The 116,387-nt window shown below is 44.5% G+C and overlaps 7 protein-coding genes across 19 annotated transcripts; 4 read left to right on the top strand and 3 right to left on the bottom strand.

Moving 5' to 3' along the window:
- Positions 1-2,441: 2,441 nt before the first annotated feature.
- LOC146300794 (rho guanine nucleotide exchange factor 2-like) lies at positions 2,442-42,032 on the top strand. The gene is made up of 26 exons (XM_084669003.1): positions 2,442-2,629; positions 3,985-4,171; positions 4,733-4,922; positions 5,643-5,682; positions 5,969-6,167; positions 25,158-25,320; positions 32,230-32,297; positions 32,763-32,826; positions 33,354-33,486; positions 34,018-34,127; positions 34,386-34,529; positions 34,785-35,035; positions 35,162-35,287; positions 36,031-36,148; positions 36,273-36,521; positions 36,712-36,788; positions 36,928-37,100; positions 37,255-37,322; positions 37,566-37,757; positions 37,942-38,058; positions 38,212-38,270; positions 38,378-38,419; positions 38,565-38,615; positions 38,761-39,132; positions 39,473-39,641; positions 40,553-42,032. The coding sequence occupies exons 1-26, from the start codon at positions 2,442-2,444 to the stop codon at positions 40,633-40,635; spliced, it is 3,633 nt and encodes a 1,210-aa protein (XP_084525129.1). The 3' UTR covers positions 40,636-42,032.
- Positions 42,033-42,593: 561 nt separating this feature from the next.
- On the top strand, positions 42,594-47,057 carry LOC146300795 (annexin A2-like). The gene is made up of 13 exons (XM_084669676.1): positions 42,594-42,741; positions 43,320-43,382; positions 43,546-43,642; positions 43,728-43,822; positions 43,958-44,071; positions 44,219-44,309; positions 44,416-44,495; positions 44,690-44,749; positions 44,849-44,939; positions 45,136-45,231; positions 45,501-45,559; positions 45,658-45,768; positions 46,207-47,057. The coding sequence occupies exons 2-13, from the start codon at positions 43,335-43,337 to the stop codon at positions 46,267-46,269; spliced, it is 1,005 nt and encodes a 334-aa protein (XP_084525802.1). The 5' UTR covers positions 42,594-42,741; positions 43,320-43,334; the 3' UTR covers positions 46,270-47,057.
- A 376-nt stretch (positions 47,058-47,433) lies between these two features.
- On the top strand, positions 47,434-65,731 carry LOC146300796 (uncharacterized). 12 transcript variants are annotated; one of them, XM_084706230.1, is made up of 10 exons: positions 47,434-47,627; positions 48,692-48,817; positions 54,849-54,982; positions 55,732-55,849; positions 56,008-56,078; positions 56,663-56,738; positions 59,639-59,701; positions 59,912-59,981; positions 60,093-60,171; positions 64,136-65,731. In XM_084706230.1, exons 1-10 carry the CDS (start codon positions 47,514-47,516, stop codon positions 64,794-64,796), a joined length of 1,512 nt encoding a protein of 503 aa, XP_084562356.1. In that variant the 5' UTR covers positions 47,434-47,513; the 3' UTR covers positions 64,797-65,731. The 12 variants fall into 12 exon arrangements, with proteins under 12 accessions (XP_084562356.1, XP_084562346.1, XP_084562380.1 ...); XM_084706220.1 differs by lacking the exon at positions 56,663-56,738 and adding an exon at positions 57,530-57,605; XM_084706254.1 differs by lacking the exons at positions 56,663-56,738; positions 64,136-65,731 and adding exons at positions 57,530-57,605; positions 61,180-61,732.
- pmvk (phosphomevalonate kinase) lies at positions 65,718-67,238 on the bottom strand. Its single transcript, XM_084706319.1, has 5 exons — positions 67,050-67,238; positions 66,863-66,926; positions 66,563-66,715; positions 66,181-66,310; positions 65,718-66,090 (listed from the first exon to the last, which is right to left on the bottom strand). Exons 1-5 carry the CDS (start codon positions 67,142-67,144, stop codon positions 65,948-65,950), a joined length of 585 nt encoding a protein of 194 aa, XP_084562445.1. The 5' UTR covers positions 67,145-67,238; the 3' UTR covers positions 65,718-65,947.
- A 425-nt stretch (positions 67,239-67,663) lies between these two features.
- decr1 (2,4-dienoyl CoA reductase 1, mitochondrial) lies at positions 67,664-75,100 on the top strand. Its single transcript, XM_084706327.1, has 10 exons — positions 67,664-67,822; positions 68,180-68,376; positions 68,486-68,543; positions 68,624-68,710; positions 68,944-69,091; positions 70,571-70,670; positions 73,082-73,154; positions 73,263-73,409; positions 73,772-73,834; positions 74,254-75,100. Exons 1-10 carry the CDS (start codon positions 67,742-67,744, stop codon positions 74,311-74,313), a joined length of 1,014 nt encoding a protein of 337 aa, XP_084562453.1. The 5' UTR covers positions 67,664-67,741; the 3' UTR covers positions 74,314-75,100.
- Positions 75,101-77,629: 2,529 nt separating this feature from the next.
- calb1 (calbindin 1) lies at positions 77,630-88,418 on the bottom strand. Its single transcript, XM_084669687.1, has 11 exons — positions 88,293-88,418; positions 87,737-87,813; positions 83,979-84,053; positions 82,961-83,041; positions 82,686-82,742; positions 81,037-81,114; positions 80,774-80,829; positions 80,619-80,658; positions 80,402-80,455; positions 78,495-78,566; positions 77,630-77,767 (listed from the first exon to the last, which is right to left on the bottom strand). The coding sequence occupies exons 1-11, from the start codon at positions 88,369-88,371 to the stop codon at positions 77,654-77,656; spliced, it is 783 nt and encodes a 260-aa protein (XP_084525813.1). The 5' UTR covers positions 88,372-88,418; the 3' UTR covers positions 77,630-77,653.
- A 7,256-nt stretch (positions 88,419-95,674) lies between these two features.
- On the bottom strand, positions 95,675-115,482 carry pnp4b (purine nucleoside phosphorylase 4b). 2 transcript variants are annotated; one of them, XM_084706344.1, is made up of 8 exons: positions 115,371-115,482; positions 114,189-114,361; positions 111,312-111,415; positions 106,486-106,661; positions 105,019-105,209; positions 103,370-103,449; positions 103,060-103,227; positions 95,675-96,074 (listed from the first exon to the last, which is right to left on the bottom strand). In XM_084706344.1, the coding sequence occupies exons 1-7, from the start codon at positions 115,391-115,393 to the stop codon at positions 103,081-103,083; spliced, it is 894 nt and encodes a 297-aa protein (XP_084562470.1). In that variant the 5' UTR covers positions 115,394-115,482; the 3' UTR covers positions 95,675-96,074; positions 103,060-103,080. The 2 variants fall into 2 exon arrangements, with proteins under 2 accessions (XP_084562470.1, XP_084562463.1); XM_084706337.1 differs by lacking the exon at positions 95,675-96,074 and adding an exon at positions 100,884-101,364.
- Between the last annotated feature and the right edge of the window lie 905 nt (positions 115,483-116,387).

Below are 116,387 nucleotides of genomic sequence, written 5' to 3' on the forward strand. Positions count from 1 at the left end.
GACTATTAAACTTCTACAAGAAGGACATTACAAATGACTGGAAAGGACAAAGTGACATTATACTGCTATATAAGTTATTTTAACAATAATTATTATCTTATATATTGTTCTCTATAAAGTTGTAGCCTACCTTAATCACCCGTTGGAACGAAAATACGTCCTCGCGCGTTGGTTACGGTATCAGGTGCAGCGGCCACCCAGGTGAGTCACAGACTAATATGCTACATTTTCGAGCACAAGTTTTAACAGTCGTGATGTCCTTTTGAAGCTTGTGTCTGTTTCATGTTAGTTTTTTATAAAACACATTATGGTTACGATTTTTTTATATATTTTTGAAACGTCGTCTTTCTTGTCAGAAAATAAATACTAATAACCACACTCATCTTTCATAAAGGTTTTAGTTCTGTCATTTCATAAATGCAAATACACCTCTACAGCATAGCCAGTAGCCTTAAAGGTTAAAATAATAATACGTCAGGTGTTCAAACAGTAGGATAATTATTAACAAGTATTATTAACAAATTAACAAGTTAATTTTCCCTATCATTATCTATAGTCAAGGGTAAAAGTCTTTGAAAATCCAGGTCTGGTCAGTATTATAATGTTCCTTTTAAATTGGGGTGGCAAGGCAAGCTCTAAAGAGTACCATCTTGAGTACACTTGAGGAAAGAGGTCACAAAACCTAGGGGCTGTTTTATAGAGCTTGATTTTCATCTTGAGCTACAGCGCCTAAAAGTAAATATATATCCTACTGAGCTATATGGGAATGTGTTTAAATATAAGTTCTGTTGATAAACCTGTTAAGTAAATAAGTGCTAGGTTTTGTTTATGGCCAAAATATTATTGAGTTCACAAAGTCATTGATTACATAATAAAATGTGCAAAGTGATGTATTTCCTGAAGCAGTTTATCACTTTTTGCTGCATTGTTGGCCCCATTCCAGTTCGCTTGCGGAAAGAGAAATCAAGGAAGGTTGTGAAAGAAAACACATAATTTCTCGGAAAGAAACGTGTTTTGCATATTGTATGATCTTGTCCTGTTTACATTCCTGAACTAAAATGTCTAAGGTCAGATGGAAGGAATGTGAGAAAAAGAGACAAAATATGGAAGAAGAGAGAGGGATGACAGGAGAGGGGGGGCGGAGGATTAAAATATGTAGGTTGAGAACCTTTGGCATTACCTTCAATCTTAAAATGTGCATCCCTGACAGAGAGATGGGATACAACATATGGCAGATGGAACACAGTGAAATGTTCATAAGGCTTGAGGCTTACGTTTATGGCACATGTACTGTCTATTCTATTAGCTTCAGTTTCAGTCCTCTGTTTCAGCCCAATTGAATTCATCTACGTACCCTCACTTTAGCCAGCGCAGCAGCATACGCACACGCGCACATACATACACACCTGAATTCACTATAATGCACACATGTGCATTATATATAGTGCTATTGTTGGTGCGTTTGTGTTGGTGTGGGGCTCTATGAGGGGGTGTGGTCAAGCTGTACCTGGTAGGACTGGTCTCTGTGGCAGTGACGTCAGAGTCTCGCTCTAAAATCCCAGACACACTACCCGCTAGGCTGGAGGAATGTGCTCACTGTACAACCTTTCCTGTGATTCCATCAATCAAAAGTACACACACACAGATTTTTTATTAAGGGTTGATTCACGCTCACGTGTATTCACACACATTTGCTCGATTTTTTTATCAACCACTGTTTGCTCACCTCGTTCTTTGAAAGAGGGGATGTTCAATAATAAACACATTGCGATCGCTTTGCCTCTCAAACTGTCGCTTCTGTTTTGCACTTCTCATCTGAAGGAACTTCAGTGCTTCTGAAGCTGTCCTGACCGCCCTCCACCACTAGAGAGTGCTGTGACTTCTCCAGTCTATGGGAACGACCCTGCTCTCATTCACATGGTATGGATGCATCTCTCCTTTTTTCATGATGTGATCAAAGTTGTCCAATTTGTCATTGGAGCCAACTGTCCTATGTGGTACACAGGACATTCCTATAAATCTTTCACGTGACAGACATTCTGTACTTTTTGAATGATTTGTAAGATGTAAGATGCTATGTCAAATGTGTCTCTAATACACTGTATTGGGTATTCAGCATAAGAGACCATGTAATCGAACATTGTGATGTGCCTGAGTAAAGTTAGACTGGTCAGATTGAAACAGGATGTCCACACCTTCCGTCTAAAGCATGTGCGTTCCCCATGTCTGTTTATGTCGACCTTACAATGTTTCTGTTGGTTAAATGGTTAACTTGTTCCTCTGTAAAAAACGAAACAAAAGTCTATCTTTTGTTCCCTGTCTTTCATTCTCTCTCTTTCGTTCTCTCTCTTTTGTTGTCTGTCTTTCATTCTCTCTTTCGTTCTCTCTCTTTCGTTCCCTGTCTTTCATGCTCTCTCTCTCCTGTCTCTCTTTCTGTGTAGATGATTGCCACGCCGCCACGCTCCCCCCGATGCCCGGCCCCGCCCCCCAGTTCCCCTAGCGAGGGCCATTACCCGCGGCGGCCCACCTCCGTGTCCTTCTCATCCCTGGCCACACGCACCTCGGAGCCCTTGCACCGGCACAGCTTCCAGCCAGCGATGGCTGGGTGGAGGCAGAATCAACAGCGCAGGTACAGGTGGACGCCGTCCGGCGGGACGGTCTGCTTTGTTGGTGTCTTATTTGGTAACTCTTGAAGACAGACAAGACACACAGACTGACACGGACGAATTGACAGTAGACAGGCGGAGAGAGAAGAGAAAGGTAGAAAATAGCAGAGCAGGGAAAATTGAGAGAGCAAAGGCGACTTTAAAAGTCTCCATGACCCCTGCAGGATCGTGATCATATACTGTGTCAATACAGTTAAAACAGAAAGAAAGAGAGAAGAAGAGAGAAAAAAAGGAAATGGAAGCAAGGGGTGTAGAAAGAAGACAAATCCCAGCTCCCTCAACCCATGTCTCTAGAGGGCTGTGGGAATTTGGGAGTGTGTGGGAGAGGGTTGGAGACGCTACGCCCTCCTCCAGCTGATCTGAAGCCTATGCTATTACCACACTTCAGTGGACACAGCAAAGCCAATAAAGAGGGCAAACTGAGCCAGGATCAGGGATTAGGACCAGTAATGCACTCCTCACTAGCCAGCCACTGTTGTTACCAATGTCTAAACATTCCTCCCTTAACTACACAGCGCATGTTATCTCTGCTGTTTTAGCTGGCCCCCAGCTCCTCCTCTCGTTCACTAATCTTCCCGTCCTCTGTCAAACTTCTGGCATCTATTTTATAAATCATGGCAAGTCGTACAGTCTCTCTTCCTGTTGTGAGTCCCCCCCCCTCTCTCTCTCTCTCTATACCTCTCTACCTCTCTCTCTCTACCTCTCCCAACATGCTGACCAACTGGATAGGAAGAGAGTGAACAAAAAGAGAAATGAGAGTTCAAAGTGAACAGAACACCCTGGGTTATCAGGAGTGGGAAGTGAAATCGCTGCTGCATAGCCTAAGTAAACAGGGTTCATGACTGAATCACTACAGAACGGGAGCTTATTTGGACTGCTGCCGTGTTCTTACTGTATGAACAAACATAGTCAGACACACACACACACACACGCTTGTCCGTGTTCTTCTGTGTCTCTGTTGTCTTCAGTGACAGAGTGACTGAGTGCTGCTCAGTTATCTCTCTACTCAGCTCCTCTCAGCTGTGACAGATTAAAGCAATGCCCCCCGCCCCCCTCTCTTTCAAATGTTGTATTTCCAAGTAGGTCTGGCTGTCCTCCTTCTTTCTCTCTTCCTGCGTCCTTTCTCGTCTCTAATCGATTTTTTTAACTCTTTTCCCCTTTCCCTCTTTCTCACGCCCACTTTGTTGTTCCTTTCTTTTCTCTCTGTATGTATCTCTCTCTCTTTTGTCTCTCTCGGTTTCACTCTATCTCTCTGTATGTCTCTCTCTGTGTATGTTTCTCTCTCTTTGTCTCTCTCTCTGTCTCACTCTCTCCCCAGTATGAGTCTGGAGGACTTGGATCCAGAGGAGATGGAGAAGGTTCTCTTCGGGGCCCTGGGGGGTCCAGTTTCCAGGGAGGGGCGGGATCTTCGCAGAACCCCCATCAACGCCCAGCAACTGGACTACTCGCTGTCACTCACTGAGAAGGAGGCGAGCTCAGAGTCCCAGCTATTTTCCTCATTGGAGGCAAGGCCGAGTCTAGACTTGGATTGATTCAGAAGGAAGCCAGTTACATTAGGCTGCCTAACTCAGATTATTCATGTGTGGTCAGTTTATCTTTGGTTGATACTGGAACCTTTTTATGGGTTCATTGGGGATTTAAAATAAATCAATTTTAAAAAGTTGGATAGCAGTTCTATGTATGACTTGCTTTAGTCCCTTGTCCATTACTCTGTAATGGACTGTTGTGTAAACCTTCTTGTATAAATTGATATAAAAAGGCTTTTAGCAGTCCCATGCACACAGAGGCCCCCAGAGATAAAGTGTACAGTCAGAAACACAATTACGTACTCTGGCACCATGATGTGTTTTTTTGAGTTGCAAATGAACTAAAGCTGATACACCCTCACTGATTCTCTTGTTCCTCTCACTGAACAAACACACGTGCACACACACACAAAACCCTTATTCACTGATGCACTCCTCTCCCATACTCTCAAGTCTCTGTCTCCATAACGCACACGCACACACGCACACACACACACACTCCAGCTCACACACTAATGCCCTTGTCTCTTGGTGTCTCAGGAGTCTCATCTGCAGGGCTTTACTGCCTCTGCCCCCTCCCTGTGTGCCAGTCTCAGCCAGCTCCAGCTCTCCAACGCCAGCCTACACCCTCACACGCACCCTCAACACCACCAACACGACCAACGGCAGCAACGCCATCGCTCCAGCTCCAATGCCAGTTCCTACTCCAGCAACAACCATCACTACCAGGGTAGGACATTACGAGATGTCACTTCATTCTGTGTGTGTGTGTGTGTGTGATTAAAAAAAATATTCATATTTATTTCTTTTTTTTGTGATGGTGTGTGTGCATGCAGTTCGTAATTGAGTGTGTGCATGTGTCTGGGTGTGTATTTCTCCATGGCTCTCTTGCTATGTGTATGCATGTGTGTATGTGTGTGTGCACGTTGCTATGCGGAAGCCTCCTTCCTGTGTTTGTTCTCTTAGGACGGCTGTTGTCGCTCGCCCTCCCACAGAAGGAGCAGTGTTCTCAGGCTCTCCTCCTCCTCTCCCTCTATCCCTCCATGTATTGGCCTGTCTCATGCTATTACACTCTCTGATAACACCCTTCATTCTACAGCATTCAGAGGGACCACGTGACTATTTTCTGCGACCACAACTTTTTTGGGTAACTTTCTATCTGTCCGTCTCCTCTTTCCTCATTTGTGAAGCTCTCGTAACCGTCGCTTGGGACTAGTTCTTTTTTTTACGTGCCGTGTGGCTCGTCGGGATATCATCAGCTGATACAACGCGTCAGGCCACTAGTCTAAACATGGTGTGCATCTGACGCCTTAAACGGTAGGATGTACAGAGTTGTTCAACTAGACCTGTTTCCGTAAAGGGATGAATGAGTCGGTGCGTGCGGTGATTATCTCTGCCCCTGACAGCGCTGAGATGACTCACGTTGGTTCCACTCTCTCCCCCCGTGTAGAATCATCTCCGACGTCTACATTTGGAGGCTCCACACAAAGGTAAGTTTGAATTGACGGTTTTCACCATAGTGTGACAGTTTATGAACCTGTAGAACATCATCATGAAGTGTTGATTAAAGATTTCAAATGTCAAAACTTGACACTTCCCTAGACTGTCAGCTGAGCTGTGAGGAAACTTTTCAGTTCTCCTCTCCTCACTCATCTCCTCTCCTCACTCATCTCCTCTCCTCACTCATCTCCTCTCCTCACTCATCTCCTCTGCTCTCCTCCCCTCTCCTCTCCTCTCCTCTCCTCTCCTGTGCTCTGTTCTCCTCTCCTCTCTCAGTGTGGATGCAGAGCTGGGTGAGCTGTATACGAGAGAGAAGACGGAGTGTCCGGGCGGAGAGAGGGAGTGGAAGAGGCTGGGAGAGGAGAGGAGGACGGAGGGAGCCAGGGGGGTCCCCCCCAGGGAGGACAAGGGGGAAAAGACAAGCTCACTGGGACGCACCTTCAGCTTCCTGCTCAAGATGGCCGGACCCCGCAAGGTAGGACTGTGTGTGTCTACGCACATTACCCTCTTCCGTGGTAGACTAGAGTGCAGTGTGTTTGTGTGTTTGTGCGTTGGAGACAGTCAGGACAGTGACCGTTTGCCCTTCTCTGTCCCTGATGACAAAGAGATAGAAGTTGGCCAGGGACCAAACAGGAACTTCCTCTCCTATACAGTGTTGACTCTCAGACAGGAAGTGAATCTCTCCATTCAGATCTATTTGCATTAGCAGTGAGCCACCCACTCACCACAAACAGGGCAAAGGCTTCACTCTCACAAATGTATTCATATTCAAACTTAGACACACATTTGGCTGTTTTATAGTACAACCTTTGATTGGGGAAGGGAAAGGCTGATAATAATAACATGAGCTAGGCTCTCAACTCTTTTGGTTGACCCCCTGGAGAATCATTACCATGATGTATACATTTTACATGTATTCATTTAGCAGATGCTTTTATCCAAAGCGACTTCCAAGAGAGAACTTTACAAAGTGCATAGGTCACTGATAACAACAAGATAGCCCCAAAACATTGCGGGTAGCCAAAACATGAAGCACATATTGTGAAAAACCAAAACCTTCAGAACCAGCCTTCACTATGAAAGCAAGTTTCTGCTCTGTTTGAATGTACGATAATACTGAAATACTGCAAGGCTGAGACGGATGGCATTTGCTTCTGTGCCTGGGTCATTGCCTGGTTCATACTGCAGAGGGAGACTCTATCCTGTGTTTTGGACACATTTGCATTGAGAGTAGTTTCAAAATATGGGATGAGAGCACTACTTTGAATTTGGTTTCAACAAAAAAATATTTTGTTTAAGCGCCCAACGTTTTCTTTTTTGTGTTTCATTAGCCGTCTGTCAATAAGGAAAATGTAAAGCTTGCGTCTGAACATGGCATTGCTTCATTCCCAGTTTTACTGCTGGTAGCGAAACCTATTTCCGGTAATTGATTAGGTATTAAATGAATATTTCATTAATTCATTCATTTATTAATAGGAAACAGGCTGTGTCAGTGTCAAACAGACAGCTGCCGCTAATGAATTGCTGTGATGTCATTTACAGTTGGACCTATAGGGGCCTGGGTTGCTAGGTTCCACAGCGGTGCCTCTTGTCTTTGGTGGGTTGGCAGTTTGTTGCCACCATTTCTACTGATAAAGCCTGTGATGGCGGGATATTTATGTAATGACATCATCGCATCGAAGGGACTGTTGCAGTTCAATTGCAGAACAGTCTATTTTGGGGGTGTGACAGCATCCATCCTGTGTGTCTCTAACCGAGTGTATCTGTGTGTGTGTGTGCGTGCGTACAGTACGCATGATGTAGAAGTACACACCCTTGCGACTGTGTCTTTTAATGGTCAAAAGGAAACCACTGAATCTTTGCTCAGAAAAGTTAACCACAGCTAATAAGAGAGACCAATAAGAGAGAACCCATGCAGGAGCAGTTTTCTCTTGAACTGTACAGTCACCTCAGCATTGCTCGTTAATGTCGCCTGTGTAAATACTAGCATGACACACAACAGAATAGTTTTCCTAATAATTTTCTCACAGGCTGTAGAAATCTCATCTCCACAGATGGTGTGGAGCGTGCACACTGCTGGGGAGCTAGGCTGTTGAAGCACAGACCACTGAGAGAACTATCTCTTTCCCCAATATTACAACATATACTTAACATTAAAAACACATGACTTATTTTTAATATGATGGATAAGGGTGTGCCCAATGTTACTGCCAGGGTAAGATTAACCAACTGTGTGTGTGTGTGTGTGTGTGTGCTTGTGTGTGTGTGTGTGTGTAACAGAGGCAGATAGTCAGCTGAAAGAGCAAACCCATCTGGATAACATGTGTTCCAGGTTGACGTGTTTTTGTGTTCGATTCGAGAAATGATTTACTGTGTATCTGCGAGTACAGTTTGTGTCTCCGTGCGTATATGTGCACGTTTATGTGCTTGTCTCTGTGAAAGTACTCACCGGTTTTACACGAAATAAAAAACCTTCATTGGCCACTTAACAAGTCTTGGCCAAAGTTTAGCCTTCACCCCACTATTTTCCTTTCATCCCTTCCTTCCCTTCCTACTTTCCCTCCCTCTCTGCTCCACTCTCACTCTTTCCCAGCTGGATAGTTGCTTTGCCGGGTGGCAGGATTGCATCAGCAAGCCTGGCTTTTCTCCTCCATTCGGCCTCCCCCCTTCCCCTCCCCTTCCCTTCCCCCCCTCTCTCCATCACTCCACCTCCCACTCCTCCCATAGTCCGTCTCAATCCCACCCCCATTCTCTCCCTCGCTTTCTACCATCCCTTCTCTTCCCACTCTATGGCTTCCATGGTGTTCCCAGCCAGTCTCTCCTCCTCCACACTCTGTGTTTTCATACATCGTACAGGTGGGTTAAAGGGCGCAGAACCCCGCTTCTCACTGAAACACTTACTACTTTAAATACTTCAAATATCTTTATTGGCAAGGAAGACTTGTGAATAAATATTTACGTTGAACTTCTTCCTTTTTCTCTCTGTCCCTCGTCAATCATTCTCCTCCTAATATTGCTAATATCATCCGTCCATCCATGTATAAGACTAAACTACTTTTTATTGACACGGCTCGCTTTCAGGTGGAAAAAGTCATTATCTTTCTCTCCTTTCTAAATTTCCGCTCCCTCGTTAAACACAGTTTTGTCAACAGCGAGCCATGTATTAGCAGGGGATGTTACAGTCATAAAAAGATGAACAAGGAAGCCCAGAGAATATGAACAAGGCAGATACACCTGGCCTCATCAATGTTGACTCCCTCCATCCCTCCACGTCCTCTCTCTCATCGACTTTCACCCTCTGCTCTGCCTTGGGCCTCTGTCTTCCATTCTACTCTTGTCTGTTCGTTTCTCCTTAGTTTCCATCCCAACATCTTCAGAAGGTGGGCCAGTTTTGTTTTGTTAGGTTTTCTGTGAGACTCTCTAGACCTCTCTATGTCCCCCTCCCTGTCCCTTCCCGGAACATTTGTGCTTTTTCATACTGTCTCTCATTTCTCATGTCTTTCTCATCCGCACGCCTCACAAACACACTGTCCTTTCATTGGTCAATGAACACGTCAATGAGACGTGGCTGTTGTCTCCTTTACAATGTCCCTTCACTGAATTGATGTGTGGGAGTGTTACCTTTGTGTTATCCTCTTCATCTTTCACATCATATCGAGCATATGGAGTAATTAACCTGAGTTGATGGACACACACACACACGGACACATGCAAACACACATACACACGCCGCATGTTTATTGTTTACTTTCCAGAAGACAATTGACAGCTATACAAAAGGAACCTCATGTGTTTCCCCGCAATTGTAGCCACAGTGACAGAATAATGTCAACAGAGGACTTAACCTTGTGTCCTACTGCTCTGTGAAGCACAAACATACAGGATCAAAGTTTCAGACCAAAAAGTTTTGGGGGAAAAAAATCGCAATCTTGAGGGTTGCTGAGAAAGTGCCACTTCTGGATATTTTTATCCAAGGAATGTCAATGTTCTTGGTTTTGAAGGCTAAAACCAGCTATTGACAGTGCTAGTTTGGTAGCAGCAACTGGCACTTTGGGGAAAAACTGATTGCATACAAGCTGAGGAAGAACCAGTAAACAAACCAACAGATCGAGGCGATGACAGAAACAACGGTATGTGTGTTTGTGGGAATCACTCGGCGTGAAGACATATGTCAAACAAACGGTTTTGAACAGAAACTGAAATCATGTTGAAGTGATAGTTTTTTTTTTGGTGTCTGTTATTTAGGTTGCATGTCTGCCTTCTAAGGTCCTGTTATTTGAATCAAAGCAGGACACAGGAAGCAGAAAAAGAACCAATGACTGATAATACAGAGAAAGGTAGCGGACAGAGGGCGGGGCCGGGGGGGGTTGCAGTATAAATTAAGGGGAGTTAGTGAAACAAATGGAAAAAAACACGCGTCCCTAGAAACAGAGCAGAATTAGTAGTGTCAGTGAAGTGGAAAGGTGATGAGTGCAGGAAGATTGAGGGGATTAAAAGGTAAAGTTGAAGGGACACTGTTCTGTTAGAAACTCTTTTTGGAGAATGCCGTAGACACGCACAGTGCTCTACAGAGTGTGTTTTGGCAGTGGCGGTACAAGGACTCAGCCTAGGGCGTCTCCACTCTTTTATGTCTCTAAATTTAGCCAAGGCCTCTCCAAAGTACCTCCAAGGACAACCTCCATCTTTTCCCTCGCTCTCTCCATTAACGTCAATACTTCCAGACTTCTATCTATCCACCTTGTGCAGTTTCATTCCTCTGAATATTCAATATCTCTTACATACATAATCACTGAATTTAACTGGATGTCGCTTGAAAGTTATTGAGTTACCGATTTTGGTCAACAAAGCAGCCTTATTCACACATAAAGCATCATGTCATAGTTGCACTTTATACTTCTACAACAATATTTTTTTGACAAGCGCACTGTCCCGAAAGGTGTGTTTAAAATATTTTTGCCAAAAACCTTATTGGCTCTTGGTCACGTCTACCTATCTAATGGGCACTGTCATAGCAGAAAAGTGATTTGTGGTTGGTCAAAAGTATGAAAAAAGGCTTGCTGATATTGAATATCCCGCCTTCGGAGGCGTGGCTTCAGATCTCCCTCCTCCTACCGAGACTGCCGAGAAAAAAAAGCTGCAAGATGTTTAGTTGTTCATCTAGGCGCACGCACCGACATATGGAGAAAAAGTTAACGGATTTATATTCCATGCGGTATTTTATAACAACCTATCCTGCTGGAAATAACGAACCAGGATTTTTTTCTTATCCAAACTGACCAGGAGAAAGACTTAAAGGAGTGAGAGAGGAAAAAATAACTGACTTTAATTTGAGGATCAATTTTCCGTTGATCCAGCCACTCGGTATGTCCCGTGTCACTGAGCCGCTGCCAAAAACGCGACAAGAGAGAATGAAAGAGATCAATTTACGGGTGAGTTAAAATCTTCAAGCTCAAGCATATCTTTTTCAGCGGGCTATTGATTTATTGACATAGGGTATTAAAGTAGTCCGAATGTCTTCAAGTTGCTTAAACTGAAAGGCTATGCATTATTCACAATATGTGGTCAAGAATTGGAAGGTATAATGTAAATGGCAAATTCCTCGCATATCAATGCTCGTATATGTGCTTTTTACCGTAATGCGAGTTGGGAAACCCCTCTAGACGAATGTCTGGTAGAGCTTAATGGAAACGTGGTGCTCTCCTTGTGTTACTTTGTTTCTTCTGGAAAACATAATAAAGTGGGTTGACGTTTCCCATTGGTTGTTGGTTGTAAATGTAAGGTAATTGATTATTTTCATGAGTCTGGACACAATTTATTTCTAGGGGTATATTGATAATTGCATTGTGCGGAACATTAGCCAAGAGGCTTGGAGCCCCGAACACGTTGTCCGGCATAGAGGGAACTCGCTTGGGGGAGGGGGATAAACCGTCTGCGTGTGTGGTGTGTGCGTGTGTGTCTGTGTGTCTGTTTGTTTTGTGCAGCACTGTTACTGTAATGTGTTTTTACAAAATTATCTGAAACTGAAGCTTCACTTTAGGTTTGTTTTATTCCAACCACTGCAGGTTAGACTGATTGATCATATATCCATAACGGACATATATATTTTTTGAATGCAGCATGCTATAACTATAGGAGTTTGTATTCACTAAAGTAAGACAGACCTAAGTTTGAATGTTAACCATATATAAAAGTATGTTATAGTGCATATTGGTCCTGTTACGGGTGTCCATGATGGAACTGCAATGTTAAGAAAATCTCAACCAATGGTTGAGAAATGTATTTTCTTCCGTGTCTCTATCTATACACCAAAGTACACTCCACACCCTTTTCTATCTCTTCTACTTGATTACTGACAGTTTCTATGGGTCAATACACAGCTTATATCAGTTAAATATGATGCACCACATTTATTGTTATCTCTGACAAACAGGTAGATTGAATCTACATACTTCCTCCTTTCTCTGAATAGTGCATTGTGTTAGTAATGTGTCAGTAGGAGTGAGTTGATGATAGCCTGTGTTTATACTGATACCATATCATGGCGCTGTGTGTTTTTGCTGATTGAAGTTCAGAGTTTAGATACACGCGGAAGTGTACTGTTCCTATGGCGACACAACGGACAACACTCCAAATGTGCGTGTGTCACTTCAGCAGCTGCATCTCTTCTGCACTACTGCATGAGAAGTCTGGACTGTGGAGGAAGTGAAGTTTTGAATGTGCCATCGATCTAATTAGCAATTTGTGTGTTCATGTGCGAGTGTAATTTGATCCAGTCAACCAACCAGAAAACCAACAGTGGTTCATTTTCCTGGGAGGAGATTGTGGTGACTTCAATTGCAGTGTTTTAAGTTGATTTAGATTCATGTTTGATACACGGTCAGTTCTTAAATTAATGTGTGCATCTGTGTGTAAGTGCTTGTCCTTCTGTGTTGTCAGAGGAAGTAAGTGTGGGAGTGTGTGTTAGGGCAAAGGGAGTTGATGCACACAGTGAGTCAGGAAGGTCAGTTACTGTCGACTTTGTGTGGGTGCATGTGTGTTCAACTTTTGGAATGCTGCCGTTTGGTCAATGGCTAATTTAGCATTCCAGTGCCATGACCCCCACCCATTCTAGAACAAGCAAATGTGAATTGCCATCACCAGCTCTCTGTATTCGCACACACACACATGCTCACACATGCCAGCAAATGTCTGGTGGAGAGGAATGAGGGCTGGCATGTCTATAGTCACACACAGTCTCATGCCAAGACCAACTCTCAGAGCCCGATAGTCACATATGAAATACTCCAGGGCTCGGTGTCAAAACACACCAAGACCTACAAACACACACCACATACCCCCAGTTTCTTCCATTTGCAATTTCACATCAATGTTTTACAAAGTCGACAGCTAACATGCTACTGCTGTCATTTGGACTTCTGAGTTCATGTTCTGCATGTTTATATCAGTATAAAAAAAGGAACCAAACTGAAGACCCTGTTCATGTTTAGACTGGCAAATATTCGGCCATTTCTCTATTTCTTTAAGCGTGCACACACACGCACACGCTTAAACCCCCCTCTTTTTCTGAAGGGTTGCATTATTGTTGAGTGGAGCTGGGGGTCCCTAGTACTGTTGCCCGTTGGTGGGGCCAATGTGGGGCAGAACAGAGCAGGGATCGTGACATATAGCCCTAGGGAAGGCCATAGAGAGGGAGGAAGAGGGATGGTAGAAAGAGGGTGACAGAAATGGGCATTGAAAGATAACAGGGAAAAGGGGGAGAGTAAGGGATAGGAGATGAAAAATAAATATATATTCTGTGTGTGTGTGTGTGTGTGTGTGTGAGGGAGAGAACATAGTTTATCCTTTGTACCAGTTGTGAATGTCTCTGGATATTTGTCTTTCCCACAGTGGCTGTCGCATAGTCTCTGTCTGTTTAGATTCACTTAAAACACTTTGCATTGAACTTGATTATTGCTCAAGTTAGTTTGGATATTTATTTTAAGGGGTCACCCAAAGTTTAGTGCTCTGAACCATGTTTTTATCCCCAATTCCCCTTAAGGCTGGAAATGAGAATAAAAACAAACAAATATCGATACTTAAAGTTCTCAGTAGTGTGCAGCACTGCACATAAGCCTGTGTATACATACTCTAAATGACTGCTGTTTGAGTGGGTTAGAAGTGTGAGTCAATACCTATTTATCACATCAAGTAATGTTTGTGCAGAGGGAGAATGGGTGGGCAAAAGGCGGGGGGCGATCATTTAGTTGTATATTACTTTGAGGCAGGCGAGCAAATGTGTTTTAACGTGTGGGAGTGTGTGTTTGATCAACCTTTTGTACACTGATCATGTGCTCCAGTGGATGGAGCCTCCAGGAACAATAGCTAAGAGTCCAAATGGAAGATGTACTACTTGTGCGTACACAACTCACAACTGCACACACACGCTCACACACATGCTCTCACACACACACGCTCACACACACACACACACACGCTCACACACCACCCACACACACACAGTAGTCTTGAAGGCCACCAAAACAAGCTCTTCAGTCTGCCTCTAAAACAAGGCCATAAACTGAAGTCTTAATTAAACCCAAAGGACATTTAAACCACATTGCTTGCACTTTGACGTCCTGTCTTCCCAACCCACTCCCATGACTCCTGACCCCTGACCTGCACCCCCCTCTACCCTACACTTCACAAAGACTGCTGACAGAAATCATAGGAAGAGGGTCGACAGAGACTCCCAACGTCTTTCAAACAGTGATTCAATATACTTAAATCTGGCACCAACAGATGCTAGTTTGACTTTATAACACCGTCATCGCCGTGGTCTTTGTTCTCAGTATGTGTGAAACCCATGACAGAACCTGTAAACTAAAAGGACAAGACCTGTTTCCATCACCTGTGGGTGGTTAATGCTGAGCTTACCTCAAGGCCAGCTGCACACGAGAGATAGAAAGACAGGGAGAGAAAAGGGGAGAGAGAGAGACAGAGAGGGAAAGAGAGTATGAAACAAAAAGGGAGAGAGAGAGAGGCAATTCTTTAGAACAGCTTTAAAAGTGGACATGCGTCACACGTCTGCAGGCACGGAGGAAGGCAAATTAATAGGCCTGAGCCCCTCAAGTCATGTGACAGCACTGAGACAGAAGAACAGGAGGGTAAAGGGCGAAAAAGAGAGGGAATGGAGAGAACGAGAGAGGGCTGGGAGAGAGAATGGAGAGGGGGGGGGGGGGTGAGGAAAGAGGGCAAAGTGGAATTAATGAAGTGATGCGAGATATGCAGGAACTAAGGGCTCTGGACCTTGGTTGGTAACCTGCCCACAATAGGTTAATGAAGACTGATGCTAAACTGTTGGCGAAGGAAAACAGAAACAGACATAGAAAGTTGTGGATTAACGAAGAAGGAAAGACATGAAGAGAAAAACATTTGATGACACCACTGTGGTTGAATCCCATAACTGTAATTACCCCATACTTCATCTAAGATAGCAAAAGCCAATATCAATAAACAATGGTTGCTTTGTGTTGTGTAAGGGAACAACCCTGGGATCCACCATCCTCCCTCTTGAGCCCGACTGATAGGCTTAAGCAATAAACCCTGTGTAGGCAGTACGTTCCATCAATAGTTTTTTACTGCTCAGCACGAACTTGAAAGGGCTGCTTGCCCTCCTCTGCCCCCCTCCCTCCACCTGCTCTCCCTGCTACATGCACTGTTACTCTTTCCAGCGATATCCCTTTTCTATTTCACCCTCACTCCTTCACACACGGTCGCAGTCTCCTTCTCTTCCGACGTTCTTTCTCTCGAGCGACGTCATTGTGGGGTTTTTCTGTCTCTTGTGTCCCCACCACAATGTCTCTTGTGAAGTTGGTAACTGGAGAGGTGTGAGAGGGGGAAGAGAAAGAGCGACAAAGGGTGGGTGGGGAGGGGGGAGGTGTGTGCAGAGAACACAGGTGATGCGTTGGGGGAAAAGTCAGTTCACAGCGCAGGGTTATTTTTTTTTATACACACACACACACACACACTGGCACACACACGCAGGTACATGATGCATGTTAAAAACCACACACGGTACTCCAAACAGTGTGGTGGGAGCTGTTTTGAGTGGTGTTGGGGGCTGTTTTGGGTGATGTTGGGGGCTGTTTTGGGTGGTGTTAGGGTTGGATAAACAGTACGTGTCCCCACACACTCTTCCAACACCCAACAGAGACATAATCACACACACATGGACACACAACATCTCACTTAATCAGTGTCAACAGAACACACTCTCACACACCCCACCTCCCATCTACCACTTCCCAAACACACACACTACACACGCACACACACACACCGGTGTGTCACTGCACCTGTGTAAACAGGGCTCGGTTTTAGAGGGCTGTGAAAACGCTCTTTTCAGTCAATGTGTTAGCAGCAGCTGACGAGGCCAGTTGGGGGATGGACAGATCACAAAAGGAGAAAAGGGGTAAAAAAAGAGGTGGAGAATAGAATACTGGGCAAGAAGGAGAGAAAGTAACTGCACCAACATGGGAGGATGAAGCACGGATGAGGGGGGAAAGAGATGTGGAAGGAAATAGATGGGGTAGAGCGAGAGACCGAGTTCAGGTCTCACAAGTGAGTTGGAGGAAACGAAAGAGGGAGTGAGGACGGGAGAAGGGGAGAGTGTAAGAGAGGGATTAGTGGTCACCAGATAGTGAGGTAAGAACAAAGAGAGGGAAAAAAATTGATACAACCTATTAAAAGTCTTTCAGGTCAGTGCATTTGATGAAAGGAATCGGGAGTACTTAGTGTCATTGTATCCGTTTGAACTCGGCCCTTCTAGCAGTTACAACCAGGAGAGTGTATCTGTGTGTGTGTGAGTACGTATGGTTGATAGACTGGCAGACTGACTGGGTCATCGGGTTTGATCAGGGTGTGTTTGTTTTAGGGAGCCCTCTGAGGTCACTTCCTGTGAGTCTGGTTTTAGTCACTTTGGGACCTGCCGAAACCTTCAAGCCAGCTTACCGCTAGTTGGGGGTTTCACCAAGAATCAAACAGTTTCCTATAATAACACAAAACCCACCACCTACTCAAACTGTGAACAGCTACCGTAACAAAGATAATGCCTCTAGCAAAGCAGACATCTACCTTCCTTTTAAAATAGAAGAAATGACTGGGAAAGCAATGTCAAGAGTATATTATAGCCTAACTGTCATCCAAAATAGGTTTATCTCTATTAGTTAAGTTAAGACTTCCTTAACATATCCTCTATCTCTCTCTCCCCAACACTTGAATCCCAACAAAGAACATATTCTCTGGTGGATCTGTCTATTCAGAGAGCCACAACACAGTGTGTGGATCAGGTCGAAACATTATTGTGACACCATGTAGAAAAGCGGCCGTTATACGTCCAGACAGCCAGACGGAACTTGGCTAGCCTTGACTCATTCCTTCACCCCTCCTCTGAAGTAACTGACCGAGACGGCGAGACCGAGGGCTGTCTGTGTATTCGGCCCTGTTCCTCTGGGTTTGGAGGGACGCACTTCAACTAACGGTTCTGTGGCAACATCGGTGAAACCTTAGAGTGGCCTTTTTGCTCATTTTCTGTGGATCTAGTCCTTGTACGATGTGTGTGTGCATAAAAAAAAACAACTAAAAACTGTACTTGACGGTTTCATTTGGACTGCACTGCATCAGAGTCAAAGTTATGTGCGCATTTGGCTGGAGGAGGGCCTTGGAAATACTTGTAACAGAAATCCAGGAATGTGGCATCATGCTGTGCATTAACTCCCTAATTACTGTCTCTGTTCCTGCCTCTCTGTGCCTGTACCTTTTGGTAAGGATTATGTGTATCTGTGCATGTGTAATTGTGTCTGTGTGTGTCCATGTTGTGTGTGTGTGTGTGTGTGTATACGTCTGTGTGTGTGTGGGCGTGTAGCTGTACCCTGATTTTATTAATTAGTGGGCCCATGGGACAGCCTGAGTGGGCTTGCTAACGAGGGGGGGTATCCATTTGGTTTCCCACAAAGCTGTGTGTGTGTGGGCGCGCCTCACATCAAGGTCAACCTGTACTGAGCCTCATGATGGATGCCCCATCTGTCTCTCATAGTCTATTCACCCACAACAAATGTATGGACACCTTCAAACAATTATTATGCCTCCTATCCCAGTTGGCACACACATACGTAGGAACACAATAACAGTATTTTGGCCTTTTTGGACTGTTTGCTTTTTTTTTTTTTTTGCTCCCACACGCAAAGCACACACACCCAAACAGAGACGAACCGCAAATCCTCACTGAGCAGGTATTTTGTAGATGGGTTTTGTAACCTTCAGGTCTGAGGTTTGAACACGCACGGTGGTTGTGCTGTCCTAATTGTCTCTCGTTTCACCGTTTTTCTTTGTGCTCCACGAAGGGCCTTCTCATCTTTTGTTCAGACGTCAATACATGGTGAAATCAAGTTACCTGTAGTGGGGCCCCCACGCTCTCTTGTCACGTAATCTCGCAATCTTCTTTTGTCTAGTAGCCACATCTCTTTCTCTCTCTCTTTCTCTCTCTCTCTCTCTCTCTCTCTCTCTCTCTCTCTCTCTCTCGGGTCCTTTCTCTTCCCCCTGTATCCATTTCTCCATCTGTCTGCTTTTTCTTTTACCTTCCCTAGTCTCCTCCCCTTCTTCACCCCAGGCCTCTTTCTCTCTTGTTTGGGTCTCTCTCGCTTTTTTCAGTCTGTTGAACTGAAAGGTCTCGAGGGTGTCTCCCCCAGTCTGTATCTTTCAGAGAGATTTCTCCATTAACCTCCCTCCCCCACCATCTCAATCTCTTTCCCCAGTCAGTTTTCGAATGATATGTTACCATACACCCATTCAATGGACAGTCCTGTAGTTTGAAGTCAGACAGCAGCAGTTGCCCTGGTTGTGGGCTGTGACATCATCAAGCTGCGCCCGACTGCCTGGATTCACCACTTATTCACTTATTCACCACTTATTCCACCCCCTATATTATGGTTTTCTGTTTTGCTGCAACCCTCGGAAGTGTGAGAACTAGCAATATTGTTTTATTGCCAATTGACTGGGCATTCCAAAGATAACGTGTGGTGTGTTCCTAGTTTTCTTGGTACAATGATTACTGACTGGCATGTCAGTGCCTTGCAATGGGCTTACTCAGATAGTAAATTCTAATCTGTTTCCCAGCTCGTTGTAATTGCTGTCATAGATAGATCAGAGGTTCAATTGACGTCATTTGTTTTCATTGTTCAGCTGTACAGTGGCACAGCCTTCCAAATGTTGAATGCTGTGGCTCACCACCGTCAACCAAGAGACGTGCCACGCAACACATGGATTAAGGGTGGATTAAGCATGGACATCCCTCTATACCAATGTATACCATCCCTGTCTTTGGATATTTTTCTTCTCTGCCATCAACTATCCATTTCTCACACACAAACAGCGTGGAGTAGAAGCAGTAGCCGACCAACTGTCACCTGTCCTTAGATCCGCCCCCCTCTCACACACACACATACACTCATCCGTTGGCAGAGAGGTGACTTGAAGTGGAATCCTCCTCACGCACAGTGGGGTCAGCCCTAACGAGATGGCGAGGCCTGTCACAGAAGCATGTCGGGGCCAAAAGCCTTCTGTTCAAACTGGGTCCGTTCACGTGCTGACGAGCACTAAGTCTGAAGGGACTTTTCTCTGATCTCCCAGTACACACACGCACACACACACACACACCTTTCCCTCAAATAGACCAGCCATCATTTGGCTATTCTATCATTTGATTGAGAGATTGAAAACAAGGCATCCAGTACCATCTGCACTGCTGTCAGATGCTTTCTATCCCTTTAAAAGAAGTCTGTCCACTAATTCCTGCTCAGATGAGCCGGAGGCTCAGTACTCCACTGAGCTACGGCCGAGCAGCTCCCCATTTCTCACAGTTCTCCACAAGCTGGAGAGGCACTTCATACTTGAACGGAATACACTTTATATTCTTGACGAAGCAGCTGCTTCCACTAATACCCAAAATAACGAGAAGGGGGCACACCCAAAGCTGTTCAGTCAACCTGAATGAAAATCAATCAAGCTTGGGAGTGCTCTTCGGTCGTAGCTTATTAGCTTGCTGGTTTAATGACTTACTGTAGGGAGAGGGAATAATGACTTGGGACATCAAGACAGAGTTGCATGGTTGTCTAGCTCCAGCACGGTTGGGTGGAAGGACTTCGAAGGCCTTAAGTTCACATTCCTTGTCCATCAACCGTAAGGATTGTGTATTTAACCGAAATTGGCTGCTCTTTTAGCTGCGAGACAGCAGAAGTGTTTGCTATGTGTGTGAAATGTGACTTTGGTCCAAAGTGTTTGTGCTGAGCAAAAACCTCCTCGTCCATGTAACGTAACATGTTGCAACTGTCTCCAAACCAACCAACCCCAGTCCAGTTTCTTGTGACTGCATCGTCTTATCAATAAAAAGGGAAGTCAATTTGATGTACTTCCTGTGAAGGATGTCAACTCTAAAACGACCCGCAAAAAAAAATTTGCTCTGAAAATGGCGTCGTTGCTCTGTTTACACAGCTCATTTCCAAACAGCCTTTGTTGGACCTTCCTGCGCCCTGTCGGCTTTCTTCTCTTCCTAATTTGTTTTGTTGTGTCTGAAACATCATGGGTGCAGGAAGAGGAGGAATTTGAACAACAAACTCTCCGAACAATTGTCCACCATCAGACAAAAACTGGTTTTCACCTTCCCGTCTAATCCATATGACTCGACCAAATAAGCGCATCCCTTGAAAACAACAGTTTACGGCATCAATCTAACCTTTTTCAGACTCCTATCTCCGTTCACATAAAGACTGCATGTCTCTTAGAAAACAAAAAGATATTAGGACTTAATGCCACTCGTCTCTGACCGACCACCGAGGTCAGTTTAGATCGTGTCAAAGCTCAAACAGGGAAGGAGAGTTGGTGTGCCCACTGAAGACGGTCACTATTTTAAACAATTGGCCAGATTGTAAACACAATTGATCTATATCTCCTATACATGAGTGGATGCTCCATGGCCCAGCAGTATTTCGGCCAACAGCTGGCTTGTGTCCCGCTGGTCAGACATCATCTGAGTTAACCGCTCAAATCAAGCTAGCTCCCCGGAATGTCGTTACCATCAGTATCACCGTTTACAGTAAAGATGCTAAGTCGTATCTCTTCTGAGTCAGGCTGTAGTTCTGAGAAAGGACCCCATGCAGTCTTTTATAGAAACTAGTCTGTGCCAATGGCAATGTGGCTAGGTTAATACAAAACAATAGCAAACTCAGGTAAACCACATACACACACACACACACACAACCTTTATTTATGTGACGATTATCTTATATAGATAAGAACACGTCCTTCATGTCTTACCATAACTTCATGGTGATTCATGAATGTTTCTTCCATCACGTTTACTCTCTTAACTATTGTATTGTCCTTGCGTTTATTAGTTTTTTTCACAGCAGCACGTATACAGCCCTTTTTATTTCAGTTTCATAGCTCGGGGTCAAAGACTACAGTCTTAGCAAGCCGGGCTGTGTAAAAGTGAGATTTGCATACAACGTTTTTACCCTAGAGCCAGGCAAATCTTACAAACATGATTTTGCTGTACACGTGAAACTGCAAATATTGTCGGAGAAAAAAACCGATTAGTTTTGTATCAGGTTGTACAGTACTACATCGACTTAATAGCCTGCAGGTAGATCAATCAATAACAGGCTGGAAATAAATAAAAATGCAATTGAGGTGCAAACAAAAAAAAGTATCTGCATCCCTGTGCAGTCAAGTTGAACATTGCATATTGACCCATGCAACCGATGCTGCGGTGATAGGGAATAGCTGACTCTTGCAATGCGGATCATGGACTATATGGACCTCCTTTCATCTCTGTGGAGGCATGTGGAGATGTGGTGGTCTCCACTCAGACCTGCTTCACTCGCTAGCACGACAGCAGCTGCTTAATAAACACGACGATGACAGATTTCTGAGAGACGTTTGCGCTCCTCGCGGCATCCAGAGACCGTGGAGGGCCAGTCAAGGACAAAACAGAGGAAACGGGCGGATGCCCTTGATTTAACTGCTGGTTGAAAGTAGCGTTTGGAAATGGTAGAAAATCCTTGAATTTCATTCAAATTCAGGAAAGTCAGACCTCTTGTTCTGTTTAGTCTGTGGAGTAATGTTGAATATTTGTAAAGCATCAGCAGAGGTGAAGCGTGCTGCCTGACTTGTCTTTACTAATCCCTGGTCGACGATAGGGCGGCTCCTGTCCCTCCTCATGGCCCTCTTTTCATTAGAAAGCCATTACCTCCACATTTGGGAACAATTTAACATCAGTGCCTCTGTTCCAAAAATGCATTGTGGCATTCTTTCCCTCAATTACATGTGCCTAGCAACCTCTTGCTCCCCCCCCCCCTCTCTCTCTCTCTCTCTCTCTCTCTCTCTCTCTCTCTCTCTCTCTCTCTTCCATTCCTCATTGCTCACACCATCCCCTTGTAGCCGGCAGAGGATTTTAATCCACTCTGTTAATCCACTCTAGAGAAGTGAGATGGTGCAGTGAAGGAAAGCACACTTAGGAGAGTAAGAGATGGAGAGAGAGAGACCCAAAGAGACAAAGACAATAAAAAACCCTTGGTCAAATGATAGATATGAGAGGTAGAGGGAGAGGGGGATGGGCTGAAGTCTGTCAGTGTGCCAGATATCTTACAAGGAGACAGCCCTATAGAAAAATGCCCTTAATAAGGAAGCCTGAGTGATAGCACTGACTGTGCATGAATACAGTATGGGGCCCCAGACTGGAACAGTCTAATAACCTTGCTCTACGGGGGGTGGTGAGGGATGCAGGGGGGCAGGGAAGATTATAGCAGGCTTCAAAGCTCGCCCTCCCTACCTACTGCCATTCAAAGCTAGCATAGCGCCGAGATAGCGCATTGCTAACCTTCAATTTGTGGACACAGTTAAAACTCGATGGTTTAATCCAAAGAGTAGCTTAGCAAGGCTTATTAAACTTGGCTCTTGCACCTGTCCTTATGGACTTGCAAAAGAAAACATAAAAAGGTGAAAAGGCTATAAATAGTCTTCAGAATGCCATCAGCCATGAATACAAAGCAATTGAAGTGTCCTGTCGTGGTCTAAACAGTTAATTAACTAGACTTACACCTGGCATCATTTATTCCAGTGTATGTACTGCAGGCTGAGGAGAACTTGTTCAGCAATTTACCCTTATCATCTCATCAGACACCACTGTACACCAGCTTAGCATAATAGAGCATTGCAACAGAAGCCCAATAGCCACTCGACACCCTTCCCTCACCCCTCCAGCCTCTCCTGCCATTTTAACCTAGCAAAATACTATCTCACCAGGTCAACCTTTTAATTAGCTAATGTAAGTGGATGGCTATAAACCTCCCTCCCTCCCTCCCTCCCTCCCTCCCTCCCTCCCTCCCTCCCTCCCTCCCTCCCTCCCTCCCTCCCTCCCTCCCTCCCTCCCTCCCTCCCTCCCTCCCTCCCTCCCTCCCTCCCTCCCTCCCTCCCTCCCTCCCTCGCTCCCTCCCCCTCCTTTGAGTGTGTCTTATGCGTCCTATTGTGTCCCCCAGGGGGGCCAACAAGGACATGTCCTGAGAGAGACCGCCGTACAATAGGGGCCTGGGCGTTTTTGTTTGGCTTCGGACAAATCCCTCTTTAGGTTCTTTTCTCTCGTCTCCTTCGTTTTCCGACAACGCTGTGTGCGCGTTGGACGGCGCTTTCCGGCGTGGGCAGTTAACCCTTTGTTGCCTTTTGTTTGTGGAGAAGAAGGGAGAGGGGGAAGAAAAAAACAGTAGGTTTAGCCACTGTATGGTTTCCTCAAACTCCTTCAAGAAAGCTACACAGGATCTGTCCAGTGACGATGTGAGAACGCTGTTGATATGTGGACAGAAGTTCAGAGCGTAAAGGTTCAAAGACTCCCTAGAGGGCTTCACTGTGATAGCACATTAGGTTGGTTCAGGGTGAATTTTTGCTGAATGGTCTATTGTGCATTCTGAAATCTAATGTTAAGACTGTCCGTGTTCCAGACCGGGGAGAATGTCTGGGTGGTTGATCCAACAGAATGATCCACAGCAATTATTAACATGCACAGGGCTTAAGATATTGGGTCCATACTCTATCTTGCTCTGTATTAACCATTTACAGAGCAATCCTACTCAGCATGTCTTGAGTGGCACTTCAATCACATGCCCCAGTGCACATCACTTACTGGTGTGCAGAAGAGAGGAACAGAGTCACCTCCTCACGTCATCTACAAGTGGTCGGGTCCGTGAGGGTTTAGGTTGGTTGAGGGGCAGTTCTATGGGCGTATGTGAAGCCCTCTGTGACATGCTTGCGTGTAAAAAGGGCTATACAAATTGATTTGATTTGATCCATCAACAGGGTGTGACCAAAGACGGTAAACACCGCACGGCTTGTAAGTGTTTCCGAACGTGAGGAGATTAGCCTGGTGCTAAGAGACCTCTGGCTGTGAGAAGCTGTTTAGGGCCCTGGCCAGGCTGCCCTCTAAGCCCCAGCCAGAGTCTAACATCTCAGGCTGCTGTTGTCCCTCAGTGCCCTCAGTACGGAGAGGCATTCTAAGGTCTGATGGATGGAACAATCCCCATGCTGGCCCCATGCTGGGAACAGCTGGATACAGCAGGAGCTGCCGTTTTCACACTTGAGTCACACGGTGGCCCCAGGAAAGAAAAAAACCGTGGGCCCACACTTAGTCAAATGAAATTATCTTGACACACTCCCACACACACACACACACACACTCAAATGTGGCTGGATGCGCACACACGGGCGATGCGTGCACAAACGCACGCTTTCACACAATGGTGCTGAGCAAGCGCGGAGGGCTCTCTGGGATAATGAGATTAAAGATAGTGTGTGTGCTACTGTACTGTCCCTTTGTCCTCAAGCTGACAATCTTTATTGTGTGGGAGAGGGGGGGGAGGGCGAGAGAATGAGCGTGGACAGAGAGGGGGAGAGTGGAGAGGGAGAGAGGGGAGAGAGAGGAGAATCTCTCCCCGTCCAGCAGCTGTCCTTATCTGGAGCAGATTTCCCAGCCGTGGCAGAAAGAGCCGCCCGCTCCGCCAGCACAATACGGAGCGCTGAGAGACTGGGAAACGCAGAGGGGAAAACAAGGACACTCGATCGATGATTATCACTGTTCATTGATGTCGAGGTATTTCCGATTTTTGAACTCGAGCCTTCTGGTGCACGTGCAGTGTGTGTGTGTGTGTGTGGCAGCGGGGTAATGGGTGAGTGGGGGCGGGCTCCGATCGCAGATAAACCTGAGCGGCATCGAACGCCGCTCAAACAGCTCAGTCACAGGTCAGCAGCGGTGCCCGTCGACGTGCTCGCCCTCGGGTCCTCGTGCATATCAGCCGACATCAGACATGCTAACACGCCGTTAGCATAATCAATGTACCTGCTTTGGTTCTGATTAGCCTCCTCTCCTTTTCTCCCCCGGCTTCAGAACAAAGAGAAGGAGCGCATGAAGGAGAGGGAGAAGGAGGCGCGCGACAGGGAGGCGCGCTACAGCAACGGCCACCTCTTCACCTCCCTCACCGTGTCGGCCACCACGCTCTGCTCAGCCTGCAACAAGAGCATCACCGCCAAGGAGGCACTCAGCTGCCCCAGTGAGTACCCTCGACAATGTCACACACACACTCACACACACTTACATACACTGACACACACACACGCACTTACATACACTGACACACACGCACTCACATTCACAGACACACACTCACAGACACTTACATACACTGACACACACACACGCACTCACATTCACAGAGACATACAGACACACACACACACACGCGGACACACACTCACGGACACTTACATACACTGACACACACGCACTCATACACATTCCCAGACACACACAGACTCTCACACACACAGACAGGGGCGTCGTAATGGGAGGGACGATTAGGACGATTCTAAGGGCCCTGGTCAGACAGGGGGCCCAGCAGAACCTCATACTTTCCTGTATGATTTTGATTTGGGGGCCCGGAGTACGAATTAGTCAGGGGGCCTAAACCCTAGAGGGGCCCCGGCACACAGACACACTCAGACACTCATACACGCACACATACACACAGAGACTCGCACATGCACACACACTGACAGACATGGACACATGACACACTGGCACACAAGGAGACACACACACACAGAGACACATACACACCCACACAGACCACGCATACTCACGCTCCATACACCTCATACTGGTGCACACACATCATGCTTGCATTAACACATCAAGCACACACACAGTGATCTTGCCTTCAGAAAACGCAATGTCCTTCAGTGCAGCATCAATATCCATTCACCTACAATAGAATTGCCCTATTGACAGGACAACAAATCAGTAGGCCGACAGAAATTTCGCCCCGGGGTCAGACATGCTGGGACGAGGAAGTTGACCTCGTTCAATAATCGTCGCGTTCAGTGTTGTGCGGTGGATATCAGGTGTATTACAGAAGTGTGTCCCGTTAAACGAGTGTGAGTTGGAGGACAACTCGTCCTCTGTCGGACAGTGTTGAAGAGGGCAGAGGGGGTAGAGGAGGCCAGAGGGGAGACCAACCGAAGGATGAGCCCGTGAGTGATGGAGAGCCCGAAAAAAAGAAAAGGAACAATCGAAACGGCAGAAAAACAGGAAAAGGAGCAGCGGGGGAGAACGAGCGAGGAATCGATACGGACTGAAGCGAAGGAGGGAGACTCGTACGAGCCAAAGTGAGCGATTAAAGCGGGCGAGAGAGCCAGACGGCGGGACGAGGGGAGCGAGAAAGTAGCGGGGGAGCAAACAGGAGGAGGGAGTCTTCTTGCTTCTCCCTCTCTCCTTCGCTTCCTCTCTCCCTTTGAGAGTCAATCAGCTGCTGACTTCCAGGAGGGTTCCCCACCCTCCCCCCACACACCCCTGCCCAGACAATGGTGTCAGTGTGTGGGGAGCGCAGATCAGACAGCCTCCCTCCCCTCTCCATCGGCCCGGAGGAACAGCTGGGGAGAGACAGCAAGAACGAGTGGAATAGAGACAGAGAAAGATGGAAAGGAAGAGAGAGGGATGGCTGGGGGGGCAGAGTGGGCAAATGCATAGGAAAGGGATGTTATAGAAAAGAAAGTGTGTTTGGAGGGGAGGGGGTACAGAAGTGTGTGTGTGTGTGGGGGGGGGAATGGGGGCACAGGTAGAGGACTTTACAGAAGATGGGGGATGAGAGGTTGAGGGTTGAGTTAACCCTCAGGGCTTATTAGCTATCAGGTCAGTGAGATCCTTCATTGCTTTCAGACACAAGTCAGTCAGGGGAGAGCAGAGAGAGAGAGAAATCCCAAGTAGGAAGAAGTGGTCTTCTTATTCATACAAACGGTTAAGAAGACAGTCAGTTAGCAAGAGACAGACCCAGGGTGCAAATACAGCTTACGTTGTTTCAAATTCTTGAATGAACCTTTGTCGCCCAATGAACCCAATGGCAACACCTGACTTTCAAGCTAGTATTTGGAAGTAAGTCGTTTTTAAGTAATTTACATTAGAATTAAAACATTTGAATTGATTTAAATTCTGCTGTGCGCACACCACTGCTAAATACAATCTTTTATCACATCATAATAGCATACTGTTTAAGAAAACGGTCTATAATAATTTAGGAATGGTAAAACTAAACTCAAAACGTAAAGGATTCCACCTAAAGCGAGGGATGACTTTTCCCCCAAGCTTGGTACACAGCACATTTCAACTTATAAACGTTTTCTTTATTTGTCTATCAGTACGTGTTCATTTTAAGATACAAGCCAACTTTGAGTAACATGAGTTTACAGAGACAGCTATCTGGTCTAAGCTTTGAAGCCCTTTTCAGGTTGTGATTGAATATCTATTCATGACAGTCAAGAGTGTGCTATTGACCAATCCAGTGCTCCTGCTACGATCTTGTTACCTTGACCCCTATTGTGCTTCAGAGCAGGTTCAAAGAAAAGATGGAGAGAGACAGAGAGAGAGAGAGAGAGAGAGAGAGAGAGAGAGAGAGAGAGAGAGAGAGAGAGAGAGAGAGAGAGAGAGAGAGAGAGAGAGAGAGAGAGAGAGAGAGAGAGAGAGAGAGAGAGAGAGAGAGAGAGAGAGAGAGAGAGAGAGAGAGAGAGAGAGAGAGAGAGAGAGAGAGAGAGAGAGAGAGAGAGAGAGAGAGAGAGAGAGAGAGAGAGAGAGAGAGAGAGAGAGAGAGAAATAGACAAACACAAGGGGGGGCAGAGAGAGGGAGTCAGGGGGAGAGATGGGGGAGGGGGGGGGGATCTCCTGGCATGGGGTGTAATTATGTCTGTTGCCAAAGGGGAGGTGTGTGTTGTGTATGTGTGTACGTGCTGTGTGTGTGTGTGTGTGTGTGTGTGAGAGAGAGAGAGAGAGCACACACTTGTGCACATGGGTATGTACCACCTCTTTTGTATGTGTGAATGGATCTGTGAATATTTTCCATTTCTGCGTGAGTGTACTGTATGTATGCACCTGCATATCTGAATGTGTGTCTGTGTGAGTGTGGGTGGGTGTGTGGGTGTTGTATCCGGCTCTTCAGACCGAGCCAGACAGTGGGTACAGAGTTTTCAATGATAATCGGAGCTTCAACAGCTGTAGCTCGAGAGCGCGGGTCAAAGGCTATTGATTTGGGTTGGGGGCATCATTATATGTGGAGAGTCGTTGTCGGTTGGAATGTGTGTGTTTTGCGCGGGTGTCTATGTGCACAGGGGTGGTGGTGGGCTTCAGGGGGGCGTGAATACATTACCATCTCCAATGACACTGGAGGTGAACGAGGGGGCGACAGCGAGGGATGGAGAGAATGAGGAAAAGGAAGAGAGCGGGAGTGGAGGAGAGAGATGTGATCCAAGCCATCCAAGTTAGCACCGTCCTAATGCCACTCTCTCTGTCTGTTGGGTTTCTTTTGGCCGCCTGCTGGACCTGATGATGTCTTGAGTCGAGGGTCAATTGGATTTAGACTTGATTCGATTTGAGTCCGGATTAGTTGAGGCGGCATGTGTTTGGCATGTCCCCCATCCAATTTAGGCTCGTTAGGTAGGTCACCAAATATGGTTCCACCACATTCAATAGATCACGGAGCTGTTTTGTTAGAGTGAGTAGTGAAATAGATTTAGAATCCAATCAAAGTATGAATGTCTTTTATTTGCATTCAACAAGACAGACCTGGGTAATTAGAATGCTGTCACATGCTTGTCCGTCAACAGAGTTGATCCAGCAAGGTCTGTGATGAAGCCTGTGTGTGCTGGAAGAGGGGCTTTTCTCTTTGTTTGGTGGATCTAGGAAATACCCCCCCCCACCACCCACCCAGCTGCTCGTTCCACACACACGCGCGCGCACACACACACACACTTGCGCGCCCCTCCCCCTGCCTGTAATCTGGAAGTGGTGCATCTGGGAGTGTGTGGGAGATTAGCACACAGTCTGTCACACCGAGGGCCCACACGCACGCACACACGTGCGCACGCACACACGAGTCGTTGAACAGAGGCACACATCGATCTGGGCACGCGTCCACGCAAACTGTACACGCCATGAGACACGAAAGACAATATCCACGCAAACTGAAATACTATCTCTCTCTCTCCCTCTCTCTCTCTCCCTCTCTCTCTCTCCCTCTCCTTCTCTCTGCCTCTTTTTTTCTCTGTCTCTGCCTTCCTCTCTCTGTCTTTTTCCCTCCCTCTCCCGCTCTCTCCCTCCCTCTCCCTTTCTCTCTTTCTTTCCCTCTCTCTCTCTTTCTCTCAACCCCTCCGCAGAGGTAAGTGGTCCCCAGTTGTACTAAAAGATAGATGAGCTGTGGTTATCCGGGTTAACCCTTCCATGTTAACACACTGGGCTGATATTGAGCCGCGTCTCCCCCCTCCCACACTCAGAGACGCCCTGATGGGGGGTCGTGACCTTGTCCTACATACAGACCCTAGTCCTACATGGCCCCTGTGAATTGGGGCAGGGCAACCGTGTGTTCAGGTTTGGGTGCAGGGAAGTGTGATCGTGTGTGTGTGTGTGCGTGCGCAAATCTGAAAGTGTGTACGTGTATATATACAGTGTGTGTGTGTGTGTGTGTGTGTGTGTGTGTGTGTGTGTGTGGAGGGGGGATGTTGACTGTTGACAGATATTCTTTTCAAACGCAGATGAGGAACCTCAGATATTTGTCTGAAAGTATTTTTCTGGTTGTCATAGTGACGGACAAACACGTGTTTTCAGTTGTGGTAAAAAATATTTTACGCAATGTTTTATTTTGGAAGGTACCTTAGCCATGAACCTATGTTCAATGAGGGTTTGATCATCTATGTGTTATCGGGTCCTTTAAAATAAACCGTGGCCATTGTATGAAACACCTTACTGAAAGTAAACATTTGTAGCTACATATCCGGTCTCAAATCCCATCACTGCAGTGCTAACAGTTGACAGGTTTAAGTTCAAGAGAATTTCAAAAAATCTGAGCATAATATATGAATATTTTTTATACTGTTTATTCACCTATATTGTTCTCTGTATTTTCACATGCAGGGTGCAGGAATAGGGAACATGGATGGCCAGCCCAGACGTTATAGATTGACTGGGACTAGATCATGGCAGACTGTAGGTGTCAACAGGGTGTGTGTGTGTGTGTGTGTGTTTGTGTGTGTGTCAGCCAAGGAGTGTGCATCCACATTACTTACCGCTGTGTCAGGAGATGGAAGATTACTGCCCCGGCAGACACAGATTAGGGCTCAGATTTAGCAGACTAGGCCATTGTTGCTCGTCTTAAAACCTAATCTGAGGGCCCTAGATTACACTCCCAACACAGATTATCTCCATCTTTATCATAGATATATGAGCACATGGACAGCCTGCGCCTCATTTTGGAGCAGTATAGATTTGGTCATAGAGAACAGGGTTTCACAACCTTTTCCTGTCTGTGAAGAAGGCAGCCATTGTTTATGTGCTAACACAGCCCTGTTGATACAGTGAGTAATGCCCTGGTCTAGTTGTTTTACTATTGGGCCCAATATCTACAAGTGAGTGTGCGTGCTTACGCGTGTGTGCAATGCTGAAAGTGAGACCGTTTTAATTGATTGTCCATTCGATATTTATAGACTGCAAATAAAGAGTATATAGGTGAGGGCGGGGGGGTCTTTGTGCAAACAATGTCTGATACCAGCTCTGATCCTTCACAGTGAGAGTTTTTGGTCTGTCTGTATTTACAGTGTGTGTGCGTGCGTGCGTGTATTTCCACAATGTCCATTTATACGTCTGTTAACATGCATATAAAGAATTGTGTCCTTGTGTAGAAGGTAGACGTGAATGGGCAGCCTTGTTTGTGTTGTTGAGGCTAGTCAAGGCTCTTCCAGAATTCGTGGCTTTTATGAAGAACACACCCTGAAAGGGGTGTATTTTTAACTTGGTGCTCCTTCAGATGTGTGGAAACTTCTGGTCAAAAATAGGAACACCACCAAGGAAATGTGCCCCACCAAAGTGTACTTCATGTTTGGCTGCATTCAGTGAGCTAGCGGACAAAATATGTTTGCTTGGCGAGGACGGTAGAAAGACTGGAAAGAAGTGAGGAATACAGTGTGTAGACTTCATAATGTGACTGTTGTTGGGATGCGTGTGTGTGTGTGTGTGTGTGTTTCTGGCCTGCTGGTCTGATTAGAACAAAAAGCAGTCTGTCTTGTGGACCTCAACACCTCAAGACACTTAAGCATGTAACAACTCTCACAAGACTCCCACATGCACACACACGCACACACACACACACACACGTCCCCCTCCATCACACAGGGGTCTCATATGAGCTGATACAGCAGCACACACATGAATCCAGCAAACGCCACCTCAGCAAACCAAGGACCAATGGTCATTCGTCACACAGTTTGCGAGCGGCATGCTGCAGCCCTGACTTCAGTGTGAGATGCCTGCCAGTGCAGAGTGACAGTTATGGATGACTTTAAACAGCACAGCCCTCTGTCTCTCTCTGTCTCTCTTTCTCCGTGTGTCTCTCTCTCTGTCTCCGTCTTTCACTCTCACTCTCTCACACACAACACACACCACCGCCTTAGACTTCCATTCAACCTCCAACCCCTATAAAGAAAATGGACTTCCTGTCTCGAAAACACTCGTCAGGAAGGGTTCTCTCTAACAATGTAGAGAGGCAGGGTGAGGCGCTGGCTTGAGGAAGCAGGACAGTTGGAAGCTCTGAAGGCCGGATGTGATGACGTGGCATATTCCACTGTTAAGGTGACGTCTGATGCTCTTGTCAACATGACCTATTGGTGGCGCCTGTCACTTTACTCACTGACTCGTGCATTTCCCACCCCTGGATGTGCAATAGCGACTGTCCCGTGATCTCATCTGCCGTTTTCGTCATCCTATCAGCAACAGCGTTTATTTCCTGCGCTTCTGATAACTGTTGTCCGTGTGTTTCTTTTAGCCAGCTATATATGTCTTAGCGTGTGTGTGTGTGTGTGTCAGCATGTTTCCACGCTTGCACCGTGCGTGTGGATGTGCGGCCAATCTGTGCGTTTCTTTGTTGCAGCCTGCAATGTGACCATCCACAACCGGTGTCGAGACACACTCGCCAACTGTGCCAAGATGAAACAGCGGGTGAGTGGACATGAAGGGGGGGGGGGGGGGAGGGAGATTAAGAGGGGGGACGGAGAGGGGGGAGAGAGGGAGATGGAGAGGGGGGAGAGAGGGAGATGGAGAGGGGGGAGGGAAGGAGATGAAGAGGGGGGAGGGAGGGAGATGGAGAGGGTGGGAGGGGGGAAAGAGAATTCTGCACAGGTCTGATGGTCTGGTAGGTGTGTGAACATAAGGATAAGGATTCTTTACCACACTTGGTCAAGAAATGTACCCTACACGTGCGTACACCCAAAATTCCCGCAAACTGCACTAGATTAGATTTCACTGATTCAAGCACATCCGCTTGCATACGTAACTTGGAAGAATTGCTGACAGTGAGGAATCTAGGAATCAGCGAGGATTTCTAGGAATCTACCTGTCTGTGCATGGCCTGGTGAAAGTGGAGTGGGTCTAACCCTGCTTTTCTCTGTTCCCCTGGCTGTGCAGCAACAGAAGCTAGTTCTGGTGAGGAACAGCACGGCGCTACAGAACGTGGCTCTGAGGACCAAAAGTTAGTTGTTTTTTTTCTTCCCCCCCTTAACCACTTCCATGCAATTTCCTGTCCCTCCTCCCTTCTCCCCCCCCCCCTCTCTCCTCTCTTCTCTCCCTCTCTCCTCCCTTCTCCCCCTCTCTCCTCCCTTCTCTCCCTCTCTGCTCCCTTCTCCCCCCCTCTCTCCTCCCTTCTCTCCCTCTCTCCTCCCTTCCCCCCCCCCTCTCTCTCCTCCCTTCTCTCCCCCCTCTCTGTCTCTCCTTCTGCTTCCACCATGACTTCAGCACAGGAGCGTTGTGGTGCTGCCACCTGTTGGTTGGTTTAACACACAACATCTATGCATTCCGCCAGCTATTTAGATCCAGTTCTGCATATTCCATTCAACAAGTAAAACATTGCATGCATTGTACTTGGTGCTCGGACAAACGCATCCTTTGTGCGTTCAACATCGCATTTCCCTCCTTTCTGTTTGACAGACCTCTTGTGAATTGAACGAGCCTCTTCGCTGATCTCTGTCTTGTCTCCCCTCTCTCCCCTGTTCTCTCCAGCTCCTATGATGAAGGAGAGACCCAGCTCAGCCATCTATCCGTCCGACAGTATTCGTCAGTCCCTGCTGGGCGCGCGCCGCGTTCGCTCTGGCCTCTCCCTCTCCAAGAGCGTCTCCACCACTAACATTGCAGGGTGAGTCCGCCGCCGCAAGTTCATTGGTGGTTCACAGTTCAGCTGGACCAATGGGAGACAGATGTTGAGATGGTGGTAGATTCATGAAGGGGTGTTAAACAAGACAATGGGCAACATATACATATGGTGTGATGGTGTGTGAATATAAAGTGAGTCATATCACGTGTAACTGATCACGTCTGACTGACGTCTAAAAACAAGAGCCTTTTCTTTGTGTGTGTGTGTGTGTGCGTGCGTGTGCATGCGTGTTGTATTGTCTGCGTGTGTGTGTGTGTGTGTGTTGTATGCGTGTTGTATTGTCTGCGTGTGTGTGTGTGTGTGTGCATGCGTGTTGTATTGTCTGCGTGTGTGTGTGTGTGTGTGTGTTGTATGCGTGTTGTATTGTCTGTGTGTGTGTGTGTGTGCATGCGTGTTGTATGCGTGTTGTATTGTCTGCGTGTGTGTGTGTGTGTGTGTGTGCATGCGTGTTGTATACGTGTTGTATTGTCTGCGTGTGTGTGTGTGTGTGTGTGTGTGTGTGTGTGTGTACAGGAACCTGAACGATGACTCTCCACTGGGGCTGCGCAGGATCCTGTCCCAGTCTACAGACTCCCTCAACTTCAGGAACAGAGCCATGTCCATGGAGTCCCTCAACGACGAGGGTGAGACAGCAGGGGAGACCGATTGGGAAGAGGGGGGGGGGGGTCGATGAGAAAGAAAGACATTAAACTGAAGCAGGATGGATCCGACGGAGCAAACAACTATGAGATTTAAAAGGGGAAAATGGTCATGAATAAATATGCACCTTTTTTTGCCTCTCTCCGTCCCTCCCTCTCTCTGTCCCTTCCTCCCTCTGTCTCTGCCTCCATCCCTCTCTGTCCATCCCTATCTTTCTCTCTCCACCTCCATCTCCCTCTCAGGGGAGGTGTACTACGCGGCTCTGCTGGAGGAGTTGGAGCGCGAGGGGAAAGACTTTGAGGCGGACTCCTGGAGTCGGGCCGTGGACTCGTCCTACCTGCAGACGCACCGCAAGGACGTCATCAAGAGGCAGGACGTCATCTACGGTGAGAGGAGACGCGCGCGCACACACACACACACACAGTGTCTCTCTCTCTCACACATTCTCTCACCGTCAGACCCAGTGCTGTCATCCACAGAAAAGGAAAGGAAAGCAAAGTACTTCCAGCTATGTAGACTCATTTGAACCCCCCCCCTTTTTCCCTCCTTCCCTTCATCCTTCCTTCCCTTCATCTTCCCTGCCTTCCTTCTTTTCTTCCTTCCCTCTCACCCACCCTCCTTCTTCCCTTCCCTCCCTCCAGAGCTCATCCAGACCGAGTTCCACCACGTGCGCACCCTGCGCATCATGGAGGGCGTCTTCCGCCAGGGCATGCTGGAGGAGGTGCTCCTGGAGCCGGGCGTGGTGCACGCCGTGTTCCCCTGCCTGGACCAGCTCCTGGCCCTGCACACGCGCTTCCTGGCCCAGCTGCTGGCCCGCCGCACGCACAGCCTGGCGCCCGGCAGCACCACCAACTCCACCATCCACCAGCTAGGGGATGTGCTCACCGAACAGGTTAGCACAAGCGCATCCTCACACACACACACACACACACACGGAGATGGGTAGAAGTACCACACACGCATGGAGAGAGAAACATCCACACGCACATCCTCACGGCCCCTGTTGTGTGTTGGGCAGTTCTCGGGCCAGTGTGCGGACGAGATGAGGAAGGCCTACGCTGAGTTCTGCAGCCGCCACCCCAAAGCTGTCAAACTGTACAAGGAGCTGCTGGCCAGAGACAAGAGGTTCCAGCACTTCATACGGGTAAGAGAGGGAGGGAGGGAGGGAGGGAGGGAGGGAGGGAGGGAGGGAGGGAGGGAGGGAGGGAGGGAGGGAGGGAGGGAGGGAGGGAGGGAGGGAGGGAGGGAGGGAGGGAGGGAGGGAGGGAGGGAGGGAGGGAGGGAGGGAGGGAGGTGGATGAGGGGGCATGGAGATATTATATAATGAAAAATGGGGGCCCAGTTGGGAGGGAGGGAGGGAGGTGTGTGTTATCTGTGTGCGTGTTTTGCGTGTGTCTATTTTCGGCGTGTGTGTGTGTGTGTGCCAGCGGTGTCAGGAGGTTCCAGTGGATTCTCACATGCCTTTGCTGGGAGGAGTACCGTTAGCAGACAGATACAAATGAATGGGCGGGTTCACTTGAGTCCGGATACAAATACCCTCTTTGTGGATGGTCTCGTCTTTTAGAACCACGTATTCTCATACCACCAGTCACAAGACTGTCTTTGCCTCAAAAGCCATTAGTAATATCTTTGTGGCAGTAATGGCAGAGATGTTTGAATACTGTGAGGAAATGTAGCCCTAATATAAACATTTCTAAGAAACATATTTCTTTTCACGTATTCATACTGGTTTTCTCAAGTAGACTAGACATCTGTTATGTTGGATTCAGCTCACCAAGATTTCTAGGATTAGTCATATTTATATATTCACATGTTTGTACATGATGTTGTTATTAAGTCATGCTCTTATTGGACTGCTCAATAACATGCCCTCCATCCCATAATCAGAGGGCGAGCCGTGGTCCCCTGCTGCGTCGCCATGGCGTCCAGGAGTGCATCCTGCTGGTGACCCAGCGCATCACCAAATACCCGGTGCTCATCCAGCGCATCCTGGACAACACGAAGGGTAAGATCTGACCTCAGACCAGGCCCTAGAACTCATGACTTCAGTTTTAGCTTCGCATTTGACACTGAAGCCGGCAGACCTGCGACACATTTCCTCTTAACATTCCCTCTCCGTCCACCCACAGGCAGCGAGGAGGAGGCCCAGTCCATATCGGGCGCCCTGACTCTGCTCCGCGAGCTGCTGAGCTCGGTGGACCAACAGGTTCTGGAGCTGGAGCGGACCCAGAGGCTGCAGGAGGTGCGGGCCAGGCTGGACCCCCGGGCCCAGGCCGAGGTGCGGGGCGGCGGGGTGTTCCGGGGAGGGGAGCTGCTGCGGAGGAGGCTGCTCCACGAGGGGACCCTGCTGTGGAAGACGCAAGGCTCCCGCCTCAAAGGTGTGTGTGTGTGGGGGGGGGGATGCATGGAACTGTGCATATTCAAATAAAGCTTTTGAAGTGTGTGTGTTTGGGTTGTGAGGGAAGGTCTATTTCATGGATTTTGGATTGATGGCGTCATCTTGCTGTGGGGTTGACAAAAAACTGTATGTTTCGGAAGTGATCTGACTGACTTCTCCAACCTTCTCAGACGTCCAGGTGCTGCTGATGACAGACATCCTGGTGTTCCTGCAGGAGAAGGACCAGAAGTTCGTCTTCCCTTGCCTGGTCAGTCGTACAGTCTCGCTCCTCTCTTCTTTCCACTTCACGTTCTCTTCATCCTCGACCTGTTCTACAAATGCTTTCCCCCCGCTAACCCTCCCTTTCTCATGTCTCTCTCCCTCCCCCTCTTTTCCCCGCCTCCCAGGACAAGCCCGCCGTGGTGTCTCTGAAGAATCTCATCGTGCGGGACATAGCCAATCAGGAGCGCGGGATGTTCCTGATCAGTGACTCCACCCCCCCGGAGATGTACGAGCTGCACGCCGCCTCCAAGGATGACAGGAAGAACTGGATGAAGCTCATCCAGCAGACCGTCTGCAGGTAGGCCACCGTGGCACACACACACTCACACACACACACACACACACACACACTCACACATGAATAAGAACACACTGTTGTCAATCAAATACACATAAACAAGGCTTATCCACTGGACTCCACTCACTCTCTATGTCTCTCTCCCTCTCTCCAGCTGTCCCTCCAGAGAAGACTTCCCCCTGATAGAGACGGAGGACAAAGCCCTGCTGCGCAGACTGAGAGGTAGGCCACGCCGTCGCCCTGCCCACCCCCTTTAACACACTCACAGCCCCCAAGAGCCCCCCTAAGCCCCCCCTCTACGTGCCCTCTTGTGGGGTACAGTGGCACCGTGCCTTGCACTGCCGCCTCACAGCTTGAAGGGGCATAGGGGGGCACGTCTTCAAATGAACCCCTTTTCTCCTCCTTCCCGCTTCCTCCGCTCCTCCTCTTTTACCCCTCCTCCTCCTCCTCCCCCTCCCTCCCTAGCGGACATCCAGCAGAAGGACCGGGAGGTTCTGGAGCTGCTGCAGGAGAGGGTCACCCTGTTCTCCGACCTGGCCGAGGTCACGGGCTGCGGCCAGGAGGCGGCCCCTCCCGCCAACTCCAGGAACATGTTCCGGGCCGACACGCCGTACGCCCCCCAGGCAGAGTGTCTGCTCACTGACGCCATCTCCGAAGGTAAATACCGTCCACGCACGGCGGGCAAGGCTGATGATGCGCTCCGGTAATTGTTATCAGGCCTCTAGCTTTCGGGACTACATTGGATCTTTTTCTTTTCCTCTCATCCTCCTTCTCTCTCCCTCTCCCTTTCCCTCTCTCTCTCCTTCTCCTTCTCCCTCTCCCTTTCCCTCTCTCACTTCAGTGGACAGACTCAGTGAACTGCTGCTGGGCTCCAACATCGAGCTCCCGCAGAGCTCCAGTACCAACGGAACCAGCAGTACCAACAGTGACCAGAACCACACTGGGGCACCAGTGAGCAGTGAGTGCTTCATTTCGGCCCATTTCTTTACCGGCTAACTGACTTGCTCCTGCAAACCTTTTAATGCATCCTGAAATATACATACACATATATATATAATGAACGCTTTGACAATATTTCCCCTCTGTGTGTGCGTGTCACATCAACTTCCAGACGGTGATTCCATTTCCATCAATGGCACCCACGAGACCAATGGAAGTCCTTCACCCAAGGTAAGCCATGGTTCCATAGATAAACCAGGCAATATAAGTCTGTCGCAGGGTGGATCCACACCATCATGTTAGACCAACCGTAACACTTTGTCTCTCTGCCTCTCCAGGACAGGAATGGTAACCAGCTCCAAGACAGGTCCCTCAATGAGGTAAGGGCCTCAATAATGCCCATCTCACCCTTCACCTCTCACACCTGCAACAGGTGATGATGCCAACTCGAGGTGGTCTGCAGCATGCAGATGAGTGTGTCCCGACTCGGGGCTTAGGATTCATGTGTGTGTGTGTGTGTCGCAGGAGGTGTGTCAGCGGCTGGTCAATGTCAGTGCCCAGCTTCATGCTTTGCAGGTAAGGCCTGCCGTCTTTACACTGCATAAGAATGCCTGTTGCATTCCGGAGACTCTGCTAGGATTCTGTTGGACCTCTATTATTTATTGTTCTTTTCTCCTTTTTTCTGTCTCTCTCTCCGTCTCTCTCTCCTCCTCCTCTTCAGGCTGCCGTCATCCGCCAAGACTCCATCCTCGAGCTCTGCCCCCGCGAGGGCCTCGCCCCCCCCACCCCCACGCCCGCCCCCCCCGTGCCGCTCCACCCCGTCGCCAAGCTCAACCGCTCCATGTCCCGCGACACGGGCCTGGACGCCGGCACGACGGCGGCGGCCATCGACGACGCGGCCATGCTGCAGAGGCAGAACGCGTTCCTGCAGGAGGAGCTGGTCAGGCTGCGGCCCCTGGAGGCCAGGCTGAGGGAGAGCGAGAGGGCCCGCGCCCTGCTGGAGCAGCAGCTGAGGGAGGCGCAGGGCCGCCGAGGCAGCCGAGGCAGCCGAGGCAGCAATGGAGACATCGGGGACGTCGTCGTGTCTGAGCAGGTGGGACAGGAAGATGGCGACAAACCGCACACGATAGATATGGAAGATCTTTGATTTCGTTGAATCCCTGAGGCAACCCCCCAAAAAAAAGACACCGAAAACCTTCTTACTAGACACAACTATGGTTGTGTGTGTACATTTAAACACTGGGGAAAGATTCATCGAGGCACACGAGGTGCCCATTAACAAGACTTTCTTCATGCTAACTCTTTGCTAACTCTTACCTAATGCTTACTTAGTTTCGATCTCAATAATTTCTAACAGAAAATAAAACATATATGCATGTGAAGCCATTTAGGATATGACTCGACTTAACCTTTGACCTTTTCACCTCGGCCAGGCTCTGCCCAAAAGGAGAGGGAGTGCTGATGGAGAATCCGGCCCGGTCGCGCCATTGGCCTGCCAGGAACCTGTGGACCAATTAGACGGTGTACAGGAGGGCAGCGAGGAGGAGTCTGATGAGGAACCAGACGTAGTGAGGATTTCACCTCGCTCCGACAGCCCCAGAGGTCAGTCAAGAACTTGATTTAAACATTGTTTATCCCTCTGTTTAGATACAGCACCCCACACTTTGCCTGTTGCTCTCATTGTCCAAATCAAGCCCCAATAAAGGAAAACTCTGGTGTTACAAAAAATATAAATTGCAAGATACCCATTATAAATACTTTTCAATCTTGGGGTTAGGGGAAGTTCTGTCGTCATTCAACATTCCTCTACCAAGCACACTGGAATGTTCATTATCATTGTGACAAAGTCCTCCGCCTTCTCTACCACACACAGATAAAATCCGACACACAGACACTCACTCAAACAGACGTTCTTGACAGTATCTGTTTTTCTGAACTTTTGCCTGTGTCATATCTCTCTGCCTATTCTTTAACATGGGAAGCAGGTGTGTCTGCAAATCGTTATCTATCTGACACTGGTTGTTCAGCTGTTTACAGAGTGGGCAGGATTTTACTCAAACCCCTCCCTGTCTCTCCCTTTTCTCTCTGTCTGGCGACTCACCAACAAGCTCTCCTCAACAACCTCTCTCTTTTTTGAGCCTTCTTTGATCTCCGGCAGAAAAGCTGGGTCGAGAGGTTGAAATGCGGCTGTGGTCGTGAAGTAAGATAAGACAGCGAGTCAGGCCTTGTTAGGTTGTTTAGACAGACACTCTCTAAACCCTCTCCTCTATAGCTTCTCAATTCCCTCCCTCCCTCCCTCTCTGTTTGTGTAATGGGTGTGTAATCGCTCTGCCAATATTTAACTTCCCCAATCTGGTTTCACAGTGTCAGTCTTTGTCTTGGAATGTTCATCCGTCCCTATATATGTGTCAACTTACATCCTCTGTTGACTTGATGAGCTTGTTTAATCAGTGATATATTCATCAGTTGGTATTTGCCATCACACTGTTAATCCTATGATCTCACCCTCCCAGATCTCCAAGACATCCCAGAGGAGGCCGAATGCGGGCCGGAAGCACGAGAGTCCGAGGCAGACACAGAGACGGTTCTGAGTTAACGTCAACCCGGGCCCCAGGACCGCAACCTGCACACACAATACTACCGAATAAACCAAACCTGAGAAGCAGACCGTCCTCCAATCAGCCAACCAACCAATCAACCAATCAGATCGTATACTCCTCTTTAGTCAGTTCATCGGATCTCTTTTGTTTGTATTGACATAGGCGAGCCAGTAAGGAATTTTGCGTCTTATGGTTTTCCCTTAGCTCTGAGATGTTGAAGAAATAGTAGTTTTCATGTCATTTTCATTGTGTTATGAGCTTTGTCTTGGGGGATGGATGAGCTTCGTCATGGGGGATGGGTGAGCTTCCCCAGGCCCGGCACCTTCTCTCTCGCCGTAGGAGAGGGAGTGAGGGGAAGACGGGATTCCGAGAACACAAGGATTCGAAAGACGTAGGTTTAGGGTTAGGTTTAGGTATCCGATGATACCCAGTAGGAACTATAATACTGTGTACTGTAACTGCCTGTTGTTGTTTCGTAAGACCTCATTTGAGACTTGCCTTGTCTGGCTGACTGACTAATGCTGAACTCAGTACCGATGGAGGGGACGGGGTTATACTGTATATACTTGTTGAGATGTTTTTGCAGGTCTTAATCAACTCTTGCCTCACCCCACCTCCAAATACTCTCTCTGGAACTTTTATTGATCCTTTTTCAAACAACCAAATGTTTTTATGTTTTTTCCTGTGAAAGCAAGGGTAGTTAGCTCACAAGGAATTTTTTACTTACTTTATATGAAAAGCAGACAGGTGTTTTACTATGAACTGTTACTGAACTACTTACCAAGGACCACAGTGACACAAACATTTCTTGTTTGCTAAGTAAAACCAACAATAACCATTTGGAAGTTGTTAAATGTATTATTAAGGGCTGACTCAACCCCATTAAAAGGAATATATGTGGACTGTTTTTATGTTGATAGGCTTCTGCAGTATTACAGTTGTGTCATTCTATGTGGTGTACACTGCACTTAACGGTTGGAAGTCTGAAGAGAAATTAAATTAATATTCTCTATTTTATAAGTTGAGGTATAGCCTACAGTTTGATAAACTTGGATCAATTGATTGGACACCAACAAACCTTTTTAAAATGTGTAACTTCTCACTTAATATGAGTGTATTACTCAAACTCAAACATACTCAAACTAAAACAGTTTGATGGGATTTAAGGATGTCCATTGAACTTTAAAAAGAAAAGCACACCATTTTATTGTTGAATGCTACAAAATATATCACAAAGAAGTTTTTGTCTGTATAAATATTTGATCTGTTCTGGAAAAAAGAAAATGTTGACTTTGTACATGGTAATGTTGTAATATTATTGTCTTTTTACTTTAATTGTACTTAATATCCTTGTTCGTTTAGTGTGCTGTTCATAAACCTTACAGAATGTAAACGTCTTGGGTGTGTTCATTCTCTCTCTCTCTCTCTCTCTCTCTCTCTCTCTCTCTCTCTCTCTCTCTCTCTCTCTCTCTCTCTCTCTCTCTCTCTCTCTCTCTCTCTCTCTCTCTCTCTCTCTCTCTCTCTCTCTCTCTCTCTCTCTCTCTCTCTCTCTCTCTCTCTCTCTCTCTCTCTCTCTCTCTCTCTCTCTCTCTCTCTCTCTCTCTCTCTCTCTCTCTGTCAAATGACCCATAAAACACTTAAGAAATCCTCAGAACAGGGTTCCGAGTGCATGCAGCAAGTTTGGTGTGAAACCATCAAAGATTTGCTGAGATACGACCCAACTTCCTGTTTGCTGGTTTAATGGCACATTTTTATTGGCTGTATTGGGCAAACGGTGTTGAAAATGATAATTTCATTTATTATCTCATCAACATTGAGAAAAAAAAGTAGAATTCCTTCACTGCCTCAATTCTGAAACTCGATCAGGCCCGCTATTATTTCAAAGTTCAATCAAGATAGTAACGTCTCTGTCAATAAAGGTGCGTCCGTGATCTTTTCAACGTGCCCTCTTTAAGTTCGCAAGCACACTGGATATCTGTTCAGCTGTCCAGACACACCTTAGTGTGGAAGATAGCCTATTACTTTACAAATTTGACACGATATATTTCTCCAGGGAAGCGGATTCTGAATAGAGGCTTTCCAAGTACGTTTATCTCAGTCAGGTGAGTTTGGATCTTGTGAGGCAGAATTGCAAAATATTTCTTTCGAACCAATGAACTACCAATGTATTAACCTTTTATAAATGGAATAATCAATAAGAACGAGATTATCGAATGTATCTAAGAAGCGAGAAAAATAAGTTGTTAAAATAGTCTTCGTGGGACATTTGTTGTTTTTTTAGGCTACATAATAAACACTGTGGACGGACCATTGCCATTTGTTGAGTTCCGTGATTTTAGTTTCGAAGGTTACTGATTTTAGTTTTGAAAACATACGTTCATAACTGTTTCCGACACCTGGGCGTTGAAGGAAGGTATTTTGATGTACCTCACCAACTGTCAGGAAGTTAACTGAATTGCTAAACGTTTTTTCATTGTATTGCTCCTATGTATTGCTCCCACTTGAGGGAAGAAAGGTTTAATGGGAATGGGATTTAATTATTTTGGCCATTAGATTTCGCAAGTGCATGGCATGGTCTGTTTTAAATGTTGAATATACAATAGTGAGTCAATGAGTTAATATCAAATATAAAAGAAATATAAAAAATTGAAAGTTGGATTATAAACTGTCTCTATTATAGTCTGTCACACTTGCTATGGAAGCCCTGACAAAGACATTGGAAGTCACCCTTCCAAAATCCAGAGTAAGTAGACTAGCCTTCATAGTCCAGTACCATATAATAATGAATAACTCATGACTTATACCTACTGACACATAGCATAGAGATCATTCAACATGGAGTTATAACACAAGTCAGCACAAGAAGTAGAGTCATCAAGTCTAATGTGTCCCTCATGTTGCTGTAGGAAATGTGGTGGGGAACACTGGGCACTGTCAGGCCGTTCCCCAACTTCAATGCTGGGAAAGATGCTAGAGAGCTTCATACTGCTCTGGAGAGCAAAGGTACCAGTCAGGTTTGACATGATGATACACTTTGTACATATGTATGTGTGGCTAAGTGTGTGTGTGTGTGTATGTGTGAGCATAGTCACAGATGTGAACACACTGGTACGAATCCTGACTAATCGGAACAATGCCCAGAGACAGAGCATTGCGGACGCCTACCACAAGCTCACACAGAAGGTACATCAGCCGCACTCTTTCTCTCACACATACGTACACATGCAGGGACAACCGCCAGGGCATCACCACGGCAAACCAACATTGTTGTGTCCATGCTTTGCAAAGCTGGTCTCCAGTACCTCTGCTCCCCTGCAGGATCTGTCCCTTGCCCTGAAGAAGGCCCTCTCTGGGGGGCTGGAGGACCTCATGCTGAGCCTGATGATGACCCCGGCTCAGTTCGACGCCCACCGCCTCAGACAGACCATGGAGGTGAGAGGGATGAGCTGTGTGTGTGTCTGAGAAGTGGCTTCACCCTTTCTTTCCCATCTGCAACAATTCGAATGGGTCCGATCCCATGTGGGCGTCTTGTGGTGGACGTGCCTGACTTCTAGTTGGATTGCCCGCGTGTCGTTCCAGGGGCTGGGCACGGATGAGGAGGGCCTGCTGGAGGTGCTGTGCACCAAGTCTCCACAGCAGCTCAGGGACATCACCATAGCCTACAAGCAGGGTGAGACACACTCACTCACACATAGATGCATACACACACACGCACACACACTAACGCCCAGTAAGCTCACACTTTAAACCCTACTCATGCTTGTTTGTGCTTATAGAGTTTGACCGCTACTTGGAGAATGACCTCATCAGCGAGACGAGTAAGGAGTTCACCAAACTGGTGCTGGCCATACTCAAGGTAACGGATACATCCGTTTTGGGATACGAAATAAGATACAGATCAAGTACATGTTCAGGATCAACTATGTATACTGTTGATATACAGTCCATAATACACTTACTTAACTTTTATGTATTGTGGATACATGGATACACATGAATATTGAGCTATTGCACTACTGAGTGAAAGGGATTTTCTTTTAATGTCAACAGAAGGAAGAGACTAACGTAAAGGGCTTTATTAATTACCAACTAATTGATCAGGACACTAAGGTATGTTTCCAGCTTTATTGAAGCAATGGCTTGTACGCCTTTAAAATGCTCTCAATTCCATTTGTTTCACATCAAGTGTGTGTGTGTGTGTGTGTGTAGACTCTAAATGCAGCAATCAGTGGTAAAAAAACAGACTCAGCCCCCTGGATACAGGTGTTAACAACCCGGGACTCAGTTCACCTCAACAGAGGTGAGAAACACACGCCTTCTCTCCTCTCCCCTCCTCCTACTTTTTCATACAAGTCAACAATGTTTAACTCAAAGCCTCTTTATATATTTGGAAGGCGCTATGAAGATAAGTTCAAGCAAAAGGAAAAACATCTAGGGATAACATTGAGTCGCATATCATTCCAACATTATTACTGTAACACCTTTCTCCCTTTCAGTGTTTTCCAGGTTGGAGGATTTGAGAAAGGAGAGAGTGGAAAAAACGGTTCAAACTCACTTCTCTGGGGATGTTAAAATTGGCTTTCGCATACTAGGTAAGATCTGATTAACATCTCCGTGCGTAAGTCATATTCTTTTAAAGGGAACATTCTGATATGGCATATTCATGATGGCACTATCTCAACAGTTTCAAAATTGCTTTTCACTATTTTGAAGTCAGAAAAGTCAGATTACTTTTCTGGCCTGTTTGTTACTGTATTAATTAGCAATCCTCAGTTTTGACATTCATCTTGACATTCACAAGAAAATCAACCTCACGATTCTTACATGTATTTTGTACGTGTGTGTGTATTTTCATTCTTAGTTTGCTGCATCCAGAGTATTCCTGCATACCTGGCACAGAGGCTGCAGAGCAACATTAAGGTTAGCCTGTGTTATGATATTGAGGATTAGTCCCCTTGGTGCGGCTTTATTCATACTTGGCATGGTGTCTGTGTGTGTGTGTGTGTGTGTGCGCGCAGAAAGGGCGTGCTATGCAGTGGATACTCATCAGCCACAGTGAAGATGATCTGCTTTGCGTCCGAATGGAGTTTCGCAGGCTGACCAACAATTCCCTATACTCTGCACTCCAGGTATGGCTTCAGACACATCTTACTAATATGTACAGATACACAATGACTGATCTCAAGTAGTGGCGATTTTTGACCCTTTTTAGGGGTGCTCAAGCAGAATTTAATCTCAGCACCCCTAAAAATAAGAATGCTTTTTTTATAAATTAATATTGGTTATTATCATTTGATGCTGGTAGTTCATGAAGTTAGGGACATCCTTAGTTTTTTCATTCATTCAATATTTTTGCATAATAATACATACATGTATTAATTGTTATCCAGTGAAATTAGGGATTTATATTACCAAGGGGGTTTAGCACTTTTTCAAAGCACTGTATTCATGTCACATTCTCAGTGGGGACTGAGCACCCCTAAAGGTCTGATCCTAAAATCGCTCCTGATCTCAAATACATGAGTCATTGATTCATTTTCTTATCTCCCATCCCTTCTTTCTCACAGAAAGAATACAAAGGAGAACTGCAGCAAGCTCTTCTGGCCTTGTGTCGATCTGAAGACCTTTAAATGAGAAATAAAATCATGTCTAGTTTATCAGTAAATGTCAGTGCGCTTGTTGTCATATTGGTGTGTCTTTGAACCCTGTTAGTTAATGTATTTTGGCAAGTATGTTGTTTGTGATGGTAGAATGAAAAATCTGAATGTCCTTTTACATCTTTCTAAATTGTTCTCAGTAGTTTTGGGCTTTACGTAATCATTACACCTGGGTAAGGCATTTTAGAAGAACCGTTTGGGTTCTCTTCTGATTGTTATGTCTGTGTAAGCTTTCAAATGTATCTGTCTATTAGCAAGCTACATAGATGGAGTCCATCAAATCCAAAAAGTCTCTCTCCAGTCCAGTTCCCTCTAATTGTGGTACAATGTCAGCCAAGAGACGGGTATTAATACCCACCAAGCATCTCACAGCTGGCATTCATGCCCACTGTCCCTCCGCCTTCCTTGGCCAAGTACCCCCCCTTCCCTCCCTCCCAGAAATTTAGTATAGGCTCAAATGATTCTGGGCCAACTGTATCTTTGGTTGGCACTGTGGCGCTTACCTGGTACTGTGCCCCCCCCCCCTTAACAACAAAAAAAGTAGTGGTGCAATTCACCAGTTCCAAACAACTCTGATGTTACTTCCTGAAGAGTCGGTTGTTATAGGCCAGTTGGAACATACCGCCGGACATGGTGTAGCAATTCTTTACACACCGATCGAGGCAATCCGATATTAAAGAGTGTTTTCACTCCCACTCGCATGTGCTAAAATAAGTGTATTATTATAATTATTATAATTATAGTGGAAAAATTACATTAAATAAACCTCTTTTTAACAAAGGTGCAGGATTATTGCATAGTAATTGCCAAAGAAAGAGCTTGTGTGTGTGTGTGTGTTTGTGTTTGTGTGTGTGTGTATTTGCATGCATGTGGGTCATGTACAACTGTTGACCTTGACATTGAATGTCTACGGCTGTCAGGAACACAACTATATCACCTGACAGTAAATACTCTGCTTGCTCCAAGGTGAAAGATGTGCAAGTCTGCTTGTGTGTGTGTGTGTGAGAGAGAGAAGTTTGTACATGCAGTTTAATAATGGATTTTCAGGGGGCGGGGGGAGGGGCAAGTGTGGTGGGAGTGGCCAACTTTACATTCAGATATAAAACCCTTCTCCATTTGAAAGTGTCCGTGTGGTCCCTCTTCAACTTGTCCTCCCTCATTCCTGATCCAGGAACGTTTCCTTCTCATCCTCACAAGTCCAACCAAACGCTGCCAAAATGGAGGCCGTCAAGAAGAAGATGTTGATGCTGAAGCTGGATAAAGAGACTGCTGTGGAACAGAGTATGCAATCTGATCTCGACAAGACGGCTGCTGAGGAAAAGAGCAAACAGGTGGAGCTAACACCTAGACCAGGCTAACACTTAAACCATGCTTATACCCAAACCACGCTAATACCTAGACCAGGCTAACACCTAGACCAGGGTAGCACCAGGGTAGTGGGTGATGTTAACTACCAATAAATGTAAAATAAAACAAATAAAATAGAAGGACAACTTGTCCTAGACAATTTACACACGAGTATTAAGAAAGAAAAGCTATTTGATATTATCCCCAAAAATATTATTTTCTTACATTTCAACGGCACTGGCTATTTTGTCACACAACCTTCATAAGAGCCATGAAACAAAATTGATGGACAGCCACAACCAGACTCAAGGTTTATACACCAGGATCCTTAAACGACATCCATACAGCTGAATGCCTCATGAATCTATAATAAGACCGTGCAAGCATTCTTCTGTGGCAGAGACAGATGACCTGTCGCCAGGTTGGGATCCAACAGAAGAGGCAGAACTGAAGCTGAGACTGACAATGGTTTACACAGGGAGGGCTTGAAGAGTTTCTGAGGATATTAATACCCTTGTGGCCTTTACACATGAGCCTCACCCCCATCAGGCCTGGCTCGATCCCAACATTTGACTTTGGGTGATTGAGACCCACGCCTCGAGATCACACATCTAATTATGGCAACAAAAAAATCAGCGGTTCTGTCAGCAAGGCAATTTCTCTAGCTCATGACTTCATGTTCAGTAACTGAGATTTTAAAATGAACTGTCTTCAAAACGATTCACCTTTTTTTCATGCAAACCCAACTGCACCTTGCCTGTAGACCTGCTTTGAATAACCGTAATTGTAAGAAATATGCAATAACTTTGGATGTTGTTTATCAATCCTCTCGTGTCTCTTTCTTTGCCGGTGTCTCTCCTCTCCTTCACCCTTTTCCAGTTTTGCAGTCTCTGTCCTCCCTGTTCGCTCTTCTTCTCCTTCCCTCTGTGTGGGCGTAGTCTCACTTTCTCTTCCTTTATCTCCGCGTTCCTTCAGTCTCTCATCCATGTTTTTCCCCATCCACCTTTTCTTCCACTATCACTTTCTGTCTGTCTCTCTGTGAACACAGCATGAAGATGAGCTCCTGCAGATGCAGAAGAAGCTGAAGGGGACTGAGGACGAGCTGGACAAGTACTCCGAAGCCCTGAAGGATGCCCAGGAGAAGCTGGAGGTGGCGGACAAGAAGGCCGCAGATGTGAGTTACATAATCCCAGCAACCTTACACCTACAGTATGGTACACACACACACCTACACTAAAACACATGTTTCTTCCCTTCCAAAAACTTGTATTCATCTCTCCCACTTAGTATACACATATACATTATGCATATACTTGACATAAACACATTCTCTTTTCGATAGCTTGGAGCGAAAGCGTTTAAATGCATTATATCCGTTTTTATAAGAGCCTGAACTTTTAGCCTAAAAATGTTGCCCAAAGCCCCACATTTACTTTTAGTCCTTTAAGTCTTCTTTTAATTGCAATCCATGGGTCATGATTTCAGTTTTGTCCTTTAGCCACTGAATAGATCTCACTGAGAGATTTCATTTGATATATTATACTCATATTCACCCAACATGGCATAAATCAAAAAATTCTGCATAGGTCTACCGGACTTTCAAAAAACAACTTTTTCTCGATACAGCGCCCACATGAGTTCAATTGAAAGTTTGGGAGTGTCAATTGGTCTATTCTGACAAAAGATATCTCATTGTGTCAGTGTGCAGTCGGACATAGTTACTGACAGTTCCAATAGTGCCCCTGTCAATCTGAGCAGGATTATTAATGACTCCCGCTGGAGGTTCACAGATCAGAAGGAAACATCCGAGTATGTAATCCCCTAAACTTCCCTCTCAAATGTTATCTTCCCTCAATCCAAAATGTTCTCAATTTCAACCACCTTTTCTTTACCACCTTGGTTTTCTCTAGTGTCTTCTTCCTGTCATTGTCTGCAGGACCAGGACAGTGATTGACCCCAGATATAGGGCAGCAGAGCCCAGATATAGCAGGCCCACCTGTCGCAGTAATAGTTTGCCTTGTTATGGCAAAGCCCTCAGGAGGCTCCCCCGTGCCAACATACCAGTGGGACTTAAAACAGGAGAGCCCGGGAAGGGGGTCAGAAGGAGGAGGGGTGAAGAGTGTCACAAAGACAATGCTCAGCTGGGACATAACACACGAGCTGACATGACTTATGAGATACCGACCTTGCTCGCTCCGGTGATTAATTACGGATTCTCGCGTGACATTGCTGTACTGAAAAATAGTAGAAGAAGGGATCATTGGTTGAGATGTAAAAAAACTGAAAAATGCAAAGAAATATATAAAAATGAGCATTTCCATGCAATATCTTCAAAAGTTATCATTGTTGAAGTGAAGAAAAGCCAACTCAAAACACTTCATGACAGCTGGAACAAAAGTAAGGCCATCTTCCCAATGTGCTGACTAGTGTGAGACCTTGAGAAGGTGTAGATATCTCAGAGAGGATAAAGATATCAAATCTACTGCTTGGCTTGCACAGGATCCACAAGGCCCAGAGGACAGCTAAGCCAACCAACTATCCCGGGGTTGTGACTCACAGTTTCAGTTGCAGAAAACCCCCTCCATGTCTTGAGGCCGTGTCTCTCCAGAGGGTGTCCGGAGACTGGCGACAATGTGGGAAGACACACTCACCTTCAGGTGCAGAGACATACACACTCTCTAGGAAGCCAATAGCACACTTTGGCTTATAGGTGACACATAATGAGATATGGGCTAGAATACAGCAGTGTGTGGTCAGTGAGTTATCTGTCCCTTCCCTCTCAACCAGTCATCTACCCCACTGGGAGCTTTGGCATGTCTGTACCAAGCTACAGATGCAGTGGGGTTGGGTGGGTTTAAAAGTATATAGGAACAGTGTTGGTCTGACTGGACAACTGGTTAGTGTCTATACCCCCCTTCACCCCACAACAATCCAATAAGGGATTAGAACTGTTAGTGTGGTCATGTCACTGCTGGTGTAACCACTGTTGTCATGGTTTGCCCAGTGACTTGTCAGAGGGGGTTAATTAAGTCACACCTTTGAGCTGTAGTGGGTTCAGATGTTCAAAGGTCACTGACACTCCGAAATTGGAGTTATCCACTCTGGAATTTTAGGGTGTTGACTGCTTCATATGGATTAGGGGCTGTATTCGAGGGATTTGGTGGTTGATTGTTGCGATGAGCTCTCAATTAGGTGTCCTAGTCACCTAATTGATCAGAGACACCTTATTTGGATCTGGAAATGCCAGTGGGTTCAAATAATTTTTCTGCAAATTGAATAACTAGGCTTTTCAAAATTTTGTACTCACATGGGGTGATAGAAGACGTAATTCAGCATTTAGCAGCTGGGTCTGGAGGCATGCTCAATATGTATAAGAGAGACACCTAGTGGTCAGAAGAGGCAGACAAGACAAGTCTTGCAAGATAATAAATACCAGGTTAGATGGCATTTATTATCGATAAAATGTTCAACCTGTAAGCACATGATCAGCGACATTAGATTGTGAGAGCTGGAAGCGAGCCAAACACTGAGTCGTTGGTCCATAATAAAGCAAACTGCCAAGTCATTGCCCGACACAACTAGATGTGATAACAAGTCGGAGATGTGTTCAGACTTTTTATTTTGAAACGTGAACATTTTAAACAGAAAAAATAATACATATTTTTTAATCAATCGACGTTTGTATTTTGTTTAAGCAACAATGTTAGTTTATTTGGTTTCATTATTCAGCTGGCGGGAGGATGATACGTATATTACGTCAGTTCCTTTACACGGGGCGTAGTAGACAGGAAGCGTGCTGAAATAAGGAAGAGAAAAGGAGCGAGGCAACTGAAGGGGAGGGAGAGAGTGTGAGACCATACAGCCGCTTTCCTTGCAGTTTTCCTTCAATTAATTTAAAGTAGTTACGTAGATATAAAAGCCGGTTGCTCTGATTGATTTTTAAAGTGCATCAACTTTTATTCGACTATAATTCGAGGTAAAGAAAAGGATTTACTTTGTTAGCCGCGATAGCTAGCCAACTTAGCACCCTATTATAACAGAGCTGAAAACTTGGACTTAAAGTTCAGGCTATCATTCGTTTTCTCTGAGCTTTTAGTCAATGCACTCGGAAGTAATCGTTTTATGTCATTAAGATTTGCTCAAGGTAAGGCATATAATTCTGTATACTTGCCAACTTTCCCACTTGCTAGCTAGCTAGATTGAAAGAAACGAGGCTCTGTTCTGATTTCCAGTTTGGACTCGTTGACGGGGCGTTGCTGTGTCTGTTTGGGAAACATCCTGCAGGGAAACCATTGACGTTTGCCAGCGACTTGGAACAAATCTTTTTGAAACGTCTCCTCTACCGTGTTGTAGCCTACGAGTTTTGGGGGGTGAAATAACCAACGCGCAGATTTGGATTTTTTTTGCAAGTTTGACCTATCTAGCTAGCTACTTCAAAAATGGCCGGAGTCAATAGCATCGAGGCAGTGAAGCGAAAAATCAAAGTTCTGCAGCAACAGGCCGATGAAGCTGAGGAGAGAGCTGAGATCTTGCAAAGACAGGTCGAAGAAGAAAAGCGGTCCAGGGAACAGGTAATGGGACAACAATCATAATTTTTTGCCTTCCCCACGCTTTCTTCTCCCAACCTTCCATTGCTTCTGAATCTTGGGATGATGTACTAGTAGGCTAATGTACATCTCATCCATGGCTGCAATTCCCCGTACTAGTTGTGGGTTATTTAACATTCATGGAGTTATCTGTTTGCTGACAATGTGGCTCCTTGCAATATTCAACTAGTGATCAGGAAAGCAATTCTCATTGAATACATTTGATCAGTTGTGCATTCCGGCTCAGTGGATGACAAAAGGATGTCGCTCAAATGCGTTACATAGTTTTAGTAGGTTCACCATGCAATTCTCCCCTCCTTGGTATTTCAAATGTTTGCCCTGAGGCTGGGCCCTCAACAACTCGTTAAATTCCTATGGCTCTCTTCAAGCAAATTGCTCGTGATGTAAGCACCAGGTTGCTGCACTGTGATAAATGTATTGCCACTTTATTGCTTCTTTGGGGGTATATTTCTTAGGGGTATTTGAGGTATCTGGGTCATAGTATTCCATGGAAGGTCTATAGTAGTAGCATGTGTTCTGTTATATTTTCACATTCGTGGCCATTGCTGTGGCTTATCTATATGTCCATATGGTCTTCTGCCTTTACACTGGAAGATAAGCCCTGCATGCGGCCAGTGATAATGGGCCCCTGACCAACCCTGTGGTTTTTTTCTCTAGGGACACAAACATGTTTCAACTGCAGTCACTTGACAGTAACAACCCAAGTTAACACACATTCTAGTTTTAGATAGTAAAAGAACAGTTTTAAGATCTCTGTAGCCAACTTCTAGCATATCTAGCATGGACCTGAGTAGTGGGCGTGAGACGGTGTGCAAACCGCCTGCCTTGTCATGTTCTATTGTGACACAGGACGTGTGCTTGCAAACTGATTCTGTTGCCCTTTTTTGGCGATGCCAAAGAAGGAAATGACAATGACTGAAAAAAATGGTGGTTTGATTGAGTCCTCCTCTCAGAACAGTTGAAGAGGAAGTTGGCCTGTCAAGGAATGTTCTGCCTCTTCCCGCAGGGTAAATCCTCCCTCGCCTTGGAGCTTTGTCGAAGTAATGGTGTCGTTTTGGCCACCTGTTTGTCTCTGGAGAGAAGCCTACAGAGCCCTTATCTTCACAGGCAGCTAGCCTAAATCTCTTTAGGGACAGGCTAATGGGGATGACTCCTTAAGACTCAAGCTAAGAGTCAAGCACAATTTTTATGTACGTGTCCTGAGTAAACCAAAGCCAACTAGTAATGAACCCTTTCCAAGCATACGTTCTACATGCGTCTTCCAAAGAAATTCCCTCGGATGAGATACCATGGAAGAAAAGAAAAAAAGCAACAAAAATACACCAGGACATTGTGAAACACAAACTCCAATACAGGAAATGTAGTAATGAGCCTAACGGCTGCCGAACAGGCGAAAGTCATTTCTGCAGGGATGAGTATTATTGGCTGTGCAAGGGGGTTTCTTATTTGCATGTCTCTATGGCGATGGCCCACGTTGGCGGAAGGGCGGTTGCCTGTGCAGGCTGTCCAACACCCGCTTGCCAGCACCATGGCAACGATTTGCAATCTGTGCCAGAGTTGTTCTTTCAGGCGCTCAGCATGTTGCCTTTGGGTGTTCTCTTTGTCTCTTGCGTTGCAAGGGAAGAGTAAAAGGCTGTTTTTGAACAAGACCTCAAGTGGTCATTCATTGTTTGGGGCCATGTTGTACCCAGGTACTGTCTTGGCCTGTGTGTGTGTGCGTGCACCACTATCGGTTCCAGTGAGGGCTCAAGGCATTTCCATGACAGTGTTTAAATCTGTGGCTGTAAGAGGGGTGTCACAGTTTCTTACCAGTGACATGTCCATCTGGCCAAGGCTGCCGTAAGCCTCCTGTCGTTCTCCCTGCCCAGAGCCGCCCTCTGTCTCCTCCTGACACACATTCTTCACTTGCTCCAAGGCTCAGAGACGGGGAGGGAGGGGGAGGGATAAGAAGACTAGCAGCCCCACAACACCGTAGCATTCATTCATTCAAAGTGCTTTAACCTTTAGTTCGTCCAGCTCATGCCCCTCTCTCTTGCTGTCTGCGCTCGCTCTCTCTCGTTCTATTTCTTTCAGCTCTTTACTACTGCCCAGCATGGGTCAACACATTCTGATGTAGGCTGCTGCGCCCAATTTGTGCTGCTGTGACTGACGCAGCGTCACTTGGGGAGGGTGGGGGGGGTGTTTCTCAAACTCGCGGTGTAATCCAATAGGACAAGTGGGTGTCCATTACACAAAGGCAGAGTAGAGTAGCGGAGAACACGCACTCACACAGCTCAGTGGACAGTGCTCACCTCCCTCTCTTTTTCTCCCACGCACGCTGGCTAACTGAGGGGAAGGTAGTCAGCCTTTTAACAGGCCTCTGTGAATGATGCATCATACACGCGCGTCACAGCCTGAGGTAAAAGAGGCCCATCAAGTGCGGGCCTGCACGTTTTGAGTGCCCATAACATAATCGAATTCCTCCCTCGCCATCCAATGTAGGCGTTAGGAACATATCGGAAGAGGCCCTCCAGGGTGGTCCCACGTGTACGTAATGCCACTGCCGTGCCTCTCATCTCTTTTGTGTGTGTGTCTCTCTCTCTCTCCCTCGTCCCCCAGGCTGAGGCTGAGGTGGCGTCCCTGAACAGGCGTATCCAGCTGGTGGAGGAGGAGTTGGACAGGGCCCAGGAGAGACTGGCCACCGCTCTGCAGAAGCTGGAGGAGGCTGAGAAGGCTGCGGACGAGAGCGAGAGGTGTGGGCTGGGGCTGGGGCTGGCAGGAGGAGGAGACTCTCTGGGCCTGATGGGAGGTTTTGAGGGGGGGGGGGGGGGGAAGCCGGCTCTGAACTGTGTTGAGATTCACCTTCGGTTTCCTCCGACACCGCCACTTCCTGATCCCCTAGCGGGGGTGGTTTTACTTCCTGTGAGGGCTCCACGCCAGACAGGATGTAGGATGAGGAGAGTCACAATGAGAGTGTTCATGTTGGAACCGGCAGTGTTGGGTTTGGAGAGACAGGGAGGATTTGAGGCTGACTCTGGGTGGGTGGACGTTGATGTTAATAAGACTTTTTGATCAAAGTCAAAACACACAAAAGAACAAAAACCTGGCCTCCCCACCCCAACACCGTGCCCTTTAACCTCGCTGTGCTCACATCTGGTGTGCGTTAAGAGTCTGCATCAGAGATCAGGTATTAGCAGGAGAGATGGACACAGGCCCCTGGCTCAGGCCCCTCATCAGCTACAACAACATTGAGCAACAGTGCCGTGTAGAGGGACGACTTTGGACAAGTCACATTCCCTACTCGCACGGGCGCTACGACTAATCCATTTGGATACTGCTTCACAGGAGAGATTTTCAAAATGGGTCCCCATCTACTACACAATGACGAATCCTCCATTTTAAGTTGGGAATCCTCCGGGTTTGAGTCGATACGATCTCGAAACGGTCAGCTGCGGGTCGTGTTTCCTAACCCTTGCCTGCCTCCCTCCCCTCCCTCGCCCAGGGGCATGAAGGTGATTGAGAACAGGGCCCTGAAGGACGAGGAGAAGATGGAGATGCAGGAGATCCAGCTGAAGGAGGCCAAGCACATCGCTGAGGAGGCCGACAGGAAGTACGAGGAGGTGAGCTGAACGCGAGCGCACGCGCGCACATCCTAAGCCGTAACCTTTCTCATTGGCTCTCTCTCCTACCTACATGTCTCTCACATTGGGTCACCCTCTTCCCCCCCCCCCCCCCCCCCCTTTCTCTCCCTCTTGTCTCCTTGCTTCTCTCCCTCCAGGTGGCTCGTAAGCTGGTGATCATCGAGGGTGACCTGGAGCGTACAGAGGAGAGGGCAGAGCTGGCCGAGACGTGAGTCGCCTTCTCTCTCACACACACACACACACACACACACACGCACACTGGACCCCACACTCCTTGTACATGCTCTGTCGAATGTTTCTGACTGCATGACCGCTCACACCACTGCTGCGGCCCTGGCATCATGTAGTAGTCGCACGCCCACTTTTATGTCCCCGTGAACCATAGATTTCCTTCCACCTGTGTGTGTGTATAAGAGATCTTTTCTTGGTCTTGGCTGGTATTAGAAGTAAAGGTTTAGGTTTTGTGACTATAAAAGTAACGGCACCCGATTGTCTTTACGACAGTGATGGCGTGTCATAAATTGTAGCCCAAGTTATGTCGGCTCAGACAGAGCAGAGTCGATCAGCATAAAAGTGGGAATGCTCTAACAGTTCTAATCTGTCCCTCCCTCTGTCTCCATTGGTTATATGCCTGTTGTCTGCATGTCTGACCGACATATCATTCGTGCACCATTCCTTCTCCCTCCCTCCCTCTCTATCTGTCTTTCTATCTCTCTCGCTCCCTCTTTTTCTCTCTCTCTCTCTTTGCATGCGCTTGTGTCATGTGACCCCCCCCTCCACGTTCACTAACAGCAAAGTCCGAAGGTTGGATGAACAGCTGAGGGGTTTCGACCAATCCCTGAAGAGCCTGCAGGCCTCTGAGGACAAGGTACTGCCCCCTTCCACCCCTCCCATTCACACTGGAGACCCAGGAGGTCCCTTACAGGGGTGGGGGGTCTCAAAGGGGTTGTCTGGGCTCCCCAGAGGGGGGAGAGAGGGGGCGTTTTGTGAGGATTTTCAGCCCTCCTGCCTTCGCTACTAGCAAAGTTATTCTCCTCCCCTGCGCTCCTCTGACTGCATGGTCGCTGTAGTGGTCTTGCTTCCTCCCCGCGCCCCTCCTCGTGTGCTCCCTCTTATCTCCTCTCCTTACCCTCTTCCTCTCTCTCAAACACGCTGCCTACCATGTGCATGAATCTAACCGTCATCACTTAGACTCAATGCGCTCCATATTCCAAGGTCTGCCAGCAGGATTTGACCCTGGACATTTTCGTGTGGTGTACCATGGATTTACAGAAGAACTGTCAATTTTCTTTTTTTGCCCCATTGTTGTCTTAGTTTTCAGGAGACTGTTTGAGGTCTCACTCTGTCAACACGAGGTTAAAGTTCATGCCTATCTATCCAGTTTTTTATTTTTTTATTTTATTTTTTCTCGTTGTAAATCTTTCGTCTGTTTTGTCTCTTCCCCCTCTTTCCCCGTTCATTGTCACTTGTCTTTTTCCTTGCCCCCCCCCCACACTCTATGCCTACTCCTTGACCTGTGACCTTTGCCCCTTCATGCCCCCCCCTCCTTTATCTTTTCCTCTTTCCCTGTCATCACCCCCTCCCCCATCCCTACACTGGCCAAAACGCAACCTTCAAACAAACCGCGCACAAAAAATCCCACGCATATAAATACTGCAGCAAATGTGCGGAGTTGGAGGAGGAGCTGAAAAATGTCACCAATAACTTAAAGTCCCTGGAGGCCCAAGCTGAGAAGGTAGGGGGGAGTGAAAAATGGGGGGTGGGGGCGGGAAGAGGGTGACGATCCCTGCATGCATTTGTAACTATAAACCCTATCCAGGTCAGTCCCAATGAAAACCAAACGTTCATCTATGGCATCCATACCATGGTTCACTGTTCTGTATGGACATTAACATGAAGAATATGTTTTGGAAGGCTTTCTTTTAACTTTGATCATGTAAAAAAAAAAAAAGAAGAAAAAAGAGACCTATGGTGTATAAAATCATTTGATATTTGTTGCTGTGTGTATGCGTGCTACAATTTACTTTGTTGGATGCCAGGTGATTTACCAGCGATGACTAAAAGATAACTAAAATACCTCTTCAAATGACGTATTTTTTTCTGTTCAAAGCTACTTCAGGAAATGAGTAGTGTCATGACACCAATGTGCTTAAGCAATTGGAACAGGTCAATTCTATTTCCTCTATCTCTATTTAGAGTAGAGTGGCATATACTGGTGGTTCGCTATTGATCACAATGTCTCACTCATACAGGCAAAACAGTGTCTACCTACCCCAGAACCTGTTTGCTAGTGTGTAACTCCATGCCTTACATTGCAACCCTTGTTTGGACAAAACCTGAGTGGAAACAACCAGAGAGCAGAATAACAGGATCCAAGTCGGCGGCACGCTTTTTTGACGTCAACAGACAACAAACAAAATGGCGGCCAGAACAAGCCATCATTTGACCTGGGGCTGTGGGTGGAGGGATTTGTAACAGAATTAGCCTCGCAAAGACCTGGTAACTCTTGGAAAGGTGAGACGGGGATTAAGTCAAGACATGAAAGTGTAGGTCTGGATGCAACTGGTGTTGTTGGAACAACAGAGGGGAAACGTCCAACAAAAGCCTTTTCACAGGACAGTCAGTGGGACAGTTGCTTGACAACAGCCCCCCACCCCCACCCCAGGCCCTTACAGTCTACTCCCCTTCTCTGGTGCTTCTAGAGGGGCCCAGGATGGGTTTCGGAGGCCTGTCTGCAGAGAGGGAGGCAGTCTGCGCTGTGGCTCTCTGCTCTGGCGCACTCCTGCTGCTGTGTTGGCTAGCTTGCCACACCCAGTGTGCAGCTGCAAGAATGCAACCCCCCCCCCCCATCCCCCTTAAAAAGTGACGCCACAGCTTCCTACAACACCAGGGCTTTGTGGCTTGCAGAAAGAGGCCTTTTCAGCAAGTTCCCTCACTCTTGCTGCCAGAGTGACTCTCTGCCAATGATGTCATTTTGGCGGGAGAAGCGAGTTTGTTTAATTTAATTCTTGCCTGTTTACCCCCCCCCACACCCACCCAGATAGCTTGCTGTCAAAGTGGCAGTATAGAAAATCTTTTTTTTTTTTTTTTTTGTGACACCACTTGTCGTCTTGTCAGCAGAGGAGAATTGGTGGACTGTGTTGCCACTGGTGACCCAGTGTCCACTAAAAACACCAATGAGAATATGGTCTTGGCCAGGTCTTCTAAAATGATAGTGTATGTGCTCCATTATTGAAAAAGGCTTTAGGAATCCCAAATATGCTTGGTCAGACTCGGCTGATTGAACCCCCCCCCCACCCGTCGGGTTAGCTCTGTGGGGGGCTGGGGGGGGGGGGTCAGTCAGTGTCTGGTTCTCATTAGAGTTTCATATTCTCCGCTAGAGATAAGCTATGATGTTACCCAAAAACAGTTTGTGAAGTGAAACTGTGCTTTTGTCAACGCAAAATCCTTTTAATCTTGTTTCTCTGACAGGAAAAGCAAGAGAGTAGCTGCTCATAATGTATTCATTTAGCAGACACTGTCACCCAAAGCCACATGAGGATTTAAACCTGTAATCTCTTGATTGGCATGTGGCACAGTCCACGGCTGCTAGAATGCAATGCATAGAACAGATATCTCTAGTGTAAATTTGGGGGTCTCTTAGCAGCTCTTGGCTGTTCTAACATTCTGCAGAGTTGTCCTGGATAAACCCTGGGACTCCCCTGTGTGCCAGATGTCTCTGATTGGCTTCTCTCCTCCCCTCCACCCCCCCCCCCCCTCCTGCTACAGTACTCCCAGAAAGAGGACAAGTACGAGGAGGAGATTAAGATCCTGACCGACAAACTCAAGGAGGTGAGAAACCACAACAAGCCGTCTTTGTCTGCCTGTGTGTCTTACTTGCAGGATAAAAAAAAAAAAACTATGCAATGAACCTTTGGCTGAGTTTATGGTATAGATCCATCAGTAGAGACTCGACCTTGATATCAGAGGAGCCTGTGTATGAGCCTGTGTTTGGACCTGTCCTGGCTTTCTGTCCTGAGCGAGTCTTGATTCACCTCACAGGCTGAGACCCGCGCTGAGTTTGCTGAGAGGTCAGTGGCGAAACTGGAGAAGACGATCGACGACCTGGAAGGTGGGTGTTCCCTCACTTTCCCTCTTCCTCAACCCCCCCCCCCTCCCCCCAACCTTCCTTCCTTGGTCTTCATTTCTTCATCCCTGTCTCTCTCCTTCCGTCCACCCACAGATGAGCTCTATGCACAGAAACTGAAGTACAAGGCCATTAGTGAGGAGTTGGACCATGCCCTCAATGACATGACCTCCATGTAAATACCCCTTAGGTGTTGCCTGTGTGATGTGGTTTGGACTTGCGTGCCGTGTGGTGTCAACACCGAGAATTTTTACGGTCAACCTCTTTGAGGCATAGGTGCTAACTATTGACATGCAAGTGGGAGGTTTCACGACAAAGGCAGATTTTTACTGCGGGAAAGTCTACGGTAACTTAACGACTACCATGAGCTGCAATTCACTCGCATGACATGTATACCTACTCTTACATATTTCTAAACTGTAATTACAAAAAATGCAAAGTGCATGTTGACACTTCAAATCTGCCCAATGTGTGCACCCGTGGAATTCTTGGTTGATTTCATACTTAGTTTATCAAGTCAACGTAGCTTACAGCTTGCGCACCGACCTTGACATTCCTCCCATATATCTTTTCTCTCACTTCTGCAATGTAACTGGCGTGGGTTGTAACCTAGGCAACAGTACAACACAAGGCATAACAATCTCCCCTATCTCCGTCTACGAACGTTGAAAGGTGCTCACTGAAGCTGTTCGACACTGCTCTTAGAACTCAGCAGTTCCCCTTTTCAAAGTAGTCTGAAATGTCCGACATGTCTTCCTTCTCGTTATCACTCGATATGACACGTGGTGTCCCTCAGCTGCCTCCCTCGGGTTGTCCACCCACCGAAGATTTCAGCTGGGGAAGAAGCAACGAGTATTCGGAACTAGCTGATTAGCTCTCGGTGTGGTGGTATGGGTCTCGTTGAATAGGTCAAATTCTAAGGTCTTAGTTTTTACTTTAACCATTCTGCCTGAATTGTCTCGAGTCCCTCTAGGTTTGAACTTGACTAAGCCTTTACATGGATAACAATCTCAACCCCAAGTCCCTGCATGTTTTGAAGTTTGTTTTGAAGTCGCATGCATCTGCGGATTTGCATTGAGTTTCTTCCCCATTACACGACTGGCTAGTCTAACCATGGTGTGAAGTTTCTGTGCCATGGTGTGACCCTCAATGACGAAATGGCTGCTCTTCCACTCTATTTCAGATAAATTGGACTCGTTAGATACCGGGGAAAACTTGGCCAATGCACTCTGAATGTGGTTGTGGGCTTGACCATTCCAATTCGGTCTGGCCTGAAATGCCGCAGCGGTTGCTCTCTCTCGCTCTCTCCCTCCCCACCCTTCGCTTGTGGTTTCCAGTTCTTTCTCTCTCTCTCTCTCCTTCCCCACCCTTCTCTTGTGCTCTCTCTCTCTCTCTCCTTCCTCCCCCCCTGCTTTTCCTCTCTTCCTTTTGTGACTCATTCCTGATGAACATCTAGAGAGAATCCCTGCCCTCCTTCGTCACCGGTGCCTGACCCTTCCTTTCTCTTTAGACTGTGTTCTGTCTGTCGCTCGCTCTCTCGCTCTCTCGCTCTCTCGCTCTCGCTCTCTCGCTCTCTATCTCTCTCTCTCTCTCTTTGTCATGGCACTTACAGCCAGTACGCTGGCTGCGTTTCTGGGTTACTCTTTTTTTAGTTTTTCCTCTCACACCCTGTATCTGTGACTGGTTCTATGTCTCTAATGAAGGGAAAGGGGGAGGTAAAAAAAAAAAGCAAAGTTCTGGCTTGTCTGCTTTTTGAGTTCACTGATGTGTTTGCTGTCCACACTCTCTGGGTTGTAGTCATGTTCTTTCACTCTGCATTCTGGCTTGGACTGGCTTCACTTGCATCACTTAAGGTTGGTCCGAGCTGTTCGACACACACCCAAACTTAATGGTGCTGTCAAGCCCACCATTTTGGTCCCCCCTTGGACCCCGAAACAAAGAAGAGGAAGTTGGGGGAATCACAACATGCATCATCCTGGTGTGCTGCATACCATGAAGATGATGGACCAAGTTTAGTGGTTCTATAAAGAGGAAAGCCGTCTATAAATCCTTGATATACCTACCTGGATGAACACAAATTCAATGCTCACATGGGAACAAATAAGCTTCACATTAGTTAGGTTACATCACCCCTCACCTGGTGACCTCATCCCTCAATAAGTATGTTGAGGGAAATGGTCAATGTATGCAGATGACTGTATTCCATAATAGCTGCTCCAGAGTGGTGTCCTTCAAAATATATAAACAATACACTGACTATAGCACTGAAGATAACATTTAATCTAGCATAGTATTTAATGCTCCGTCAGGCTTGCTAGATTTAATTAATTGTCAAACGGATGGTCGTATTACTTTAATAGAACATGAGATCTGTAATCTTAAATGGTCTTGACAGATAACATTGAAGCTGACCAGGACGGGTCTAGGTCTAACGTCTCGTCCTGTCAACCGTAAATAGTTTAACTGGCCAGACACAAAGGTCATCTTATATGCAATACTGGCTAGTTCCTAGTTTCATTGATTTATATTTGGTGTAACGATACACTCAGCTCACGATACAATACGTATCACGATACTGGGTGTACGATACAATACGTATCACAATATTTTGAACAACATTTTAAATGAAACTGAAATTCAATTAACAGATTTATTTCCAAAACATTGAACATTTTCAATCATTTTCTTTGTAACAATTAGTTGAGTTCTTTTAGTTTACTCAGTTCAAGCGATTTCTGTGAATGCAATGAATGCACACATGACGCAGGTGCAGAGTAGGTCGCGAGCTGGTAGTTCAACCAATAGGATCAAACGAATGTCATATTGTAAAAATATTGCCTAACTCGGATACATAGTTAAAAAAAATATTGCGATATATTGTTCCACAATGTATTGTTACACCCCTAATATACATATATATTAATAACATGTGGAGATATGTACGTATACAAATACTGTAATTTTCAGCTGTTGGAACACAAATATTTGGGCAGGGCTATGTTTTGCAATATTGCTTTGCAGAGCTTGGTTAAAATATCAATAGGACACAAGTAGCAAATATTTTAAATATCTTGACAAATCCATCAATATGAAATTCAGGCTATTTGATGTGTCAAATGTACAGTCAAAGTACTAGTCTTTCCCCAACCACCTTCAGTGTGTCAGAAACACGGCCAAGGATATGGCTCCAAGGTGACTTCCTGTAACTAAATATAGGCACCGCTCCCTGGTGAGACTAAACATCTACTTTATATGCTCACACTGCAAATATGAACGTCACCTCTTCAGACTCATACGTCCTATAGAAGATCTCAAATTGATCAAGAATCTACTAAATTGTAGTTTTCCATCCAATTGTACAGATCCTTGCAGGATGTGATGCAAATACCAAAATCCATATTTATTTCCTACGGCTGTGGAAATTAAGTGCAAGGAAGACAATTGTGGCTCCATACGGCGTCACCTAGCATTGAGCTCAATTTGGTCTTGGTTAAAATAAAAAAACATGTTATGTTTCCATAAATAATAGGAAATTCATTTTCAATCTAAAAGGAACTTGTTCAGAAGGTTTAAAGAATCTTAAGAGTTAAGAACTTGCAATGGTGAGCAATCCCAGCCTCGTCTCTGACACATAACTGATGCTAAGCTAGCTAAGCGTGTTCTCAGTCATTGGAAAGGGAAACTGCAAATATGTAGGCCCATAAACTTGATCATCATTTATTGAGGACCATATGGCATTGCATTTGTTTAGACGTTGGCCCTTAGCTTTCCCTCCACATCTACAATCCTTCCACTGTCTGGAAAAAACATATAGATAAGAGGAACAAAAAGCAGGAGGTGGCTGGTTGTAGTGGAGGTTACAGAGCAAGGCTGCAATGTTGCTGGCAGTGACGGGTGTTTTACAATTTTTATGAGTTACAAAAAAACATTTCACTTTACATTCAGCAAAGAGTGGTGGCAGTATTGTATGGGGACTGGCAGACCCTAAGAGTGAGCTCCACTAGGTTTAATTTTCAAAGAATTGGTCACTAATTTAGCTGTTGTGGATCTGTGCAGCTAAAACCTGACAAACGGTGTCTTGGTTGAATTGGGATCCTTAAGCTCAACCCTCTAACTGATGTTTGTTTCATCTGCTGCAGATGCCCTGGCTACTGCCAAGGAGGCAAACGTGAAGCTCCACGCCACCCTGGACCAGACCCTGGAGGAGCTGAACAGTTGCTGAACAACCCCCTAGAGCTCCAGCCTGGGCCTTCCTGTTCCCCAGCACCATCCCTGCTCCCAAACCCCCACCCCCCAACCCTGACCCCAGCCCTAGCCTTGATTGTCTGTCTGTGCTGGAGGACTGTGTTTAGGGATGGGAATTGGGTTGACTTGATTGTTTTTGGTGAAGGTAGCACTTTCTCCAGTCCACACCTAGCCAAAAGTTTCTTGCCTTCTAGGTCATCCTGTACGGCCGAAACGTTTCTCCCACATTCCCAACCCAAGTATCTATGGCTTTCCTACAGACTAGTGTCCGCATTTTTTGTAGTCCGTCTCTTCATAGCACTCTTCTCACTTCAACAACTGCAACATATACTCAAGCATTTGCGTCTTAAGTGTTCGTCACCGGTCTCTGATTTGACACATTCCAGATTGGGGTGCCATTTAAGTGTTTCCTCACATCGAGGTGATTCCCTGACTAACTTCCTTTTGCCTGTCAGCTATTTCACCATAAGCATTGCGAATAGTTTCAGGCTTTTCTTCTCTGGCTACTGGCCTGGTGAGAGGGATGTGTTTTGGGTCCATTGGAACTCTTTTTGAAGGGTGTGAGAAAAGCAACTCTTAACTCGGCTCTGCTCTTCTATCCCTTCGGAATGGGAACAAATCATTCCAATTCATAACTGCCTCCCATATCAACACTTGCTCAATCTTATTTCCAATCCCCACTATTCAATGTCCAACAACTTGCCCTCAACTGGTACTTCTCAACCAGAGCACTTTTTTAAATTGATAAGTGACTGTGCCAATTTTGAGAGGGATCGCAAAAGTCTTACCTATTGTGTAGTCGTTATGTTGTCATATTTAAGAAAAGACTGGAGATTGAATTCGCTTTTTGGGGTTTTTTGTTGGGTTTTTTTCTCATACGGGAGGTGTTTTGTTTCATTGTGGTATTTGTGAGGTTTTTATTTTCCCCAAAATATTCCCCCAAAAGGGCCACCATCTTAACTTACTGTAAACAAAACGGTTACATTTTGAGTCAATGATTTGTTCTTCCCTTAAGATCAGGAAATGTAGTTTTAGATCATAAGGATTCGATTAGCTTGGATGATGTGCAGTTTTTCCTTTTTTCAGTCATATTGTTTCTTCAGTTATGATGCGAGAAGTAGGTAGGGAGGGTAGTGATCAGCCAATCACAATGCGTTCCACTGCCAAAATGGAAGCATAGGGGCCAATGAGAAGGGAAACACAAAAGGGTATTGTCTAAACCTATCAGTATAGATTATTAAAACTATATTTTTTTTTCTGCAAATGAAGTGAGCTGCAAGCATAATAAAATTTAAATAAAGGAATACAAATATCGTATTTGCATCAAGTAAAAAGTATTGCATCAAATGTTTTTAACTGGAACTTTTCACTCGGAGCTAAGAGTGTAAGCATTTTGTTACCAATGATGTTTTCATTGTAATAATCATGACACAAATTGACAAGATTTTTTTTTTAAATAAAGAACCATGATTCATATTGACATTCCAAAATCGACTATTTGTTTTTATTATTACACATCTTTAATGTAAGGTTTCAAAATAATAACTTGCTTGAGTGCACACCTTTTATTCATTCAATCTGTTAACTTTTAGTCCATAAAAGCTAGGATCACATGTTTTCACAGAAAACAATGCATTATGTGATGAATTATTTGTGTTTCAAACATGTCCCTTCATATTTTGATGGATGGTCATCATTGTGTTCAACTACAGTCTTGTTTTTTCTTTAGCCAATGAGAGGAGCATATGGAGCTGGTCTTCCAATGGGGGAGCAGTGCTGTCATTTTTTATTATCCAATCAAACTGCACTCCTTGGTCCAGACCGCATTCTGACTCTGCATCATCTATTCCTGAAAGAAGCACAAGGATAATAGAGGGGTTTCCCCAAAACCCTATTGCACTTAATAATATAATGAGCCAATGTACCAGAAAGTGTATACCTGGCGTGAACTCCCAGCCCCTCTCCCTCCTGGTCTCCTCGGAAGCTTCGACCCGAACACAGCGAGACTGACTGGGGTACTCGTGCCAGAACCACTGCAGGTCTGACAGGCGCCGTGTGTCACTTACAACCTGCAAAGTACATAGTAGTGTTGCTGAAGATTGACAGGCACATTTCTCTGCTGTACTCAGGCTGGTGTGCAGGCTTTTATTCAAGCCCAGATCTTACAGATACAATTCTCAAAGGCTCTTCTGGAAATGAGGTGCTGGACTACTGAAGCAGTACAGAAAAGGTGGACACCCTTAAATGATCTTTTGAGCACTTGGGAGTAAGACTAGGTTAGTTTTTTTCTTCTGTAGGCATTTACTCTCTTCTCTACTTACCCAGATAGGTTGTTGAGCTCCTTCAATGGCCAGTCGACAGAAGAACCCAGGGTCCTGTTCTCTTTGCCTTTCACCCCACTGGATCATATCCGCACGGTACTTCTCCTTGTACTGTCCTGCTCCCAACAACTCCCCAAAGTCCAGTCCATGATCCTGACAGGCAATGAAGAAGGATCACTGAATAACATGCAATACACATTCAAGGGATCATTTCCATTCAATTTATGAGCTGACAGTCTGTGATGCTTTATGTCCAGCAATTACCCTCCTTTCAGTTTGACTGCAGGTGTGATTACTGACCTGTGCATATTGATGCTTGAGAGGACCAGAGAGACGCAAAATACAGCAAACATCAGGGCCTAGTCTTTGAGTAAAATGTGAATGCAAAATTAAACACTGTAATGTGAATGCAAAGTAAACTACTGTCTGTACAATTCTGGACGTTGCTGCTAGCTTAGATGAGCATGGAAAAGAGTTGGCAAGCTACCTTTTATAAATCAAATCAGTCACGTAATCTTTCCCAGACTTCCGTTTCCCGCTGAACAAAAGTATAATTTTAGGTTCCACTGTAGCCATCATCATCTCACGGAATCTAATAATGAAATTGCATTTTACTTATCATTGACACTAGCAGTTTGAGTCCAAACATGAAATCGTACCACTGACACGATGGCGTAGATACAGTAATATATGGTATACGCACGCCACGTAAAAGTACATTCTTATTTGCTTATAAAACATGCGATAATTTAAATGCATTAAGAGTTAAAAAATGTATGTATAGAACTGTGTTCTAATATATATTTTTTTGAATTGATTTGAACAAAACTACAGGAAATTATGTCTTTTTTTTACTCTTTTAAAGTAAAATTACGGTAACATCAGATCGCCCTCATATTGTGGACTCTACTATTGACATGCAGGAATAGGGGTCTCATTTTTAGCTGTGAGAGATAAAGTCATTTTTCATTCATCTTTTCCATGGACAATAAATAATGTAAAATACAAATTTTAAATTCATGCGAGAGTAAGAAAACTGCAATGCAATGCACAACATCCACTGGCAATGAATCATAATGGAACGAGAATCTTACCTCTTACGGTCTTGTTCAAGACAGAACGACACACCTATCCTCTCACATGCCGGAAACTAGGACAAAGGTTATTTAAGTGTTAACCATGTCAACTTTTCTGCTTGGACGGATTTCAACAGTTAAAAGTGAATTAACTTTATCTTTAAGGAGCATTTTAAACTGTCGGGTAAGTGGAACAAATTAATGCACCACATTTACGCTTGACAGCACTGCGTGATTACAAACTCTTCCTAATTAGCTACCTAGTATGTGGTTAGCACATGTAGAAAACTTGGGGAAATTCAGTTTAATATTTGCAAGTTTGTGGCACTGACTATACCTTTCCTCAATCAGAAAGCATACATGCATGCAAAATTGACACATTTATGTTGCATGAATCAAGCATTAAATCACCTCCAACTTTGCCCAGACCTGGCTGAGCAACACTTGTAATCTCACCCACACCAAAACTAATAGTTAATTTTACACACATAGCGAGCAAGTAGGGGGCCTTTTTCTCATTTTGTATCTTTGTCTTCCACAGTTGTTCAGCAATGGGTCCCAGGCCTTGTATCAGAGTGGACCTCAGGCTAAATTCTTCCCTCCATCAGAGGGCTCCATGCTGCTGCCAGGGACTTACAAAAACAAAGTGGCCTTCATCACTGGAGGAGGCACTGGCTTGGGCAAAGGCATGACGACCACACTTTCTGCACTCGGGGCAGAGTGTGTCATTGCAAGCAGGTTGGTTGACAGTGTCTAGATCTAGATATAGAATGTCCTAGGTTTTCAGCATATCCTCCAATTTTTAAGGTTTACTGTAATCTGTTTAACTAGAAATTGGTTCCCCTAGAAAACTGGATGTTTTGAAAAAGACAGCAGAGGAAATCACGAGTCAGACAGGAAATAAGGTACGGCCCACATATTTGGATTATCAGTCTTTTAATCGTGACATAGATTTGGTAGGTTTTGATACATGCTGTATGCCCAGGTCCACGCTGTCCAGTGTGATGTGAGAGACCCCAAATCCATTGAGGCTGCTGTGGACCAACTGGTGGAGGTGGCTGGTCTCCCTGACGTACGTACACTCACAGCCTCTACACACATGCTCATGTTTTGTCTTCTGTTCTTGGCATCTCTGGCTATTTGTATTTCAGTCAAATGTATGTATGTATGTATGTATGTATGTCTGAAATAGAAATAGCACATTTTGCACAGTCACCATTCGTGCTGATGTTCCTGATGGTCTTAAGAAATGCAGTAGCTCTGAAATGGTGTACTTTCCTATTACTCTGGGGCCCTGGCTCTCAGGTTGTGATCAACAACGCCGCAGGGAACTTCATTTCCCCCTCAGAGAAGCTGTCCGCCAACGCCTGGAGGACCATCACCGACATCGTCCTCAACGGCACAGCCTTCGTCACCCTGGAGCTGGGCAAGAGGCTCATCAAGGCCGAGAAAGGTTGGCATCCATTTTGTGTCTGGTAAAGCACTGGGGAACGCTGTGTTTTTTAAAATGTAGAATCCTTCTCTGATGATCTGGTATCCTTTTTACATGTAGGCTAGTCAGTGAAAAGTCCAAAAGTATCATGAAGGGGTCATGAGAGATACTAAAGAGAGTAAACATACGTTTTTGAAACCAGAAGGCAAGTGTTTCTCAGTCCTGGTCCTCAGTGTACCCCTGCCCTGCATGTTTTAACATTTTCCCTCTTCCGACACACCTTATTCAAATGAGTGAGTTCATAAACCTCTGCACATGCCTGATAACGACCCATTAATACCCATCTAAAACATGGAAGGCAGGCGGCTCCCGGGGCAACACTGCAGGAGGCCAACCCCTTTTTCATAAAAGAGTCCTTGGATCTTGGGATGTAATGCTCACCTTTACCACCAGGGGGGAGTAGAGATTTTCCCTTGGGATCACAGCCTCAAGCTTCCAGATCAAGTACATGCTTCTTGCCAGTGTGCACAACAACACACTTCTCAGTCTAGTCTAGCACTTCCAGCTCATGTACTTTTATTTTATTTGTGGGGATATGTCCATGTTGTTCTCTTCCGTCCCGTCAGTCTTTGAAGACCCAGTCTCCATCCACACAAGTGGAACATGAAGAACCACATGAGAACCGCCCATCCTCTTTTGCCCCAAGCTTATTTTGGCTTTGCGTGTGACCTCACTCACTCTCTTTCTTTTTATTCATCCTCTCTTACTCTCCACCCCCCTCCCGGCTGCCCCCCCCCCCAGTCAGAGAAGCAGGGATATGTACGAGGGTAGGATGGGGAGCTGCACTGGAACACGTGCTATGTTATGCTTCTACGTTGGCAAGTTCCTTATCTTTGATTGCTTCCCACTGCCCCAAACCCGGCAATTAGTCAAATCACAATTGAACAGTAAGAGTGGAACACCAAAGCAGAAACATGCTTTCACGCTGAGGCCCTTATGCCGCCACAACTGGTATCCACGATCCATCGATGTCCCAGTGCTATTGGCATGGTGCTGACACAAGTCCTTTCAGCCTTAGTGTTATTGTGTCTCCCTTACCCAGGTTTAGATTCAATAATCTGTTGAGGAACAAAATAACTCCTTCTTGTTATTCATTGCACGTGTAGTGGTTTCATTTGCTCTATTGATCTTGAAATAAATCATTCCTCAAATCTATTACAGTGTAATCTGACCCATGTGCGATAAAGCGTTGTATTGAACTCTCTGTGACAGTATGGGTTAACTCTTGGGATAACTGCTGTTCCCAGGCCAGTTTGAAATCACCAGACCTGTGGTAGTTTAGATATTAAGTTTGAAAATGCCTGCCTTGCCATCATAGTGACATTCAATGAGTTTTGGATTGACTATTGACCATAGGCCAGCACATTAACAGTTCACCTATTCCTGGAATGCATAACATTTTTGGAATGCATACAATTCTTGTGTCCCGTGTGTTTGCAGGTGCTGCATTCCTGGCCATCACCACCATCTATGCCGAGTCCGGTTCTGGGTTTGTGGTACCCAGCGCAGCGGCCAAATCAGGGGTAGAGACCCTGTGCACGTATGTATTAACTATCAGGCCACCCTAGGATTAGTGTTTCCCCCTCCTCATATCCCTATATCGTAGACCTCTCTCACCTCTGAGTCAAATGTTATAGTATTGAAAATGTTCAGTGTAGCCTTGTATGGATCCAGGTGAAGCTTCTTGTGCCTTTTGGCTAACAGATTCTGTTTGTACTGTCAGGTAGTGTAAATTCCCAAACTGATTTGCTTCCAGAGTAGTTTCATGTTTCCTGACAAGATGTGGAGAGGTGTCAGCATTATGGAAATTGATTCACCCAGCCCTCTCGAATTTTGGTCAGGGCTTTCAGTCACAATGAGTTCAAATGTCTTGACAAGCAAAATTGAAAAAACGACTTGATGTAAACTTTATTGTAATTGTAAACCAAGCTTGCTTATCGCATAGTTTGTGTGAGGGTTTTGCTTTTAGGAGACGGCAGACACAGCTACTCGGTAGAATCTCATTGAAAAAGAAAAAAATGTGTCTGGCTCGTGTCACATGCCTTGTGAACACTAATGCATTTTTAAAGAGAAGCAGTCATTAGCATAACGAAGGTCCAGGAACATTTAATTAACATTACAGTGTGGCACGCTCTCCCGATCCCCCTCCAGAGAGATTTAGACAATAATGAAGATGGATTAGAGCCGTGTGTCTGTGTACGCATGCGCACAAGCACATCTATACATGCACACATCTGTGTGTCAATTGCGGGTTTATGATCCCATTCAAGAGTGCATGTGCATATCATTTTCTTGACCTGTGTGTGTGTGTGTGTGTGTGTGTGTGTGTGAGGCATACATGGATTTTTGGTTACGCGCACACGCGCTCACGGACTTTGAACGAGAGGGAAACTCATTAAAAACCTGAATGAGGCCGACACCTTTCATGTGAAGAAAGCAACGCCCTCTCTCATCGAAGGAAGAATAAACCTTCTTAATGAAGCTCCAAGGGCTTTGGCCCCTGCTCAATATCTGCTGCCATCAACCCCACAGACGAGAGTTAATAATATTAAAAGGTTTGTCCATAGACTCGGGAGGAAAGAGATGAGGAAGCGGTCGGGAAATGGCACGTCTCTCAAAATCGGGTCCCATTCCATCCCTTGATGCGCTTGACACGGCTCAGTGTGTTGTTGATTGAGTGCGCGTGTGTGTGTTGCGGACGTATAATATGCTCTGAGAGTATAGAACAACCCTCCCCCCCTGCACCACACACATCCCTTCCTCCGGTCCAGTGGACAAGACACTAGGGTTGGCTTTGTCAGACGTAGCTTGATGCTTTGGGTGCACTACATGGTCATTTCAGAGAAGCAACACTGTTACATAGAAGTCTTAAGTGTCCCCCCACAGGCGCTCCTTATCTTTACGTATACGCTGACAGAAGATACAGTGTTCAAGATCATGTACCCTTGATAGACGAAGCACACTCCACCATCTGGATACGCGCACCGTACATGGCTGCACACACGTCGACAGACGTAAACACAGGCGCGCTCAAGCATGAACAGAGCATATGGACAAGAACACTGTAGCCATCGCTATGGACAGAGGACACAGTCACATGCTAGGAAGATGAGCCACATGCCGCCATCGCATCAAACAACGTTTTTTTTTGCTATTTGGAGAATAGTTTCTTCAATATATATGGAATTTCATATGGTTCCATTATATAAATAAATATATTTATATAATGGAACTATATATATTTATATAATGGAACCATATGGAATTGCTCACCCCAAAAATATGACCCTTCTTTTTATTTTAAATGATGGCAGCCGCTGCCAAATTTCTGGTTCATTTATTGTGGCCAGCCATCCCAGAGGCGAGAGAGAAAAAGGGTCTATTTTTAGATCCTATTCTTTCAGTACAATTTTTATTTTTTTTAAGCACCTGCCCAGGTTTCAAGAAACCGGAGGAGGACGAATCAATTTAAACACTACTTCTCCTCGTTCTCCTCCTCCTCGCCTGCCCCCACTGTGCCACTCCTGAAAGGACACGAGCATGCCTGGAAAAACTCCTCCGGCACCTCTTTTTTCACACCGCAGCTTCTTTCTAATCGCCAGAAGTTATCAGGAAGTCGCAGAGCATTTTGTATTTCCAGGTACAGCAGCTGTACCTCAGCCCCTCCGAGAGAGGAGCAAGAATCCCTTGTCATGTGGTTACAGTAAAAAAAGCTCCCCTAATCCAGCCATACTGTATATGGGATTCTGGAGCTTTCTGGAAGATAAGATAAGAAGGGAGGGTCCTACTTGGACACACTCCTGCAGCCTTGTTAGTATTCCTACAGTACTGCTCTGCCACTGCGCGGCCTAACTGTAGGATTAGCTAAAGTTGCTTCTCGTGCTAGTGTTATAGTGCCTCTTCATGTGTCATGGGGCTGAAACGGCAGACCTTATGCTTGTTTTTTTTCAGGTCTCTGGCTGCAGAGTGGGGACGTTACGGTATGAGGTTCAATGTGATTCAGCCCGGCCCAATTCGAACAAAAGTAAGACTTGTTCTATCACTAAATACTATCACTACCAGTTATGTACATTAAAATATATGAGTATTCCTTTTTATAATTTTTTTTTTTTTTGCAACGTTTTCTGTGCAGGGAGCCTTCAGTCGTCTAGACCCAACAGGCATGTTTGAGAAGTCCATGATCGGGAGGATACCCATAGGCAGACTGGGCACGCCTGGCGAGATCGCTAACTTGGCAGCGTACCTCTGCAGTGACTACGCCAGCTGGGTGTCTGGAGCGGTTAGTGTGTGTGTGTGTGTGTGTGTGTGTGTGTAGCATGTGTGATGAGCGGTTCATTTGTTGAGATAAGCTCACCAGACAATGGATCCCAATGGTTCCTCCTAAAGTTAGCTGTCTGCAGCTCAGCAACATAACTAAAGCTGTGAATGACAGGACTTCACTCTAATGCACGGACGCCCTAGTTTACCCAGACTCAAGACCACGCACATGTCACTCGAATTACGTTTGCCCTAGTGTCCAGTCGTCGCCAGATGACATCACTTTACAAGGGGCTCTCGTTAAGACTCGCACAGGGGCAGGGCCATTCCAGTGGGCTTCCTCCCCCCTCCTCTCATCTCCGGCTAACTTTCCCAACGTTTCAGATCATCAGGATGGATGGAGGGGAGTATGTATCCATGGCCGGGGAGTTCAACGAGCTGACAAAGGTGCGTTTCCTCAAGCGCTCCTCCTGAAAACGACTCTGTTCACCTCAGAGGAGAACTGGACACCACAGGGGCTTTTGCTCAACTGCCAAAAGGGGGCAACCATGCAGAGTGTTGACCATTGAAGCATGCAGTGTTAACCATTGAAGCACTGCTGTTTCCCCGTTGGTACCTATCCCGTCCTCGTACTGTGGCCCTGCTCTCTAAGAGTTAAATTGAAATTGGGTTGCACATTGAATTGTGGTTTTATTTTCGGGAACACCATGTGTTTTAGATGGATTTGTGCTTGTTATTGGCCACCGAAACATGGTTTGTTGGATTTCTTTCCATTTCTTGCAAAGTAGTTCATCTGACTCATGGAGGCAGCACAGTTAAGTGTTCCATTTCAACTGCCTGTTTGTGTATCTGTGTCCGTGCATTAGGTCACCAGTGAGCAGTGGGCAATGATGGAGGCCATGATTAGAGGCACCAAGGGATCCTAGGCTGTGAAGTGGAGATGGGAATACAAGACCTCCAGCCTCTGTGTTGTCTCACCTGTCCCGTCAATCTGACACGCACACATGCGCATGCACGCACACACACTCACATGCAAACACACACACACACTTCCAGACCGTTTGTGCTCAACCTCAACGCAACCTTATCTCAGAAACGACCTTGGTCTCCATCAGGGCAGACCTGTAAAGCTTTATGTAACTCCATGGTGTACGACATTATGCATCAGTAGGAATACGCTAATACTACATGTTTGTTTCTTGAGGGCGCTATTTGGAAGTGGACATGGACAACGGTTTCACATTTTTGGATTGTTTCAGAACAGTTACGAGTAGGACATGCTAACCCTGTGTTACCTCCATATGTCCATCTGGTGCAAGTATTATCACTGGAAGACACATTTGAAATGTGTCTTCCAGTGTGTTGAACAACTATTTCTTGTTAAATGGAAACCGTCTAAGGATGCAGCCCTCCTTAAGGAAATGATTTCAATAGTCAGAAGAATGTCCGTCCTCATTGGTGCCTTGGTGTCTGGCCTGTGAAGGTCACATTTTGAGTCCTATGACTTTTGAGTAGAGGCAGGTCAAATATACTTCTCTATGTTGTAATCAGGTTAATAGGGAAACATAGTAAGTCTTTGAACATTGTTTGTTTACATTTGTCAAGACTACTTCCAGTATGAATTTAAAGGTATAATGTCTTGGACTCTGTACAATTGTGTACTGTAGTGCCAACCATATGTCTGATTAAAATATATTTCATAGAATTTACAAACCCTTTCTCATCCATTTCTCAATCATTGACCAATCAATGTGATTTCTTGAAGTGGCTGACATCAAGGGAGACAACATCAGTATTCCAATGCCCTTATCAAAGAAGGCACCTTGAACGAGGATTTTCAATGAACAGATTGGCTTTAATAGCAATGCTGGTGTAGGTTTCTTTTCTGTGCCTCACAGCATGCTGAGTGAAAACATCAACAAACTGTGTCTCTGTCAGGCATGAACCTGATTGGATAACTTCCCCAAACGGTCTGATGTTTTGTCATTGTGCCACCGCCCTGTGCTACAAGGGTGCCATGCTAAGCACGCCATGGCCTCACTCGCTCTCCAGTCACCCATCTTTCCTTGTCTCTACTTCTTTTGTCCCTTCTTTTCTGTTTTCCTTCTGCTTTTCAAATCATCCTGTCCACTCCTCCTCCTTGTCCAACAATTCACCCTTTCACTCCCTCTCATCCACGCACTCCTTACCTTATCACATCCCCCCCAGCCTGTCGTCCCTCCACTTTCAACCCCCCCTCCCCCCCACCACCACCACCCTCTCCCTTCTGCTGTTGTCAAAGTATTTCACCATTCGGTGGAGCGGGTTTTGTATTGTCAGGTCACATTTCCTCTGTTCCCCTGGCATGCTCCAGCCATCCTCTCTGCGAGGCGGAGTGGAAAGGGCTTGCTTCACAGTGTCTGATGGTAGAGGACAACGTGCCAAGTGGCCACAACAGAGACGGTGTCTTTTCAATCCCCCAAAGAGCCCTCAAGCTCCAAATGCTCGTTCACTGTGTTAGATTTCCTTTGCGTGTGAGAGTGTTGCTGTATCAGACTTACAATTATCAAGAGGGACTATGTATTTTTTGGCAAACTATAAGGTTCATGAGGACTGACTTCCCCATACACACGTTTGATCTACAAACACATCACGAAAAGCGTCTGATATGAAGTATATCAAAAATCATTTTAAATAATGAGAAGTCCCTCTAATCCTTTTTCTCACCTGCTCTTCCCTCAAACTTCTCTGCGGTTGCCTTGAGGTGGAACACACACACACGTTTACCCCTAGCGCACACTGGAGCTGACGTCCCGATAAGCCATCGCACATTCGCCAGCTCTGAGGCTAGAAGCTGCTCAATTATAAGATAAGATCATCCAGCTGTCTTTACTCACACTGCATGTAGAGAACACTCCTGGAATTCTCTACTCCCTCTCTTCCAAGACTTGATGCAAGGATTTGTGTCTGACACTTCACCTCTATCTGTCACGGAACTCCTCACTATTAACCTTCAATTGTGTTGTGGAACAACCTGTTTATCTTTGGTGCTGACTTCACTCTGACTGAAATTTGACAAGTTGATATGAGCATGACAAGTGTTTTTGAATTGTTTTGTATGTAGGTTGAAATGGTGGTGAAATGTGACTTGGCTTGCATGTTTTATGGTGGAGTAAAGCACATGTAAGTATTAATCTTGGCCAGGATGAATGTTCTGTGTGTCTATACAATCGTCATCAGAAAATAGTTATTTTGAATTAAAATGAGGAAATTGCACATGGTCACTGCAGGGGTGTGAAGTTGTTGACAGACCAGAGTAAATAGCATTGGTTTTCAGGTATTTTATTTATTTATTATTACATCATACACAGTGTTCCTGGTGCCCAGTGTGTGGGGCATGGCGTTGTTTATAGTGCAGAAAAAAAGGTCCATGAATCAGAGACTGGCATGGTGGTCCTACTCAGGGCCAGGTCTAAGGTTACAGGGGGTCAGGCTACAGATATATGTGCTAGGATCTTCGTTGTGGCTCGGTATGTAGCCAGTCTTCAGCAACTAACATGCAGCGCAAAAAGATTATATAGCTCAAATTTGGCTCACAATGTTTTTCCACAATATATCTGCCATTTTCCTATATTTTGTTTCCATGCACCACATTCCAGAAACATTTTCGTAAGGTATTATTGCTTCGGATACCAGATCAGAAGTGTTGTTAGTGTTGTTACTAATGCTAAAAGGTGAACTGGGGGTTGTCGTTCTTTTTCTTGACATTTCAACCACTTGGGGAAGGAGATTAAACTGTGTTGCGATTGGTTATAACGAGCCACACCCACTCCGTCAGCCCATGAGAGGCAACGATCTTAAGCACTGAAGGGGATGGGGTATAGACAGGTCAAAGTACAGGGACTTTCAATTGTGGTATCAATCTCATCGTTTACAAAATCTGTACATTTACAAACAGTATAGAAACAACAGGTTGGAAAAGTATGTGCCACCCAATTTCTCCAATAATTGACCTTACCTACCTACACGCTGTCGCTGGCAAATTTACAGATTTCTCCAAAACAGAAGACAAAAGAAAAAGAAAAACACATCCTACATCCTGGGAATTCCAAGCTATCTAATATCTTTACACACTTCACGAGTGGAAGGAATGAGGGATGGGGGGGGGGGGGGAGTTGGGGGGGGTTTGGAGAAGTGGACGTGGGTGTGGTTTAGGGGAAAAGCCAAGGGGATTTGTTGTTTTCAGGGATGAGGGGGAGGGGAGAAAGGGTGGGGTGGTGCCAGATCTCAGATGTCGTCGGCGCAGAGAACGAGCGCCAGCTCCGTCCTGTACAGCCGGCCTCCGTCCGATAGCGCCATGATGGCAGTCTTGTACGAGGGGATCTTGCTGACCTCCAGCACCTGTTAGAGAAGACAAGCATCTCATGTAGACAGGCATCTCCTCATCCCACTGGCTTTGTAGCACATTACTTTAAAGCTGCTTTTACATGTCAATACCCAGCCCATAAAGCCGCTGGCTTTCAGATAGCCTAACTGCTGCTTACCCAAAAGCTTAGCTGGTAGAAATCTTACTGACTTGAGCAAAATATTTCACAAAAAGGTTGAGGGAGTTAACCTTGGCCTTATGGCCTCACATAATGGCCCTGACATATTAATGTTTGGCAAACTATTTTTAAAAGTCAGCTGTCGTGGACTGAGAAAATAAGTCCTTGTAAAGCATTTTACATTGGTGTCATCTCTGTGTGTGTGTGTGTGTGTGTGTGTATGTGTGTGTGTGGTGGTGTTGGAAAATTCAGGAAAGTTTGGGCATCAGAACACCAGTTCTAGAACACACTTATTGGTTTATTTGAAGAGGACTTTTATTTGTTCCCTACTATGGTCAACAGACTAGACCTCGAACAAGACAGCAATTTTTTGTCTGTGATATATAAAAGCAAGCGTTTCTTGGGATAGACACTAGTTTATAGGGGTGCTAAGCTTCTTAAAGCTAAACTTTTAAGTTGACCCATGCTGTCTCATTCCTTTCTCACATTCTTTTCAAATACATAACATATCATCGATTGTTCGCAAGCATCTCATACTATTTCTCACCTTGGTGTGAATGTGAGCCAGTTTTTTAAGGACTCACCTTCATGTTTTTCTCACACAGGTCTTTCAGGAGAGCATCAAGCTCGTTCTCGTCCATATAGCCATTCTCATCCTGGGAAGTTCAGAGACAGAAAGAAGAAAATTTGTGTAGGAAACAACAGAGAGAAAGAAGGAGGAAGAGTGGAAATTTTGAAGTGAGATAAACAGACAGAGCAAAGCCACCAACGGAGGAAGGTAAACAACCGTGGCCACATCGGCGCACGCACACGGGAAACGCACAGTCACACCATTTAGCAGCCATTTCCTTTCATCTGTGGGGCCAGACGTTTGGCGCGGTTTGCCTCCCGTTGGTTCATGGCGGGCTCAAGGGAGGCGTTGAGCATTGGTTTGGCACGCAGCGTCAACACAATGCCACGCCGCCTCTCAAAACCCTAATCACAATAAACACACTAAACAATAGTCTTAATGAGCAGATGTGTGTTTTTGAATGCAGTCATTGTTTGTCCTTATGGGGAATCTGCTCTCCTATTCTGTTCCGAATTGAATAATGTGGGAAAATGTTTTCCCATTGTGTGGTTACGTCTACATTTGTTCATGGATCATCTGTTCAACCTCAGTCTTGATTGGCCAGTTTGGTAAATCAAAGATACCTCTTAATTGGACTCTACTGGAATGTGCCCAAAGTATGACCTTGAAGCTCATTCATTGGATGATAGGATCTGTCAAACCCTTTTGTTTTGATATGAGCTTGTGTGTGTGTGTGTGTGTTGGGGAGGGGGGGGTGCTAAATAAAAACCTGCTCTATCTCAAACACATTTTTCAGTCAGAATAAAGTGGACAAATAAACTGAGCTGCTGGCAAAAACTCTTCCATCTTGGCACTAGGAACAACTTTAGAAGGTGCAACTCTCTGGAAACCTGGCAGCAGCATGGAACCTCTAATATTCCAAGCCTTTCAACCTTGTGTGCCAAACTCTGCATCTGCATCTATGCTCTGAGACTTAAAACAAATGCTAAATCACGAACAACATGCTGCCAGATAGCCAGCCAGCCACAGGCAGACAGATCACCCAGTTGAGCTCTAAAGCCTAATGAATGCGTTGCCATTTCCTTCACCAATTACCTGTCTGGCTGTTCACATATCAGACAGGCCCAGACCTCCTGCCCGCCTGGGCAACATGAACCTTTCAATCAATACGCATCACAGTGACTACCATGGGAGAGAGGGAGTGGCCTGCCATGGGCCAAGGATCACAGCCGTCCACGAAGGGAAGGGCGAGAGGGGGAGGAGGAAAAAGAAAATGCTAGGAAAAGGTGGACATCGGGATTTGGGGGAGGTATGGGAAATACCAAGAGGAAAGTGGGAGAAAGGACATACAGGTAGAAGGGAGGAGGAAAGACGGAGGGAGCGGGAGGGGGGAAGGGAGAGAACACAGGGTGGCGATTTGGGCCGTGTGGAAATGAGATAGTGGAGAAGGACAGAGAAAGAAAGGGAGAAATGTGGAGTGATGCGGAGGAGAGTGTGACGGGTAGAGAGGTAGAGATGGACAGAAAGAACGCTATGGGGAGGAGGGACTGCGGGAGGTGAGGGGCAGCTACCGAGAGATGCTGTGGGAGTGAGGGAGTTTGGAACAGGGGAGTCAGCCAAGCAGTAGATAGTCACTGTGAATACAAATGTTCTGAAGAGAGATGTATGGAGAAAAAAAGGGGGGGGGGGGGGAGCAGTGAGTGAAAGAAAGAAAGAAAGAAAGAAAGAAAGAAAGAAAGAAAGAAAGAAAAGATGCCAAAGACAATAGCACCCAGAAGGAAACAGATGAATAGAGAAGGAGGGATGCAGTGTAGCGTGAACTACAGCCACCAAGTCCCTCTCTAAGAGGTTTTCAACCTGACGGTGGCATGCACATCACGCAAATCAAAATGACACCCAACTGCTTCTTAGGAAACACACCTGGTCATACAACTCGAAGATCTTGTTGAACTCTTTTCTTGCCATCTTTACCCCCTGTGGATGTGAGCAGACAGCATAGAGGACACGTCAGTGAAAGGAAAGAGGTGTGTGTGTTGGAGAGTGGTTGGGGGGGAGGGGTTGCGCAGAGACTGCTGAGTCAAGGTCAATCTGATGTCCCTGGTTCCCTCTCAGATGTGCTCTGAGAATAACCACCAACCTGAAACTTGAGCAGAAAGTTCTCCTCGTCCGGTAGCAGCCTGTAAAAAAAAAGAAGAAAATTTCCTTGTCAACCATGCCGTAGAAAATAGTATAAACAGCACAATAGACTTGACTATATATATGTGTATATCAATAGTTATATATCAAACAGACCTGGCCATTTCTGCCAAACATAGCTTTCCATCATTGTTTGAATCAAAGATTTTGAGCTGAAAGACAAAAAGGAAAAAGTCCATCAACTGCTGTGAGGGTTTGTCAAGTTGGAGGTTGATTGCCCCTAATGACTTTTAAATCCCCAAAATACAGAACTGATCTACTGAATTTGCGCCAAGCTTATGATAAGATGATGTTTAGAAGCACTTCAACAGAATTAATCTACAGTACAACCAGTTTCATTAGAGACACTGGCCCCTTACTGTGGCATGTGTGTATTCCTCAAGCTTTTTTTCATCATACGGTCTCTTTGCCTTCTGAAGCAGATCTTTCAAGAAGTTCTGGAAAAGAACAGAAAAGGAAGGAAGGAAGGAACATGAACAACAGTTTGAGTTTGTTATCAATGAGAATGGTACATTCCCAGCAATCATTGAACATATTTCAAACTAACTAAACAGTTGCTTAATCTTCATTCCATCATCGGCCTGAGACAACGATTCATAAGATCCATATTCTTTGGGTGAGGTCCTGCCTTCATTAAAACACACACACGTATACATCCCTTTTGAAATGATTTCTTGACTTCTCATGTCATTCATGAACTGTGTCATTTACAATACATAATGCAGACGTTTAGACAGCATAACAGATGTAGACACTGCATTGCAGACATAGCTAAGCTGTGTGACACCTTCACTAGTACCCCTTCATCAGGAGCTGCCAGTAGTGACAGATTGTCATCATTTTCAAACCAGTGACTAGGCAGCTGACAGCTGCTCACTTTAGTGTTGTCAGCAATGACTTTCAGATTTTACGTATGCATTTCAAACATTGCATGCATGTTGAAATCTTCGGGTGAGGTTTTTAAAAGGTTTATGGTGCGTCAATGTAAGTGCAACTGATGTGCTCGAATCAAACATGAATGTATTTTATTCTAAATCATCCAAACAAGGAATTGCCAACGACGCTTGACGTCTGTTATTTGTCTGTTGGTATTTTCTAGGTATGGAGGTGTTCTGTTATGTGTTCCATGTATTAATAAAGAGACTGCCTCGATAATCTCCGTGGAGTGTGTTCAGTGCTTCACATTCATGTCAAATCGAGGTACATGAACGTTCTCCATAGATCTATTTTAATGCGCTTTACCAGTGTAGTATGACCAGTCCGGTAGCCTAACATGGGTTTGCAGGCAGGTGAAAGACTAACGGGAGGCACAGACCTCCACGAGACCTTCAGACCACCACTTCCACACCGAAACAAAGGCGTTGGTTCTAATCTCCCCCATTATACCAGTGTCAAATATTTTTCTGTGTGATCCAAATACATGGAAATGCTCGGGTTCTCACGTACTAATCTGGCGTGTTAAGAGTCCTGGCATTTCCATTTCCTTTCGTCCCCTCCCCGTCTTGACGAGAGTGGGGTCGTAACTTGGAGCAGAGCGGCACCAGCGTGAAATACACTCTGTGCCGACGGAAGTCTCAGTACAAATTAACCCCTGACCTCTGGGCCTTTAAACGTGCTTCAGGAATTTTCATCCCTCTTCTTTACCACTCAGAGAAGAGAAGGTCTACATGCCATCAAAGGCTTAATCATTCCCCGTCTTTTTCTAGACAACCTCTGGGAAGGTTAGAAAGGGATGTATGTGGATGACATGTTGGTCTAAGAGTAGAGAGGGTCCAATGCGGGAATAACTTGAATCCCAAGACTTCGTGAACATCATTTCAATTACCAGGCTGAGCAATGGAAACACTATAGTTCTGAAAAAGCGATTTCAAGTTACGATCCAGCTGAGCCTTGACCTCGCGGGGCTCCTTGTGAGCCCATTCTATTACTGAAAGAAAGGACTGCAATCATAGACAGTGAGTAGGCCCTTCTAAAGGCAAAACTGCAAACCCCATGATGCACTGCTTACCTTCAACTCGTCTGCCTCAATGTACCCACTATGATCAGCGTCAAAGTTCCTCCAAGCCTGTAATTGGACAATGAATGAGGAAAGGTTTTTATTATTGAAAAAGTATTAGTTTTTTGTTGAGTATATTCAATAATTTCAAAGCACTTTTCATAATTACATTCCTTTTTTACAGAGCCCTCCACAATGAGACTGTTAGCATTACAGCATTCACCATGCTTCTGTAAAACAATCTAATCGGATACTAATCTCTTTACTTTGCAGTAATATAATTTTACCTGCATAAATTCCGTACAGGACTTCAACTGTTGTCGAAAGAATAACAAGAAGTTCTCCTCTGTGGGCAATATTTGGACTAGCTGTGAAAAGAAATTCAAAGCTATAGGTAAAGTTAGCTGAAGCCTAAGAATATTCTCATACTTGTTAAGGAGTTTAACAAGATGATGGGATTTACCAGTATGAGGCAGCCACAAAATTCTAAACATTATTTAACATCCATTTAAACACTGTATTATAAGTCTGATTGCATACACCAGGTAATGGGTTTTAGGAACAAGTTGTTAGATGACGTCAATGCCTCTTATGGTATGATATGGCACACACTGCACTGCAATGGATTATGGGCAGCAGTTTATTACCATAATCCATGTGAGCACATGTACAATTTGATTAAAAGATAATGTACTCTGAGGGTATTATTAATTCAGTTGGGATCAACACCAGTGTTCGGCATGTAAAGGACTTTGATAAACGGAAAACGGAATAAGCCATTACGCCGCATCCACCCTATTGCTGTTGCTAAGCTTGTGCCATTTCAAATTCATTCAGTCTTCATAATATCACCAGCCATTATGGCTAATGGCTAGGCTGTCAGTTTCGTCTCGAAATACTCTTTTCATTTCCACAAGCTTTAGGGAAAGATGAATCATGTCCACATTCTGGAACTCGGTGGGTAAATCATTTCTGTGTTCTACATTAAGGGTTCTAAGGAACTGACTCTTTAAACATCCCATACATTGTATAAGTCATATAGTGCTGCCAAATAACACACCTGTGACAGTTAATCTGGTGGACTAACTCAGGTGGCTGCTGGGAAATTAATTTGCACTTTAAGGCCTTTGGTTAGATTTCCATGCTGACAGACACAGAAGCTTCAGAAGCAAAGTCAATCCCAGGTATAACTTTGAATCCGAAACTGTTCGCGGTGTGGTTTTAAGAAGCATCTCCACGAGGGATGAAGGTCTTAATAGCTGGAACCTGCTCCAGGCAGGTTAAGGCCTGACACATGTGACTCACCTCAACAATTCCGATCTTTCCATCTGCATTTTTCTCATATTCATCTACAAAAGCCCGCATTTGGTCAGTTAATTCCTGTTGGAGAACATGTCACAATTATATGTCACACTTGTGGGGTTAAAAGCCTTTTGAAAAATCCACTTGATTCTGAAAGACATTTCACATACAAGAAATTGCCTACTGACTTAATTTCATATCCATTGCACCGATGTACTCTTGAAACAAGTTTGCCAAGCAGGTGAGGGACCCACTTAACTCATGTCCTCATAAACTCTATTAGCATGCTACATGGGCCAGTCTATGTTATCCAATGTGAATTAGATTAGCGACTAGCGCTATGTAATCTTCACCCCTCACAGCACAATCCTAATAGACTTTTGGCATAGGTCAGTCCATGCTGCTGCACACATACAGATGGCGACCCAGTGCGGCGATTATGTATGCACGGTTTGGTCACAACCCGCAAGGAGGGAGCAGGACAGTGATGTAATGCGTGCCACCGAGTGAGGGAGGATGGAGATCGCAGCCGACACGGTCAGTGTAATGGAATCGGGTTGACAAGACACCGATGCTGTCAGGCGCTGTCACGGGGAAGATGTGGAGTACCAGTCTCCCAGAGAGGCCAGGGAGGGAGGTGATGCTGAGGGAGGTGATGCTGAGGGAAGTCAGGTGTGATGCGGAAGGTTTAGAGGAAACCACTTTGAATGATCTGTTTGAGGTTGTGTTGTCAGTTGAACACACGCACACACTGCTTTGGCGAGTGTGTGTGTGTGGTGTGTGTGCATGTGTTTTAGAGAGAGAGAGAGAATGGGAGGGAGGTGGGTGGGAGCATCTCTGAGCCATTGCCTTTATGACATGTTTATATGGACTTCATTGACGTACTTAGAATCCATAACTCATTATCTGACTGTTGAACATCCTTCATCCATCTTTCACAACAAAACACAATGTTCAAGAATCACATTTTGGAAACAAGCTCAAGACCTACACATCACCAGCCATTGTGAAACAGAAACAGGATTTAGTAACAGCCATCCATGTGCCTGCTACATTTGATCAGTGTTACATCGCATATGTAAATATGCATTGATTTTTAAACAATCTAAAACATTTTGATCATTCTATAAATAAAAACACCATCACACAGATGTTTTATGTATGTAAAGTATTTTTGACAAACCCCAATATCAAAAGAAGTTTCCCAACAGAATAAATGGGATGTCATTATCAAGAGCACATATAGAAAAACAATGCTTTGGTTCAAGTGTAAACCATTAAAAAGTAGGTACTCGTATTCTGGTCTACGTTGATGTCTGACTAATAAAGTACATTTTACAATAAAAAGAAAAACAATGCTTTGGTTCAAGTGTAAACCATTAAAAAGTAAGTACTCGTGTTCTGGTCTACGTTGATGTCTGACTAATGAAGTACATTTTACAATAAAATTGTGTTTCTGGGATTTTTAGAATAAAGTTGAGAATGAAGGAAAACTTTTAAGTTGCTTTGGAAAAAGTGTCTGCTACTCTGCATTTGATGTTTTTCATAATTGAAATGCATTGTTATTTATGTATGATATTTGTTGTGCCAATAAGGTCTAAATGCAATACATTTGCCTTATTTGTATTTTAGGTTAGGACACTAATTGTTGAAATTCTGCGACGAGATGTCTCATAAAATAAATGCTTGTCTTTTGAACTGTATTTATACTTTCAGTATGACATAATATCAAAGATGGATTCCATTGTTGTCTTATGATGACATAACACTCACATCCGCCTTGACCACAGGTGTCAAACTCCGGTCCTCGAGGGCCGCTGTCCTGCATGTTTTAGATGTTTCCCTGATCCAGCTCACCTGATTCGAATGAATGGTCGTTATAACAACCCATTTAATTGAATCAGGTGTATTGGAGCAGGGAAACATCTAAAACATGCAGGACAGAGAGAGTTTGACACCCCTGGCCTAGACCCTCACAACTAGATCACGTGATCCAGTCAGATGGCCACTCTCTTCATGTCATGTAAACCAAAGGTATGTGTGCTCTTTTAAATGAATCATTGCATATTTATTTTGTATATTTATTTATACAATCAAGGATCACATAAATATCATATTTACTGTAGAACCAGGTTTTAGCTATTGGAATTAGAGCCATTGATTGATTTTTGGATTGATTGATTGCTGGATTAATTAATTAATATTACTGTGCTAAACACATTGAGTTGTTGGCATTGTCTTTAATCTCATTAATACTGACTCCGAATTCCTCAGTCGTTGTTTTTACATCCGCTAACATTTATGACACAATGGGAATACAACTGTGAATTAGCAAGCAGTTGTACATCAGTCCCGGCTTTGAAAACCCAGTTTTGCAGATACTGTACAAGAAACTGTATCATTCAAAACAAATTAATGATCTCTGTATTGATCTGTAGTGTGACAATGCAAAAAGTGGAAGCCATCTTGGGATCTCTTTATGTATAATGCAGGCAAAGTGATTGTGCTTCAAAATCCACTGTTTTCTCAATGGTCTGTAATGGGGGAGTTATAACACATACAAGTACTTAATCAGAGCGTGAATGGCATTTTTCTTAATCAACCCCTAACACTCTTTCCCCGTAGACTAAATCAAAAGGTGTTTATCTGCCACTGGCAAACAGTGTGCCATTACTCCTGTTTAAAGATCTGTGTGTGAATGCCAAATTGACTCCCCCGCAGTCCTTCCTAATTGCTTGTACATGGAAAAGAAAATTTGTGTTTAACCTTTGCCAAACGTGAAGCAAGAAAGTGCACTTCTCACAGCTGTTCACTTTAAGCTAAGGAATGGATTAAGTCCAACACGCATGAGGAAATGCTGAGTTGAGGCACAAACACAAGTTCCAATGATCCAATGTCAAATAACAAGGTCAGAATGAAAACAAAATTGTCCAAATGACATGTTCTCTTTGGATTTTAATCAGGTCTCAACACAACTGGGGCCGGAAAATAAACTAATAATGGGGAACCGAGTTGACAAGATAGAGAAAATGGAAAACACGTTCATCAAAATCATTTATCTGGTGCAGTAGAAATATGAAGATAGAACTACAGTCGCAGGTCTTTTAACCATATACAGACAAAACACCAGGCACCTTCAATACCACATGATAAAGCAATAGCAGTTTATATCAGTAGCTTTCTGATATCCAATAACTTGATCAAGCCATACAGTATGAGTCAAGGAGACAAACCCTACCCCAATAAAATTATGTAATCATACAGTACACTTGGTGATGTCAGGAAATACTCCCTTAAATTAAGTCTCTATACTGTATCACTTTTATTTATCATGTTTACCCTATGATACCGCTCTGTCAATGACATCCACATTAAAGAACACATTACAACTAATTTCAAACTAAAATAGTTTTTCGCTGCAATTCCATTCCATGTAGTTTTCTCGGTCTCTGTCACACAGTGTACACACGTACACATTTCTGTCTCAACAACTGTCTCTTACGCGTGCACGCACACAGGCAGGCAGGCACACACGCACAGACGCACATACACATGTAATGGGCAAATGCGGCAAAGCAACATACCCCATCTCCATAGATAGTTTAGCCCATTACGAACTGTGCTTACAAATATAGCCAGATATCTACCCTGTATGACACGTCATCCGTGAAAAAATGTAGGCTAACTGTCAGTATTTGCTCATTTTCAGTCATGTTGGCACACATATGTATAGTACTATTAAACTGTAGTATAATACTTACAAGTCCTGCCTGTTTCCGAGCGTGTTGAAGTTCTTTAATAAAGCTCTGCAACTCTTTACCTTCAATATATCCATTACCTGTAAAAAAGAAGGTAGAATCATCATTTAAGGCAGGTGTCCTGTACCATGTAGATGGAGCATTACGCACGACACCATTTTTAAAACATCAACCACATAAAACATGTGTATGCTTCGTAAAAGGTTACATATTTTGTTATAGAATAGACAAGAATCTCAGCTTTTTTAGGCGTTTCTTTTTTCCAGTTTTTTTTTAAATACCAGACGTAGTACACAAGTCCTTGTCACATTGTTAATTTAAATCACTCAGATATAACTAAAAGCATGAGTTGACCAATGTTCACGGAATTATTGGTTTGACAATCTTGTACAAAGTTGGGGGGACTATAAATACAAAGGTCCCATGAAGAGTTCAAAACTAATCTTTCATTCTTGAAATGTAATCACTAAAGCGCACAAAATTATCCTTGACGTTGGTATGCGCAGATGTCCCCAAAATAGTTTATACCATGATATTCCACAATTGAAAGATTATTTACCATCGTTGTCATAGTGGTGAAAGATATCCAAAAACTGTGATGCGGAGATCTCCACTCCTTGCAGGTAAGCGTTTGCCATGTTTCCGAATAGAGTTGGGGACGAGAGCGCACCGGTAAGCAATGCAGGACTTGCCGAGGCTCTGCAACGAATAGGACGCTTTGATCAGTCCGTACACGGTATTTAAAGAGCGCAATATCTCGGTAATCTTTTGGCGTCACCCCCTCCCCTACCGAGGTCGGGAAACGGAGCCAAATGCGCAAGTCCCCTCCTACAGCTTCCCGCCGCCCCGGTGTGCCGCAGGTAGCGCGGGCTCAGCATGTTGACACGCGTCAGGGGTGCACGGAGATGTGAGCTGAATTTAAATAAGAACTTTTTTAAATACACTTTAACATAGGTTAGTCAGTTTTAGTCAGATTAGTCAACGTCAGTCCGTTTTTTCAGTCGTACAAAAGATTGGAATTTAAAACATCCAAAATTGATTTAAATGCTACAGATAATCTCTGGGCCAATTGGTTGATTCTGGACATTAATTAAGGATTGTTTGCAAATAAAATGTGGCATTTATCCTAGAGGTTGTTATACTGTAGTCTTATGCCTAAAGCCAACCGGTAGTTAGCCTATACTTCGATGTTAATCTTACTTCCATAAAGAGGGCCGTTCAGACCAGATTGTTATGAGGGTCGTTTATTGATGCTCTCTGCCACAGGAAGAGATTCCATTGAGATGACTTTCTTCCAGTAATTGAAAATCCTTGCTTTTGTCCAACACTTGTGTCCCACTTCAATCTCATTCCCCCTCTCTTTACAAATCTGAGCAAGAGTCTATGCAAACACATATAGTCTCAAACATGCCACAAAAACCTATTATGGAAATAATTTTGCATAAGTTTTTATGGAAATAAGTTTTTTTTTTACACAGACAGGTTCGTGTTTGGTGTAATACATTTTAACAGCAAATCAAAAGGTGTTTTGGGCAAACAATGTGTTTACGGGTCTACAGAGAACATTACTTTTCCAAGGAAATCTATTCCCATGCAATACTGTAGGTCTCTGAGGAAAAATATGTAATGCTTAAGTCTGAAATCCAGAAATCTTTATAGTGTGTGACTACAAGCAAAGGCAGCTTCAAAACTATGAAGAGTGTGTGCATGCATGTAAGATGAGTATACATTGATTGTATTGGATAGTAGTACAGTTGCTTTTGTCTATGTCTTATGACATTCTCCGCTAGAGAACTGCAGTCGTGCATGAATCCTGTTTTCATGACAGTATCTAGTATGAATGGATACTGCTGGGTCATGTTATGTTAGGACTGCATTATAAACTGATCTTTTTTTACAGACCATTTTTCATCCCCACATGACAGGAATGACGACAATGATGCTAATGGTGATGAGGACGACGATGAGGAGGTGGATGATGATGATGATAATGACAATAAGGATGATGATGGAAATTTGGAGGAGGGTTGCTTTTACCACGTTCATGATGCAGCTGGTTTCTGCTCCTGGGGCCTTTCCATGACTCAGGCTCGTCACACCTGTCCTTTCCCCTCAATTTCCCATCAGACAATGGGACAGAATATGACACAATCATTTATCACCTGAACACCCCCGCCCATTGGTAGGTGTCAAGGGCTCATCAGGGCCAGGTCATTATAGAAAGAGACTGTTTACCCTGTTGCCCTCTCCTGGATCTAAATAAGGTTTAGTTTTATAGATAGATAAGATATATATATAGATGGATGGTTGGATGGATGCAGGGACGTGCACCGGAATTTTGAAGGGCAGTTGCTCTGGCCTGAAAAAAGGGCACCCCCTCCAAAAAAGAATAGCCTGCCTACTAATGATAATAATTCATGTAATGCATTACTTCCATCATTTATTCTTCTTGTTAAAACAAAATGTTATAAACCAACCATCAGCAGACATGTAGCTTAGTTTTCCTACCAAAAAATGTGCATGTGATAATGGGCTGGTTGTCTGGTAGGCAAGCTTGCCGTCTGATTATTTAGGCTAAAGGTGGCAAACTGAGCCTGGATTTATGAAGATTTTAATTGATTTAATAAAACTTGATGATGATGATTGTTCGTTTGTTATACATTTCTACAACTTAAAACTCACCGTTTCTGACAACATCAAAGCAGTTTTTTATCGACTCAGAATAAAACAACCTTGACCGTCTCTTAAGTGCAAGAAAATGCAGGCTAAGGTGGCGGTCACGTGCAGTACCGCAGAGTAAACAGAGTAGGGGGCATACCCCCCTCCCCCTTGTGACTTCCACTCTCGTTGCCCATAGGCTAATCGATTGGAAGTGAATAAGGCTACTTAAGAAATGTTTTGAGTGGCGATTTTTAAAATCTAGGTCTACATGAAATTCTGCAGCGGTTTAAATTCACTATTATTTATTTATTTTCCTCGGAGGGGCACTTTGACTCGAGGAGGGCAAGCGAGAAGTTGCCCGGGCAACCTTAGCCATAGCCTGTGCACGTCCCTGGATGGATGGATGGACGGCCAGCCAGACAGACAGACAGACAGACAGACAGACAGACAGGGCAACACAGACAGGCAGGCAGGAATGGGCAGAAGCAAGCATGTAACAGAAACATGGAACCATACAGAAGATCCTTTCCACAGTGTACACTGCAGCAAAAGAGATCAGACATACAGTAGGAGGTGTGGTGTAATGAAATGTAACACTGTCACGTCTGAGCATTATCTCTCCTCCTTGTTCCTCTACTCTATGTCCTGTGATACCCCCATCTAAATGGCACCTAACCCCCTGGGTGGGCAGCCACAGAAACGTTGCTTTTCTCTCCTCCATCCACCATGTTTCCCTCCCTCCCTCCTTCCCTCGCACCCCCTCCCTCTCTCCAATCCTCCTCCTTCCCACTTTCCCTCTCTCTTCTCCCCCTTTGTTTTGAAAAATGAGCGTTTGACTCAGGCTGCAGGCTGTCTTCAGAGACGTGGCCCTGCTCTTATCACCCTCTGCTGCGTGTTGCCAGTGAGGGTTTGCTGGTCTGCGGGCAGCCAAGGTCACTGTAATAACACTTTACGGCAGCTGGCACAGCCTTCTTTAGAGTTGGTGTGTGAAGGGGGTGGAAGGGTGGGTTGGGGGGGGGGGGGGGGTGGGAGTCGTTGGGTGGGTTGTGTAGGGGGTGGGAGTGGGTGGGTGGGTGGCGCAGGTTACAAACAACTGCATCCAGGAAATTGACCTCATAATAGTACCATGCAGGGTGTCCATTGTGGGGTGCTAGAATGTCATGATGGCAAAATGTATTTTTTTTGTGCGTGAAAGAAATCAATAATGAGGTGTGTGAGTGTTTGTGTTTGAATGGTGGGGTGAGGTGATTGTGCCCTCTCATAACACACATTTGTATAAAAACACAAGGCACAAAGTCAATGGACTGTATTTCAAACACCATAAAACACAATCACCATCAGTATGGGCTGTATCCTCAATTCAATAAATCCTGGACAATAAGCCTTAATGATATATGATAATTTCAGATATCACCATAGTGTTGTTTTCTCATAAGAAACAAATACTTTTTTTCCCTGGAGACTCCTGACACATCATTATCAGCTGCAACTCTGCATCATGTCAGTAGAATGCTGTAGTCCGTTGCTGTAGAAGCTACAAGGGGTTGTATAAAAGCTTGTTGAAATAATTTAAACTTTTGGCGACAAACATAGAGCCTGGTAGAGATTTGACAAAATTGTATTTACTGTTTGAGGTTCAGGACTTACCTCTTGTATCAGTTAAAATAGCAAAAATTGGCAAACAATGTTGCTTGTATTATTTCTGTGTATTACATTTAGTCATTTTTTTGCAGACGCGCTTATCCAGAGCGACTTACAGTAAGTACAAGGACATTCCCCCCGAGGGAAGTAGGGTGAAGTGCCTTGCCCAAGGACACAACGTAATTTGGCACGACGGGGAGTCGTTCCAGCAACCTTCTGATTACCAGCCCGACTCCCTCACTTCAGCCATCTCCTACAAGTATTACTGTGTGTACTTATAGTATAACTGTATTATACTTATATATTACTTCTATTACTATTGTATTACTTGTCTTTGTACTGTGTATACTTGAATCATTATTGTTTTAAGATGTTATTTTATATATATTTTTTTATATATATATCTTTCTATGTAGATTGTATGGGGGCAGTTGTAACAGAATTTTCATAAAAAAACGATTTATTTTATTCCTTAAAAAAGGCCAGACCTAAATGCAACCACAACATTTTTGTGAAGGCATAATACTCAACCATAACACCACATCACACATTCCAGCACCAACCTTCCTCCTATTCTGTCACACATCCTTTTAGTAGTCCCTGAAATTCCTCCCCTCTCTGCCATGATGTTATTACAACACATTACAGTTATTTACAGCACATTACCGTGGCAAGATGCAGGCTACATCCCGTGGGTGTCATTGGGCTCCATCTGGTTGTAATGACACCCAGTTCCAGACAAACAGGGGACCTGGCTGCAGCGCCTGTCTCTACCTCTCACCCCTACCGACCCATCACGGACTGGCCGGCTCCTCTGTCTGGCGGCAGTGGCTGAGGGACCATGACAGGGATCATTGCCTTGGTCTGGGACTCCCTCGAGGCGTTAGGGTTTGGTTTTAGTACATCATGGCTCCACATGGTTTGGTACATGTGAGTTTTAATTAGATGGAGATCTGAAGTTTGTATCTCTTGCTCACTATCTTAGCCTGCCTGTCTGTCTGTCTGTCTGTCTCTCTCTCCCTTTCTTCCTCCCTTCTTCGCTCTCTATCTGTCTAGTTGACAGCCTCCATCATTTGAAAAGCCTGTGTCCAGAGTGTCCCTTTGGTCAAGTCCATACAGTAGATCTCAAATACACCATATCAACCAAATTCCATCTTATGTTGGTGACATTTGACAAATGTTCAATAAACACATTTGGGAGAAATAAATGTTCACTGCCTCACATTCAATTTTGAATCTAAATGCAACAGAGCGTACTTTCCCTCCAAAAAGCTAATTAATTATCTGGCCACACATTAGATGACATAAATTCTGACAATGATATCCAACAATATAGTATCCAACTGTGGTGTCCAGTAGCTTTGTAATCCTTGTAATCTGTCAGTCACACTCGGGTAGCAAATTGATTTTTCTGTAAACATTTAAATGCATATTAATGTGGAGGTGAAATTTGCTCTTCTTTTAAAGTATTCATTAGTACAAGCTGGGTACAACCTGGCCATGTTGTAGGAAAATGGAAAGTGTTTACCCAGTGGGAGAGCTGGCAGACAAGAGAGTGTGAGTAATGTTGGCGGTGTGTCACACAAACAGTATTTCTGTGAAACACACCTGAGGTGGCCCATCTCCAGCCTTGGTCACCTGCGAGACGACATGTGGGCTCATTATGAATAATGAATGACCAGGGAAATGTCATGAGTAAATGGAAATATTTCAGGAACATCACCCTGTTCAGCCTACTGACTTGAACCACAACAAGGTCGGTATTTACTCGATGACTTGTCATTATTATGTGAAGAGTTGATGTGTACTGAAATGTCATTAAGACATACTATGCAATTCAGCAGTATTTATTGGTGTTTAGAATTGCACCATAAACAGTTTATAATTAAATTTGAGTGATCCCATGCAACATAATTTGTTTATGAATATTGATAATAGAGTTTCCCTTGTGGGAATTGTTTTACAAATGCAGGGATTCATTGTACAAGAAATATCTGTATTATAGTTTATATATTATATTAAACTATAGTTTATTGGCATTCGTGCAGTATGTTGGTGGTAGTACATTACATGCAGTGATAGCATTATAATCAGTATAGTTTATGAGTATTCCTACTTTGTATGTTGGGGGTGTTACACCACAAACTGTTTAGGGAGTCCTTCCAGTTGTAGTGACACAGTCTCTACAGATACCAACAACAGTCTGTGTCATGCACAAGCAACGCTTGTTTGCGCTTCTGTGAGCCTGTTCTCTACAGACAGGCAGTGTCACACCATTAACTCCAGGGCCCTCTCTGCATCGTGCTTTGCATTCAAATACCATCACTGGCACACCTCTGAAACACTATGTATGCAGTACAGCTTCAACTGGACCCATTGAGGGAGCCAGCAGAAGTATCTTGTTCCGATTGGGAACAAAACTGAGTTTAACTTCAATTGTAAACTAAGATGTGAAGCTATGTAATCTGGATTAAAATTAGATGTCTGAGAAAGTCATTCAATTCAAGCCTAAATGCAGTTGAGTAGATTTGGTTGGAGTGTTTTTCGCAGGGGGAATCGTTTCCTAGTGTCTCCGACATTCAAGTTAAAATAAATATTATTTGGGTTCTTTCTACATTAGCCTCTGCAACCAATTTATATCAGGCAAGCCCATTTCAAAATAGATGTACACCAGTACAGAACATGACACCCCCAAAGTAAAACCCACTCCCAGGCTCTCACGAGGCAAATCCTGTGATACAGACTTCTGTGCTTTATTTTTCTTAATGTTTATGTTGCTGCCTTAGTCCACAGCGCCTGCTCTTTTCTTCAAAGCTAAAATCAGATGTATTTATTCCCATCCGGAAATAGTCCCCTTGCTTCCCTCGCCTTGCTGTTAGTCTAACTGTAGCGGCAAAACAATAAAACACCTGTACATTAGCCAAGCTTGCCAACTCATTTCCCCCTCTGCCTGGGTTTGTGCCAGTCCAATCAGTAACTCAACAGACTTCTCCAGTTATTATTCAACTGAACCTGAGTGTCTACTGTCTGGATGAGGATGGAGGGCTCATAAAATGCCCAGAATTTCTGAATAACAGTCTTCTTCACGTATTTTCTATTCTTATTACACACAGCATAAATCTTCGAAATGCAATATGGCGAGACAGTGTTGTAAACTCTGGCGGCAGCCAAGTAATACTGGGGCTGTCTGGGACATCCTCCGCCCCGTCCATTTTTCTTTACGGTTTGGAATCCACCAGAGGAGCCCAGACCCCACAGTATCAGGAATTAAGCAAAGGAATTTGTGCAAAATATTGCACAAATATGTACAACCTCTCATATTGGCTGACATTCTGTTATGACTGACATATTACTATGATGTCACATTTAACGCATTTCCCATAATGCACCACAGAGCATTTTTATTTCTCACTTCCAGTTATAAATTCCCTTTCCAGCTTTTTGGCGCCCTTGAGTCTTTGAGATCAATGAATGGGTGGGATTTTCAATGATGGATTTCAACTTTAAGCCTCCTTCTTAGAGATGGGTTGTTAGCTTCAATGGGAGCCAGGAGGGCACACAGATCCAACTGAATGGCATACATTTTCTGCTGAGTCGTACTTTCAATTGTTTCTATTTTGCATGATTTGGAATTCCAACTGCTTTGGCAACACATTTTTTATTTGACATTAAGCAGACACTGTTGGATAGTTATCCTTTTTCCAGAATATGGGGTCGAGGACTGTTCATTTGACCATATTGGCTCATACATAGGAACATTAAAAGGAAATTATCTTATGGGACACGTTACAGCACTGACGTCAGATAAGTTAGACACCCACTATAACACTTTTTTTCATAACCAAAAAGCCTTACTGTTTCCATGGAAATGATAATGATCTGCCAAACACTTTTTCTCAGTAAGTAACATACTGACAAATAATACAACAGTTGTTGTTTTTAAGTTAACATAAATTAGAGTGAGACATACATGAGGTCATAATGGCCAGTTTGCAGGTACGTCATCCAACATGAAGCAGGTTGAAATGAGGTTTTGCCACTGTTGAAACAAACACGTTATTTAGCCAGTTGTGCATCTCTGGGATTTCAAATGAAACATAAAGATTCATTATTTTCATAATGTTAATGTAAAAGTATGTTGTCAAATTAATTATTAAGCTTGGCTCCGGATTGTTGAACATTCATCTGTGGGACTTAAAGTGAATAATTAAATGAAAAGAATAATATAACTGATAATGGAGCTCATCGTTCACATGAGGTTACTCAATAAGTGGCTTTATTTATGTGTACATTAATTGGGCAGATTAGTTAACAGATCAGTTAACAGATTAGTTAGCCAAATTTAGTAACAGACAAGGAAGTTGTATGGTTTAACTATGTAATACTATATCAAGGTATTATACTCAATTACAAAACAGATTATTTGAATTAAATAGCTAAAAAATGGTAATCAAAACTGGAACTGGTTGTTTCATCTCTACGGCATTCACAGTTTTACGGTGGCCCTGAAGTGCCAAACTGAACGGCAAATAGCAAAACACAACGGCAAATGGTAAAACACAACAGCGAATAGGAAAACACAACGGCAAATAGGAAAACACAACGGCAAATAGGAAAACGCAACGGCAAATAGGAAAACAGAACTACATCAGAGAATGTCTAATATAGAGAGAACCTTAGATATATATAAACACTAGATGTCTCGTCCGCGTTGCTGGACAACGGAGTCGAACGTCCGCACATGGCGGCCAGCTTGCTACAGGCAACTCGCTCACCCATAACATTGTGTTGATGCTACATGTACTTTTTAAATGACCATAACTTGCTAAATTTTCAACCGATTTTTAAACGGTTTGGTTAGTTATCAACGTCATTGGTCCACTGTGCAATAATGACGCTTTATTTCAGTATATCACTAAATAATTTAAATACCTCGCTACTCAAATGTGTCTCCACAAGTATGTCTGCAGTATGATCATCAGCCCATATTTGACGTTCCTTCACTTCTTCATTCCCGCACGTTTTCCCTCATCTAATTTCGCTGCTAATGAGTGGCACAGCAGTCTCCGCCAAGTGTAAATTCCCTTTTCAACAATGCACTACATTTTGGTTTGCTTCCTGGAATAGGTCAATATTAAGTCCAATTACGTTCAGACCTAAAGCGAACCGAACCATGGTTCACTTGGAACACCGGCGAAGTTCGACACTCAATCATTCATTTGCTCTGAACATTTCACCCAAGACAGTTTTGACAACCTTGGACAATTGCAAGCAGGATTTGCTAGGAAGCTGAATCTGGAAAGAGGTGCTGTTCCGACCGTATGTTCATTGCAACCGCCTAAAAGGACAGTATGATGTTGTGCTAACAGTTATTAGCAAAGCTAACGTTTCCTCTATAATATAGCATACCAGGTAGAATGCTAAATAGATTTCTACACACACCAAATGACTCCAGCTAGACTAGCTGTAGTCGGCATCAGAAGGGAAGCTTCCGAAAAATAGCCAGAAAAGGAACGGCAGCCTGGCTTATTGCTAACGCCTGTCTAGATAATCTATTTGAAAGAACTGGAAAGGCAGGTGCTTGATACAGGATACTGTACAGTAGCATTGCTAGTAACTGTTACTAGTAGTAACACCAAGAGTAGGCATGTAAACAAGTTTAGCTTGCTAACGCAAGAGCATAGGTACTGCACTGTAGAATGTGTGATAATTTAGCCTAGTTTATTGGCAATGAGGCTAACGTTGATTCATGTTCCTGACTGTGTTTCATTCAAATAAATAACCTGTGTAATGTAAATCTACAATTCAAGGTGCATGTTTGTCCAAGTTATTTAGAGCTAGCCTAGCTACAGTAGCTAACTGAAGCCGAGTAGATATGGTTTGGTTGCTAAGCTGGAGCCTAACGTTCTACCCACCCAAGTCAATCCAGTTTGCTTCAACAACAGAAGTGGAAACAAGTAATGTTATCATTTCAAATGATGTATAGTCAATCTGTTGAAAACAGTGTTGTGTAGACACAATAGATTTATTTGCACGCTTTTATTTCAAGTCTTCAACTTAGGTGTTTCAGAGAGTGCTGCTGTTGGCCGTGTTGCGTTTTTGCTCCACAGCTTCACTCGTTGAAAACCAACCAATCAGCGCGCAGCTTATCTAAATATTAATGAGCATACCATAAAAGGAGAAAAGCTAGTGTTTTTTCCCGGGAACATTTCAGAGGATCTGTCAGTGGGCATAGAACAGCACCCGGGCCATTTTCAACCCAACCAATGTTACATACCCTATTTGGAGACCTTAAGGAACAGTGTGAAATACAACATAAAAAAAAAAAGTCAATTGCCCCTTTAACATAATATAATTTTAAAATTAAGCTGCAACTTAAAGTGCTCTTGGGGGCCCCCTTGGTGGTCATGGGGGCCCCAAGCAGCCACTTAGTTCGCTTATGCTTTGGGCCAGCCCTGCACACTAGTAACCAATTGATATTATGTGTTAGTAGGCTATACCGAAAATGTCAGTAAATCGAGATGGTGCTGCTGTCTGTCCCGTCGAAAACCATTCAAACAGGTGCTGTTCGTGTTTTTCACCGATTCTTCCTGTTAAAACACAGACAGTCCGTCTGTCCAATCAGGAGGGTCCGTCTTCTGCTAGATAGGCCCTACCTTTTCCGTCAGAAGTTAATGTCGTTGTGTTTTCCTATTTGCCGTTGTGTTTTCCTATTTGCCGTTGCGTTTTCTTATTCGCCGTTGTGTTTTGCTATTTGCCGTTGTGTTTTGCTATTTGCCGTTGTGTTTTGCTATTTGCCGTTGTGTTTTGCACTTCAGGGCCACCGTACAGTTTAGTGCTGTGTTGTCTTAAGTTTGTCAACAAAACGTAACTATCATTCTTTGACAGATTTGCAAATAATTAATTGGTGAATTGATAAGTTACCCAGCAATAAAACAAACACGGAAATTGCCTATTTGATTGCAATTTGTGATAATATGTAAAACAAAAAACTGTCTGCCTTTTATAAAAGCAAATTCATTATGGGAAAGCATTTACATAATTAAATGTTACTGATAAAAAAGTAAATGGCTTGATGATTATGGCTTGATGATTAAGAATGTGCATGAATATCTATGATTTATGACATTTACTTTTAAAAGAGAAACATCACGTTTTTGCTTTACTCATGCTCTTGGATTTCTGTAAATGGAATAACTATTGAGGCTGCTTTTAAATAGCCTACTCCTAACACCAGTGACAATGAGATGCAAAATGCACACAATATTTATACTCATCAGACAATTAACGCATTGCCTAAAGACATATATGTAATTTAAGAATGTATCTATTTCTCAGTAAATGTTAAGGTAAGGTAAGTAAATCATTCAATATTTCTGGAAACACATACACAACACTTACCTGAAAACAAAGCCACGTTAGTCTTTCCTTTTGGTTTTCAATAACAGTTCTGGTCTAATCAAACTACAATTCCAGGAATCTCTGTGTATCTGTCTGTTGCTCAATTATCTCAAGAAATTTGCACTACAGTCTGTATCTAGGTGGCTTGTTTCTTGCTCAGGAATCAAGGACGTGCAGTGATGTTGTTTAGATGAACTGTTTCAGTTTACAAAGAATACATCGGTCTCAAAACGTTAACTTTTGAACACCATTTTAGCTGCACTAAGCTATAGAGCCATGGATTTCATGAGCCACAAACAGCGCACATAAGTCCACAGTTTAAAAAAAATTAATTTAGCATATTCTGCAGGCATCCAGGCTTCCAATGTGTTAGATTTAGCTGGTAACCTTTATTTACACCCCTCATATCCTGACATATTCAATGTAAATTGTACACAATCCAATATACTAAATTGTCTGAGTTGCTGAACATGGCTGCCAGCCCAACTTCTTCCCGCCCACAAAAAAATTTGGTCGGGAAGTTGGGTCTGGAAGGTTTCGTATCGGGAACGTCTACATAAAACCAGGATCTGGGCGGACCAATGAAATTGCCAGGGCGGGCTTTATACGATGATGGACAGATGATCAACAGTAACGTAATCAACAACGTCACAAAAGAGCCCTTGGGTTGAATTCGTTTTCAACAAACAACATATTACGTTGCTCTGATTGGTTGTAGATCCATCCAATTGAGCGAAGAGGCATTTGTTTTACGAGTTCGGTTTAAACACGCCCCATAGTCACATCCCAACGGAGAGTTTTCAGACTCATATTCTGACTAGAATTATGAACGTCAGGCTAGAACATGCCCCTTTTATGCAAATACTCAAAAACCCCATTTAGGTTAACTCTGTCTGTCTGGGCATAGTATGAGGTGGCATGTAGTCAGGTGTCTTGCCCCACAACCCAAGTAAGTCCAGTGTAAACTGTTAAACATAGTACCCTACAGATAAATATAGGCCTAAATATGTAAACACAATAAACAAATATAAATATATAAAAGCATTCCCTGCCTAGTGTTCTCCCCATGGGCACTGTACCAGTGCTTGCAACAAGACTCTCTTTCTCTGTAGCTACTTGGAACGTTTTTAACGAGAAACCAAGTGTCCAACACAGGATCCACTTTGTCACTGAACGTTCCATTTCTCACATAGCCATAAAATGAGGACAATTGTGGTGCAAAGAGTCAAGGATAGGTAGGGTTAGCAGCCTAGATACACAGTAGGCTATAGTTTGGCTTAACCTTGGCTAGCAAACTACCCACATCAGTTGTACTAAAGCCATCTACTGTCTGTGGTGGTGGCTAACTGACAGACTGAAGCTATCCAGAAAGTTTCAAAATGGGGAAATGTACAAGAGAAAGCATGTGTGTTTAACTAGGAAAACCAGCAACCAGTCACAGCAGCAATATAGCCCACCATTTTTTATTAAGCTAGCTAACGATTGGCAGAGAGATGGATCCTTGGATCACTCAATCAGGCATTGTACTAGTTAAAATAACAACATAATCACTCATTCTGTATATTGTGATAGGGTCTTTAACAATCATGGAGATCATTTGCATTTCCTCATTGTGACAAAGAGGCAGGGGGAAGAGAAAAAAAGAAAAATGTATCCTGATAAGTCTGCAATTTCTTTAGTGTGAAAATCGAAAGAAATGATTGTGATTGAACTCCTTCCCTAAGGCCCCCCCATGCCTTGTTTGGCTGGGCAGGATAGTCTGAGTGATTTGTCCAGGGATCTCATAACTGTATTTATAAATTAGCCCTTTGTGAGACACCATCAATCCATCTCCAAATTGTTTAACAAAGTATGTAATTCTTCGCTAAGGCCCATTAGGACTGACTTTATGGCACATCTGCTAGAATCAGTCTATATGGAACTGTGACCTAAATAAAGATAGACAACAAAAGTTAATATTGTTAGAGTCAGAGTGAAAACAGTACACAGCTTTATATACTTTGCTGCTCTTATTCAGAACAGAAAATTAGGTAAACCGTTTCTGGTCCCAATTGTAATGTAATTGTAATGTAACTGTAATGTAATTGCTCATCAAAGCTGAGGTCAGTCCAACAGTTTTTTACACACACATATACGGTACACATACACACGCAATTGCAAACAAATAGGCAGTCTGATTGATTTATGATTCTTTTTATATATATACATATACAACAATATGATGTCATTAAACACATCTGTGTCCTGCAAGCCTTATCACTACAGTGCAGGGGATGACTCAGCATAACTGTGGCTGAAGAAGCCCAGTAAATAATGTCTGTGTGCACTTATATTCTCAATTTGTCGTTCTCCTGTTTAGCATTTATAGGTGTATGTCACATAGTTTCCCTTAGATGAAAGTGGAGCTCAGAAATGAAAGATTGTGATAAAACAAATGGGGGGCATTTTTTCTTTGTGGTTGAACATGACTGACTGTAAAAAAAAAATCATGGTGTGCATATATTTCCAAATCGGTAATAATACGTTTATTTAAAAAGTCTTCCATAAAATTTGTGAAGATTGAACTACTCAAACTATTTCTGTTAATTTGAAAAACTTAATGAAGCACTAAATATAGTATTGGGCTCTTGCTATAAACAATGTCAGAAAATAAACATGATAATCACACAAAAGCAGTTGGGGCACAAAAATAATCACTTAGGAAGCTGTTTTTCTGTGACCAAACAACAGCTAAGGAAGAAAAATCAGATTTAAAGAGGATTATGATCATCTGGATATTGGTTTGGTTGTGTATCTTTTGCACACCATCTGTCATTAAATGCAATTTTCTGGTTGGAGGGTTTTCTTATGTACTGTACTTCACAGAGAAAAACATTTGTGGTGTTCGTTTATCATCCTCCCCTCTCTCCCTTTCTTTGCATCACCCTGGCTCTCACTTCTTTCAATATCTACAGTCTTCCTCTCCCTTCTCATTTTTCTCTCTCTTTCTCTCTCCGTTCCTCCCTCTCCGCTTTCAGGTAGTGCCACAGCTTCAGTTGAGGTTAAAAATACTATTACATATCCTCGTTTCAGTGCTTAAGATTATATCTTCATATATGCTTTAAAATTTTTAACATTCTGGCTCTGTGGGGAAAAAAGCTTAAGATGGCCTCAGGAAATTTAATTACATCCAAAAAGGGGTTTCACTTTTTGTATTTTGTTAAGAACACTAGATTGAGAAGTTAGACTTGTACAAAAAAGGGAAATGTGTGTTTGCTTGTGTGTGCACTTGTGGTTCTATCCATCTCTTAGGCTCTTTCTACATCTCTCTACCTCCCCCTTTCTTTCTCTTCCCTTCTCTGTTATCCACCCGAGCATCTAACTCCAGGTCCCTCAACCCATTTTTCACCTTCCCCTCTCTCTCGTACTTGGAATATCTCCTGTAGGTCGGCCCCACCTCTCCTTCACCTCTCTCTCCCCTCCTCTTGCCACCTCGGTTCTCCCACTCTCCTCTTCATCTCAGCATTTCTCCTTTTACACTCCTCTTCCTCTCCCCAGCCCACCTCCCACCCTTCATCCCCCCTCCTATCCCCCTTTCACATTTGACACCTTCTTCCCCCACCTCTCCTGACTCCCTTCCTCACCCTCTGTCCCTCTCCTCCTCCTCAGTTGCCATTGATGCCCTGGTCAACCAGGTGGGAGCGAGCGATGAGGGTGTTGAGCATCTGCTGCAGCATCTCTGCCCGCATCTTGCTGATCTGGAGAACCTCCTCGTGGTTGACTTTCTCCTCGCGACTGTAGTCCAGCGACACCTAGGAATAATCCCACAGCACGAACATTGCTAATCTATGCAGTTCAAAGTTATTTGGTGGAGGACTGTGTGACTGTGTAGTCAAAGTCAATGTTATTATGGGAATATACACAATTGAATATGGAACAGAATAGATGTCAGACCTTGTTGGTGATAAGGGACAGGCCAAAGACTCGCAGGCCACAGTGTTTAGCCACCGTCACTTCTGGCACCGTGCTCATACCTGTCCAGAAGAGAGGAGGGCAGTGGGGTAGGGGGGATAGAAGATGTGGGGGGGGGGGGGGTGAGGGAGGGAGGGGGGTAGAGAGTTCAAGGATTGGAAAAACAGATTGGATGTCGAGGACAGTGCAAGCAGGGGATGTTGCAAGAAGAAGAATGAAGGCACGAAGGAGGTAAGATCAGAGAACGGGATGAGAAGGGAGAGGTTGCGTGTGAGGATGGGAGAAAGGCAGTGGCAGGGGAGGAGGGAGAAAAGGGCATTTGGGGGAGCAGGGGAAAGGCCTTTGATTAAATGGCAATTAATCCAGTGGTGAAAAACACTCAACGGGGGGTTTGGTTGTGGGTGCCGTAGGATCACTGTACATGTGTGTGTGTGTGTGTACAGTGTCCAAGTACACAAGTGTTCATGCTACGCTAATTCATTAGCCTCTCCCTCTGTGTTGACCCCGAGTTAAGGCAAGGACCCATTCCCACTGTTAACATTTAATGAGAAAACCCTTGAGGAGACACTGGCAGGCCACTGTAAACATTGAGTTCTACAATCATGTGGGGCATGCTGAAGTATAAACAAACAAATACAAATATGCATTTGGAGATAGAGAGATGCACAGTAAGCTACTTCAGAGAATACTCTGGTACAGCCTCTATACTCTTCCAATAAAAGAGCAACCCCCCCCCCCCCCCACCAAAAAAACAAAACAATGCCTGTTCCAGTGAAACTGATTCAATGACAGAGACATATGTTTTAATTAAAGCATAGACTCAGACCCCAACCCCATGTTGTAACCATCAACAATTGAATCCGTAACACATAAGTCTGTAGCCTATTAACAACTGCAAGGTCACAAATGCAAGGAATGCCAAATGGCCCCCAATACTTTGTTGCTACATGGCTACAATGACCTATGGTCTAGAGTCACTACATGGGAATAGACAGATCTGTAGGGTACTCAACAATGAAATATGGCTGTGAGTATCAGACGTGGCACATTATTACAGGTATGGCTCTGTTAGTAGATCTGACAGCTATTTGCTTCTGGATCAGACCAGCCGACCAATTAGCATCCCAGCGTGTAGCGGCCTCTGTTGACCTAATAGCTACGCTAATTACTATGCTTCGCCTCTGTTAGAGAAGCTAAGAGTCATCATTTATTAACGAGCCCACCGGGGGGGTTTACGAGGTACGGCCAATTAGTAGATTAGTGCATGTGGTTTCGCTCAATGTGTTTAGAGTTTACAGAGTCCCATGGTGGACGGTGTCTCGCTTCCTCGTGTGGGATGTTCCCTGTTTGGAGTGTAGCGGGCAGTGCAACTGACTGCCGAGCAGGAGGTCGTGGGCTCAAAATGTACCCTGCTATAAAGTGCTACAAAACTGATAGGATAGGGGGAAATTCCCATGACACTGTATGGTTGGTGGCGGCAGAATAGCACCCTTTACACTCATTTCAACCCAAAATGGTTAGATCTCAAGAAATACTGAGGTAATTAGCCATGGGTAATAGGCAAGCAGAGATGAAGACATTTTGGGACAGGACCTGAGACAAATATTTGCCAATGTTGTGTCTCCCCTCACCAACAGAGTCACTCCCCAGGATTTGCAGCATGCGGGCCTCCGCAATGGTCTCAAAGTTGGGCCCGCTCACCATGCAGTACACCCCCTCTCGGACAAAGTTGCTATAGCCCAGCTCAGCGCTGATATCCATGGCTAGCTTCCTCAGGTCCTTGCTGTAGGCATCTGACATGCAGGGAAAGCGGATTCCGAACCTGTTGGTTTACAGATACAGCTCAATACCATCTAATCCACAAGACCTTTAAATGACCTATATGGGTGACTATGGGCGTTATAGGCGACTGTGGAGTGGATGCTGTCTCACCGATATACTGTAGCAACATGGCTTTGTTTTTCCCCTCAAACTGGGAATATTTGTTTTTCCAATACCTGATTTAAAATTCAAATTTCCAGTAAATTTGAAATATTACTATTGTAAAACGTTTCATGTTTCGACTGACCCCAACTGTAGTGCAAACTGAACTGGTACGATGCAACAGGTTACATGTAGCATGACACAGTACACTAAAGTAAATCATTTGAAAGCAAATCTATGAATACTGTTTCTAAGTTATCTTTCCTCCCTGTACATTTGTAAATGTACAGGGAGGAAAGATACTGGATGTGCATGGATGTGAGTAACCATGAACATGACATTTTGAGTCATTTTAGTTCTGGAAATAAATTGAATTGTGTATTATACTGTATGTCTTTATGGGTTTGTGGGCAGTGGTAAATGACAGGCGCGTTTCTTATCAATATTGCAATGGTGTAAAATAGATTTCTGACCCTCTCCTTCCATCACTTCTGTACATTCTCATTTCCCATTCTATTTCCTCATTATCTTAACATCTCTTCTTTTCCTTCTACTTCACCCTAGTTGACACGTTTTCCCCCCCTTTCCATTACTTGAAAGACAAATTTTTCCTGCTTCCCCTGACTTCCTTCACCTCCCCTCTCACCCACACTCCCTCTCATCCTCCCTCCCTTTGTTCTCCACCTCTTTCTCAGAATCCCTCCGTTCCATTCGTGTTCATCATTTTGGGGTATTCATTGGGTGGTATTCTGTGAAGCACTCATCCTTTCTTCTCTTTTCCCTCTCCCTCTCTTTCCATCTCTCTTGTACCATGAAATATTGTGGCTTTTGCTTCACCCAACCCTCTTTCTATCCCTTACCCCCTTCTACTTTCCCCCTTCCTTTCTCTCCATCCATTTCTCTCTTTTGGGCATGTTGCTTTTAATTCGAATGAGACCACACACACACACAGAATGATCTTCTTCTCTTTTTCTCTTTACCTCCCCCCTTCTCTCTCTTTCTCTATATCTCACACTTTCTCTCTCTCTCTTTCTCTTATTGGCACCATGCAGTGGATGTTACTCTCTCCCCCCAACCCCAGGTCCTCCACTTCCCTCCCCCTGTCTTTTCATTCCTTTCCTCTTCCCCCTCTGTCCATTTCATGTTCTACCCCTTGCCCCCCTCCCTTGTCATACCGTTCGTCATTAGGTCCGCACAGCGGGTGCTGCCCGGCGAAGCCTGGCAGGTTAATGTGGTCCTTGATGATCATGATGTCGCCCACTTTGAAGTCCTGGCACAAGCCGCCTGAGGCGTTGGTCACTATGATGGTCTCGACACCCAGGAGCTTGAAGATCCGCACGGGGAACGTGACCTGGGGGGGGGGGGGGGGCGGAGAGACAAAGGGAGTGGAAGGCAGGGATGAAAGAGGTTGGTGGAGAGGAGATGGTGTGAAGACGGGATGGGGTGAAGGAGCGAGTAGAAGAAAGGGAGAGAGTGGAAGAAGGGAAAGATGGAGGAGAGATAGATGAATGTTTTTAGAGAGATGGAGAAACATAGGTTTGGGAGAGGATGAGAGGGTGGAAGGGATTTGAAGTAGTCGATGCTAATTGAGAGCTGAGGAGAATTATTCAATAAATTCCGTTTTACGTATGGTGTTGCAGGGCATGCGTGCACTGGGTTTGTATGTCCGAGCATGTATGCCAGACTTTGTGTGTCCGTGTGTAAACATCCGTCTCTCCGTGTTTGTGTGAGTGTGTGTGTGTTTGCGTGAGTGTGCATGGACAATGACTCATGTAGTTGCTAGATTTTGGCAGCTTGGGCACCAGGGGTGGCTGTCAACCTGCAGTGTAGTAATTGGTGAATATGTTTCAATGCCAAATCACCTTTGCAGCTGCTCTCTATTCCTCCTCTCTCCCTGTCACCCTCGCTCTCCACCTCTCTGGCATGACCCCCCCCCCCCCCACACACTTTTCTATCTATGCTCTGACGGTCCACTTCCATAACCTCTCTTGTTGAACTCTCTCTCCGTCTTTCAGTCTCCCAATCCCTTTTGAATCCCTTTGCGCCCTCCCTCTACCTAACGACTCTTTGTTTGTGCTTATTTCTAGTTTAATATTTATACTACGTCAGCACGTTTGTGTTTGACGTATTCATGTCTTATATGTGAGCATACTACATGTGTATTTGGTTGTTCAGTGTGTATTTGAGTATTTTTGTACTTTGAACTGCAAATTTAGGACTGAAGCAAACTGTATAGCTCCAAAGAGAATGCTATTCCTGTGCTATCGTTAGCAGAATGAAGAAAAGGCACTTTTCTTTGTGAGAGATTAATAGAAAGACAGAGAAAGAAGGAGGTCATGGAGGGATGACAAAGCCAGCCAGCTAATTAACCGAGCCGTGCATCCCACCCTGCAAGGGAAAGATATAAAACACCTCAGACTACACTGATAAGGAATCAGTGGAGGAACATTTCTGTTTGTATGTGTCTGTGTGCATTTGGATGTAAGCAATGTGTTTGCATTTGTGCCCTCTTCCTGTTTTGTTCCCATCCAAGCTTGAAACTGAGCTGAAAATAGCTTCTCTTCAATCTAGAGTACCCGCAGTCTCCTATGACCCATGCTAGAGACTGTGACGCCATCCAAGTGTTGCGTTGTAAAACGTGAAAACATTTGCAATTGCTGTCTTTTAAAGACGATGTTTGTTTTCACGTGCCTGACGCGGCATACTTGTGACCATCAATTCTGTGGTTGATGGGCGGATCGTTTTTGGGCTGCAGGTGCCAGCGTGTCACATCTTCAGCTGTGGACAAGGGTTGATGGAGTGTATCGACACCCTGGTGTCACATCACCCAGTGCTGTCGGATAGTATTGTGTGTCTGACAGAGAGAGGGAGAGAGAGAGCGAAAGAGAGAGCTGCGTGTGAGAAAGCGAGAGAAAGTGAAAGAGAGAGAGAGTGAGAAAGAAAGTAAGAGAGAAAAAGAGGGAGAGACTTCCTCAGTGCAGTCCAACAGCACAAGGAAAAAGAGAGGGATGGAAGAAGAGAGCCGAACTCAAGAGTAGATGCTCTTTTACGTATGAGAGATAATGCATTAATATCTAGTATGTGCTTCAGTTTGTTTGTGATGAAAGGGAGTGTGAGAACAACAGAGACAGAAGGAGGAGTGGAAGGCAGCCTGAAACCACAGCTGCATCGGTTGCATGCGCGCTGAGGTAAATTTAGCAGAAATTGATTTGTCGCTTTGTCTGGGCTATTGAGCCATGGAGCAAGGGCTCAAAACACCCAGAAACCTCTTCAGTTCCTCTCTGCTAGCTACGTACACCACATTAGCCTTTGCCAGTAAACCATGTCAATTCCATCTCAATAGGGTAAAGATACGACTTAACTTGAGCCCAAGTCTGTGAGTATTTGGTAAGACCTGACAGGTGCACGCTATAAGGCTACCTCAGATGATTTGACGGGCTATCTTGTCCTTGGTGTGCTCAGGTCAGTGGAATGAGAGAGAGGATGTGGAGGTTTTACATGGAGCTATCTTTGAGGCAGGTTGATGAGGCGTCTCTCTTTTTTCCTTTGCCCTTTCTTCCTCTCTAGACACCTAAAAGAAAACGAAATAAGAAACTATGCAACTAACCTTTTCTCCAAGGTCATGGTTGATGAAGGAAGTATAATATCTAGCACCCTTGTTGGGTTGAAACAGCGTCCCTAATATCTCATCTCGTCTATACACCTTCTGTGTCTCCTCAGGCTTTTATAGACTGTCATATCATAACATAAATTGTCTGTTTATGGTCAAATGCAGTCTTTGTCAATAGGGTCAGGGATAAATAGCAAAGCATGGCCATGGCTAGCTCAAAACAGAATTGCCAAGAAGAGCAAAGCCTCTTTGTAAAACAGCAGTTATCAAAGCCAGCCATTTTAGTGATAAATGGGTGCTTATTTTTCTGAGGGACAGAGAAAACCTTATGTTGTTTGGCCCCAACGACTGGGGCAACACATTGACCCGAGGTAAAAGTTAGAAAAGCTTCACGCATCATTAATGCCCCCAGCATCCCACGGCCATGAAGGTTGATTCTAATATATCATGTCATGTTGTCAGTGCCGCCATTACTCCGCAAAAACTCGCCATGCCAGTCCGGACGACACAAGATTCCTCAGCAATCTACTGGAGGAGGAATCCTTGACACCCTGTGCGATGGCTAAATGATTCCCCCCTCGGACGTGTGCATCTGTAAAATTCCGCTCCGCTGAGACTGCAAGGGTGACAAGGACTTAAGGGAGAGTTGAATTGATGCTGTCTGGACTGAAACTGTGTAGAGGGAGGAAATAGATAGGGGCACGACATGGATCAATGTCATTAAACTTCATGGTGACACCATGAATACGCTGTTCTTGGGCTGATAGACAAGGGCTAAGAGCTGTAACCAGGCCAAAGTTCGCCCTGGCTGTGTATTCAATTTCATTGCAGTACTCGTCATGTGAGGCAGGTTGCACTTAGTCAAACACATGTTAAAAGGAATGTGTGACATTACTAAAGATGAGGAAAAAAGTTACATAAACGTTTTTACAAAGATTTCTTCCTATTTTTCCCATGTTTTTCTTTCCCTTATTTGTATTATGAAAAGGGCATGCAGTACGCATGTTCCTTTTTCATGCCCCTCGACTTGAACTTGATTTTGTTTATTTTGGGAGGACGAGACGTCATGAATTCTGAATATTGGTCCACTCTTGATTGATGCTTGTCATGCCTTATCCACTTACAATACGTCACACCAGCCCTTTCGCTGTAACATCCATTACTATTGCCAAGACGTCCTGTGGGGCTCACAATAACCTTCATTTAGTTCCATCAAGCAATAGGTCTTACATAAGTAGTGGCAAACCTTGCCTTTCTCAACATTTTGTATATTAAAATATACAGTCCTCTGCAGAGTCAGCATTTGCCCGCCCAGTGTTAAACCAGCACCCTCCTGCTCTGTGCCACACTGATTGTGACAGATAAAGTTAATGGACCAAGGCCGAGGTGTCAGCCCCTCTCTGTTATACAAATAGGAGCAGTATTCATTCAGTTCACATGACCTTGCAGAGCCAAAATGGAGACTCATTAGCGTGGCGTTCCAATCCAAAGGGCACCATTTTGTGTCACACATTACTTATTTTGGATGCCGTATATGAGCAAAGCACACGCCAGTGATGAATATTTCAAAACATCCTTTCTCTCCATTTGTAGGACAGGGTAAGGGTTACATATGAGGGTGGAGCAGGCCTACTCCCGTGAGGCGAGAGTATACAGATGGTAAATGCAAAGAGAAGTCCTCTTGATGTCAAAGGAAAAGGTAGCACTGGAGAGAAAAATACTATTTGAATAAAGCAAATTTGCTCCTGTTGGATGTTTGCAATGTGATATGGTTTGATGTTTATGATGAAAGAAAGATAGAATGCTGATGGGTCAAATGTATGAATCCTGTCACTGGGAACGTAGAAGGGTTTGGTATCAAAGCGATTCATTAATTGTAACTTGCTTAACTACATGCTCTTATGGTTCTTCCCTTTGGCACTTATTTTTGGTTGTTCACAATATGTGCTTCATGTTTTGGCTACATGCAATGTTTTGGGGGCTATATTGTTGTTATTATCAGTGACCTATGCACTTTGTAAAGCTCTCTCTTGGAAGTCGCTTTGGATGAAAGCGTCTGCTAAATGAATAAATGTAAATGTAAATCATGCTTATAGTGTTTGTGTGTCTGTAGGTACATGCTACCAAATGCTCCTGGCTTTATTGATTCATACAAAACTGTTCAGTGATTGAAACACCCAGAACAATTGTTATGTCTTTCTTTAATTCACGTAATTAGATTAATTAACACTTCACCAGTGTTTAATTGTACTACTGAATGCTTGATAGCAAATTTAAAGTACCATTTAAGAGTTAATGGTTAATGGTGTTGTATTTGTGTGTGTGTGTTTGTGGGGGATCCTGCGGTCTATTTTTCACCATTCCTTGGGGACGATGACCATTTGCACTTACCTTACACAGAGAGTAACCCTCATACAGGTGAAATCTGCCCTGCATGAAGACACAGGACTTGTCCTTCACATTCCCGAACACCAGACATCCCTCATGACCGGGAACTGTGAAGACAGTAGATACATGAACAGGACAGCAGCAGGATTTCTTTGGACATTTTGAGGAACACAGTCAAGTACTACTGTGTACTCGCAATAAGTTGCACCTTCCATACATTTTCAGAGGTAGAATCGAAATGAATGTTAGGGCTGCACTACCACATGGAACAGCAGGTACACAAAATCCTACAGTTTTTACGTGACTAGGATATGTACCTACAGTGCATCACAACAGTGAGGCAAATCCCAAGTCAATGATTGATACATCGCGATGTTAGTTTTTTTGTTGTTTTTTTTGCAGTGGAAGAGATGGTACTGTACTGTGGTTGGTTGCTCTTCTGTAGAATTCTGTTCAAGGATTTGAAGGAATCATGGTCATGTGGACTCGAATAGTAGTCAGAGGTGAATGGTTGGTCTCTCCAGAACCAAATGTAAAAAGTGCATGGTAAGATATTCTTTTAAAAAAAAATGTCACAACAGGCAAGAGGGGAGTAATTTCTGAGTGTTATTTATTTGAACAGCTCTCCATAACTAATGGAAGCATTACAACGCTTTAACGAGCTGGACAGGATTAGTCGTTCATGAAACGTTTGGCAATGTGATGAAGCGATTCATGCTTTTTCATGGACAGTTTTGTCGGTGATAAAGCATTTGTCTAGACAGCACATTACCTGGACCATTGGTATTAACTGTTAGGGCCATTCTTGATTCATTACCATATATTACAGCTCTGTATGAGGAGATGGGAGTGAAAAAAGGTAAATTGTTTTTACAGAGTTTACAAACTGAATGAAGCATTGAGTATTCCAGTTATTAAAATATGTATGTAAATATTTGAAGAACCAACATGTTCTATTCCAAAGTGTTTGGACTGCTTGTATTTCCACATCTCATTTTTATTTTTGTAACAAATGAACTAGCCAGCCTGTTATTCATTTTAACACTGAACGTGAAACACTTATGCTATTGCCTAAGCTTAACTGACATAGATATGGTCAAAATAGAAATTGTGATTGCAATTTATTTAGAAGCGGGCTGTAGAAAACAATTTGGTTGTACTGGTGAAACCCCTATTTACTGAAACTCTAATAGGAAACACCTTTTAAAAGTGGCAAAGCGAGCAGTCCGAAACATGAGTTTGTCTAATTGATACTTTCTCTTTTGCACAGATCTTCTTGAATCCACAAACAATGGAGAGTAGCTGCAACCAAACAGTCTGTGTTTACCTGAAATCACACGAGTTCTGTAAATAGATTTTTTCCACCAATGTTTTATGTACTAAGACAATACCAACACTACTAATGCTTAACTGAACCTCAATTAGTGTTTATAACAACAAACCTTAACTGGAGCCTTTCAACACTTGGTTCCAAACCAAGTCTGACAAGCTTAAATTAGCCAGAAAATAACAAGGAAAGATGGGGACATGAAGTGAATTAGAACAGAGAGTAATTTGAAAAATGTCAGCGTTCCAATCAAGACTGCCCCTCAAACATGTGAACGAAAGCTTCTTGTGCATTCATGGATTTTGTGTTGTTTTGAAAACAGAGCCAATTAGAGTCAATTTCCATGTAAGTAAAATGTTTTTGGCAATGAAACACCAGCCATTGCTTGTATTCATTGACACACCCACACAATATTTTTCACAAATTCTTTACCATCATAATAATGCAAACACCATCAGGTTCATCTGATCACTTACTGAGTCATGATACATTTACCTCTGCATCATGAATAATTGAATATGTCCAAGAGATCATGATAAGAAGTCTCTCTGGCAGATATTAGGGCCTATTTTTACTCAAGTCATAATCTTTTATTCATGTGCTGCAGTTCTTCATTCTAGCTGGTTGTGATTTGTTTCAAGCTGGGCACCACTTTTGACAAACGCACAATAAAAAAACACACACACACACCCAAATGCATTCAACTGTCCCAGTTGTAAATAACATCTGAATAACAAAAAACCAATGAATTATTTTTTATTTTTTTATTTTTTTTGAGAGAGAAAATTATAGCTTCGCTGCAAAGGCATAATTATGAACACCAGGCAGTTTCACCTGATGTTTGGTACAATCACTGCATATGATGATTGTGATGATGTCATGTTTGCGAAGAGGTGATGCCAATTATTTTTGTCAAACCGGTACGAGTTTACATTGCCCCAAAAATGTATTTTTGAGTACTGAACAAGATACAGTACATTACAAACAAGAAGTTTAGAAAACAACTTTCCAGTAGTTAGAAAGAAGTTGTATTTAAAAACACATCTGCGTAATGCATGTGTTTCCAGTGGCTTTAGTATTCAACCTAACAAAGGATACTTTGAGACACTTGGCTATTTGGGTTTTAGATGGCCACTGGATCTACTTAAGCACCTAAACGTCATCCAGTGATAATTTTTTTTTTTTTCCAGCTTTATTTATGTGTTTGAGACCCTGAGAGAGTGACAAGAAACAAACAAAGACAGAGAGATAGGGGAAGACATGCAGGAAATAGCCCAGGCTGGAATCGAACCCAGGCCTTAGCCCAAGCAATACGCACTGTACCCAGTGAGCACCCACCTTCACCAACCATTCATTTTCTTGACTGAATAAATTGTCTTATTACTATGGTGATTGACCAAGGAAAACTAACACCACGCCCTTACCCCTCAAACGACGTTGATCACTTTGACATTTTGAAATAATTGATCAATCAACCATGTATTACATAAAAACCAACAAAGAATCCCCGGAAGGACCACAGAAAACTGTGTGTGATTGGAACGTCACTTCACCTGTGCTGACGGGGAAGTTGGGTATATCGGTGTAGTGGAAGGTCTGCTTGTTGGTGGCGCTGTCTGCCAGCAAGCCCAGGCCTGAGCCACACACCACAGCTATCTTGGGCCTGTGTCTTGTCCGGCTTAGCAGCCACTCAGAAGTGTGCTTGTAGTCGTCAAAAGAGCAGCAGCTGGGAAAGGGGGGAGATGGCATTATTAAAATGGTCCTGTGTTTGACAGACAGTTAAAGAGAGACAGCGACGGTAAAGAGAGTTTGTGTAAACACCATGTTGAGATTCACAGAAGAATAGTCAGTATTGAAGCTGGAACCGTAACCATTACACCTTTCAGGGCCATTTGGTCATGTTATTGGGGTGATTCTTTGTCTCTGAGGACTTGTCTCAAAGACATTTGTCTTTGTTGTGGATAAGATTATCCACATTATTGCTATGTCTCTAGTGTGACATAAGGTTTGCAATGTGATAAACTACAGAGGGTCATGCAATCCGTAACAAACAGTAAGACTGTTATTCTGTACTCTGTGGTTGAGTTTTTCTTTTTGCCAACGCATTAACATTCAAATCTATTGTACCTAGTGATGTAATGGATAGACTTATGTATATCTTAATTTAAGTAAATGATTGCCTGTTATATTCATCCATCAAATAATCCAGGAACAGCCCTGAAACCATAAACCATAAATTGGTGGTGAGGTGATTAAAAAAAAATGTTTAAGCATGGCAGGAATACTGATCTGATCTCACTGCTCCTTTAAAATGAAGTAACTGACCTGAGGAAATGCATGAAAGTAATTGTTCCACATATTGTAAATCCCCTGAGTGGTGTTTTCGCATATCCTGTTTGCAATTCAAATCCAATTTGGGCTTAGCTGTATTCATGATGTGCACTTATGTGACCTGACTTGTAAATTATCACAAGTCAGGCAACCACAGAAAGTTTAAGTGGCATTAGATGCCCATTGATTAATACAATTGCATTGGAATTAGCTAGACTTCAGTCATTAACAGTATAAGTGTATAGTTTTATTCGAAATTCTCATTTGTTTGGGTTTCAATAGCTACACAAATATATATGTATGGTTGAGCATATCGATCCATCATCGAGATTGGGCTGGTGTCATAAGGAAAGATATAAGTGAGTGAAGAAGTGTCAAAAGATGCTGATGAAAATAACATTTACCAGGAATTTCCTTTAGTATGCATGGTCCACAGAAAGGTCTGGCAGGTGCAGTCTCAGGGTAAAGTGTGTGGCAATCAAAGGTGCAGACTATAGACAGAGATAGCTCTAGAGAGATACTGACGCTGCTTTCTGGGGGTGGCCCCTTTTCATTGGCTGAGTAAGAGGTGGGTGATGGGAGCTGCGTTATTTTCTGCGAAGTTCTCTGTCAAGTCACATGGAATTGTCTGTTGCCTCGTGGGAAGCAAAGGTTCAATGTGACAAGTGTCAATTATTTATGCCCACTGTTGCAATTCAAAGCCATCATAAACTTTCCAAGGCATCCCAATATTTTGCTGTCTTTGATGTGCTGGGTTGTTTCACTAATTTGTTTGTAACTACTGTTAGGGTTGGTCAACAGGCCTAGCAGCAGGTGGTCAAAGGTGTGCTGGTGGGAAAATCTCCCCAGACATATCTAGTCTCTATCACCATGTGCCATCTGGCTCTGCTGTCTACCGCCTATGCCCTGTCCTTTACAGTGGCTTTCACTCCCACATGTCTTCACAGTCACACACACACAGTCACACACACACACACATGTCCTGGCTCTGTCCAGTCAGACCCAGAACAAATTGTGTAGCTCAACATGATACCATTTATTTGACTAGTAAAAAATCCATGTTCAAGGCAAAACCGATCAATGATTAACGTGAAACAGTGAGCTACAGTGTACTGATAGTTCTTCTGCAAATTGGGAGGGTGTAGCTCAGTGGTTAGAGCATTACAGTAAAAAGGTTCAAATGCCCCACTGCATGTGAATTTGCCTTTTCATTGTAAAGTTAACAGAAAAACAGAAAAAATTTATTGTCAAATCTGGTTGCTACATATTTGTTTATCACAACTAATCTGCACATAAAAAACATTGTAAATACCCTACTACGTGGTAAAAAAATAATATACATCTGTTGGCTTACTGTAAGTCCCTTTAACTATTTAGTGGCTAGCTGTGATTTTGCTCCTCTCCAGCTAATTCAGTATCTC

The sequence above is a fragment of the Hypomesus nipponensis genome, chromosome 2 (genome assembly GCF_054491055.1).
Source record: "Hypomesus nipponensis isolate SF chromosome 2, ASM5449105v1, whole genome shotgun sequence".
NCBI classification, from domain to species: domain Eukaryota; kingdom Metazoa; phylum Chordata; class Actinopteri; order Osmeriformes; family Osmeridae; genus Hypomesus; species Hypomesus nipponensis.

What these genes read in the sequence shown, in the direction of transcription:
- calb1 (XM_084669687.1), bottom strand. Translation starts at nt 88,371, where the DNA reads ATGGCAAACGCTTACCTGCAAGGAGTGGAGATCTCCGCATCACAGTTT. An exon ending in CTCGGAAACAGGCAGGACTT is followed by an intron (nt 84,054 to 87,736) that starts GTAAGTATTATA and finishes GTTCTCCAACAG; the next exon opens with GAATTAACTGACCAAATGCG. An exon ending in GAAAGATCGGAATTGTTGAG is followed by an intron (nt 83,042 to 83,978) that starts GTGAGTCACATG and finishes TTCTTTTCACAG; the next exon opens with CTAGTCCAAATATTGCCCAC.
- pmvk (XM_084706319.1), bottom strand. Translation starts at nt 67,144, where the DNA reads ATGATGATGGCTACAGTGGAACCTAAAATTATACTTTTGTTCAGCGGG. An exon ending in ACTGATTTGATTTATAAAAG is followed by an intron (nt 66,927 to 67,049) that starts GTAGCTTGCCAA and finishes TTTTACTCAAAG; the next exon opens with ACTAGGCCCTGATGTTTGCT. An exon ending in GGGCTGGGAGTTCACGCCAG is followed by an intron (nt 66,091 to 66,180) that starts GTATACACTTTC and finishes TGCTTCTTTCAG; the next exon opens with GAATAGATGATGCAGAGTCA.
- decr1 (XM_084706327.1), top strand. Translation starts at nt 67,742, where the DNA reads ATGTCAACTTTTCTGCTTGGACGGATTTCAACAGTTAAAAGTGAATTA. An exon ending in CCAGCTGGGTGTCTGGAGCG is followed by an intron (nt 73,410 to 73,771) that starts GTTAGTGTGTGT and finishes CCAACGTTTCAG; the next exon opens with ATCATCAGGATGGATGGAGG. An exon ending in AGTTCAACGAGCTGACAAAG is followed by an intron (nt 73,835 to 74,253) that starts GTGCGTTTCCTC and finishes TCCGTGCATTAG; the next exon opens with GTCACCAGTGAGCAGTGGGC.
- LOC146300795 (XM_084669676.1), top strand. Translation starts at nt 43,335, where the DNA reads ATGGAAGCCCTGACAAAGACATTGGAAGTCACCCTTCCAAAATCCAGA. An exon ending in CACCATAGCCTACAAGCAGG is followed by an intron (nt 44,310 to 44,415) that starts GTGAGACACACT and finishes TTGTGCTTATAG; the next exon opens with AGTTTGACCGCTACTTGGAG. An exon ending in CCCTATACTCTGCACTCCAG is followed by an intron (nt 45,769 to 46,206) that starts GTATGGCTTCAG and finishes TCTTTCTCACAG; the next exon opens with AAAGAATACAAAGGAGAACT.
- pnp4b (XM_084706344.1), bottom strand. Translation starts at nt 115,393, where the DNA reads ATGCATACTAAAGGAAATTCCTG. An exon ending in TGCGGACCTAATGACGAACG is followed by an intron (nt 105,210 to 106,485) that starts GTATGACAAGGG and finishes GTAAACCAACAG; the next exon opens with GTTCGGAATCCGCTTTCCCT. An exon ending in TGTCCCTTATCACCAACAAG is followed by an intron (nt 103,228 to 103,369) that starts GTCTGACATCTA and finishes GATTATTCCTAG; the next exon opens with GTGTCGCTGGACTACAGTCG.
- LOC146300794 (XM_084669003.1), top strand. Translation starts at nt 2,442, where the DNA reads ATGATTGCCACGCCGCCACGCTCCCCCCGATGCCCGGCCCCGCCCCCC. An exon ending in GGAGGCACTCAGCTGCCCCA is followed by an intron (nt 25,321 to 32,229) that starts GTGAGTACCCTC and finishes TCTTTGTTGCAG; the next exon opens with CCTGCAATGTGACCATCCAC. An exon ending in GGAGTCCCTCAACGACGAGG is followed by an intron (nt 34,128 to 34,385) that starts GTGAGACAGCAG and finishes TCTCCCTCTCAG; the next exon opens with GGGAGGTGTACTACGCGGCT.
- LOC146300796 (XM_084706230.1), top strand. Translation starts at nt 47,514, where the DNA reads ATGGAGGCCGTCAAGAAGAAGATGTTGATGCTGAAGCTGGATAAAGAG. An exon ending in TGACCGACAAACTCAAGGAG is followed by an intron (nt 59,702 to 59,911) that starts GTGAGAAACCAC and finishes TTCACCTCACAG; the next exon opens with GCTGAGACCCGCGCTGAGTT. An exon ending in GACGATCGACGACCTGGAAG is followed by an intron (nt 59,982 to 60,092) that starts GTGGGTGTTCCC and finishes GTCCACCCACAG; the next exon opens with ATGAGCTCTATGCACAGAAA.